Source organism: Tamandua tetradactyla, chromosome 5, assembly GCF_023851605.1.
Source record: "Tamandua tetradactyla isolate mTamTet1 chromosome 5, mTamTet1.pri, whole genome shotgun sequence".
In the NCBI taxonomy this organism is placed as follows: Eukaryota; Metazoa; Chordata; class Mammalia; order Pilosa; family Myrmecophagidae; genus Tamandua; species Tamandua tetradactyla.
Window position 1 is genome coordinate 54,583,845 of NC_135331.1, and position 144,179 is coordinate 54,728,023.

The 144,179-nt window shown below is 39.3% G+C and overlaps 3 protein-coding genes across 4 annotated transcripts; 1 reads left to right on the forward strand and 2 right to left on the reverse strand.

Annotated features, from left to right (window-relative positions):
- The first annotated feature begins 1,635 nt into the window (after window positions 1–1,635).
- GFM1 (G elongation factor mitochondrial 1) lies at window positions 1,636–62,957 on the forward strand. Of its 2 annotated transcripts, none has more exons than XM_077160886.1 (18): window positions 1,636–1,816; window positions 4,800–4,952; window positions 5,877–6,009; window positions 6,548–6,752; window positions 17,312–17,428; window positions 19,771–19,921; window positions 31,065–31,222; window positions 31,841–31,925; window positions 35,292–35,429; window positions 37,210–37,311; window positions 38,937–38,993; window positions 41,527–41,664; window positions 42,755–42,837; window positions 53,735–53,897; window positions 55,536–55,680; window positions 60,724–60,884; window positions 61,665–61,718; window positions 61,856–62,957. In XM_077160886.1, the coding sequence occupies exons 1-18, from the start codon at window positions 1,727–1,729 to the stop codon at window positions 61,985–61,987; spliced, it is 2,265 nt and encodes a 754-aa protein (XP_077017001.1). In that variant the 5' UTR covers window positions 1,636–1,726; the 3' UTR covers window positions 61,988–62,957. The 2 variants fall into 2 exon arrangements, with proteins under 2 accessions (XP_077017001.1, XP_077017002.1); XM_077160887.1 differs by lacking the exon at window positions 1,636–1,816 and adding an exon at window positions 2,268–2,355.
- LXN (latexin) lies at window positions 42,868–49,602 on the reverse strand. Its single transcript, XM_077160888.1, has 6 exons — window positions 49,308–49,602; window positions 48,086–48,148; window positions 46,812–46,989; window positions 46,378–46,514; window positions 43,413–43,475; window positions 42,868–43,154 (listed from the first exon to the last, which is right to left on the reverse strand). The coding sequence occupies exons 1-6, from the start codon at window positions 49,434–49,436 to the stop codon at window positions 43,056–43,058; spliced, it is 669 nt and encodes a 222-aa protein (XP_077017003.1). The 5' UTR covers window positions 49,437–49,602; the 3' UTR covers window positions 42,868–43,055.
- A 3,577-nt stretch (window positions 62,958–66,534) lies between the features above and the next one.
- RARRES1 (retinoic acid receptor responder 1) lies at window positions 66,535–111,623 on the reverse strand. Its single transcript, XM_077160889.1, has 6 exons — window positions 111,327–111,623; window positions 83,274–83,336; window positions 80,611–80,794; window positions 74,847–74,983; window positions 66,793–66,855; window positions 66,535–66,711 (listed from the first exon to the last, which is right to left on the reverse strand). Exons 1-6 carry the CDS (start codon window positions 111,606–111,608, stop codon window positions 66,598–66,600), a joined length of 843 nt encoding a protein of 280 aa, XP_077017004.1. The 5' UTR covers window positions 111,609–111,623; the 3' UTR covers window positions 66,535–66,597.
- Between the last annotated feature and the right edge of the window lie 32,556 nt (window positions 111,624–144,179).

A 144,179-nucleotide genomic window follows, 5' to 3' on the forward strand; every position in this document is an offset into this window, starting at 1 on the left:
ATTTTATCCATTTACATTATTATGTATTTAATTTATATTTAAAAATACATATAAAGGTATACAAAGATTAATTTTTAAATGGGAAAAGTTTTTTTACGGGTATAGTCAATGTTAATGGATTTATTTATAAAAGTGGTTTATAAATCTTTTTTTTTTTTTTTTTGGGTGCATGGTCCAGGAAATGAACCCAGATCTCCCGCATGGAAGGCAAACATTCTACTATGAACCAACCGTGCACCCTTATAAATCTTTTAGTGCAAATTATTATATGGATGAAATACAAAAAGACAAAATTAGAAATTCATCACTCAGCCTGTGATTTTTCTTTTCTTATGGGTCATAATGTATTTTCCTCTGATTTCTATTTATTTGATCTCGTTCATTCATTTAACAAATATTTATTGAGCACTTTGCAAGGGAATACAGCAAATGAACAAAATATTTCTGTCCTTATGGAATTTCAATTCTCATTGGGAGAATCAGGAAACAAATAAATACTAAAATGCCTAAATAAATCGAAGAAGTGTTATGAACGGAAATGAGGCAAGGGAAGATAGCAAGGAAGGGATTTTGCTGTTTTAAAGGGCTACTAAAGAACATCTCGCTGATAGCTACTATATGAACAGAGATAAAGTGAGGGAAAGTACCATGCAGCTTACTCGGGGAAGAACGAAGAACTTCATCATGTGAGAATCAGCAAGGAAGCCATTGGAGCTGGATGGAAATGAGGAAAGGAGAGAGAAAGTAGAAATATGTGGGGGGGCTGCTCATGCAGCACTCCTAAGCTCTTAGTCTAAGTCAGAAAGGAAGTCATTTCAGTTTTAAAAAATAATAATTTTTATGAGAAATATCTATACAAAAGTAGAATTCACTGGGCAATTTTCAGCAGAGGAAAAATAACACAGTCTGATTTAGGATTACGGTAGTTACTGGGTTGAGAATAGATTGCACAGCCCAAGGGCAGCAGCAGAGAGATCACTTAGGAGGGCAGAGCAACAATTCCACACCAGATGCAGATGGCGTTGAGTGGAGAAGGTGGGGGAAGTGGAAGGTTCTGAGTACATCTTTGAAGGTGGCGTCTATAGGATATGCTGACGAATTAGACAAGCGGTGCGAGAGAGGGGTGCCAAAGCGACTAATATTTTCGTCCTAGGCAAATGGAAGAATGGAGTTTCCACTTATAATAAAAGACATTTTGAATTACCTGATCGCTCATTTAATATTACTTGCTACTGACAATTTTTAGTATTATTTACTTTTTACTATTATCTTACCATGTTCTCTTTCATGCCATGACTTAAAGATAGTCATTTTTTTCCTATTTGTTGTTGTAACCGATGCAGCTTGGCCTTCTTTATTAGACTTACATTGCTAGATATATTTCTGCACATTTTTATACAGACAAAACAACTATGTTCAAAGGCGTTATCTTTATCTAGCTGTAATATTAAAAAAGAAGACGACCAAGGAGAAAACGTGCGCACAGCATCAATTCACAAGGACCAAACACTTGACCATTCCACCGCACAGCACCTTCACTTTCTTTTCCAAGTCCACAGAGGGCGTCGGGGGCGCGGACCCGGAAGTCCCTCCCCCTCGCCCTCTGTCTCCCCCTCCCTTCCGAACTTCGCCCCGGAAGTGCTCTTGTTGAAGCGGCTGCCGGCGTGACTTTAAGCGCTTCACGCTGTGATTCCACCGGCTGAGTAGAGCTGGCGCTGCGCTTGTCATGAGGTTGCTGAGAGCTGCTGCTGCTGTGGCCGTGGGGCGCGGGGCGCTCCCGCGGGTCCCTGCCGCCCTAGGCAGGCATGGGAAGCAGGTACCGGTACCCGGGGAGGCGGGGCGGAACCGTGGACTGCCCCCGGGACCTTGCAGTATCTACGGGGCGGCGAGGCAGTGACATCCTCTCCTTCCTTGGAACCTCCTGACTGATTTCGAATACAGGAGGTCGTGCCGCAGCCCCGAAGAGCCCCTTGGTACCTGCATGTCCACTCGCTGTTCATGAGCAGCCCTCTCAGTGCCCTGAAAGGGTGGAAGGGCCCCGGCTTTATGGTTAAGCATGATATCTTAAAGAGAAGTGACTTGAGAAATCAGACAGCTGAAAAAAAGTGGTGTGTCTGGCTCAAACCCAGAACTCCTGACTCATTTACCAGTGCTCTTTTCAGTACAGGGATTCCTTGGGCTAAGTGTCCCCTCTCTCAGCCGGTGCTGGGTTATTTGATTTTTGCATTCTAACCTTCTGGTACTTTTCTTTAGTCATGTTTCTTATCAGGTGTATAGAGAAAGTCTGGAAATAAACGCACTTTGGGGTGAGGGGCGAGGTTTCGGAAAGAGTGTCTCCGAGTGGAATGCGATTAGGTAGGAGTTGAGCCTTTCTTGTCATTCATACTTTGTTTTCTCTCTTCTTTCCCTGGAGTTGGCCAACTAAATGCTTATTATTCTGATTCCATTTGATGCTTTATCCACCTTTCTCAAACTCTCTGCCTCCCTCCTCCCAGAAGTGGCTGCAGTGCATTTTTGGATGTATAGTCCTTTGGGATAGGAGTTTATACACATTATGTCTTGATTCCATAAAATGCAGGATCCGCCCCCACTCCCCAGAGTAAAATAATAATGAAACAACTAAACCACAACAACCCCAAAAATACTTGAATTGTTTTTGTTTAGAAGGATTGAAAACCTCTTTTGGGCTGTTTAAAAGCTACCGGCCCCACTGCATAGACATATAAGTCTTTCCTCAAGTATCCTTGCTGGCTGTGAACTGTAGTAAGGGGGATGAGAAAAATCAAAATAAAATTTAAACTAAAACGTGTATTTCTTACTTAAGTAGTTGTTGGGAGCTCTTTTTGTGATATTATTGGTCCCAGCCATGTATTTTCAAACCTGTAACGTTTGGCAAAAGTATCTGTCTGCTTTTATGGCCACCACACTGTAGGGGACAGCTTTGTCAATTGGTGTTTACAAAAACTTCATTTACAGTGCAGCATGTCCTTTCTTACAGAGAATTGAGGGAAACACAAGTCAATATTTAGGAAATAAACGCAAGCATTTCATGAGAAAGAGGATTAGTCAGATGCCTCAATCCCACTTTCAAGTTTTGTTAAAGCAGTTTGCCATAGACTGCAGGTACCAGATTAGTAGGTTTTAAGCTCTTAAGCACAAAGATCGTATTTTTTTGTCTGATTCATCTTTATGCATCCATAGACTTGCAGGAGGCTTTGTACGTACTGATTTAAAAATCAGTATTCATTAAGATGAAAGTGATAAATCTTGGAGTTTGTTTACATGAAACTTAACCCCGCAAAGAATAGGCTAAGCCTACTTAAAATTAGGCCTAAAAGTCACCCCTAAAGAACCTCTTTTGTTGCTCAGATGTGGCCTCTCTCAGCCAATACGACAAGCAAACTCACTGTCTTCCCCCTCTCTACATGGTACATGACTCCCAGGGGTGTGGACCTTCCTGGCAACATGGGACAGAAATCCTAGAATGAGCTAGGACTCAGCATCAAGGGACTGAGAAAACCTTCTCGACCAAAAGGGGGAAGAGCGAAATGAGACAAAATAAAGTGTCAATGGCTGAGAGATTCCAAACAGAGTTGAGAGGTTATCCTGGAGGTTATTCTTACATGTTATATAGATACCACCTTTTTAGTTAAGGTATAATGGAGAGGCTGGAGGGAACTGTCTGAAAATGTGGAGCTGTGTTCCAGTAGCCATGTTTCTTGAAGATGATTGTATAATGATATAGCTTTCACAGTGTGACTGTGTGATTGTGAAAACCTTGTGTCTGATGCTCCTTTTATCTACCTTATGGACAGATGAGTAAAACATATGGATTAAAAATAAATAAATAATAGGGGGAACAAATATTAAAATAAATTTAGTAGATTGAAATGCTAGTGATCAATTAAAGGGAGGGGTTGGAGTATGGTATGTATGTTTTTTTTCTGTTTCCTTTTTATTTCTTTTTCTGAATTGATGCAAATCTTCTAAGAAATGATCATGATGATGAATATACAACTATGTGATGATATTGTGAGTTATTTATTATATACCAAGAATGGAATGATCTATTGGAAGAACGTACATGTTTGTATGTTATGTTTTAAAAAAATTAAGAAATTTAAAAAAAACGATGAAAGTAATGGGGCATCAGATACAAAGATTTAAAATTCAACTCTTAAGTCTTGTTTCTGGTAAATATTCAATAGGTAGTATTTTTGTAGTCTTATAAGACCCAACTCAAATTTTCTAATGTTTTAAATCTTTTGAGAGATCTAGAGATTCTCTTATGATAATTCTCCTGTAACAGTTGGTCGTTCCTTGTGGCACTTGTATTTTTCATCTATGGAATACATAAGAGTCCTAGCATTTTTATTTAAGATAAATAGCTTAAAAAGTCTGCAGTAGGAATTCACAGAGATTTTTTAATCTTTCCCTTTATATTGGGAGACACATCTTTCAGGGACAAAGAGTAGAGATCTCCCTGCAAAAGTGTAACTACTTTTAAAGAGCAGGTGTTATGTTTTGATTATCTTTTTAATTCACGGGCCCAGTAAAAAGTAGGCAGCAGGAAAACCTTGTTTGTTTTAAAAAATGTATCTTTTACTTCCTTTCTTTGTAGTCCCTACTTTGATTACAAGAATTGTAAGTCAAGACATTCCCTGCCAAAGCCTTTTGTCCTTTCAAGCAACCTTGTATAATGCTTTGTGTCCACTTAGATTCCTGGGAGAAACCCTTTCTGATTGCCCCTTGTTTACTCTTTAAAAAGTGTGTTGAGTATAGCGCTCTTTTTTTTTCAGGTTAATTGGGAAACCTGCCGATTGTGTTCATCTGGAGTAATTCCTAATGAAAAGATACGAAATATTGGAATCTCAGCTCACATTGATTCTGGGAAAACTACATTAACAGAACGAGTGCTTTACTACACTGGCAGAATTGCAAAGATGCATGAGGTATATGGTTCACGGCTTGTTCTAGGTTTTTTAGAGCTTAGTTATAATTGTTTTATATAATAAATTTCATAAAACCTAGAAGATTAAAAGAAATGGTAACATTGTATCTTTAAATAAAAAGTCACATGCACAAAGGGGATAGCACAAGTTAAGATTTGAGTGTTACTCTGATAGTCTGTCTATACATCCTGTAGCTGTCCTGAGCAGATTGTCTTTTAAAACTGTTAAGTCAATATGTTGTACCCTTAAGTAGCCATTAAAATAGTCTTTATGAAGAATGTTTAATAGAGATATGGAGCAATGTTTATAAAGCTAATTGGAAAAATGGATTTAAAATAATATGTGGGTTTGATTCCTGGACCCACTCCTGAAGATATTACCATATTGCTGAGTATTCAATTTAACTCTCCAGCTTAAAATATTTCTTCAGATAAAGGTTATCCTGTTAAATCATGTACTTTAAAAGTTGAATTCTTCTCATCTAGGTCTCAGAATCCACTTGTAAGCAGAGCTGGAAAGGATCTGTTCTCTGAATACCTAGTTATGAACTAGCATAAGAGTGGTGGGCAGGCACCGTGCACAGGGAGCAGGGATGGCTCTAAGACCGGGGTAATTCCTGTACATTAGCAATTGCTAGTGTATGTTATGTGGTTAATATAATCTGTTAACTTATTGACCTTTTTTATGAGATGATATGCTTTTTTTGGGGTGGGGGCAGGCATTAGGAATTGAACCCAGGTCTCATGTATGGCAGACAAAAATTCTGCCACTGAGATGAGATGATACGCTTTATAGTTAAGCCTACCTGCAAATTGGTTCAGTTCAATGTCTGTGTTCTAGTTCCATTTCAGTAAAGATTTCTTTCCTTTCTGGTAGATAGAAATGCAGGGACAGAGAAATCTGAATTGCCCTGCTTATGTTTAGGTGAAAGGTAAAGATGGAGTTGGTGCTGTCATGGATTCCATGGAACTAGAGAGACAAAGAGGAATCACTATTCAGTCAGCTGCCACCTATACCATGTGGAAAGATGTCAACATCAACATTATAGATACTCCTGGTGAGTTGGGTTTTTGGTCTTACTACAGCTTATTTGGCAAAAGCACGTTTAGTTCTTTCTTTTATTATGACCTAGCTCATTTTTGAGTATCAGATACTCAAAAGTGTGACTGTGAATTCCTTTTAAGGAAGACTGACTTGGCACTTTGAGCATAGCATTTTTCATATGGTTTCCTTGAAAGTAGTGCAGTAAATTGTGAGTAGGAAGGTTACTGCCTTTTTTTTCACATGGGTAGGCACCAGGAATTGAACCCAGGTTCTCTGGCATAGTAGGCAAGCATTCCTGCCTGTTGAAGCCACCGTGGCCCACTGGTTACTGCCTTTTACATATAGTTCAGTTGCTTCCACCCGTGCCCATATCTTTTTGATGTAATCTTGTTGAATTCTGATCCTTACAATGGGTGAATAGTTTTGATGGCCTAAGAATCTCCACTCTAATTTAAAAACTTTAATGACCAGAAATAAAACTTTTAATAGTGCATATATTAAAAATTCTAATTGATCTTTAAGACCCTCACACTCTTCTTTTCCTCATTTAGGGCATGTAGACTTCACGATAGAAGTTGAAAGGGCCCTAAGAGTGTTGGATGGAGCAGTCCTTGTTCTCTGTGCTGTTGGAGGTGTGCAGTGCCAGACCATGACCGTCAATCGACAGATGAAGCGCTACAACGTTCCATTTCTAACCTTTATTAACAAACTGGACCGAACAGGCTCCAATCCAACCAGGGCCCTGCAGCAAATGAGGTACTGAAACTTAGAAGGAGCAGATGGGGTGTGATGATCTGGGTAGCAGATATTATATTCAGAAGGATGATTGATTCAGAGGCATTAGACTTTGAGTTTTTTCTTATAAGAATGTAGTCATAGGAGTAATTTACCCTAGTAAATGGAACACTGAGGTTAGTAGTTCTACTGGTTTCTTGTGTGATCTCATCAATGACCTCTATAAAATAGAAAATATATCTTAAGTTCTAGGAAGGTTGAAGAAGAATTCAGAAAACAATCTGGCAATTTTTACTGTCTTGCTATAGTGGAATAATATGATTTAGAGTAGATTCTAAACATACTCTGCATTTTATTTAGACAAATGTAGAATATCATAAGAGGGTCATTCTCGGTATTAGCCTTTACTTTAGAATTTTAATTAATTATTGCCCTTAAGTAGTTTTAGGAGATGAAAGTTCCTTGTTTTCAGAATTAAGGTATTTGCTAGGGCAGTGATAACACTTACTTTCTGTAGTACCTGTGATCCAGAAGTATTTATAACATTTTCCATTTTGCACAATACCATATATTTCATCTAGTCTTTAAAAAGAATTACTCTTCACCTTTTGTAGATGTGTAAATGGAGCTAATTCCAACTCAGGAGCTAATGGATATCGACAGAATAGTTTGTGGTAGTGGATGGACTGACTAGGACTTTGTAATGAAAGATAGTATTGTTGGGGAGCTTTCAGTGACAGCATTTCTGAATGTACTGTGCTGAGGGTGATGTATTTGAGTATATTAGAGTGAAGTTTTTCTTTAATGGGTGTTTGTAATATTTTCTTGGTAAACCTGAAAGTTTTAATTTTTTCCCCTGTAATATTTTACTCTGGCTTGGCTGTAGCTTTACCTTTCCATCAAGTCTTATTCTTCATCCCAAGAAAATTCTCTGTGATCATTTAGTTGATTATTCTGGTTCATTATTCATGCCATTCCCTTTTATCTGCTTTCTGTTTTTGTAATTCCCATGAAAAGACTTTGAAACTTCTGGATCTGATCTCCATATCTTAACATTTCTGTCATACTTTTCCACAAATTCTGTCTCCTCATTTTACACTGGTTATGGGAAAATTATGAGATGGTCTTCCAGCTCTCTAATTTGATATTCATCTGCTTTGCTTCTGTTTTTTAGCTTTTTTTTCAGCAATTATGTTTGTTTGTTTTACATAGGGATTATTTTATTACCTCCATTATTTTTCTTGTTTGTGAAAAATAAGATATATACAAAAAAACCCAATAAATTTCAAAACACATCATGACAATCAGTTGTAGAACAGATGTCAGAGTTTGGTATAGGTTACAGTTCCACAGTTTTAGGTTTTTCTAGCTGATCTAAGGTACTGGAGAGTAAAAGAAATGTCAGTAAGATGATTTAGCACTCATCCTCATTTGTTAAACCCGACCTTCTCTGTATACCTCCACCATCACCTTTGATCTTTCTCCCACTCTTAAGGGTTATTTGGGCTATGCCCATTCTAATTTTTTAATGTTGGAAGGGTCTGTCGATAATATGGGGTAGGGGGATGGTACTAGTTCATGTTCTGGAGAGGTTGGCCTCTCTGCATTTCAAGACTTATCTGGTCCAGGGAAATACAGAGGTTGTAAGTTTCTGGAAAGTTACGGTAGTGCATGGAACCTTTGTAGACTCTTATATAATGCCCAAGGTGTTCTTTATGATTGCCAAGAATGGTTTTGGTTAGGGTTTGACAAGTTATGACAGGTAGCAATGTCTGACTGAAGCTTGTGTAAGAGTGACCTCCAGAGTAGCCTTTCAACTCTATTTAGAGAAAGAGATGCCACATTTGAGTAACAGAGGAGGTCCTCCAGAAGGCACTCCTAGGCATACTTATAGGTAGGCTAAGCTTTTCCGCTACATACGTAAGCTTCACAAGAGCAAGCCTCAAGATCAAGGACTTGGTCTATTGATTTGTATGTCCCTAATGTTTAACACGGTACCAGGGGTTTCCTTAGTGCTGAAGCTTAACAGTTCCATGTTTTTTTTTCTCCCATCCCTCAAGGAACTTTGAGCAATTATGTTTTTAATTTCCATAGATTAACTTTTTTTTTTTAATTAGAGAAGTTGTAGGTTCACTGTAAACACAAGCATAAAATACAGAGTTCCCAAATACCACCCTATTATTAACATGTTGCATTAATGTGATGTTTTGGTTTGTTAAAACTGCAGGAATGCAATATACCAGAAATGGAATGGCTTTTACAAAGGAAATTTATTAAGTTGCAAGTTATAGTTCTAAGGCCATAAAAATGTCCAAACTAAGGCATCCAGGGAAAGATACCTTGACTCAAGAAAAAGCAAGTTAGTCCAGAACACATCTGTCAGCCGAGAAGGCATGTGACTGGTGTCTGCTGGGGTCTTTGGCTTCTGGTTACATACAGCTTCTCTGGGGCATTTTCTTTCTGCATATCCAAATCTCTGGGTCTCCTGTTGACTCTGCTCCCTGTGTGAGCACTGCACACATCTAAACTTTCTCCAAAATATTTCCCCTTTTAAAGGACGCCAGTAAACTAATCAAGACCCACCTTAAATGGGTGGAGTCACATCTCCATCTAATCAAAAGGTTACATCCACAATGGATTGATCAGTCTCCATGGAAACAAATCAATCAAAGGTTTCTACCCTAAACAATAGGTCTGGCCCCACAAGATTGAATCAGGATTAAAAATTGGCTTTTTGGGACACACAATAGTTGCAAACAGGCATATGTGGTATACTTATATTTGATACAGTTCATGAAAGAACATTTTTCTAGTTATACTATTAACCATAGTCCATCATTTACTATAGGGTCCACTATTTTTGGTGCAGTCCTATGTTGTTGTTTTTTTTGATTTTTTATTCTAGTAACACATATACAACCTAAAATTTCCCCTTGTAACCACATTCACATATATAATTCAAGGCTGTTAATTACATCCACAATGTTTTACTACCATCCTCACCATCCATTACCAAAATGTTAATAGAAACTCTGTTCATTTTAAGCCTTAATTCCCTGATCCCTGCTTCCACCCTATCCCCTGTTAACCTATACTCCAGATTCTGACTGTGAGTTTGCTTATTCTAATTGTTTAATATCAGTGAGGTCATATAATATTTGTCCTTTATGTCTGGCTTATTTCACTTACTAGTGTCTTCAAGTTTCCTCCATGTTGGTTTTTGTATCAGAACTTCATTCTTTTTACAGCTAAATAATATTTTATTGTGTATATATACCACAATTTGCTTATTCATTAATCAGTTGATGGACACTTAAGTTGCTTTCATCTTTTGGCAATTGTAAATAATCCCATTATGAAAATCAGCGGGCAAATATCTGTTGGAGTCCCTGCGTTCAGTTTCTTTGGGTATATACCTACAAGTGGAATTGCTGAGTCATGGTATTTCTATACTTAACTTGTGAGGAAATGCCAAACTGTCTTCCACAATGCTTACAGCATTTTACATTCCCACCAACAATGAAAGTGTTCTTCTTTCTTCTGTTTCTCCCTATTCTCTCCAGCAGTTATAATTTTGCTTTTTTAATAGTAGCCATTCCAGTAGGTGTGAAATGGTATCTTGTTGTGGTTTTCATTTCTATTTCCCTAATGAGAGAGGATTTTTTCATGTGCTTTTTGGCTATTTGTATATCCTCTTTGAAGAAAGGTCTATTCAAGTCTTTTGCCCATTTTTTAATTGGGTTGTCTTTTTATTGTTGAATTGAAGGATTTCTTTATAAATACTGGATATTAAACCGTAAGTGATATGTGGTTTCTAAGTATTTTCTCCCATTGTATAGGTCATTTTATGTTCATGATGAAGTCCTTTGATGCACAAAAGTTTTTAATTTTGAGGAGGTCCCATTTATCTACCTTTGCTTTTGCTGGTGGTACTTTAAATATAAAGTCTGAGAAAACCTTGCCTAATGCAAAGTCCTAAAAATGCTTCCCTGCATGTACTTATAGGAGTTTTATAGTCCTAGTTCTTACTTAGGTCTTTTACCAATTTTTAGTTCATTTTTGTACAGGGTATAAGATAGGGATTCTCCTTCATTCTTTTACATATGGATATCTAGGTCTCCCAGCACCATTAGTTGAAGAGACCGTTCTTTCCCAATTGAGTGGACATTGCAGCCCTATCAAAAATCAATTGACCATAGGTGTGAGGGTCTATTTCTGAACTCTCTATTCAATTCCATTGATTGATATACCTGTTCTTGTGCTATTACTGTGTTATTTTGACCACGATAGCTTTGTAATAGGCTTTGAAGTCAGGAAATGTGAGTTCTATTTCGTTCTTCTTTTTCAAGATGTTTTTGGCTATTCGGGGCCCCTTACCTTTCCAAATAAGTTTGATAATTGGCTTTTCCATTTCTATAAGATAAGCTGTTGGAATTTTGATAGGGATTATATTGAATCTGTAAATCTTTTGGGTAGAATTGACATCTTACATATTTAGTCTTCCAATCCATGAATGCAAAGTGTCCTTCCATTTATTTCGGTTTTCTTTGATTTCTTTTAGCAATGTTTTGTGGTTTTCTGTATATAAGAAAGCATCCTTGGTTAAACTTATTCCTAGATATTTGATTCTTTTTGTTGCCATTGTAAATGGAATTTTTTTCTTCATTTTCTCCACAGCTTGCTCACTACTAGTGTATAGAGATACTTCTGATTTTTGAATGTTGATCTTGTACCTCACCTCTTTGCTGAATCATTTATTAGCTCTAGTGACTTTGTTGTAGTTTTTCTCAGGACTTTCTGTTTGTGGAATCGATGCCATCTGTAAATAGTGAAAGTTTTACTTCTTCCTTTCCAGTTTGGATGCCTTGTCTTTGTTTTTCTAAGAGTTCTGACTTGAACTTCCAGTACAATGTTGAATAACAGTGGTGACAGTGGGTATTCTGTTCCCAGCCTTAGAGGGAAAACTTTAGTCTTTCACCATTGAGTATGGTGCTATCTGTGGGTTTTTTCACATATGCTCTTTATCCTGTTGAGGCTGTTTCCTTCCATTCTTATTTTTCTAAGTATTGGATCAAGAAATGATGCTGGATTTTGTTAAATGCATTTTCTGCATCAATGGAGACTTTCATGTGGTTTTCCCCATCATTTTTTTTGGCCTGGGCAGGCACTGGGAATCGAACCCGGGTCTCTGGCATAGCAGGTGAGAATTCTCCCACTGAGACACTGTTTCACTGCCCTCCCCTTCATTTTTTAATACAGTATATTACATTAATTGATTTTCTTATGTTGAACCATCCTTGCATACCTGGGATAAAACTCACTTGATTGTGGTGTATAATTCTTTTAAGGTGCTCTTGGATTCAATTTGTACATATTTTGTTGAGGAGTTTTGCATCTATATTCATTAGAAAATTTGATCCTTACTTTTTCTTTTCTTGTAATTTCTTTATCTTGCTTTGGTATTGTTCCCTCCTCTTCAATAATTTGAAAGTATTTGAGCAAGAGTAATATTAATTCTTCTTGGACTGTTTGGCAGAATTCACTTGTGAAACCTTCCCATCCAGGGCTTTTTTTTGCTTGGGAGTTTTTGGTGACTGATTCAATCTCTCTACTTGTAATTGGTCTGTTGAGGTCTACTATTTCTTGAGGAGTCAGTGAAGTCTGTTTTATGTTTCTAGGAAATTCTGCATTTCATCTAGGTTGTCTAATTTGTTGGCATACAGTTGTTTATGGTATCTTATGATCTTTTTTTGTTTTTGTTGCCAGTAGTAATGTGATTTCTGATTTTTTTAAATTTGTATTCTTCTCTTTTACTGTGTCAGTCTATGTAAGAGTTCGTCACTTTTATTGATTTTCTCAAAAAACAATTTTTGGTTTTGTTGATTCTCTATTGTTTTTCTCCCCTTAATTTTATTTATTTCTGTGCTAATGTTTATTTCTTTCCTTCTGCTTACATTAGGATTAGTTTGCTGTTTGTTTTTTTCTAGTTCCTCCAGGTATGCAGTTAGATCTTTGACTTTAGTTCTTTCTTCTTTTTTTTAGTGTAGGTGTATGGACTATAAATTTCCCTCTCAGCACTTCCTGCATGCGTCCCATTAGTTTTGATACTATTGTGTTCTTGTTTTTGTTCATCTCAAGATAGTTCTCTTGCAGTTTCTTCTTTGACCCACTGATTAAGAGTATGTTGTTTAACTTCCATATACTTGTGGATTTTCCAATTTTCTGCCTTTTAATGATTCCACCCTGTATTAATTAGGTTTCTCTAGAGAAACAGAATTAACAGAGAATATTCATAAATATAAAATTTATAAAAATGTCTCATATAACTGTGAGAACTTAGAGTTAGGGCAGGCTGTAAAGCTGACAATTCCGATGGAGGGTCTGGATGAACTCCACAGGAGAGGCTCACTGACCAAAGCAGGAAAAGAACCTGTCTCTTCTGAATTCTCCTTAAAAGGTCTCCAGTGATTAGATTAAGCATCACTCATTAAAGAAGACACTCTCCTTAGCTGATTACAAATGGAATCAGCACTTGCCCAACCAGACAAACAGGTACTACCCCTGGCCTAGTTGACACATGAACCTGACCATGACATTCCCTCATTCATTTATGGTCAGAGAAGATGCTTTGTATAATTCATCTTTTAAAATTTATTGGGATTTGTTTTGTAGCCGTTATAACATGTGGTCTATCCTGGAGAATGATCCATGTGCACTTGAGAAGAATATATATGCTGTTGTTTTGAAGTGTAGTGTTCTGCATATATCTGTTACGCCTAATTCATTTATTATATTATTAGGTCTAATTCATATATCATATTATTCAAATTCACTGTTTCCTTATTGAACTTCTGTCTAGATGTTCTATTGATGAGAGGGGAGTATTAAAGTCTCCAACTATTACTCTATCTTTTCTCCCTTCAGTTTTGCCAGTGTTTGCCTCATGTATTTTGGGACACCATGGTTAGGTGCGTAAATATTTGTGGTTGTTATTTCTTCTTGGTGGATTGACCATTTTATTTATATATAATGTCCTTCTTTGTCTTTTATAACAGCTTTTGACTTAAAGTTTGTTTTGTCTGATATTAGGATAGCTGCCCCAGCTCCTTTTTGTCTACTGTTTGTATGAAGCATCTTTTTTCCAACATTTCACTTTCAATTTATTTGTGTCCTTGGGTCTAAGATGACTCTATTATAAACAATGTACAGTTGTATTTGCTTTTTTATCATTCTGCCAATGTGTGCCTTTTGATTGAGGAGTTTATTCCAGTAACATTTAGTGTTATACTGTAAAGGGAAGACTTCAACTATTTTATCCTGTGGCTTTTATATGTCTCATATCTTTTTTGTCTCTCTTTTCCTTTATTGCAGCCTCCTTTTTTGTGTATAATTGATCTTTTGTGATGTATGCCTGATCCCTTTCTCAATTCTGTTTCTATATATATTTTTAAATACTTCCTTTGTGGTTACCCTGGGTTTGTAGTATCCAGTCTACATCTGTAACCTACTCATTTGAAACTATTCCAGCTTAGCTTCAGTAGCATATGCTTTCTCTGCTCCCATATCCTTCCATTTCCCCTCTTTACGTTGTTTTTTCCCCATATTTCCTCTTTTTATTTTATGTATCCATTATCAGGAAATATGACTATTTCTTATTTAGTTATATTATATCTATCATAGATAAGAGTTATATATTGAGGGTACACTACTGTTGGGTACATTTAATTACCTTTACTGAAGATCTTTGCTTCTTCACTCTACCTCAGGCTGATCTTTCCTGTCGTCCTTTTAACCTGAAGGACTCCCTTGAGCAATTCTTATAGAGCAGCTCTTTTGGTGACATACTCTCTGTTTCTGTTTATCTGTGAATGTTTCAAACTTTCTTGTTTCTGAAGGATACTATTGCCAGATAATAAGTTTTTGTCTGGTGGTTTTTCTCTTTCAGTACCTTAAATATAACATACTACTGCCTTCTTGCCCTCATAGTTTCTGATGAGAAATAGGCACTTAATCTTATAGAGGGTTTCTTGTATGTGACAGATTGTTTTTCCCTTGCTGCTTTCAGAATTCTCTCTTTATATTTGCATTTGACATTCTGATTAGTATGTGTCTTAGAAAAGGGTTTATTTTGTTTAGAGTATTTTTTCCTTCTTGGGTATGTATATTTATGTTTTTCAGAAGAATTGGGGAATTTTTAGCCATTATTTCCTCAAATACTTTTTTTGTCCTCTTTCCCTTCTCTTTTCCTTTAGATGTGCTTCATGCTGTCACTCAAGTCCTTGAGATACTGCTCAATTTTTTCTATTTTCTCCCTCTGTTCTTCTACTATATGATTTCTATTGTCCTGCCTTCTAGTTTGCTGATTATTTCTTCTGCCTGTTTAAATCTGCTGTGGAATACCTCTAGTATATTTTTAATCTCTATTGTTGTGGCTTTCATCCCATTATTTCTGTTTATTTCCCTTTAAACTTTCTAAGTCTTCTTTTTCCTTATGCGTTATCTAGTCAGTATTTTTTAACTCTACGTCCACCATCAGTTTATATCTATCCCTATTGTCATTCATCTTCTTGAATTGACTTAGGAAGTTTGTTTGAACTTCTTTGATTAGGTGTTCCAAAGTCTGCGTCTCATCTGAAGTTTTAATTTGTTCTCTTGACTGAGCCATAGCTTCGTGTTTCTTAGTATTACTTATAATTTATTTATTTATTTATTTACAAGGGCGGACTCCAGGAAACAAACCTGGGTCTCCAGCATGGTAGGTGAGAACCTTGCCATTGAGCTACCATTGCCTGCCCTGCTTGTAATTTTTTGCTTATGTCTAGGCATCTTTTTATTTTGATTAATAATTAGCACAGCGATTTTGAATGTCAGTTTCCCCCTCTTATCTAGGGTTTTATTGTTGATTGGCTTTGTGTTAAGACTCATCTTTGATGGTTGGTCTAACTTATATCGGACCTTTAGAGTAGGCCATGTTTAACTGTTCAGATTTTCTCAGGTCTTCCGCACCTGATTGTTGCCCTGGAAAAATGATACAACATTTAAGATGGTCCTTTTATGTGTGATTGTTTCATCTCCAGGAGAACACTTCTTTTCCTCTTTTGCTTCTCCAGAATCCTGATATGTTTTCGTACAGTTTCCTCCAGCTCCTTTATTTGTTTAATGTCTCTCCCTACTCAGTGCCCTCTTTTTATTACACCTTCCAGTTCTGGGACCTGTCTTGTCTTACAGCAGTGTCCCCCTGCCCCACCCCCCGCTCCTTCTTTCTTTTTTTTCTGTGAGACTTTTATCCCCTTAGGATAGTCCATCTCAAGGAGTCAGATTGGGTCAATCCAAAAGGTCCATTTTTCTCATATAGATTCTTCAGCGATCAGAGCCTGGGCTGGATGTGTGCATCTCTTGCCAACAGTTTTTTGCTGCAGTGTCTTATTTCCTGGGGGTCTTTTTTATGTATGTGTTAGCTGCTTGTGATCTGCCCTGGGTCTCGGCCCTTGGGTCCCTGTGCTTGGATATGTACAGGGTTCTAACTCACTGCTGTTAAATGGCTCTGTGGTCTGTATCTGCAGCACGAGGGACCCAGCAGTGCTGCTTTTGTGCAACTCTTAAGCAGCAGCACTGGACTAAGGGGGAGGGATCTGGCTGCTGGGTCTGGGTCATAAATTACCTTTTTTGATGTTTTTTAAAATTTTTCTTTGATTCAGCATTTGTAGAGGCTTTGTCCAGTCTCTGTCATCCTATGGAGTTGCAATAAAGTGGGATTTGTCTTTTTATTAGTTGTTTTGAGGGAAGACTTTTCCAGGGGTTGTCACCGTATTGATGATGCTCTTCCATAAATTAACTTTTTTATTACAACATCTTTAGTGATAGAGGTGATTATCAGATCTTTACATGCTTTTTTCTTTTCTCCAGTACTATTTCCTTGGAGATTAATATTGTTTCTTAAGTTCACACTTTTCTTTCCAGCTATTGATTTCCTCAGGTAATTCTTGATTCTTAATTCTCTCTCCATATTGATAAAAGAGGGTCTAGAGTATAGACTTAACAGTGGTAGCTAGAGCATATTTCTTCTCAAGTGAGAATCCCTGTGCCGAGTGCAGTTTCAGTTTAGTGATTGTGCCTGGGTAGAAGTGTAGGCTGATAACGAGTGTGTGACTTTAGAGTCTGTTCTTAAGAGTTTTTCTATTTAAGAAAAAAATCCCTCTTCAGATAGCTGTATTCAGCTTTGCTAGAGTCAGCTGTTCTAAGAATGAGAGGTGGGCTCGTTTCTCCCACCATCCTTTAATTTTCTGGCCACCTAACCACTGCTTTGTTCTTGTTTCCCTTCTCCCTCTGATCTGGGGTAATCTGGAGATCTGATGGGAAATAACTTATTTTGGAGTTCCTTCTGTTGTCTTAAGTAGGATTGTAGCTACCTAAGCTCATTGAATTTGGTTGCCAGTCTGTTCCCAACAGCTTTATATTATACTCTGTTCTGACCTGCTGATGACCCAATTCTCTAGTATGTCCTATTGATTTATTTTTATAATTCTTTTGTCATTTCAAAGGGATTTGAAAAGCAAATTATGTGTATGTTTATTTTTTAGGTCCAAACTAAATCATAATGCAGCATTTATGCAGATTCCCATTGGTTTGGAGGGTGATTTTAAAGGTATTATAGATCTTATCGAGGAACGAGCCATCTATTTTGATGGAGACTTTGGGTAAGTCTTAAAAATATGCTAGTAAAATATATTTTTTAAAAGCAGCAGAGTGAAGGAAAAGGATGAGTTCCTTAAATATAGAGAAAACATCTTTTTGAAATGTGGCTGGAAGAATATTCTTCAAGATATATATTTTTAAATACATATTTAGTCTTAGTTACTTCTCATTTTGTTTAATATTAATTCAAAGGGAATTAATTACCCGTTTACTTTGGGTAATATGTTCATCATGTTGTGGCATGCATGGTGTGGTGGAAGAAGGCCTTAATCAAGGGTATCGTGATCAGTGAATTTAGAACTTGACCTCATCAGCCATCTTGCATGAGGGGAAAGAATGGAGGTTGTCCAATGGATGAGGTGTTTCCCTCACTTTTTGTGTTATGGTTGGGTAATGGCAACAAAATTTATCTGCCACTTCTTGAATGTAACACTGAAGAGGAAAGGAATTTTATTTTTTTGTTTTGTTTTTGTTTTATTCACTGCTATATCCCCAGTCCCTGAAAGAATGCCTTATGGAAGTAGGCACTCAAGAATTGTAAATGAATGAATAAATCCACTTCCCCAGAATTACCAAACATGTATTTCTGTCTTCTAAACTAGAGATTCTTAAACTTTGTTGTATGATTGAAACCATGAGTGAACCTTTTTAATATACATACCCCACTTTCTAACCCTATACCATGGGAAATGTCTGTTTTGAAAGGACTCCACAGATGATGCTGACACATGAAAGGCTAAGAACCAGGGAACCTGTTAGGAAGAATGAAAGATATGAAAACTGTGAATAGCATGCTTTAGGAAAATAATATTTCTTTTCTATTTGGAGTTGGCTTTCCTCTTTTTTTAAATTTCATATGGTTCAACCTACATAAAACAAATCAAAGTTAATTTATAGTTAAAGCTTCTCTCGTTCCCTGAACAAGGGCTTTACTAATCCTGTAGTTAAGAAAGGGGTATGGCTGGCTTTTTCTATATTAATTTCCTACGTGTTTCTCCTTAGATTGCCAACATAATTTCTGACTTCTCCAGGGGCAGGAGTAGGAAAGATAAAGAAACATAGGGAGATTCTTATTTGGCTGGTACTATCCTAAGACGGATACTTGATAACAAGTTAGAATTGACTTCTTTTGCCTCTTCTATTCAGGATTATGTTTATGGGAAAGCTTATTTTTTGACATAATGTAAGTTTCCATTTTTAAAGCTGTTTTTTGAAAATTTTTTTTCAGACTGATGTTTTAAAATATCAAATGTATCCATTTCTCAGTTGTATATATTTAATTTGTATGTATCTGTCAGCCCCTGCAGTAACAGAGCGCTGGGCTCAATATTTAAGTGTCTATCTTATTTAGAAACATTTTTCTTTACCAAATGGGGTATTATGTATTTGGAATTCTTCATGATTGGGTTTGCTAAAAAAGAAAGGAATAAAGTTGAGTCTCTAATCCTGCTTAGGAACTGATGTTCCTAATTGATGTTCTAATTGAGATAATGATTAATAGAATTTTTAAGTGCTCAAAAGTACTTTGGAGTCATATAGATTAGCTTTGAATCTTGGCTTTTCCATTTACTAGTCGTACAACCCTGAGCAGTTACTTTGCCTGTTTGAGTTAGTTTGCTTATCTAAAAATGCAGATAATAGAAACTGTTTCATATGGTGTGAACATTAAGTAAAATAACTTCTCAAATATACTGCACTGTAGATAGTCCGTAAATGGGTTCTCTTATTAGTTGGCATGCTTGCCAATTTTCAAATAATTAGAATACAGTAAAAATTATACTATTAACTACACTGGATAGAATTTTAATCTTTGATTTTGTTGGCACTTTGTCACATCATTGTTTTGAGTTAATAAGTATATTTCACTGTATACATTCATTTTAGATACCTAAGATGCTGATAAAACAGTATTAAATTGCAGAAGATTTTCTATTACGTCTTTTATCATTATCTTATGTAAAATTTGATGGAAAAATAGACTGTTGTCCATTGCAGAACTGGAGATATTTACTTATTTTATTATTCTAGTGGGCTTTTATAAATTTAAATTTTATTTTTTGGGTGCATGATCTGGAAATCGAGCCCCTGTCTCCCACAGGGAAGACAAGCATTCTACCACTGAACCACCTGTACACCATATAGTGGGCTTTTAAAAATTTTGCCTACTGTTGTATTTGAACTTTTAAGATACATATTAATGTTATTTGCCATTTTAATGCAAGTATATTAGAGCTCTTTCTCATTTAAAGAAAAAATATGTCCATTAGCCCATATCTCTTGGATTGATGCTTTATTTGTTTAATTGAATCTCTAAAGTATAAAGATAAGACATTTCTTTTCTTAGTCAGATTGTTCGATATGATGAGATTCCAGCTGAATTGAGGGCAGCAGCATCTGACCACCGGCAGGAGCTGATAGAATGCATTGCCAATTCAGATGAGCAACTTGGTGAGCTGTTCCTGGAAGAAAAAATCCCCTCAATTTCTGATGTAAAGGCAAGTAGTTTTAAAAGTAGCCTTATAGTAATAGGGAAATAAGTATTTTTGGTGGTGTAGTGGTCTTTTATGCCTAGAGTTTATTAATAAATCTGAGTATTTTAACACAGTTTGGTTTCCTAAAAAAACATTATTTGATGTGTAGTTTTTTTAACTTTTTAATTATATAGTATAACATATATACAATGCAAAGAAATAAAAAAGCAATAGTTTTCAAAGCATTCTTTCGGTTGCAGGACAGATCCCGGAGTTGGTCATGGGCTATGAAATGATCCTCTCATATTTTTCCTTCTAGCTGCTCCAGAATATAGGAGGCTAGAGGGCTTAAATACTTTTTTATCATCACAATCAACTTTTTTCCTTCTTTTTTGTGAACAATAGCATATATGCAGAAAAGCTATAAATTTCAGAGCACAGCACCACAATTAGTTGTAGAACATATTGCAAACTTTGACATGGGTTACGATTTCACAATTTTAGGTTTTTACTTCTAGCTGCTCTAAAATACTGAAGTCTAAAAGAGATATCAATTTAATGATTCAGCATTCATATTCATTTTTTAAGTCCTATCTTCTGTGTATAATTCCCCAATCACCTTTGATCTTTCCATACCTCTCTTTGGGGTTGTTTGGGCTATGGCAATTCTAAATTTTTGATATTGGAAGGCTCTGTCACTAATATGGGGTAGGGAGATGGAACTATCTGATTTTCTGGAGAGGCTGGGCTAGGTTTCAGACTTATCTGGACCAGGTACCCATCTGGACGTTGTAGGTTTCTGAAAAGTTAGTCTAGTGCATGGAACCCTTGTGGAATCTTATATATTGCCCTAGGTGTTCTTTAGGATTGACTGGAATGGTCCTGGTTGGGGGTTGGCAGGTTATGATAGATGGCACGGTCTACCTGAAGCTTACATAAGAGCAACCTCCAGAGTAGCCTCTTGACTTTATTTGAACTCTCTCTGCCACTGGCACTTTATTAATTACACATCTTTTCCTGCTTTTGGTCAGGATGTAAGACATACTTTTTTTTTTAAGTAATGAGGTACATATCATCTTAAAATGGGAAAGGAGTTGTAATGTGGTTCTAGGGGAAAAGAGAACTTAATAGTCAACCTCTTGCTGTATCCTTATTGCAAGGAAAGAAAGAAGGTAATTATAGGGACGTTGAGAGCTTAGGCTGCTAAAAATTTGCAGACTAAATATTGATACTACACTGTTGTAACATTTTGGAAGCTCTTTAGATTCCTTTAATTGATTCTTCAGCTCTTCAGAAAAAAAGGTCTCTGCTAAGAGTGATATTCCTGTTGCCATACCACTTCATAATATTTGGTGCACTCAGCAGAGATCAGATAGGTAACTATTGTGTGTAAGACATTACGCTCATGGCGTTTACAGTAAGTCAGATCCCCAGGGACAGGAACTTTGTGTTCTGTTAGGGTTCTCCAGAGAAGCAGAATGAAGAGTGTGATATGATGCAAATATGAGATATATTATAAGGAATTGGCTTATGCAACTCGGGGGGCTTCAGTTCCAAACTGTAGAGCAGGCCATAAGCTGGAAACTCATAAAGGTGATGTTACAGTCCTCCATCTGAATTCTCCAGGGGAAACCAGCTGTCTGGAAATTCTGACAAAAGCCAGTACAGAGGTTGAATCTGAAGTCTTCTCTGATCCTGAAATCCTTACTTCTGACTTTTAAGAATTCCACCTGATTGGATGAGGAGATCACTGCATTGTTTAGGGCAGTCTTCTTTGTCAACTGTAGATGCAGTTATATATCCAAATCCTACCTCAAAATAACTTCACATTAACAAGTAGGCCAGTGCTTGACCAAATAGGTTCTTGGGCACAAGAACCTAAGTTAACACATGAGACTAACCATCGCAGTTCATATCTTTTGACTTTTAGCACTCACAAAGGCTTTACTATCTCAGCACTCTGTTGAGTAAAGAACACCATGTCTGCCCCTAAATAAAGTCACATTGTATCTTGGGAATCACAATAGTGATTTAGGTTCTTTATCTATTAAAGGGTTTGGTAGTGTGCTAGAAGGACTCATAGGACTCAGCATATAGTCTTATTCATAGCTATCATTTATTACTGCAAAAGATGCAAAACAGAATCAGTAAGGGGAAAAAAGCATATGGGAAAGTCCGGAGGAACCAAGCTGCAGTGAAGACACGCTTATTTCTTCTAACAAGTTATGACAAATGTGAAATGTCATTAGAGATTCAGTGTCCAAGGTTTTTATTGGGGACTGGTCATGTAGACACCTTATGCATAACACATGCCAAAATTAGAGATTGCCAGGAGTAAACCAAACCAGCATCAACTACATTTTACAGTTTGGGCACAGTGAGCCTCTCTTAGACCGGTTTTGGGAATGGTGGGAACCCTTCTGAAATCAACCTTTCCATGCAACAGCCAAGCGTTAGCTTTGCAAGCAGGCTTTTCTACAGTTAACAGTTTCAAGCGTGCTATAATACTTTTCTGCCAAGGGTACAAGGTTATACTTTAGTTTCTGTATTGTGATTGGATATATTATTAGGGACAATGAAAGACAACAATTTTCAAGTATGAAAGTGGTTCTTAAGAGAAAATTTTTGAAAAATCTATCTGTTTTAAGGAATAGGTTTTATTTCTTCTATCTATCTACCACCTTTGTGTGTTCCTCTGTTTTATGGATGTGAAGTAATTATAGTAAGATTCCCCTATGTTCTTGTCTTAGTTTCCTGGCTTCCAAGACAAATAACTCACAATGGGTTAGCTTAAGCAGCCGGAACTTATTGGCTCATGGTTTTGAGGCTAGGAGGAGTCCAAAATCGAGGCATCAGCAAGGCAGTGTTTTCTCCCCAAAGACTGTGTTCTGTTGCTGGCTGCCAGCAATCTTTGGGTCTTTGGATTTTCCATCACACGGCAATGCAGGTGACAACTTCCTCTCCTTTCCCTTTTGAATTCTGTCAACTTCCATCTTCACTCCTCCATGTGGCTTTCTCTTCATAGAGCCTCTAATAGTATGATTAAGACCCACCTTAACTAAAATTAAGGACCTGTCTTCAAAAGGTCTTGTTTACAATGGGTTCATATCTGCAGTGATAGATTTAGATTAGGAACGTGGCGTGGTCATTGTAGTTGTCCTCGTAGTTGTCCCCCCCCCACCCCCCGCCCCTTGGGTATGTAATTTAACCTACCACAGTCCCTAATTGCATATTAGAGAAGAGTGGAAAGTCAAGATGTGGCCAGGTGGCCTAGAGTAGTCTAAGTGATTAGTGACTGAAACATTTCTGGTTCCTGGCAAGAGCAGCAGCAGAAGCAGATTTTTAAAATAATTTCAAATAGTAATTGCTGTCTTGTCATGCATGTTTTTCCTTTTCTAAACTCCTTTTTATCATGCTTAACTATTATCCTAATTTTCAGTATGGTAACGTTAAGAAATGGTTTTCTAAATGTTTTGCTTCAGGCTTTTAGTTTTATGTTTTTTTCACAAGGACTGAAAAGTAACTGTGTGCTGGCCCCATAATTCTGTAGTGGCAGGTTGTAGCCACAGCAGTGTTGTTTGCCTCTTCCAGCTGCTAGAGCTAAAGCTCCACAACTCCCTGTCAGAGGCCTGCTCAGCCAGCCAGGCTTCCACCAGGAAATGCAGCTGGGACACATTGGGAGTGCTTGCATTAGGGGATGAGGTATAATTATACCTAGAGCTATAATTTCATAGCTTGTTATTATCATGGCCCTTAATTTGTGAGTGATTTGTTCTACTTGGTTTCTTTTATGTTTGTTCTTTTAAAAAAGAAATTATCAGCTACTTAAATGTGTTTTAGTAAATAATACTTTCAAATTAAAAAATACTTTTAAACATTTACTAGGTATACAGAGGTACACGGTAAGAAATTTCCCACTGTGTCTTCCATCTGCTTAGTTCTCTGCCCACTCCCTCAAAAAGGTGAATAATAATTTCTTGTATATCTTGCCAGAGTTTTTTTACAATGTGTGTTTTTATATACTTAAATTATATTTATTTAAATTTTAATTTAAAATTAAAGATTATATTTATACATATATAATTAATATAATATACATGTATTTATACATATTAAATATGTATTTTATGGGTTTTTTTTTTTTTTTTTTTTTTGAGGGAGGAAGGGAAGGAAAGACAGAGAGAAGGAAGGAAGAAAGGGAAACATCTTTAAACATTTTCTTGTTTTATTGTATTTTGTTTGTTTGTTTGTTTTTTTTTACATGGGCTGGGGCCGGGAATCGAACCGAGGTCCTCCGGCATGGCAGGCAAGCACTTTGCCCGCTGAGCCACCGCGGCCCGCCCTGTATTTTATGTTTTAAAACATATGTATGTATTTTTAAAATATGTATTTCTTTGCCAAATTGAAATTAGTGACATTTCAAAAGTACTGAAAGCAAATTGTGCAGCACATAGCTTTCTAACCCTGAGAAAAAACTGTTTTATTTATTTATTTATTTTTTTTTTTATAGCTCGGATGCAGCTTCATTCAGTGTTTTAACATGATTACTTTACAATTAGGTATTATTGTGCTGTCCATTTTTGAGTTTTTGTATCTAGTCCTGTTGCACAGTCTGTATCCCATCAGCTCCAATTACCCATTATCTTACCCTATTTCTAACTCCTGCTGGACTCTGTTACCAATGACATATTCCAAGTTTATTCTCGAATGTCGATTCACATCATTGGGACCATACAGTATTTGTCTTTTAGTTTTTGGCTAGACTCACTCAGCATAATGTTCTCTAGGTCCATCCATGTTATTACATGCTTCATAAGTTTATCCTGTCTTAAAGCTGCATAATATTCCATCGTATGTATATACCACAGTTTGTTTAGCCACTCGTCTGTTGATGGACATTTTGGCTGTTTCCATCTCTTTGCAATTGTAAATAACGCTGCTATAAACATTGGTGTGCAAATGTCCGTTTGAGTTTTTGCCCTTAATTCCTTTGAGTAGATTTCCAGCAATGGTATTGCTGGGTCGTATGGCAAATCTATATTCAGTTCCTCAAAAATGAGGAACCGCCAAACTGCCTTCCACAGTGGTTGCACCATTTGACACTCCCACCAACAGTGGATAAGTGTGCCTCTTTCTCCGCATCCTCTCTAGCACTTGTCATTTTCTGTTTTGTTGATAATGGCCATTCTGGTGGGTGTGAGATGATATCTCATTGTGGTTTTGATTTGCATTTCTCTAATGGCCAGGACATTGAGTATCTCTTCATGTGCCTCTTGGTCATCCGTATTTCCTCTTCTGGTATGTGTCTGTTCAAGTCTTTTTCCCATTTGGTAATTGGGTTGGCTGTCTTTTTGTTGTTGAGTTGAACAATCTCTTTATAAATTCTGGATACTAGACCATTATCTGATATGTCATTTCCAAATATTATCTCCCATTGTGTAGGCTGTCTTTCTACTTTCTTGATGAAGTTCTTTGATGCACAAAAGTGTTTAATTCTGAGGAGCTCCCATTTATTTATTTCTTTCTTCAGTGCTCTTGCTTTAGGTTTAAGGTCCATAAAACTGCCTCCAGTTGTAAGATTCATAAGATATCTCCCTACATTTTCCTCTAACTGTTTTATGGTCTTAGACCTAATGTTTAGATCTTTGATCCATTTTGAGTTAACTTTTGTATAAGGTGTGAGATACGGGTCTTCTTTCATTCTTTTACATATGGATATCCAGTTCTCTAGGCACCATTTATTGAAGAGACTGTTCTGTCCCAGGTGAGTTGGCTTGACTGCCTTATCAAAGATCAAATGTCCATAGATGAGAGGGTCTATATCTGAGCACTCTATTCAATTCCATTGGTCGATATATCTATCTTTATGCCAATACCATGCTGTTTTGACCACTGTGGCTTCATAATATGCCTTAAAGTCAGGCAGCACAAGACCTTCAGCTTCGTTTTTTTTCCTCAAGATGTTTTTAGCAATTCGGGGCACCCTGCCCTTCCAGATAAATTTGCTTATTGGTTTTTCTATTTCTGAAAAATAAGTTGTTGGGATTTTGATTGGTATTGCATTGAATCTGTAAAACAATTTAGGTAGGATTGACATCTTAACTATATTTAGTCTTCCAATCCATGAACATGGTATGCCCTTCCATCTATTTAGGTCTTCTGTGATTTCTTTTAGCAGTTTTTTGTAGTTTTCTTTATATAGGGTTTTTGTCTCTTTAGTTAAATTTATTCCTAGGTATTTTATTCTTTTAGTTGCAATTGTAAATGGGATTCGTTTCCTGATTTCCCCCTCAGCTTGTTCATTGCTAGTGTATAGAAATGCTACAGATTTTTGAATGTTGATCTTGTAACCTGCTACTTTGCTGTACTCATTTATTAGCTCTAGTAGTTTTGTTGTGGATTTTTCCGGGTTTTCAACGTATAGTATCATATCGTCTGCAAACAGTGATAGTTTTACTTCTTCCTTTCCAATTTTGATGCCTTGTATTTCTTTTTCTTGTCTAATTGCTCTGGCTAGAACCTCCAACATAATGTTGAATAATAGTGGTGATAGTGGACATCCTTGTCTTGTTCCTGATCTTGGGGGGAAAGTTTTCAATTTTTCCCCATTGAGGATGATATTAGCTGTGGGGTTTTCATATATTCCCTGTATCATTTTAAGGAAGTTCCCTTGTATTCCTATCTTTTGAAGTGTTTTCAACAGGAAAGGATGTTGAATCTTGTCAAATGCCTTCTCTGCATCAATTGAGATGATCATGTGATTTTTCTGCTTTGATTTGTTGATATGGTGTATTACATTAATTGATTTTCTTATGTTGAACCATCCTTGAATACCTGGGATGAATCCTACTTGGTCATGATGTATAATTCTTTTAATGTGTTGTTGGATACGATTTGCTAGAATTTTATTGAGGATTTTTGCATCTATATTCATTAGAGAGATTGGCCTGTAGTTTTCTTTTTTTGTAATATCTTTGCCTGGTTTTGGTATGAGGGTGATGTTGGCTTCATAGAATGAATTAGGTAGTTTTCCCTCTGCTTCGATTTTTTTGAAGAGTTTGAGGAGAGTTGGTACTAATTCTTTCTGGAATGTTTGATAGAATTCAGATGTGAAGCCGTCTGGTCCTGGACTTCTCTTTTTAGGAAGCTTTTGAATGACTAATTCAATTTCTTTACTTGTGATTGGTTTCTTGAGGTCATCTATGTCTACTTGAGTCAAAGTTGGTTGTTCATGACTTTCCAGGAACTCGTCCATTTCCTCTAAATTGTTGTATTTATTAGCGTAAAGTTGTTCATAGTATCCTGTTATTACCTCCTTTATTTCTGTGAGGTCAGTAGTTATGTCTCCTCTTCCATTTCTGATCTTATTTATTTGCATCCTCTCTCTTCTTCTTTTTGTCAATCTTGCTAAGGGCCCATCAATCTTATTGATTTTCTCATAGAACCAACTTCTGGTCTTATTGATTTTCTCTACTGTTTTCATGTTTTCAATTTCATTTATTTCTGCTCTAATCTTTGTTATTTCTTTCCTTTTGCTTGCTTTGGGATTAGTTTGCTGTTCTTTCTCCAGTTCTTCCAAGTGGACAGTTAATTCCTGCATTTTTGCCTTTTCTTCTTTTCTGATATAGGCATTTAGGGCAATAAATTTCCCTCTTAGCACTGCCTTTGCTGCGTCCCATAAGTTTTGAAATGTTGTGTTTTCATTTTCATTCGCCTTGAGGTATTTGCTAATTTCTCTAGCAATTTCTTCTTTGACCCAGTCGTTGTTTAAGAGTGTGTTGTTGAGCCTCCACGTATTTGTGAATTTTCTGGCACTCGGCCTATTATTGATTTCCAACTTCATTCCTTTATGATCCGAGAAAGTGTTGTATATGATTTCAATCTTTTTAAATTTGTTAAGACTTGCTTTGTGACCCAGCATGTGGTCTATCTTTGAGAATGATCCATGAGCACTTGAGAAAAAGGTGTATCCTGCTGATGTGGGATGTAATGTCCTATAAATGTCTGTTAAGTCTAGCTCATTTATAGTAATATTCAGATTCTCTATTTCTTTATTGATCCTCTGTCTAGATGTTCTGTCCATTGATGAGAGTGGTGAATTGAAGTCTCCAACTATTATGGTATATGAGTCTATTTCCCTTTTCAGTGTTTGCAGTGTGTTCCTCACGTATTTTGGGGCATTCTGGTTCAGTGCGTAAATATTTATGATTGTTATGTCTTGTTTAATTGTTCCTTTTATTAGTATATAGTGTCCTTCTTTGTCTCTTTTAACTGTTTTACATTTGAAGTCTAATTTGTTGGATATTAGTATAGCCACTCCTGCTCTTTTCTGGTTGTTATTTGCATGAAATATCTTTTCCCAACCTTTCACTTTCAACCTATGTTTATCTTTGGGTCTAAGATGTGTTTCCTGTAGACAGCATATAGAAGGATCCTGTTTTTTAATCCATTCTGCCAATCTATGTCTTTTGATTGGGGAATTCAGTCCATTAACATTTAGTGTTATTACTGTTTGGATAATATTTTCCTCCACCATTTTACCTTTTGTATTATATATATCATATCTGACTTTCCTTCTTTCTACACTCTTCTCCATACCTCTCTCTTCTGTCTTTTTGTATCTGACTCTAGTGCTCCCTTTAGTATTTCTTGCAGAGCTGGTCTCTTGGTCACAAATTCTCTCAGTGAGTTTTTGTCTGAGAATGTTTTAATTTCTCCCTCATTGTTGAAGGATAATTATGCTGGATATAGGAGTCTTGGTTGGCAATTTTTCTCTTTTAGTAATTTAAATATATCATCCCACTATCTTCTTGCCTCCATGGTTTCTGCTGAGAAATCTACACATAGTCTTATTGGGTTTCCCTTGTATGTGATGGATTGTTTTTCTCTTGCTGCTTTCAAGATCCTCTCTTTCTCTTTGACCTCTGACATTCTAACTAGTAAGTGTCTTGGAGAACGCCTATTTGGGTCTATTCTCTTTGGGGTGCGCTGCACTTCTTGGATCTGCAAATTTAGGTCTTTCATAAGAGTTGGGAAATTTTCAGTGATAATTTCTTCCATTAGTTTTTCTCCTCCTTTTCCCTTCTCTTCTCCTTCTGGGACACCCACAACACATATATTTGTGCGCTTCATATTGTCCTTGAGTTCCCTGATACCCTGTTCAAATTTTTCCATTCTTTTCCCGATAGTTTCTGTTTCTTTTTGGAATTCAGATGTTCCATCCTCCAAATCACTAATTCTATCTTCTGTCTCTTTAAATCTATCATTGTAAGTATCCATTGTTTTTTCCATCTTTTCTACTTTATCCTTCACTTCCATAAGTTCTGTGATTTGTTTTTTCAGTTTTTCTATTTCTTCTTTTTGTTCAGCCCATGTCTTCTTCATGTCCTCCCTCAATTTATTGATTTCATTTTTGAAGAGGTTTTCCATTTCTGTTCGTATATTCAGCATTAGTTGTCTCAGCTCTTGTATCTCATTTGAACTATTGGTTTGTTCCTTTGACTGGGCCATATTCTCAATCTTCTGAGCGTGGACCGTTATCTTCTGCTGCTGGCGTCTGGGCATTTAGTCAGATTTCCCTGGGTGTCGTACCCAACAAGGTTGTAAGATTTTTCTGTTAAATCTCTGGGTTCTGTTTTTCTTATCCTGCCCAGTAGGTGGCGCTCGTGGCACACGTTTGTCTCACGTGTTTGGAAGGGATCCCCCCGGTCACCGTTCTCCGCGGACTGGGGATTTCCGATCCAATTCTCTCAGTTGGTTCGGGGGGCCGCGCGTGGTGGGGGCGTCAGCCGCCGCGGCTTGAGGGGACCCTTTGGTTCCTTTATTAATTTCCCTATTGGTGTTTGGTTGGACCCAGTCCCTGCCACTGTTGAAAATTCCCTCCTCTCCCTGGAGGGGTGTCAGTCGCCGGCCACAGCGGGCCCGGGGAATTCGCCACCGGACCAGGAAGCCGCCCGCGGGGGAGGGGCGTCGGTCTCAGGCCACCACGGCCTGGGGAATTCGCCACCGGACCATGAAGCCGCCCGCGGGGGAGGGGCATCGGTCGCAGGCCACCGCGGCCTGGGGAATTCGCCACCGGACCAGGAAGCCGCCCGCGGGGGTGGGCCACCGCGGCTTGGGTAGCCCTCTGATCCGAGACTCATAGCCGGTCCAGGAAGCCGCCCGCAAAAGAGGGGCGCCGGCCGCTGCTGCTTGGGAAACTTGCCTCTCCGAGACTCTCAACTGGCCTGGGAAGGAGGGAGGGAGGAGCTCCGGCCGCCACAGCTGCCGCTGCTCGGGGAGTCTCGCGCCGCTCGGGGAGCTCACCGCAGCCGAGTCTCGCAGTCAGACTAGCCAGTCCAGACTGGGGTACGCTGTGTGTCCATTCCCTGCCGTGGCCCCGGGAGCTGTTCTGCACTGTTTCTGTTCACCTAGTAGTTGCTCTGGAGGAGGAACTAAGACGCACGTACCTTACTAAGCCGCCATCTTGGCTCCGCCCTCTGTTTTATTTTTTTATCTTAAGTTATATGCACCTGTTTTAGTTTCGTAAGCTGCTGGAATGCAGTATACCAGAAATGGAACAGCTTTTAAAAAGGGAATTTATTAAGTTGCAAGGTTATAATTGGACTATAAAAATGTCCAATCTAAGGCATCTAGGGAAATATACCTTGGCTCAAGAAGGCCAGTGATTTCAGGGTTTCTCTCTCAGCTGGGAAGGCACTGGATGATGTCTGCTGACTTTCTCTCCAGACTTCTTCAATGGCTTGCCTGGGGACGTTTTCCTTCTGCATCTCCACAGTGCTCTGCGATCACTGAAGCTTTTTCCAAAATGGTTCCCTTTTAAAGGCTCTAGTGAAGCAACCCCACCTTGAATGGGTGGAGACATATCTCCCTGAAAACTATCTAATCAAAAGTTACCACCCAGAATTGGGTGGGTCACATCTCCATGGGAACAGTAAAAAAGCTCCTACCCAGCAACGTAGAATGAGGGTTAAAGAACATGCCTTTTTTGGGGGTACGTGACCATTTCAAACTGGCACAGCACCTGATTCTAGTCTCTCTTTCCCTAGAGCCAGCACTCAAATGAGTATCAGTTCATTTTATTCGTGTGTGTTAGTTCGTAATTCATTTGAAGCACAACATCTAAATTTAAAGATAAATATTTATGTATTTGTTTTTTCTTTTGTAGCTTGCAATCCGAAGAGCTACTCTAAGTAGATCATTTACTCCTGTTTTTTTGGGAAGTGCCTTGAAGAACAAAGGAGTGCAGCCTCTTTTAGATGCTATTTTAGAATACCTCCCAAATCCATCTGAAGTCCAGAATTATGCTATTCTCAATCAGGAGGGGTAAGTCCTGGAATTGAGTTGGAGTTTATGGCAAAAACACTTATACATTTTGAGGGAACTTAAGAATGATTTTACTACTTACATGTTGTACGTGTGGTTTCTGTTTATCCTTGATCTACAAAAACAAATCATTGGTTTTAGGTAATAATTTTGGCATATAGAAAAATATTTACTGTAGCATTCTCATATCATATACTGTTTGTGAGGTAGAAGTATGGTTTGTTTCATTACCTATTTAAGATTTTAGCATTAGACAATTTTCTCATGGAGCCAGCAATTTTCAGTACTGTTTAAGAAACAAAAAGCTTTAAGAAACAAGACTTTTATTTATTATTATTATTTTTTAAGACTTTTATTTTGTAAGCTGTCACTGATTATTTTTCTTTCTTTTCTTTCCCTACCAGACCATTTCTGTTTTTTAGTCTACTCTGGTTCTCATTATAAGTAGCAAAGCCCTGAGACCTTATTCTTATCGCTCTCTTTCAGTGAAATTTCACTTATATGTGAGGCCAGAAATATTTAGCATACGTTTTTTCTCATACTCTTTGATGAAATAAATTGATATAAAAGAAATATGAAATTTTGCATCCCATAAATTTATATTTCTTTTATTTTAAGTGACTCAAAAGAGAAAACCAAAATCTTAATGAACTCCAAAAGAGACAACTCTCACTCGTTTGTAGGCCTGGCTTTTAAACTGGAGGTACGTTACTTTCTAATGTATTTAACTGCTATAATAGAAGTTTCTTTTTCTTTTAAGATTTTTTCCTATTATAAATCCATGCCCCTTATGAAAATTTGGAAAATAGGAAAAGTGGAAAGAACAGATAAAGAATTTGCAAAGCCCTAGTACGCACATGTCATTTCATGGTTATTAGTTACATTTCCTTCCTGTTTCTCTCTTTGCAGTTTTAAGGTATAAATTTTTACTTAGACCATACTACCTATAATTTTGTTTTGCTCTTTTTATTTAACATCACAGTAGATATGTTCCATGTTTCTATAGATAGCCTGAACATTTTAAATGGCAACATAAAATTCCATCACGTAGATATATCATATTTACCTAAAATTTCCTAATTGTTAGACATTTAAATTGTAGGTTTTTGCTGTTATAAATAACATTTGATACACTTCTAGAAATTTGTTCTAGGAACTAATGAAAGGTAGTGTATTAAAGTTAGCTTCAGTTTGCTTGTTCCATCTTTGCTTATAAGTGAAATCTTACAGACATTTGAAAATGAACATGAATTGTAGTTTGATTAAATAAGTTGAAATACATCTGCACAATGGATTCTGATTCAGACTCTTTAAATTATGTTGTGGTGACTATTTTTTGACATAGAAAGATGTTTCTGATTTTTAAAAATAAACTTTAAATTTTAGAATAATTTTAACTTTACACAAAAAAGTTGTGAAGATGGTCCGGGGTTCCTTGATGCCCCCACATCCAGTTTCCTCTACTGTGAACGTGCATTACTAGGATACATTTATCACAAGTAACCAAATATCGATACAGTATTTTTAACTAAACTCTTTACTTTAAATTTCCTGTTTTTATGTGTGTTCTTCTGTGTTATGAGCCAGTCCAGGATACCATGCTTAGTTGTCATGTCTCTCTGTAAGCTCCTCCAGCCTCTGACGGTGTCTCAGAATTTCCTTGTTTTTGATGACCTTAACAGTTTTGAGGGGTTCTGGTTAGGTATTTTGTAGAGTGTGCCTCACTTGGGGGGTATCTGATGTTTTTGTCATGTGTAGATTGGGGTTATGGATTTGGGAGGAAAAGTACAGTTCTTATCATGTCATATCAAGGTTATAGATTATTAACATGATTTATCACTGTTGACGTTGACCTTGATCACCTGGCTGAGGTCCTGTTTGTCAGGTTTCTTCATTGTAAACACTTTTTCCACCCCCTTTCCAATCTGTACTTCTGGAAGGAAGTCATTATGTGCAGCCTGCATTTAAGGGGTGTAGCAGCTATGCTCCATTTTCTTGAGTGAGCAGTGTCTGTACAAATTATCTTGAATTCTTCAGTATGAAGAATTTTTTCCCTCCTTCATTTATTATTCAGTCATTTATGTAGGTACTGACTCATGGATGTTTATTTTCTGCTTTGGGTTATAATCCATATTAATATTATTTATTTTGTTGCTTACATTTCCCAGGTATGGCCATTGGGAGCTCTTCATTTGGCTTTTGTGTCCTCCTGACATACCTCATTGTTTTGCTTTTTTGAGCACTTCCTTACTTTCTGGCACTACAAGATGCTCCTGCTCCTTCTTTTTGCCCCTCTTACCCCTCTCCAGTCCTAGAATCAGCCATTTCTCCAAGGAGCCCTAACTCCTTTCAGTAGAGAAGGTGTTAGAAGCCAAGGTTTGCACAGTAGGTGTACTTAATGCCACTGGAGTGTTGCATCTGTGCTTGTTATTTTAGGTAGGGAGAAGGTAGAAAGGCTGGAGGTGTAAAGAGTGGTTATTTCTGGGGTGGGATTGTACCTTGTGGCCTTTTCTTGTTTTTTAAATACTTGCTATTATTTCTATAATGAGAAAAAAAATTATAAATTAAAGAGTAGAAATATCACTATGGTAAAATTTTTAGCATAAAGTTTTAAAACAATATATATTTAGTTTTTCTCAGGAACAATTTCCAGTTAGTGATTGTTAAAGGTATGAAATGTTTTGATGTTTGGTGGTTTGTATTTCAAGATTGTTTTCATACTCTCAGAATTCGTGTATTAGATTATTTCAGTGAATTTTTATCAGCATTGGGTATTACTTAAAAATCATTACTAATTTTATAACTTAAAAATAGTATTGTAGTGTTTCATCTCGCCATTCATCCTAATAACAGAGAACATTTTTCCATATATTTGTTATGTAATATTTCCTCTCGTAATTGTATATTTATTTTGCCTTTTATTTATTACGGTCACGGTGTTTTAATACTTATTTTTTTGTACCATCTTCCTCTAATAAAGTTGTTTTTTCCCTAACAATCAACAGTTTTGATTGTTTGAAAAATTTTGAAAATTTATATAAAATTTATACTTAATTTACTAAATCAGTCTTTTTTAAAAGTAGTTGTTTCATTTTTTAAATGAATCCTCTTTCTATACATTAAACAAATACTTTTGTTTCTTTTCCTTTTTGTATATGTGTGTGTGTGTTTTATCATTAATGAAACTGCAGTTTATTTGGTATGGATCTAAATTTATCTCTTTTGCCTCCAAATATAAAACCAAATGTCCAGTTACCAATTTTTGCACAATCCTATACTTTTCCACTGATTTGCAGTGCCTCCTTCAGCATTTATTGACAAACATTTTTTAGATATTTATACTATATTCTGTGGGCTGTTCAGTTTTATATTTGAAGCATTTAATGTGTTTTTATATCAGCTAGAGTTCTCATTACTATAGTTTTTTCAGTAATTTCCATATTTACCTATTTTTATAAATGAATTTTAGAGTCACTAATCAAGTATTAAAATCTTATTGCTGTTATAATAAACCTGTAAATTAATATGAAAAGTTTGGCATCTTCAGAATACATATCTAATTGGTTAATGTTAGTATTTAGAAGTCTTGGTCCTTGATTGTTCATTTTACGTTCTGTCATTTTATATAACTAATTTGAATAGATTTCCAAGTGATTATCAAAGCTTTGTTTTAGATATATGGTATAGTCTTTCAATATTTCAACTGATATTTTTGTTGTCCTTTTAATAATTATACCTCATTTTTGTTTCATTTCTTATTGCATTATACTGAACTTATAAATAATAATAGAAGACTATGGTGTAAAGCCTTATTATATACATAATTTAAAAAATTCTGATGACTTTTATATCAGAGGAAGCAGAGTATCTTGGATTGTGATACCAGAGAAAGAGAGCCACAGTAACCGTTTAATTTATCTTATCTATATTCTAAGCTAGTATTGAAGTATTAAGGTGGACTACTAAAACTGGGGGAGATATTCAGAGATAGTTGTGACGTTTTCCTCATAATTTTGATTCTTGTGTTTCTATTTTATTCTTCCTGCACTTATTCAATCTTGATTTCTAGGCAGGTCGATTTGGACAGTTAACTTATGTCCGCATTTATCAGGGAGAGTTGAAAAAGGGTGATACCATATATAACACAAGGACAGGAAAGAAAGTGCGGATACAACGGCTGGTTCGCATGCATGCTGACATGATGGAGGCAAGTACAAAGTTGTTGTAAGGTCAGAAATTTCTCTAATGTGGATGAAATAGCTCTACCTTCTTGCTGTTCTGAGTCCTACTAGAAAATCACTTCGAGTTAAAGATTTTCTTAACTATTTTCTTCTTTCCTAGAAGAAGCTCTGATCTAATACTCTAGGCTAAATTAGCAGATGTTAAGAATACTTTTTATACAACTGGTTGTGAGGTAGCTTTATTTCCTCAGGGTCCAAGGTTAGGGAGATGGGATAATTCCCAGAGACTGAGAACACCAGATGCCTCACTTTCTTCCAGAGCTGTCTTCACAAGGGGTATAGTGTGTACTTAAGACATGTAACTGTGGTATTCAAAGATAAATGAGAAGAAATAAACAAATAATAGGGGAAACAAAAGTTAAAATAAATTGAGTAGATTTAAATACTAGTGGTCAGTGAGAGGGAGGGCTAAGGGGTATGGCATGTATGAATTTTTCCTTTTTTATTTCTTTTGCTGGAGAGATGCAAGTGTTAAAAAAAATGATCGTGGTGATGAATACACAACTATGTGATGATATTTGAGCCATTGATTGTAATCATGTCAAGAATGTTTGTATGTTTGTTGTTTACAATAAAAATATTTTTAATAAAAGGTAAGTGAGAGTAATAAATTCACACATAATTTCCCACATTTTCAATGAATTTATTTTCCAAAGAATGTGAAATATTGCAGGCCTGAAAGCCCTGCTTAACCCTAGAGCCTTTATTCCTATTGTACAAAACCCTGGAGGACCATGTTCATACCAGAATCCATCCAGAGATATAAATCCCCTCAAGATCTGGCCTCAGAGATAATCTTTGGATTATGACCTTAATTGGCCTTGAAGCTGCCTAACCTTTGTTGGTCCTTAGGGTTAGACCTTGTTAGTAATACTAAGTGCATGCCATTGTTCTCACTCCCCTCCTTTCCCAGTTGGGGTCTAAATTTCTGGAGATTTTGTCATAAGCAAAATCTTATGACATTCAGAAGTTCTGGGTGGCTATAACCCTTGTCTGTTCTGCAAGATATATAGGCATTCTTTCAAAATTGTATAGCATTGTCATTTTGGAAACTAGGCAGCAGGGGGCAGGGTAGAGGGATTGTGATAGTCACAGCTGTTTCATGGCCCAGAAGCTAGGAGATTATATACAGCTATGTAACAGTAAAGTGACACACACAGTTACTTATTCATGCTCACTGACACTCACAGCCACAGCTGTTGTGAATGAACTGCCAGTATAGAGGAACAAAAATTGGGAAGCTTGCAGGCACCAATGCTTTGTTCTTGCATTTCCTGTGTTTTCTTAACTGCTTGCATCTGTGGAAAACTAAAACTATTTTAAGTACAATAGATTGTTATGCCTGTGTTTTCAAAACTCCCTGTGCAGTTTTTCCTTTTATGTAGAAGAACATATAATACATGCTTTTTAATTCCATGTACATAACTTGAGAATTATGCGTTTTGTTTGGTTTTTTTTGCTAGATATTCCATCTAACGCCATAGCTCTGAGTTTTCCTCCCATTTAAAGTAAAATCTTGTCTGTTGTGATGTGGTTTAAATAAAGGTCCTATTCAAAATACATATTGCCATGACTGAATATTGGAATTGCCTTGGTTCTAGCTAATTCATTCTTTGTAGAATTCATGGTGAGAAATCCTGCCGTGTTTATGTATGTATAATGTATATATTGTACAATTACTTTTTGGTGACCATGTCTTGATTTATGTCACCTGTAAGTATCATTTTGCCTTATTTCTTTGTTTAGGATGTTGAGGAAGTATATGCTGGAGACATCTGTGCATTGTTTGGCATTGATTGTGCTAGTGGGGACACATTCACAAACAGAGATAATAGTGGCCTTTCTATGGTAAGTCATTTAATTTCCAGATTCTTTACTTGAATTTCAAAAGTCTCTATTTTTGTGTAGTACATTTAGTATTTCAGAAAAATTACCAAAGAAGTTTGCATTGAGTGCCACAGACATCGAGTAAAGATCAGTTGTGGCACTTTGAATGTCAAGCCAAGCCCTCTGTGTAAGCTTATTTACCTCATTCTTCTTAGTAAAGTCATTACACAATCCTCCAAGGTTTAGCATGGAAGGAAAATCTGACTGAATACACTTAGATCATGTAGCTCTGACACCTTCACTCTGAGATCTGCCTCCCCACCATGCCTCTCTAATTGCTGCCACCACCATCAAGCTTCTTCTCAAAGAAGTGCAGCTTCCTTATTAAGTCAGTAGCCAGAGACTGGGGTCCTTTTCTCTATCCCCTGGAGAACAACTATAACATTTAGACTGACTTGGGAATAGCAATGTAATCATGCTCAGAAGGCAAGATGCCACTAGACAGTCCGACTTATTCTACATGGCCTACCCTCTGGAACTCAGAAGAGGCTCCTTTTCATCACTGAGCGATCCTGCGGGAGTAACGAACTCAGGAAGTTCCTGCCTTTGAATCCCCTTCTTCCGCTGTAGAAGGGCAAGCTCTCCTGCATTACGATCAGTGATTCATGAGGGTGGTCTTTGTCCTCCATTCAGTAAAGAAAGGATATAAGTAAGGTACATAGGGGAAGAGGTAACTTGCAGCGGTGGAATTTGCAATGGGGCTTTTATATAAGAGCTGGTCCAATCCTAATAGATGAGTACTCTAATAGTTTCGTATCATATGTTGAATTTATAATTATATAGTCAAGTTTTTTATATAAAATATTCTCTAATAACTATGATTTTACATGTTGATTTAAGATATTCTGAAAAGCCCATAAAGAAATCTATGTAATTTTTGTTTGAGTTCTATATAAGGGGAATGTTTTTTAAGTATTGTTGATAAGTTCTTCTCTAAATATTGATCATTGGTGTTATGAAGGGTCTGGATGGAGGTTCTGGAAAGTGCTCAGGCTTTGAAGTAAATAGAACTGGGTTAGTGTCTCACCTCTGCCCCATGCTAGCTACTGGTTCTTGGCCAAGTAATTTTATCTTCCTTCTAAGCCTTTAGTGACTTTATTTGGTAAAATGGGAGCAATTAATATCTCAGAGTTGTGATGGTTAAATGAGGTAACACATGTATATAAATAATCTAGTGCCCTTTCATTTCCTTTATCAGTCATCATAGTATATTTTTATTAAGTAAAGTAACTTGCCCAAATTGCAACAGCAAATGTAGCTTTAGCCAATAAAAATTCCATGTCTCGACATTTGGCTTCGTTATAGTAGTTATGTTAACCTGACAGTATCATTAAATTTAAAGGCCTTAAATGGTGTTAAGTAAATTATTGGGTAAAATAATTTTTGTTATATTTTAGGAGGAGGGAGATCATGTAAGTGGATACCTGTGTGTTTAATGTAAAACAGTTTAAGATATATATTGACCAGTCTAAAGATGTTGGTTTCTGTTTGTCTTTTATTCTGATGAAAGCTAGTATACAAAAATTAATCCATCCTTGATTCATACAGTACTCAAATTCTCTTCTGTTCTTTAAAAAATACTTTAGGAGTCAATTCATGTTCCTGATCCTGTCATTTCAGTAGCAATGAAGCCTTCCAATAAGGTAGGAGTTTGACTTAAAGCTCACAATAAAAACTTAAACTCCTTTTCATCTGTCTTCACAATGCACATTGTACCTGATAACCAGTATTAATAAGGTCTTTATTTCCTCTTTTGATATTGAGATTACCTTTTTAATTTACCAGTCTGTTCCTAGTCGTAACTTCTGAGTATTTTTGAAGAAATTGATGGTGGTAAATATACCTCTTTATTACATCATTGGCTCCAGGGTGGCTCCTGGATTTAGGTAGTAAAGAGAAAACAGAGGCATTTGCTCTTATTTAATAAAGCCCTGCTTTAAAGTATATTAGAATATTGCATTGATTAATTGCATTGTGAGTTATACCTTCAGATTTTATAATAGTTAGGAAGTAATTGTTTGATTATAACATGAAAAGCCTATTAGGAAAACTGATTAGCAAGGCTATTTTTCTCACTTTAAAATATAACTATTTTATAATTGGGTCTTAATGTCATTTAACTATTTACAGAGCCAAAATTGTCTTGAATAGTTTCTGTGTTCATAGTGCTTGCCATTGGAATTAGTCCTGATCTTGAACCTAATTGTTTACTTTCTAAGTTGCCTTGCATTTCAAAACGACCATGCTAATATATAGTATGTTGAAATTCATTCATTTGCGGATTAGTGATTTTATGACCTCTTGTCATCTGGGAACTATCATTTATAAAACCTAGTCTAATTTATTGTCATCTAGGATATATTAATGGCTACTCCTTAATCCATTTTGAGGAACCTCAAGATTTTCAAGAATCTTTTCACTGTAGAGGAGAGAATATTTAGGGGACAGAAATTTGAGTAAAGGTGAACCTTACAACTTACCTCAGTAAGATGCCATAGTTTGTTTGTTCCAAGTGCTTTGCTAAGTGTTTGCTTTTCTCTCTGAGAAATGTGTAGGGTTAGAAGTTAAAAGTATTGTGCATCTTCATTTCTAAATCCAGAGTTTGTGTAATACATTTAACTGTTTACAGTTCACAATAATGGAGGGGAATCAAATGCATTAATATCCCAAACGTTTCTAGGTGTCTTGGCGTTATTTATATAATAAAAAAGTTTAAATGTGTCTACTTACTAGAGTAAATTAATTTAAATTCACTGTATAAAGCCATGAGCTTCAGTAGTGGAGGCAGGGCTGCTTCTAGTAAGTAGAGGGAACCTGACTAATGCATGGAAAAGGCAGAAGACTTTAGAGATCAGCTGACCTAGGAGTTGGTCCCAACCTTGAGTGCAGTAGCTGTGTGGCTCTGAACAAACTTGTTAGTTTCCCTGTACCTGGTTTCCTTACCTGTAAAACACATAACACAGCTCCAGGTACATGGTAAATGATACCTGTTAATACTGTTGATATATGGTGTATTGGTTTTCTGTCAACAACAAATTACCACAAACTTAACAACATAAAACAACACAGATTTATTTCACACTTCTGTAGGTCTGAAGTCCGATATGGTTCTCATTGGGCTAAAATGAAGGTATTATTAGGGCAGTATACTTTTCTGGAGGCTCTAAGGGAGAATTCATTTCTTTGCTCATTCGGGTTGTTTGAAGAATTCAGTTCCTTGTGGTTGTAGGACTGGGATTGTAGGGCTGTTTCTTTGCTGACTGTCAGTTGAAGGCTGTTCTCAGCTTATAGAAGCTGCCCACCTAGCCCCTTTCCTCCACCTTCAAAGCCAGTAACAGTAAGTTGAGTCCCTCTCACATTTCGTATCTTTCCTGTCTCTTCTCCAGTCATTGCATTCCTCTGACCTACCCTTCTGCCTTCTTTCACTTTTAAGAGCCCATGTCCTTACTTTGGACACACTCAGAAAATTCAGGATAATCTCCCCACCTCAAGGTCTATATAACCTTAATTATATCTTCGAAGTCCTCTTTGCCAGCTAATGTAACCTATTCACAGGTTTTAGGGGATTAAAACATCTTTGGAGGGTCATTATTATGGGGAATCACATCTAAGTGAAATAATGATGCATCATACTCCATCTGGGCAGATTGTTTTTTTTTTTTACATGGGCAGGCACCAGGAATTGAACCCGGGTCCTCGGGCATGGCAGGCAAGCATTCTTACCTGCTGAGCCACCGTGGCCCGCCCCAGGCAGATTGTTTTGAAAGGGAGAAGTCTCAGTGTGGCATTTGGTTTACTGTTGGCCTTATATATCCTGATTAAATCTACAATAGAATCTTGGTAAATATGCTGATTCCTTTGATTATGCTTATGCATAGGATTTCTAAAAAGTACCAAAATCCAACTTTCTCCTTAATATTCAACTACAAATGGGCACTTTTTGTCAGTGTAATAAGAAAGAGATAGAGTTAAATCTTATACTCTTGTTTTCTCTCTTGGCATGGAAAGAAACTTTGATCAGCTAGTTATTCCCTCCTCTCTTGGCTATGTGGTATCTAAGCTCATGAACTAAGAACGAGATGTTGATCATTTTTTTCACTTAGCTGTTGGTGTAAAGTTCTTTTAAAAATCTAATTGCATATCATGCTTAGTAAAATGTATGACTTTTTTTTAAAGAATGATCTAGAAAAATTTTCAAAAGGTATCAGCAGATTTACCCGAGAAGATCCCACGTTTAGAGTCTACTTTGACACTGAAAACAAAGAGACAATTGTATCTGGAATGGGGGAATTACACCTGGAAATCTATGCTCAGGTAATGAATAATAAGGAAGCTAAGCTGAATTCAGTTTATTACTGTACTTTGTAAAGAGTAAAAGTCAGCAATTCTCAATCTAATGATCATAAACTAACGGTGGTTCTTATGCCTCACTCTGTTTGTATCCAGCTGTGATAGACTGACTTCTCCACTATATTTTACAAATTAATTGTCTTTGATCTCTGAATCTTTTTATTTGTAAAGTATTGGGAACTTCTGGAATCTAGACTCAGGGGATTTGCAACCGCACCATCCATCCTTTCCCAGGTCCTGTAAATTGGGTCAAATAAATTCTGGGCCCAGCCGGAGGGTGACAACATGTAAGGAGACAGCTACTGAGAAAGTCTACCCATCAGTACTCACTCTTCAGGCCATTTCTTGCCTGTTTTCCTCCCAAGTCAATACTTGAAAATCATAATTATAAGAGAAGATGGGTGGAGCCTGTTTTTCCCTAGGAAAGTTCTTGCATATACATGGATAAAAACGAATGATATATGATTTACAATTTAAAAATATTGGTGTGATCATATCTTTTAACTTGAGATAGTGAAAAAGCTATGATTTATAAACTGTTCCAATAATACTATAATAATATAGGCGATGGTAAAGTTTTAGTGGGTAGATTAATTTAGAGGTAAGTATAAATTGGTTTAAAGTAGAATTCATTTATATAAAATCTATAAATGCCATTGCATTATCATGCATTTAATCCATTGCATTATCATGCATTTAATCCATTGCATTATCATGCATTTAATCCATATAAGAATTTAAGATTTATAATTTGCCTATCTATTATGTTTGAATGAATGTTTCTGAGGTATTTAAGATGCTTAGGGGTTTTTTTTTCAGTTTACTTTTTAAATTTAAATATAACAATTATTTTTAGCATTAATTTTTACTGCTTGTGAAGAAAGTCTGGTTAAGTCCTGGTAAATGTCAGTTTAGCACATGTAAGAATGGCATGTGTAAGGGAATAAAATTTAATATTTTACTATATATTTTTATGGGAAAAATTGGCTTATCTTCTTCTATTCTAAACCTACCCCTCTCAACCCTTCTTCCCCACCCATCCCCTTTTTTTTAGAGGATGGAAAGAGAATATGGCTGTCCTTGCATCACAGGAAAGCCAAAAGTTGCCTTTAGAGAGACCATTACTGCCCCTGTCCCGTAAGTATGCAGTATAATTAAACATAAGACTGAACTTGAAACTTTTTTATTATGGAATATACATAGCACTATACATTTTAACAGGTGATACTTTTTATTATGGAATCTATATAGTTCTTTTTTACAATGTGAAACTTAAGCTAGATACCAGTGAAAACTGGCATACACTCATTAATAAGTATGTTACTCTTCATTCCAGTAGTCTTGGTTTATTCAGTTTATTCCATGAGTGCTTCCTTTGGCAGACGGCTATTATGTTTTACTTTAGTACCATATTGCGGATGCCAGAGAACTTGCATTTGCCAAGGAATAATCTCCTGCAAGTAAAGAAAATGAATGTCATGATAAGATTTGGATAACACTCATGGTTTTATATTTTGTTAGAGATCAGCAGTCCTTATAGAGAGTAGTACAAAACCAGGTAAATTGCCACAAAGTATAATATCTTTCAGTTTGGTGTTATCCAAATTTACATGAATTCTGATTGAAAAGTCCAAATAAATGGAGCACACTGTGCCTATAAAACTTGTCTAAGTTTTCAAAGTGGCATCAAATAAAGGTAAGTGATACTTTACCTGAGATGCAATATCATGAAGTAGAATGATGTAGTCTAATTCAATAAAGTCATCATTTCTTTGCTATGACAAGAAATAAAAATTTGGTGTTTAAAACTTTATTAATCATTGGCAAAAATTACACTTAATTTTGAAAATCAGTTATTATATTATAATACTTCCATTTAGCTAAAACTGAAAATTATGTTATAATCTATTTCTATTTAGCCTAACTGTTCTCTTGCTAAATGCATATTCTTTCAACTACATTTGTTTTGTATGCTGTATGGTGGGGGTCACATTTCATTCTTTTTCCATGTGACTATCCCATTATTACAGCACCATTTGTTGAATTTTTGGCAGGGGCGGGGGTGAAGGTGAGTGGGGAGTGCATGGGCTGGGAATCAAACCCAGGTCTCCTGCATGGCAGGCGAGAATCCTAAACTGAACCATCCTTGCACCCCTCAACTACATTTTAAATTCATGATTTTTCATTTGTTATATTAAAGATTGTTTACCCTTTTTGTTTTTAGTTTTGAAGTTACTGTGTAGCTACTTAGGAGCATTACAATGAGTTTATTTCAGAAACTTTAACATTTCCATTATTTATAAAAGTATCATTTAAGGGCTAAATTGTCAAATGAGGGTCCGCACTGAAGCAAACAAATTTCACAACAGAAATTCTCTTTTAGAAATCTTAAAATAGTAAAATGTGATGAATGTAGTTATTTGATTTTTTAATTAAAATAAAGCTTTGATCTGTACCGTTTATTGCTTTGAAAATGAAAAGTATACCATCAGCTACATAAAAATACTGCATCTTCATAGTTTAAATCATGTTTGCTCTGCTTACACAAAGCTATTTAATGCTTTGTAATTGAGATATTGCTGGATTCCAAGTGGTAACACAAACTCTTGAAATTTATATTTCAGTAGAGGGAAAATTTATTTATATTTATATATAAAATAAATGACTATAAATGTCATCCCAGAGTCAGATAAAAGTATATTGTTTTAAAGTGTACTTTTCTCTCTGTATAGTATTCAAAGTAATCTCTTCTTTGAATATATCAACAAAAATGTCCTTTAAAAATAATGTAAAATTTGTTAGATTTCTCTCTCTCTCTCTTTTTTTTTTCGCATGGGCAGGCACCAGGAATCGAACTGGGGTCTCTGGCATGGCAGGCAAGAATTCTGCCATTGAGCCACCGTCATACCACCACCCTCAGATTTCTTACAAGCTGAGTCTATAATTGGTTAAGTTATACATTATATATAGCCGAAGCAGTGATTTTCTTCACATTGGCAGAGGCTGGTGGGGGCCAGTTATTCTTCTTTTGAGATTTTCACTTACACCTTAAAACTACAATTTGGTGAAGTGTTACAGGAATTTTCTTCCATAAAATTGCTAGCATTGTCTTGTGCATTTTTTGCGAAAAACATGTTTTGAAAATCATAATTATGATTTTGTGGTATCTGTAACCTGCAACAGTTCCGCAGTTATTTGAGGCCTTGGTACTCCTATAGGAATGTTGTAGCCAAGGTCAGTGTCTTGAAAATGCATTAGGAAAAATGGCTCTGGCTATTTCTCAAAATGTCTTCATATTTGTTAGGTATTTCGCATCACTCTGAGTCTTGTAAGTGGTTGTCTTGCCCTCCTGCGTTTGTATCTATCTAATGGTGTTGCAAAAGCCTCTGGAGAAAAGGTGTTCCAGCTGCCTTGCAGTTAGTTGCCAACAAGCTGAAACAAGTCAGTTGAAGTCTTTTTCTCTTACAGAACTGACAAAAAAGTTTGTTGTGATTTCTTTGCACTCAATTTTTTTAGATACTAGTTGGAATGTTTTTTCTTTTTATCCTTTTAACAAAACTAAAATCAAAGTATTCTTACCTCCTTAAGGTATAGAATGAAGCAGTTCTAAATAGTTATCAGATCAGATTTAAGAAAGCATAAAGCTAGGAATAAGAAAGATATAAGGTTGTAAATTATGACTAAATGAGTTATCAAAGAAAATTATATAAAGCAAGCTAAAGATAAGTAGTGAAACTATTTTAAAGACATTATAACAAGCATCACTAAGACCGAGAAGCTCTTATTTTTTGTTCAGGCTGATTGCTGGGGTAAAAATACCAGTCATGTCTCTAGATAGCTATGGATCACATTTCAGTGGAGAGAAGAAGAAAGAGATGATTTCAGCATTGCATGACTCCAGCAATTTTAACACAAAATTTAGGTTGCTAAAGGAAATAATGTTAATCTTGTTAAGCTAAGCATAAAAACTGAATGCCAAATTATAATTCAAGATTTCACTCTGATGAAACTGTAAGAAGTGAGCAAAAGGAACAGGAACCCAGGCCAAGAAAAAATAGAATCTAATTATCTAATAACCAGCTTTGTGTGTTACTACCATAAAAACTGGTCCTGAGGACCTTTGTATAGCAGATCAAAGATGGGGAAATTCATTAGAAGTATATAGTGTAACTAGGGTTCTTCTCTGTCTCACTTCTAATGAACTCTTTTTCATCTAGAAGAGTTTGAATGAAGCACCGTAGTTAGATTGGACTTGTCTAACACAAAAGGTTATGAACTAGTGTTACTCTGGTGCCATCTGAAAGTATAGTCTAGATACTATTCATCAGTAGAAGGTGTTTCATCTAAGTCCTTGACTTTGCCTTGCTGTGTTATACTGCCAAGTCATCATCAGGGAATGCAAACTAACTCAGTCAAGCTGTTAGGAAGGTAAGTTTAGGACAAAGCAGGCCTGTAGTTTGTATCCCTCAGCCAAACCAAGTGCTTCTATGGACCAGCTGCTGTTGCTTTGAACTTTCTACAACTGCTCACCTTCTCTAGCTTGATTATAAATAACCTCTCCTTCAGAGTACTGGGTTCACTATTTTAAATACAAAATGACTTAAGGGTCCAATCATGAATAATAACATTTTCATAATTACTAACCCTGTTAGAAGTATATTTATAGAAATTACTTACCACTTGCTTGACAGTTTGAATTTTCACCATTTTATACCATGTATTTTCAGTAGAATTCTGCCATACTATATAACCACAGGCAACCCAGGCTAAATGTCGAACTGGCTTCATTTCTGGTGATACGTTTCCAAAACTGTCTAGTAAGGGAAATATTTAAATGATAGTTATATTATATATACAATATTAACCTTTAAAAAAAAAGTTTAAATTTCTAAGACATGTCTTAGTTTCTTTCAAATATGTACAGAAAATAATTTAATTAAGCCATGGATCTATAAAGTTCCAAGGCCCCTTTTTTGTTGAATTAGACTGCTAGTGAATATTTCTGCAAAAGCCAGTGTATTTCCGACATGATGTTAACATTTAACAATCTTGAAGATAAAAATTGAGATTGAACTCAACATTGAAAAAACATTTTTGCCAAAATTATATACCTGGAATATTTTGTGCTTCTAGTGGTTTCTTCATGGACTTTAGTCTTTGATAAAATGTAGTATCTTCTTCATCTGGGTTCTTTCCAATTTCTCCTTCAAATGTGAAATTCACTTCTGGTGCAGTATCTTGTCCCACTGGAGGGTAAAGTACGTCAGCTGTGCAGTTCACTGTTACTTGCTGTTTGAAACATTTTTGGGAAAATATAGATGGCCATCCATTACAAATTATTGTTCTTTGAGATATAAAATTTCAACCATTGGCCCCTAATTGTATTGCATCACACTCACTTTAGAGTTCCTGTTTCCATAGGTATCTTATTGGGCTCGACCTAGGAGTACCTTTCCAGAACTATCACTATTTTAAATGTCCTATAAAAGAAAACTTATATCTTATAAGCACTCAGAATCTTGTAAGACTATTTCATAATTTTGAATCCTATTTTAGTATTAGTGGAACATCCATTTGCAAAGGCCAGATTTTAATCTGATCATGTATACGGACCCCAGATACTGGTTACTTCTTAAGTCTTTCCATTACTCTTGCTCTGCTCCTGAAACTACAGAAATTTTCTCTAGTTTAGATACAGCAATCTGTATCTTGATATAAAATTGGAAGATTGTAGTGAGGGGTTATGCTTTGTCAAGATGGCTGTTTTAGCAGCTCAAATGTTTCTTAATGAATCTCCTTATGTTAGATTCTTCTCTTCTGAATTATGCTCACCAGAAAGGCAAGTTTTATTTTTTTTTAATTTCAAGATGGTTATGATGAAAATTGCAGTTCCTTCCTTTTAAGTTTGTCTCTTTAATAATTTGACAGGTGCATAATTTTAAAAAATGTTCCCTGCCCTATTAATAGAAAGATCTTTATCTGAACAGTGGTGTTGGCCATTGTCTTGCCCATAAATACCTGAAAGCACATGCTTTCTTTAAGTACTCAATCAAAAACAGAATGAAAAAGACAGATATAGGGAATTAATCGTGATTGGAGAATAAATTATTTTACTTTCAACACCACCCTTTGAGTATGTAACATTTTTAAGGACATTGAATTGAAGTATATAGAATCTGTTTCCTAAGTAGCTCAATATAAGTACTTTGTAGATCTTGAAAATACACAAAGATAGTAAAAGATGACCCTTGTAAGTTTTGCCCATATTTTTTAGAGCAGGGATTTCACATCAACTTAAAAAAAGAAAAGGCAAAAGAAATCTGATGATTTGATCAGCAAAGATGATCTGGAATATTTAGAATCAGATTTTATTTAATACACTTACTTTGTGGATAATTTCTTCCACAGAAAATTTAAGGCGGTATTTATGTCCTCTTCCTGGAATATCCTAAAATTAAGAAAATGTAACAGCTCAATATTTTGCATTGTTAGGGAGAATCCATTCTCATTTGGTTGGGGGGTTGGTTGGGGGAGGTATAATTACAGCATTAGACTTGAAAAAGGTTATGTCACCATGAATGTAACATCGAATTCAGAAAGTCCTACAGCATGTTTATTTTGGATGAGAATAAAAGGGTGGGATAAAGGCATATAAACAAAGTGGGAATAACTAACCTTCAATTATCAGACGACTTTAATATCTAGAGCTGTGATCCTAAATTCTCTATATAACATATTCTGAGGCAACTTCTAATTCTAAAGACCTTTCAAGAGATTTTGTCTATAAAGGCCCATTTACCCTCCAAATAGGGTTCAATGAAGGTGATTCTCCTGAGGCAGATTAGCTGCAAAGTGGGTGGGTACTTAATAGTGCATCCTGTTTTTGTGTATTAGTGGCTTGCAAAATGATACTTTAACAAGTTTTATAACAGACAAATGTTTAAGTATTTCACTTTTAAATCAAGGTACAGATTGAAGGTTTATACCTATGTAGTGTTATCTAGTGCCATTTCAAAATATTCATTTTCCATTAGCTCTTAAAGACTGTTCACGGTTGAAATTATGTCAGATAAATAAGGGATAATATTATATCCATTCAATTTTAATGAAATAGAAACAAACCTAGATAGTGATTGCTACTTAATTTAACCCTTTAGCCAGAGGGAGTACATCATTTAAGGCCATCAGTAGTATCGTTTGGGTAGGTAAAGCAAAGCTTTCAGGCTCAATGCTTTTATTCTCTGACTGTGGTTGTCAGTTTTTTCTTGCGTGTTTCCCCCTTCGATGGATCAAAGTCTTAAAATGTAGACACTGGTGACTCATCTGGAAGACAGGAGCTTTAAGTGGTCCATACTAGAGTAGTAGCTGTTCTAAGATTCTTTTAATGGTTTCTACAGGTTTCACTGGACGTGTCCATAAAAATTGTCGATATCTGCCTTGCCTTGAAAACAACCACCTCGGGCTGTCCCCTTAGATTCGAGTGTAGGCTATCCCCACGGACTGCGAGTCTTAAAACAGTGGGGGGAGGCTGAGACTCTCAGCCTATGGAGGGAAGGAGAGCCCGCCCAGAACCCGCACCTGCCCGCCACCCCGTCTGAAGGACTCACCTCCATGCTGGCTTGTTTGACCGTCTGCACCAGAAACACCTTGTGTGGGGTCCCCTGCTGGTAGTTTATGCAGTTCTCCGCCACTGAGGCCGCCCTGGAGGCTGGGAAGTGGGTTGGGGGGATTTCCATTCTTAGTGAGCGACGTTGGGGCAGCTCCGGTTTAACAGGACTGTTTGCCGCGTGTGCAGCCAGCTGCCTGGTGGCTGAGGCGGATAAGCCTCGCTGGGGCTGGCCGTGGGCGGGGTCCTGAGCTCGAGCTCCCCCTCCTCCGGCTCCTTCTGAATCAGGAAGCTGCTACTCGGGAGGGCGCAGGCTCCCTCCCTACAGCGCGCAGGGCGGGCTCTGCAATGGCCCACCCTTCACCACGTGCTTTTTGACCGGTCTGTTTTACAGGAGGAACCCGGCTTCTATAACAGGCCGGAGGAAGTTGTTGGGCTAGACCAGCAGGGAACTCTTGCTTTTATCAACTTTTACAGCTGTGCAAGGAAGGGCACTTGGGCTTTTGATGTCATGGGGCGTCCCCTCTAGAGCCTCCAGTTTCCTCCCCACGGGAGGGAAGGAGAATACGTGGTTTGCTTCTGTGGCAGACCGGAGGGAGCACAACTTCCTTATACATCGCCCACAGTGTCAAGCGCGGGTTAAGGTGCAAAGGTGCCCCAGTTAGCGATTAGATTCCTTCTTTCCCCTTTCCCTTGTGGGAATCCAGGGAACTGATTCGCTCATCCCTAGCATTCTGTGGGGCTGCACAAGTTCTGCCCAAATCAGCTTATGAGAGACTGCAAACTATAGAATTAATTTGGGAGATTATAGACTTTGCTTCCTGAGAAATGGAAAATGCATCTGCAGTTCCCTCTTTTTACTGATCTTAGAAAGATGAGCCCCCTGCCCCACAAAAACAATTAAAAAAAAATTTTATTGTGCAAACCTATATTCAACCTAAAATTTCCCATTTAAACCATTTTTAAGTGTACCGTTTGTTGATATTAATTATACTCTTCACAGTGCTGTAGTACCATTAACCACCATCCATTACCAAAACTTTTTCATCATCTCAAATAGGAAATGTACATATTAAACAATAACTCCCCACTTCCTTCTACCTCCAACCCTGGTAACCTCTAATCTGCTTTCTGTCTCTCTGGATTTGCTTATTCTAGATATTTCATATAAATGGAATCATACAATACTTGTCCTTTTTTATTTAGCTTATTTCACTCAGAATAATGATTTCAAAGTTCATCCATTTTGTAGCTTGTATCAGAACTTTATATCTGAATGATATTCCAAAGTATATATATCCCTCTATTTTGTTTATCATTGATCTGTTGATGGACTTGTGATTTGTTTACACCTCTTGACTACTGTAAATAATACTGCTATGGATGTTGGTGTACAAGTATCTGTTTGAGTCCCTGTTTTCAGTTCTTTTGGGTTTCTAACTAAAAATGGAATTGCTGGGTCATGGTAATTTCATTAATTTTTTTGAAGATGCTCCAAACTGTTCTCCACAGTGGCTGCACCATTTTACATTCGCACCAACAGTGCACAAGGGTTACTATTTCTCCACATCCTTATCAACACTGGTTATTTTCTATATTTGTTTGTTTCTGGTTAAAATAAAAGCCATCCTAAGTACATGAGAAGTGATATCTTATTATGGTTTTGATTTCCATTTCCCAACTTATTACATGCTGTATTAGCTAGGATTCTCTAGAGAAACAGAATCAGCAGAAAATATCCTTAGATATAAAATTTATAAAAATATCTCAATGTAACGTGGGAACGTAGAGTCCAAAATCGGTAGGGCAGGCTGTGAAGCGGACTCCGATGAAGGGTCTGGACAAACTCCACAGGAGAGGCTTGACGGCCAAAGCAGGAAGAGAGACTGCCCCTTCTGAAAAATCCTTAAAAGCCTTCCAGTGATTAGATTAAGCATCACTCATTGCAGGAGGCACTCACTTTTGCTGATTACAAATGCAATCAGCTAACAAAAAATTAAATAAATAACAATATAACAAATGCAATGAACTGTGGATGCAGCCAATATGATCATGATTTAATTCTATGAAATGTCCTCATAGCAACAGATAGGCCAGCACTTGCCCAACCAGACAAATGGGTACCACCACCTAGCCAAGTTGACACATGAACCTGACCCATGACACATGGTATTTAAAAAAATTAACTTCCTATTTAAACGTCAAACAAATAAACTATATTAAGAGAATCTCATTTCTTATTCCTACATTTTGGTCCTTGAAATCTTAGTTATTTTAGGTTCATGAACGTTTAGTCATCAGTCTAGTATATTCAAAGTTGAGTAAAATATGGGTGGCCTTTATGGTAACAAAATTATTATGGATTTTATTAATGAAGTTAGTTATTTTATGTAACTATATGAACATAAAACACATAAAAACACTTTTGACTTATCATTTTGGTACAACTATAGTCAGTACAAATCTACAAAGAAGAGGTTAAAAACAAAGCTAACACAATTCTGATGAACATAAATTTTAACGTGAGATGTTTTGCCAACACTCAATTGCCTCTTACAACATGCCAGTGGTCTGACAATAGAGATAGGGGATCCTTTATCTTCCACATGCCTGTATAGCTGCCTGCCAAGTGATGTCTTAGTTCTTCTACCTCTTCTCTATTTAAACTAATGCAAAATCAGTCTTTGAGCAGTGCCCTGTGTTGGCTTTTGGAGTGAAAATCATTTATGGATTAAATCAGTTTGTGATCTTTTCTTTTTAGCTTTCTAGAAAAATACTTGGTTAAAGGCATTGGTTTTGGTACAGAACCTGGCCCTGCCCCTGATAGCTGCGTCGTGTTGGACAAGTTATTTAGCTTCTCTGACACTCAGGTTTCTTATCTATAAAATGGAGATTAAAAATAGTACCTGTTTCATAGGTCTGTGGTGAAGAATAAGACAGTCCATAAAAAGTGCTTAGCATGTGCATGGCATTTTGCATTGTTTGGCACCCATTGATTATAATCCAGATATGGTCCCTGAAACTGCATGGAATTACTTGTTGGTGAGTTGGTCTTCCAGACCAGAGCTATCCAATAGAATCTTGTGCCATGATGGAAATTTTCTGTTTCTGTGCAGCCCAGTATAGTAGATACTCCACGTGCATCTGTTGAGAACTTGAAGTGTGACTAGAATGACTGAGAAACGGAAATTTTTATTTTCTTTAGATCTAGAGTATTTTTTGTGTAGAGATTGTATTATTATTGTCAAATTGGAAACAAAATTATTAAAAATTTACAGAGAACTTGTGTTTCCCTAAGAATATGTTAGCAGACCACAGTTTAGGAATCCCTTTGGTAATTCTCTGGTGACTTGGTACTTATTTCCCTTCTGCTTTCCTGTTCTCAGTTCTGATAGCTTTTACTCCTCCCTGGACAATTAGAGTTTCTGCATTTTGTGTTTACTGGCCTATCCTGATGCTCTTGACCATTAGGACATTATTTGAAGACATATTTAATAAGGCATGTTCAAACTTCATCTCTCTATGAAATCTGTCCATTATAAGATGGCACTTCCTATCAATATTTACTTTTTCCAAACTACTCACTGAGCTCACACAAGAAGTTACACTCATTAATGTCTGTTTATCTGCAGTTTTCTGCACATAATTCCAAAAACAGCTGACCTCTTCCATCTAACAATGTTGAAGTTTTCAATTTAAAGGAAGAAATGCCTTGCATAAAGTAGGTACTCGTGACATATTTTTTCAGCGGAATAGCCTGTGTTTATATATATATATATATGAAATGTTTCTAGTCTACCTTGTCATTAGTGATTTGAAGTAAATACTGACCTGTGTCCATATATGTCTATATGAATGGCTTATGTTTGTCTCTGTCATCTTGTCATTAATCATTTTTAGGTGTTTAATTATTCCACCCTTTTCTTGTATTGAGTCAATTTTTAACCTCCGAGTAGTAAAATCAGATAGGAGCTATCTGAATTAACTGTGGCCATCAGAGCGCCTATTCTCCAGTAGCTCCTCCTGGTTATGGAGTTTAAGGACAACACTGTGTTCCAGGGCAGGGACATATTCCGAAAGAAGTGGGTTTGCTCTTTGGGATGTGGGTCACTAGAGCAAAAGCCTTCGACTGACCTTTCTATTTTAATGACTTGACTTTTACTCTATTTGAAATTCAGAATTGACAAAATTGGGGAAAACTGTTTATCTTTTTGATGATGTTCCCCACTAATACCCTAAGTAAGAAGAGAAAAGAGAGTGTTGTTTTTTAAATACATTCTACAATGAAATTTTATAATACGGCCATCATGTATTCAAAAGGAAAATTATTATTTGTTGCTTTTCGTTTAAATTAATAGGCGTTACTTACTTTCGGTAATAAGATAATGCTGTGTTGATTTTGTTTTTCCTCTCCTAAATCACTTTCAGGTTTGAGTTTACACATAAAAAACAGTCCGGTGGTGCAGGCCAGTTTGGGAAAGTGATAGGTGTACTGGAGCCTCTGGACCCAGAGAACTACACTAAGTTGGAGTTTTTGGATGAAACATTTGGGGCCAATGTTCCAAAGCAGTTTGTGCCTGCTGTAGAAAAGGTAAAACAAAACAAAGACTTTCTTGCATTTTTTAAAATCGTTTATTAGGCATCAAAGCATACTTTATCTATCACATTGTCTTTCACTGTTTGTTTCAATTATAATCCTGCTTCTTTATCTGATAAGCTTTCCATTTGATTCAGAATCTTCAACTCTTTAAATTCAAGAGTTTTAACTATTTGCTATGATAATAATGGGAAGGCATCCTGTTTCTCTATCATAGTGAGTTACCACATTTCACTTGATAATTGAGGCTTCTTCATTGATTGTAATCAGCAGTTAAATTTGGAGTAGTCATTATGGATTTATAAAAGTTCTATGTGTACTATTAGTAGCATGCTCATTCTATAGAATTCCCAACACATGGGTTCTGCTATAATCTCTGCCGCTAATTTGTTTGGTCTTTGTAAATTTATAATTCACAGTGTTCTGAACCATTTCTTCGTTTGTAAACTGCGAATAAAATACTTAAACTGGTACCTTTTTCAAAACTGAGGATCAGTTAAGATTATGTGATAATGCTTTAGGAGTTGTGAAGTGCTTTGAACGTCTAAGAGTTGAGTGGTTTGTTTGCTTTCTAGGTCACTTGCTTTAGGCTGTTGTAAACCTTTAGCAACTGTTTATTCTTCTAGGTTGAGGGTTGGGTCCTTTTTTTTTTACTTTTTAACGTAAATCTTGTGTAGTAACAGGTTTTAATTTTGGTTTCAATAGCAGCAAACGTTTTGTGATTAATAAATTTCACTATACTTTGTTTCAAGGCAATATTTTGTCATACACACACTTTTCAATATCTTCTATTCTCCAAAATTAATGTAGGTGCAGTGGAGCTTAGATTATTTCAGCATGCATAGTTTACTGTTTTAAAATGTCAAAAACATACTTACCTATATGTGCCAAGTTATCGTCTTGTAAGAAAAAACTAACTTGAATATAGGTGCTCTATAAATATTTGTTAAGTGACCATGTGGAAAGAAATGGCAAGTTTATCAGATTATACTCTTTAGTGTGTGGTGTGTACTTTATATTAATTATACCTCAATGAAACTTTTTTTTTTTTTGGCATGGGCAGGCTCTGGGAATCAAACCCGGGTCTCCCACATGGCAGGTGAGAATTCTACTGTGGAGCTATCCTTGCACCGTCCACCTCAGTGAAGCTTTTTCAAAACAAAAGAATTGTATTTGGAAAATTGAGATTACCTTTTAGTTATTATTTTTACTGACATCATGTAACTACTGGTCTGGAAATGAGGCAGAGAACAGATAGATAGAAGGGACTTGACATATCTGTTGAATAAATGACAGTATAGATGAAGTTATTTTGTAGGGAGTTCCTTACTTTTACCCTTCCTGTGTTTCCTCATTGTAAAGTTAATATCATGCTATCTCTATAGTGGGTTATGAAAGTTAAGTAATTCCTGAAGATGAGGGTATGAGAAAGTGATTATTACCACTCTCACTTTCAAAACAACTTACACCTTTTAAGTATTATCCTTTTCCAAGGGCATTACTTATCTTGGATGCCACAATAATAAAACTGAATAAAACATTCATAAAAACATTAAACTTCTGAACACTAAGAAGTTTGGAAGTTCTTGGTAAAGTATCTGTAAGTGAAATCCCTTTTGTATTCATTAACAGGGGTTTTTGGAAGCCTGTGAAAAGGGTCCTCTTGGTGGACACAAGCTCTCTGGTCTCCGGTTTGTCTTGCAAGATGGTGCGCACCACATGGTTGATTCCAATGAAATCTCTTTCATCCGAGCAGGAGAAGGTGCTCTGAAACAAGGTATGTTGGTGTCCCAGAACTTACTGCCTTAGAATGTCTGTTCTACTTGAGAGACCATCAGAGCCTTAGGAGACAGCACTGTGTTTTTGGTTCTCTGCCCTGAACACTAGGAACTACACCAGGGAACATGGTTGGACTGGGACTTGCAAAATTTAAAACATACCCTATTCTTATAAATTATCTGGTATTTTTTTTCATATGTTTAATAGGTAATCTGTAAGCTCTGAGAAGACAGAAATACTTAAAAGAAATATTTTAAAGGAAGATTAACTGCAGTCATGCTAATTTTAGTGACTTATTCAAATGTCAGAAAGCCCATGTTTGTAAGTCATTTTATTGTGTATGGCATTATAAGTTTTAGGCATTTTGAGGATGGCAGAGTATTTTGAAAGAATTCAGTGAACATTATTCATAGTGAAGATGTCTTGCTGAATTACTGAAACTGTCTACATTTTCCACACAAAATATGTGTACTAAAACCATGATGAACCACAACCTTAAGCTATTGGAAATTATCTGATTCTTTGCTTTTAAGAGAGAAAAGGAAATGACAGCACAGCAGTTTTGACATCAGGGTTGTTAAACAAAGGATCTTCAATTTGAAGCCACAAAATTCATTCTTTCTCACTCTACCATATCCATTACATGGTAATTCATTAGTGATGTCCATAAGTATCTTTATTTATCACAGGAGAATTATATTATGATTCACAAAAAATTTCAGAAAAATTTGTATGAAACAAATTTAAAATAGAAAGTGGAAAATTAAATTAACTTCATTTCCTAAGCATTCTGTAAATCAGGATTTTATTGATTCTGCATGAAATTTAGACTTTTGTTGTTTCTAGTCTTATTTCACATTTGTGATTGGGTGTCGGGCAATGCTTGGAGAAGGAGAGCAAAATTCCTTTCCTTGATCAAGTTACTATTTCCTTATTTTATTATTTTTCATAAACTAATTGGAGCTAAATAATTTGTTTTAATTTCTCAGTTGGGAAAGCAAGATAGAATTTTCCTTTTTTAATATTAAAAATGCTGTCAAAATCTGTGTTCTAGAAATCCTGTCATAATCTGAAGATTGTGTTAATAGTTAACTGGGAAATGAAATCACAAAGAAAACAGTCGTTATTAGGCATGGCTCAGAAAAACACTTAATGTTTTTCCTCCAAGTGCTTATAAAACTTAAACTGACAAATTAGTTGTAATCACGTTATACCTTTTTAAAAGTACTGTTAAAGCAAACTAGAACTCACTAGTTGTTCTATGCTGCTGCTTTTCTTGACTGGAAGTTGGTAGCTTCTTAGAGAAAGAGATTACATAAAGCCACATAATTAATAGGGTTATCAATTGACAAAGAACCTCATCCTTTTTAAGTGTTTCTATCTTTAAACATAGATATAAACAAATATAGATGTATATTTCTATAAAAATATGCATTTATCTATAAAACATGTATAATATATCAATGAATATCAACTAAACAGTTGAATATGTACCATTTAGTTTTTAAATTCTTTATGTATATAAATATTATTAATATGATTAATTGCCTAGTAGGTATGCAAAGGAAAAGCACTAAATTAAAATTGAGTGGAGAAGTATTGCTTTTTGCCAGATGTGAATGTTCAGAGAGCCAGGCTGCTAGCAAGAAAAATGAATTACTTTGCTGTTTCTTCATCTGATTTTTATTTCTCCATCTTTGAAAGTCAAAAGTATAGAACAGTAAAAGGAAGTTCTTGCCAAGCTTAGTAAGAAAATCAGCTTTTCCTTACATATGAGAATGTCAGGGTGAAAATGGTGGTAAATGAGCTTTGTTTAAGAGGAGCTTAACACATTGACACTATTGTGCTTTATCAAAATTGGAAGAAAATATTTCAGATTCTCATGTATTCTTCATTAAAAAATGAAAACTGGGACTAAGCTGAGTCACATTTAAAATTAATCAGTGGGGTAACCTAAAACTAAAATGTGAAATTGAATGTTCCGAGTAGGCATGTTTCAACCTATGAATGTGACCATTGCCAGTATTTTCTGTGCCCATTTTTTCAAAAAGAACATCATGTTTGGTTTTCCCAGAAATGCTAAACTTGTAGCCAACACACAAGAGAAGCAACGGCCTTGCCAGAGTCATCTTGTTATCTCATTTAACTTGACAAGGGGCCACATCCCCTCCCTACACTTTTTTTTAAATCTCCTCCCCTGTTACCTGTTGGGCTTTGAGTTTGAATCTTTCATACTTAACTGTGTATAAATGGGCAATTCATTTGAACTTCCTCAGGCTGCTTGTAGTTGCTAATTCCACAAATATTAAATGAGAATGTACTTGAAAACACTTGCACATAAATACTTGGACATAGTGATGCTGGTCCCTTTTCCCTTCGCTTTACCTGTGACCTGGCACCATATCATGGCATCCATACCCAGCTAGTTTGTCTCAGAGTATTCCTAATAGTACATCTATTGATCACTTATGTGCCATATATTGCACTGCGCATTCTACATGTATTAGCTTATCTGATCCTCACTGGAACCTTACGGTTAAGAAAATTGAGGCTCAGAGTAGTTCATTGAATTGCCCAAGGTTATAGGCTAGTTAGAGGTGAGGCTGAGAGTTAAACTCAAACCAAAGTCTAGCCCTTGACCTCTTTCTCACATACCCTCTTCAGCACCTGGCCTGGTGAATTCAGTGTTACTCTTAAGGGTTTGAAATAGAAACATTACCATCTTCTACCACCACTTTTGATTTATAAGGTCCTATGATAGTATTGGGATTTTCACTTCTTCTCTTTAGAAGCTATGGACCACATGAATCTCCTTTAGGAAAAGTTGCTTTTATTACTTGGTTGCCATGTAGGTATTAAAAAATGGCTGAGTGAGTTAGCTCTGGAATTTTGTCACCCAGGAAAGGGTTGGGTGAAGATATGTACAGGGCAAAGTTCTTTTGGAAGTGTGTCAGAAGGTGGATTTTGGAAAGAAAAGGTGTTCAAAAGGGGGGATCAGGGTACGGAGATAATGTAACTGAGAACTTGACAGCCCATCCCTAAAAATTAAGTCATGGGCACTAGTGTTGTGTCCCCTTCCTTCCCTTTAAAATCTTAACCTTAAAACCCTTACACAATCTAATCTTTTTTCATGACTGTCTTAGTTTCCTAGGCTGCCATAACAAATTGCCACAAAGTTGATGGCTTAAAACAACAGAAATGTGTTGTCTCACAGTTCTGGAGGCAAGAAGTCTGAAATCAAGATTTCAGTGGGACAGTGCTCCCCCTGAAACCTGCAGGAAAAAATCCTTCCTTGCCTCTTCTACCTTCTAGTGTTTGCCAGCAATCCCTTGCATTCCTTGGCTTGTAGATCATGGGCTGCGCTGTGTTCATGTGGCTGCCTTCTTGTGTCTCTCCTCCTCTTCTTATAAGGTCATCAGTCCTATTGGATAAGGGTAACCCCCAGTCCAGTTTGGCCTCTTCTTAACTAATTACTTCTCCAAGTAAGGTCACATTCACATGACCAGGGTTAGGATTTCAACATATCTTTTTAGGAGACACAACTTAATCATAGCACTAAATTATGGAAAGCATTAATAATATGTTATTAAGCCTTGGTATGTCTGTTCACATCTCTTTCTGGAGGGGGTACCTTCTTCCATATTCACTCCATGTCTTTAGAGCCAAGGAAGCTCTGCTGTAGTGCTAACCCATGCAGTAACAAGAAATAGAGCTAGCTTAACAGTCTAGAATGTTGATCTCCTGCTTTAAATGTCTATGTAAAGTTCTATAGGCCTTAACTAATGAAGCTTACAAGCCTGGGATATTTCCATAAGTTGACTTATTCTTTTTTTTGGAATAAAATTCATTAATTAGGACTAATTACTCAAAGGTAGGTCTGAGCTAAGAAATTATTTGAATTAGAAAATATTTTGAAGAAATGCAAGTATATTACATGGCTTTTTGTATAATTATTAGACTGTCAGCTAATAGTGTCTTTAAAAGAAGTATTTTAATGAATATATTAAGAATGATACTCCTTAGTTTGTCACAAATGGATATTCTGAAAAACTGTGATTATGTAAAGACAAAATACTTTATCTGTCTTCTCTGTGTTTTGCTTAGAGCCTTTGTTTGGAAATAATTTAGCTAGCCTGAGGCTGACATAGTATTCTGCAATATCACAGTCTAAATTAAGTATGAGTATCTGAAAAGTTGTATTCTGTTGTCTCCACATTGTCTACATTTAAACATCAGTCAGCATTTATTACAGCAAGGAAAGTTTTCTGGTTATGTGGGATGAAAAATAGGCCTAGACATACTCACTGAGTTTCAGCGCTTAAATAGCACTTAACATCTAGTCCAGTGTCTGTATTTTGAAGATGAAGAAGCTTGAGACCTGAATAGATTGTTTTTCCAAAAGGAATATAACTTGTTAGAGGCAGAACAGAATCTAGAAACTTGATCTTCTAATTATCAATCAAGTGTTGAATTGTTCAGCCTAGAAGAGGAGAAGACAGATCTCAGGCATGACTTGATTATTATCTCCCAACTATATGAACGGTGCCCTCATCCCCCTCTCGCCCCATTATAAAAGTTGTATTCTTATAGTAAAGAATAACTGTCTGCCTAGGACCAACAAGAAGGAAGGGATTTATATTCATCAAAGATTAAGCATCCTTATCCCTGAAGATTTTTGGAAAGAGAATACAAAACCCTCAACTGGGTAATTTAGATGATAAAGGTCTTAATCAAATGTTATTTTAAGATCCCTTTTTTTCTGTGCATACTTTAAACAGTTTTAAGGATAAAAATATGGTAATGGAAATACTAATGCTAATACTGTGTATTGTCTTATTGGCATTTTCATTTAGAACAGTAATTATTAATTTTACTATAAAATTTAGTCCTGATCAAATATTTTAACATTTGTGTGCACACCTTTGGGAGAGCACCATTCATCTCTCCCTTTCATATGTCTGGATAGAAAAGAGTTCCAGTTTGCTTAATGGAAATTAATAAGCTAATTTATTTGTTGTTGTTATTGTTCTTTTTAACCCAGCCTTGGCAAATACAACATTATGTATTATCGAACCTATTATGTCTGTGGAGGTGACAGCCCCGAATGAATTTCAGGGAGCAGTGGTTGCAACTATTAGCCGGCGCCATGGGGTTATCACAGGGCAGGATGGAGTTGAGGACTACTTTACCCTGTTTGCAGATGTAAGTGCTGTTGGTCACTGCTAACCTTGCTTTTATTAACTTCAGAAGGAAATCAGAGTTAGCTTTGTTTATGGAGATTGAAGAGCAAATTGCCGTATTTCCCTGGCTGAGTGTTGAATTTGTGTTTATATGTGGGGTAATTTCTGTAATTTGCTATTAGAGCAGCTCTTAAGGTCACAAGCTAAAAATAAGATTCAATTCCTTTTGTGAATTTGTCATTTTTTTCAGATGTGTGGTTATTGTTCCTTCTCATAGCCTTAATTGCATAGCTGCTTTATTATAAATATGTTATTTCTATAATTTATTGGGAAAGTACTTAATTCTCTTGTCTATATATTGCTAGGTCTAAACGTTGTGGGAGAAAATATTTATCATATTTTCTCTATCAACAACTGCTATCAGCATATCAATGAGGTGTTCAAGGGGAAAGTTATATTAACATTTTCACAGAAGAAATAATTTCTGAATATCTGAACTAAGGCCAGATAGCAGGCTGTGCATGAGGAGGAAAATCTGTCGTGTTAGTTGTACTAAGAGACTGTGAAACTGAAAGATTTGGTTTGTAGTTGTGACTGTCAAATGAAGTTATTTTCAAATGAGCATTTCCACTGGGATCAAGAAAACAGACATGTTTCTTTTTTACTTTCAATTATTTTAAAACAATAGTTATTAGTTGACACCCAAATCTAAAGAAAGTAAATGGTTAAGGCTTCTCTCTGTATCTTTCTCAAATATTTTTTAATAAGCAAGGCTAAAATATCTACTGTGTTTGCTTTTTAGGTCCCTCTAAATGATATGTTTGGCTATTCCACTGAACTTAGGTCATGCACAGAGGTAAGGAAGTGTTGGAACTTTACTACAGTGTCCCTCCAAAGAGTACCCTTAAAAAAATGATCAAATTTGTGAAATCCTGTCTTTGCATGACTTTGATAGTTGTAAAAAAGTTTTCAGTTTTTTTTTTCAACTCCTAGGGAAAGGGAGAATATACAATGGAGTACTGCAGGTATCAGCCGTGTTCACCAACCATGCAAGAAGATCTAATTAATAAATATTTGGAAGCTACAGGTCAAGTTCCTGTAAAAAAAGGAAAAGCCAAGAACTAACTTTACTTACTTTGAGTTGACTATCAAAGTGAAGCCACAAGGTTTCTATACTTTAATAAATTCCGGTGGAATGGATTCTGCTGCTGAATCAGGAGTTTTAGAAGTCCTTCCTGTTATTTTCAAGAACCTCTATTGAGAAAGAATTCATATCTCAACTCTACTGATTGGTTTTATAGTTTATAGAAAAATATCAAATAAAATATCATTTCTGAAATATATTTAATATCTATTTAAGAGATGAAGAGACTAATTTGGGTTATACTTCTAAGTTTAGAATGTGTTTAAGTTTCTTTTCCAGATTTTTCATCATAAGAGTTCTCAACATATAGAAAAAGTTGAAAAACAGCACAAGGAGCACCCATATAATTTTGCTATACATTTAACAAGTAACAATTTAACAATTTGTTCATCATATCATAATTTGATTTGCCATACTTGCTTTATCTGTATCTATAGTCCATCTGTCTATGTCTTATACCTCTGTTTTAATTTTTTTTTAATTATTTTGATGAAACTTGAAAGTGAATTGCATGTGTCATGACACTTCTCAGAGTGTCACCTTTTAACAGGCAAGCTGTTTTGTTTGAGTACATTCCATATGATCTTAATAGAGGATGTTTTTCAGATTCTTCATCAGGATATTAAAGTACTGTCTATAGTTTTAGCTTTTTAATATAGAGGTGATTGCTTAAATTTGTGGCTTCTATAATTCACTTGTAATTGCCCCTGCCTTTAAGAGTTTATTTTCTTGCAGCCTGTCTGAAGTGAGAAACAGACCCTTGCATGTGATATTCTTAACTGTGTTCATTTTAATGTTTCCACAGTCCTGAAGACTAAAATGTAATTTATAGAGTTGCTGTCCAGTTTCATTTACCTGGTAATTATTAGTTGAATTTGAAATCTGTTGAGAGTAATCATAGTTGTTCATTTTAATGTTTCCACAGTCCTAAAGAATAAAATGTAATTTATAGAGTTGCTGTCCAGTTTCATTTACCTGGTAATTATTAGTTGAATTTGTAATCTGTTGAGAGTAATCATAGTTGTGTATTCACTGAGATTGTGAAAGAACAAATGTTAGGCTTTTATTTCCAGAAATAAGTTGGGCTTTCCCAGACAATCCTACTATATTGTTTGGAATTGCTGCATCCAAAAATCATCAGATGTCATAGCTATATCCTAATCCTTAGCTTTACTGGATGATAGAAATAAAATAACTGACTTTAAATTCCTTTCGTTTTCCCAATTTATAAATTTGGCTTTGTATTTTAGGTACTAGAAAAAAGTATTTTGAAAAAATATTGAGCACTTGTTTTTAAAGCATTGTGCAAAATGCTTTAAATGCATTATCTAATTTGCCTATGAAAGTAGTTACTATTATGTACATTTTGCAATAGAGGAAACAAAGGCACAGAGTGGGTAAATAACTTGTACGCTTTCAAATTGATAATATAGTTATGAATATTCATCAAACCAAGTGCATTTCTCCTTGAATATATGTTGATGTAACATCATCAGTCCTGAAAAATGGCCATTTCATCAGCATCCTGTACTATTCACAGTACCTTTGAATGAGGAAATATTTTTATAGAATTTAGCACAGTTCCTCTGGCTGTTTTCCACAATCAGAAATATTAGAACTGAGATGAATAAATTTGGGCATGTTTTTGATTTGTTAAACATTCTTATTATAAACTTATAGTGTCAGAAGAGATCCTAGATATTTAAATCCAGAGTTTTGTGGGCACCCTGCTGGTGGAAGTAACTAGGATAGCGTCATGAAGGGGCAGATCTAGGAACAACACCCACACGCGTGCTAAGGCAGTAGTCCAGATGTATTGGTAAGACCACATCCCTGCCAATGTCTGTAGCAAGGAAAGATAAATAAAGATTTATTCATAAATGATACTTATACTGCTATAATAGTAACATAATTATTGTCTAATTTAAAAGAAAGACTTTATCCCTTGGGTTGGATAGTGGTAGCAGCTTTAGGTAGTGCTGTGCTGATTCCAGACTCTTGCTGTGCTTTAAAAATCACCTGGGGTGGGGTGGGGGCTGGGGGCGGGTAAGGGTGTTAAAAATAAATACCCAGGTTCAATCCCAGATATTCTGATTCTCTTACTCAAAAGAGGGGGCCCAGCATTTAAAGTTTTTTAGGTCATTCTAATATACAGTCAAGATTAAATATCACTGCAGTATTGCCTGAACTTAGACCCAGTACAAAATGGAAGATCTGTGAAATCTACTTGTCATATAATTAATATTCTTCTGTGTGATGTTAGTGCTTGGGCTACTGGTTCTTAGTTTGATACTGTTACAATCAACTTTTTAAAAGTAACTGTTATTCCTTTTCTTGGATTGTAGAGTTGTAAAATCACTAAAATTTAATCAATTCTGAAGTTTAAGATTTTTCATATTTTAATGTTTTTGAAATCTGGGTGAGTCTTAAAATTGATGCCAAAAGAAACCTGCCAGCCATCAAATAGGAATAAATTGTGACATACGAGAATGTATCCCTTTGTGGAAGATACCTATTTGCATTACTGAAACTATAAATGGTTGAACTGGAGCTTTAATGGTTACTTAAACTACCTTCAAATGTATAAAACTGGAATGCATCATTGAAATAGTTTATCGTGTTCAAAGATTTTGTGTGTGTGTGTGTGGGGGGGGGCATTCATTTGTCCATTCACATAAGTGCCAGTCAGCATTCTAGGTTAATGTAGCACTTTGAAAACTAGTAAAGGTCACAGAATAGGCTGTGGAATTTTCTGAGCTGAGACAACTGGTATAATAAATTCATGTGACATGAGGACTATCATTCAAGTGCCAAATAAATAAAAGCTTCCAAATGACTTTAAAAATAACTGGTTTAACGTCTAAACAATTCATAATTCAGGGGAGGAAAAATGAAACTGAGTAGAATTAAATGGAATGCAGATAAAGTGTGGTATTATTCCCTATGTTTTAAAATTCTGAAAGTTCTAAAGAGTTCAGAAAAGTGAATGTGATGTTGTGTATAGCTGTGAGTGGTTCAGAGTGATTGAGAAAAATTTTAGACTCAATGGAGAAAGGATTTAAGACGTTTAGTTTTTTTATTTCATGGCAAGGCCTCTGAAGTAATTTTCCTCTGTTGTTAGTAGTGAAATATGCTAGTGAAATCAAGAAAGTAATTGTAGAGTTTGTTCTAGAAAAGATATCCTAATAGTGATATTTTTGAGAAATTTGTAGTTGGTTTAACTTTTGTGGGGTTACTAGAAAATGGTGTTTATATGATGTCTGTATATATAGAATACCCCTTCATAATCTATAATACAGGAATAAATATGTTAAAGGGTTGCTGTAGAGTCATTTGCTGGTTTCATGCCTCTAGTCTCACTCCTTAAAAATATGTTGATGAAGATGAGAACTTTGAGAAAGCTGAGACTGGAAAACAAATGGCAGGTAGAGCCCCCTTTAAAAGACTGAGTAACAACCACAGGACATTGACTATACTATCATAATGCTCTTGGCATCTTCTCTCAAGATCATTTAGAGGACTTCAGTTGGCGGAGTTTATCACTTGATTTTGGCATGATTTAATCTTTGTGGGCTTTTTTTTTAATATTTTAGAAAAAAGGTAATTTCTCTGCATTAAACACATACTTGAGGGATCTGATGTTTTCTTTATTTCCAATCAAGTGGATGCTTGGAAGATAAATGCAAAAGGTTGGGATTTTAAATACAGAAATACATAAACTAGATCTGCAAAAAAAGTAACAATATCCATCTTATTTTGTTGGAGTCATCCAGGTCTTCAAAACTTTTCTTTTTAATATAAATGTCTCAATTTGATTATGGTACATCCTGTGTCTGCTTTGATAAATTAGTTGGGCCAAAACTGGGTTCAATATTGTCTTTATAAATGAAAATTGTCAATATATGATATACTTTCAGTTATATTAGCATTCCATTTAATACATGTTCACAAACGCTCAACTTTATCTGGTAAGACATTCTGTGTATTTTTTATTCGTTAAATTTAAACCATCTTCAGATTTCACTTAATTCCAATTTAGCATAGATTGTGCCATGCATTCAAATTTCTGCAGACACATTTTATTTAAAAATGGAAACATTTAAAAGTAGATATCTAGTTAAAAAGGAATACTTGAAATTTTAAAAAATAGTAAAATTCCTTGTATACAGTTAATATTTTTCCCTATAATTTGCTCTCATTGAAAATATATTATCTATTTACATGCTGGATAGAAGTAATTGAGTAATATAAAATTGGTTATAATGTGTTCAGAATAATGAGAAATGCAGATTTAGAGATGAAATCATTGATTAAAAAAACAAAACTTCTTACTGCTCCAGTTGCAGCATTTACTAATCTGACTGGGTTTTAAATTTAGGGCTGTGACCCTGAGGAACTTGCTGTGTGACCCAAGTGAAAATCCAGAATACCAAGATCTTTTAATTTTTGAGAACTTACCATCACAGGCCTTCCCAAATTACTAGAATACCTTACACCTTAGCTGCTTACTAGAATAATGAGTTAGCCATTTAGTATGAGCAGATCTTTTTTATTTTCAGAAATTACTAGGCTTTGTTGGTGCCACCGCCGATCATTCTTCAGTTCCAGAGGCTTCTTCTAGTGTCTGTAGCTCTTGACAGTGGTACTTCACTTTCAGTGGTTTGCCAGGGTACCAGACCAAGTGGATACGACAGGGAATGATTTCCTAGGAAATAATAGCTATAAAATATTATAATCTGCAGAAACTTCTGGTAAAGACGACTCTGTATATAATTTTGAATTTTACCTGTGTAGAAAATTCATGAAGTAGAACAGTATAATCAAAATCAATTGAATCATCATTCGTGTTCTAGAGGAAAGGGGAAAAAAGTGAATGTAAGATAGGTTTATATTAGTTTAGAATTCTTGTTTTTGATGGGTGCCTTGAATCCCTTCCTGTTTTGTAGATTCTGGCCTCATTTCCTTTGGTAGCATCCTCCATCAAAGTATGGAAGTCATGGGATTTCTTATTTTTGTCACTGAGTTAATTAAAAGTCTAGTTGGTTGTCTTTGTATCACTTTGTCTCTTTATCTATTTATCTATCTATCTCACTATCTATCTATCTATCTCACTATCTATCTATCTATTATGTAGTCTGAGATCTGTGGGGACAGGAAGAATTCTTTAACAACCCTAGCAATCTAGATAACTGTATGCACCTCAAGCCAATCTATTAAGTCCTGATATACCAGGCAATAAAACATGGAGAAGGGCAACCAGTGTTTCTAGAATACCTACTGTATTTGCTAGGGTTCTCTAGAGAAACAATCATCAGGAAATATCTGTAGATATAAAATTTATAAAAGTCTCTCATGTAACCATGGAAACACAGAGTCCAGAATACGTAGGGCAGGCTGTGAAGCTGTCGACTCCGATGAATGGACGATCTCCACAGGAGGAGGCTCGCTGGCCGAAGCAGGAAGAGCCTCTCTCTTCTGAATCCTCCTTAAAAGGGTTCCAGTGATTAGGTTAAACACTCATTGCAGAAGACACTCCCCTTGGCTGATTACAAATGCATCAGCTGTGGATGCAGCCGATGTGATCATGACTTAATTCCGTGAAATGTCCTCATAGCAACAAACAGGCCAGCGCTTGCCCAACCAAGCAGGCCAAGCTGACGCATGAACCTGATCATGACACCTACTACGGCCCAGGTTCTGTGTTTGGCACTTTATGCATGTTCTCCAACTATCTTACAATAGTGGTTGCTGCGTGAGCCTGGTTTTACAGGGGAGGCAACTTGAGTAATAGCTAATAAGTGACAAATGGGAATTCAAGACCATATCTACCTATTCCAAAGCCCACACTCCTCCTGCTACCTGCTATACCATCCTGCTTCTAAAACCAGCGTACTGGATATTTACAGATTGGAAGGCAATCTAGCTTACCTCTTTTGTTCACTTGATTGCTATAAATGTTTCTAGTGACTGAACCAACCATATCTTTTGCTATTTTTTCAAAACATTTTTTTGGCAATGATGCTTACCCCTTTACCAGTAAAAATGGAAAAGAGGAAATAAAAAAAAAATACCCAATTTGGATTATAATTAGTCTTCTATCAGGTTTTTATCAGTACTACTAAAGAGTATGAAAAAAAAACTTGATACTAAGTTTTGTCTTCTGTTTGCCTACATTGATAGGAATTTTTACAAGCCATGATATCTTCAGCAGATGGGGAAATTGTTGGAGGGAGAAGAGGCAAGACAGGACCTGAAGTACTTAAATGAGCTGTGTTTCCATGGCGACATTTTTGCATTCATGGGTAGGTTTCTCTCCTGCCTGGCAGTGTACCCACAAATGTTCAAAGCAAACATCCTGAGGCACAAGCTGCAAAGTCAGATAAATTTATGAGAAAAAAATTCAGTGTCTATTTCATAGGGGAACAGTTTCTGGAGGTTTCGGTTATCTGCCTACATGTTGGCATGTATTTAGCTTTGTTTGACCCTCACTTGGTAACTATCTTGACCTTGGAAGAAAATGGTTATCCTGAGATGTTCCATGCCGGATGGCTGCTATGTTCTGTGATTTTGTCTCAGACTCTTTTACCCTCTGCACTTTCTCAAGGCCTGAAGGTTTTATGCCATGTATTTTTATAATTTAAAAATTGGTTTTACTACTAAAACAGTGTATTCTTCAGGGCAATGCCTTCTTCTACGTTTGAACACTGTATTTCTAAAGAAAACAATGACAGAATACAGGTTTTAGGCAAAAAAAAAGAGGCAGGACTTGAAACAAATGATGAGACTCCAAAAGGTTGACAAACCTGCTAAAAGCACTATTAAAAAAAAAAACTACCCGTTTTTTAATAAAATAAATTTGGATTGTTATAGTGCTTGAGAACCCTGTACCATTTAACTAAAATCTTCCTCAAAGTTATTGTAACACTCCCTTACATTTTTGTCTCATTATTCTTCCACTGCCAAGAGTATGCACATTAAAATCAAACCAAAATGCACAACTTCTTTATTAAAGAATCGCAGAATTACACATCCAGCTTTGCAAGCCCTCCGCTACTGGCTGCCTTCACCAGGTAAGGCTCTGCCAAGAAGTCTACTAACAGTTATTTCTAATATTGTTTGGAAATAATCTCTTTGGCTTCTATCCAAATCATCACAAATGCCAAATCCTTACAGTCCAAATTTATGATGATTTACTGTTATATTTTCTGGTAACTCAGCACTTTAATCTTCCTGGAGACAGTCTAGAAATTTTTTGTTCTCTTTGACTCATGACCAAAAGAAGGAAGGAAGGGAGGAGAGAGGGGAGGATCCCAAGCAGAACTAAGTTTTAGAGAATAAGATTTAGTAGAGTTTTAGTAGAGAGTAAGTATGCTTATATTATTAATATAAGCTATAAAAAGTAGATTTCTTCGCAGAAAGGTTAAGGCCGATAAGATGGTTTCTGTATGTACCTTTGACCAATGGGGACTTCCACTTAAGGTAAGGATGGCTGCAGGTTAGATCATTGGGGTGCTGATGAAATCTGGTATTGATTGGTAAGAATGAAGAATGCATTATTCTGTTGGAATAATACTTAATTTTACTTTTCTCAATCCATATTAAAAACTAAGGTTGCAGGCAAAGGAATGTTATTCAGCCATAAAAAGGAATGAAGTCCTGACACGTGCCACTATGTGGATGAACCTTGAAGACATGATGTTGAATGAAATAAGCCAGACACAGAGGGACAAATACTGTATAATGTGTTCTGAAACCATGAGAATAAGCAAATTCATAGAGTCAGAATCTAGAATGTAGGTTACCAGGGACAGGGTGAAGATAGAGAATGGGAAATTAAGGCTTAAAATGTACAGTTCCTATTTGGAATGATGGAAGTGTTTTGTGATGGATGGTGCTGATGCTAGCACAAGGTGGTGTGGCCGTTAACAGCACTGAGAGATATATTTGAATGTGAGCAAAAGGGGTAAAGTTAGATTGTACATATGGTAACAGAAAAAAACTTTAAAAATCCATGGAACTATATTACACAACACAGTGAACCCTAAGTTAAGCCATTAAGTTTATTTAATAGTGCAATTATAAAAATGTGCTATCATAAATTGTAACAGATGCTTTACATCAATGCAAGATATTGTTGGTCGGGGGGTCTATGGAATCCTATATTTTATGCATGACTGTTCTGTAAACCTGCAACTTCTCTAATAAAAAATTTAAAACAAATAAAAAAAAAAACTAAGGATATAAACAAAGTCTTTATCCATTTATTTTCTAGCTAGCCAACATCTTCCCTGCGGTACAGCCTTCATGGCACGATCTTCAGTCCAAGGAAATAATTGTGCCAGTTAGATGGGTCTTATTTTCTATTTAAATTCTTCCTTTCTTAGCTTGTGCTTCTCTCAGGCCTTGTTTGTTTGGGGTTGGCATTTTACAAGCCTGCACTTCCTTACAAAATTGCATAAAAAGATGAGTTTAACCCTGAGTTAGTAAGTGTAGTTATTCCCACCCAGGAAGTTTTTGGAAAAATTGTAATGCCCATTTCTTTAACATCTCGGGCCGCAGAGAACCTCTATCACTTTCTGGATTTGTGCTGCCTTGGGTCCATAAGCCCCATCACCCTGCTTCTGACCTCTCAGAACACTACCTAAACCTTTTGCTCTTTGGTGATATTTTACAAATTGTTGCTTGTTGCTTGTGTGGCCCCTTTGCTGAAAGATTGTGGGACTCCTCAGTGGTACTGAATAGTAGAGTCTAATAGGAAAGTCTACGTGTGTAAGTGCAGGCCTTCTTTATTTTTTTCTTTGAGACCTCGCAGCAGAAATACATGTCAACTTTGATATCAAAGTTCCCAATTGCTCCAATGATTTAGATTTATGTTCATTTCAGGGACTTCAATAAGTTTGCTCTTAATTAATAGACCCTACAACATTAAGTGACTTGCTTTGTGTGACCCAACAACTCAACAGCAGATTCAATTATTATTTATTTTAAACCTAAATCCCACAGGACATAAATATATATATATATATATATATATATAACAAACTCAGTGACCATTCTTCTCTACATTTCCAATTTTTTAAAAATTCTACACTTAAAAGTATGCCCTCTCTTTCCCTCTTGCAGGGATATGGAACTATTGGTTAAGGGATATTAATGAACAGGTGATGGACTTATCAAAAATTGGCTAGACAACTCAGCATGTGAACTCACTGCCCTCCCTCCTATGTGGGACATGACTCCTAGGGGTATAAATCTCCCTGGCAATGTGGGACAGAAATCCTGGGATAAGCCAGGACCCAGCATCAAGAGATTGAGAAAGCCTACTTGACCAAAAGGGGGAAGAGAGAAATGAGACAAAATAAAGTTTCAGTGGCTGAGAGATTTCAAACAGTTGAGAGGTTATCCTGGAGTTGATTCTTACACATCAGGAGTGGCTGGCAGGAAATACCTGAAATTGTTGAGAGTGTTCCAGTAGCCTAGAATCTTGAAGACAATATAACATTAGCAATGTGACTGTGTGATTGTGAGAACCTTGTGTCTGATGCTCCTTGTATCCAGGATATGGACAGATGAATAAAAAATATGGATAAAAATAAATAAATAATGGGGGGACAAAGGGTAAAATAAATTGGGTAGGTGGAAATACTAGTGGTCAATGAGAGGGAGGGGTAAGGGGTATGGTATATATGAGTTTTTTTCTTTTTTTTAATTTATTTTTCTGAAGTGATGCAAATGTTCTAAAACATGATCATGGGGCTGAATATACAGTTATGTGATGATATTGTGAGCCACTGATTGTTGCACTCTGTATAGAAAGTATGTGTGTAAAGATTTCTCAATTTAAAAATTTTTAAAAAATGGCTAGAAGGAGAGAGAAATGGGGCTACTGGTTTTGAACCCTAGTATGCTCTGGTAGGAAGTATGATAATATCATATATAACTGCAAAAAGAAGGGAAACACTGACATTAAAACAATACTAATTTTTTCTCTTTCATCTCAGTGAGTTCTTTTCCAAATGAGTTGTGCTCTCACATTTATTACAATCAGTTCTAAATTATCCTGGTGCCATTTTCTGCCCTGAAAACACATATTTTTCCTACCTATAATTTTGAACTCAGTTGAGATAAAAGCCTTTTATTGAGAATATGATCATCTTGGTAGATAAGGTGGAGCGAAGATGGGGCGGGGGGTGGGATTTTATCCAGCAAAAGAATTAGTGCTGTATCCTAATTTGTTATAGAGTAGCAATCATTTAAATGGCAATTGCTATTTAAAAGCTCCTCTATAAGAGAAAAGGCATACATTCATTTTGACAGGTAAGGGAAAAACCTAGACTTCTACTTGCTGTCTGTTTTATAAGTGTCCTGTGGAAGGCATGCCAAACTATTATTGGTATTAATAATGCTGACTTAATGTTGGCAAATCCTTGGACTCAGAAGAACTGATGATCAGTCACCCATCCATGAAAAACTTGGATGATTTCTAAAATTGTGTGACTACATTTGATTCAAGCTTGCCTTTCCCAGCAAACTTGATTCTGTTCATTCTGAAAATGCCCCCACTCCCCCTACATCACACTTACCTATAAAAACCTCCAGCCTTGGCTAAATCCAGCCTTTCACCTCCTCAGTGCCCACATCCTCCTGGCTGAGAATGGCTGGTCCTGCTCTGATCGTGGGATGGGAAGGGACCTGCAGGCTGCCCGCACCCAAGGCCACACATGCCCCTCCCCCAACACCTCCTCTTCCAACCTCACTGTCAGCTGGCTGCTTCGCCTCTTTCATTGGAAGAGACAGAAGTATAGAAATTCCATAAGCTTCCGCCATGGTTACTCTCCTGCCAGCCTCTAGGCCACTCTTCTCTGCTTTCCCTCCAGGGGAACTCTCCATGCTCCTGAAATTAATTCCTGGATTAATCTCATCATCTTTTGCCTACTCAAAGCTATGAAACTCCCACAATTCTTCTTTCTCTTTCCTGCAATTCCTTCTTCTCCCCTCTACTGAATTCATCTCCTCAATACATAAATGTGCTGTTAAATCTCCCAATTTAAAAATACAATGAAAGAGCATCCTTTCAAGCCCATACCCTCTACCCTCTAGCTACAATCCCCTCCTTTTATTTTATTTTATTTTTTCCCTCCCCTTTATAGTTAAATCCCCTGAAAGAAATGGATTACTCCACTTCCTCTCCTCCCATGCCCTTGGGAGCCAATTCCAGGCAGGCTTTTGCCTCCCCAGTGATACAGCTCTAGATAAGGTCTTCTGTGACTTTCAACTGCCAAATCAAATGGCCAATTCTTAGCCCTCATCTTACTTGAATTTCCAGCAGCCTTTAATATAGTCAGTCAGTCTTCATCTTTGAAACTCTTTTCTCATCTCTTCAATCTCTAAAATTAGAAGTGTCCTAGGACTCAATCCTTACATAACTCCTGTTCTCTACACTCTGCCTGTGACCTTATCTAGTCTCAAGGCTCTAAATACCATCTGTGCCGTGACAACTCCAGCCCAGCCCTCTCCCCTAAACTTCAAACTCATGTCTAGATGGCTATGAAAAGTCTCTACTTGGTTATAATTTAACATGCCCCAAATCAAGCTGATTTCCCCTTACACCTGCTCTTCCTGCAGCAGTCAGAAAATGTAAGTGCCATCATTCCTGTTTCTCAGGCCAAAATCCTAAGAATCATTCCTAACCTATCTCATTCTCTAATATCCAGATCCAACCCATTAGTAAATACCTTCAAAACACATCTAAAATACCTTCTCACCACCTCCGCTGCTTCCAGGCTGGTCCAGGCCACCGTCACACCTCACCCAGATTTTCCCTGCTTCCACCCTGGCCTCCTGTTCTCAACACAGCAGCCAGAACCGTCCTACTGTAAATCAGACCATGCCGCGCCTCAGCTCAACACCCTCCAGTGGCCCCATCTCCACGTCAAAGACCTGAGCCTTATACAGAGACAAAGCAGATGTGACCAGGGGCTGGGGTGTGCAAGGAGAAGGGGGGGTTATTGGCTCATGGATTGAGATTCTGTTTGGAGTGATGAAAAATGTCAGAAATAAATTGTGGTGGTGGTTGTACAATAGTAACTACAATTAATGCCACTGGATTGTATGCTTGAAAATGGCAAATTATATATATATATATATATATATATATATATATACCACAAAAAAAAAATGGCTAAAAAAAAAAAGATAAGGTCTTTATAAAGACCTACAAGGCCTTACAGGAGTTAATCCCCTCCATCTGCCACCTATTTGATCTCATCTTCCAATATGCTCCCCTTGTTCACTCTTTTCCAGCCACACAACCTCGTTGCCCTTTCTCATCTCAATCGGCACATCCCTGACTCAGGGACTGGGTACTTGCAGTTCCCTCTGCCTTAAATCCTCTTCCCTTGCAGAAACATAGCTCACTCCCTCACGTCGTTGGGACTCTGCTCCAGTGTCACCTCTGTTCCAATAAGAAGGGCCGTACATGATAACTATATAAACAAACAGTAGTTCTGTCTATACCCTGCATTCTGTTTTCCCTACCTTGTTCTCCATAGCACTCAGCACCACTTGATACATATTTACTTATTTATTAGTTCACTGTCTTATCTTCCCTCGCTAGAATTGCTCTCAATGAGAGCAGAACATTGTGTTTTTAGTTCACTTCTATGGCCTCAGGCCCTAAAACAATACATGGGACCACAACAGGCATGCCAAATATCCATCGAATGAATGAAATGCAATTAAAATTCTTGCTATGAAATTTAAAATCCATGTTAATTCAGTATGAGAACAATGCATAGGTCATATATCTCGCAGAACAAGTTAATTTTCCATTTTTCTTACCCATTGCTTCACGCTACTGAGTTGTATCATATAGTAGTATAAAAACTGGGTTGTCTTCTCCCACATCACGTAAGAGCTGCCAAGAAAAGCCAAATCCCACATGGGTCTCAGAGAGGGATCGATATATCCATAACTATCTGAAAGGGAGAGGAAAAAAGGTATATTTGTTAAGGCATATTTGAGACAAAATTTCCAAAGTTTCAGTAAAGATAAGGGCTTACACTTAGCCATCTCTGTCATTGTTTCTTACAGCAAAATCTTGAGCTAAACATGTGATCCTCTATTATCCATTTCTACCTTGTGTGGCCCCTTTGTGAAGAGATTTACATGCTTTAATCTGCCATGCTGAGTAAATCTACATAAAAGCTATAATGATTCTAAAAATTTGTCTTCCAAAGGCTTATTGTTTGAGAAGGATTTTTAATTAAATTGGAAAGTCCATCAGTTCTCTCCACATTGCCTTCTGGTTTGAGACTACAATCACTGAGATAGTCTTTACTTCCCAACTTGCCAAATGTCTTTGTCCCTCTCTGAACATTGGTTTTAAAGCTAATCAATGTGTTGGCAGCATCTCTGTCCCTTTTTTTGGAAGAAATGAAGGCATCAGATGGGTTTTTCCTGTGGCATTTAATTCAGCAGATATTTATGAAAAATCTTCTCGACATCAGACACTGCTAGGAGGCAGGGATACAATGATCAATGACCTTTTGTGACCTTCAAGAACTCAGATTTTAGTGAGTAATTAATTTATCAAAAAACTGTCCATGGAAGATCGTTTTATGCAATTTGGTATAAGACATCCTTCAGTCTTTATTAAGTCCCAATAACAGAACAGTGAGTGAGGAATACTTATTAAAAAACTAATCCTACTTGGTAAAATAATCCTTACCCTAAATTCTGTTCTATATTGGTAGAATGTGCCTTGGCCAGTCAATTCACCGAGCATTTGTTGATTGCTTGGGTGCTGTGAGGGATACAGAGATGGGTCCCTACCCTCCTTCCATATTTGATAGTGTAGTAATAGGGCTGATGCATCCCTTAAAAGAGAGAGAAGCAAAGAGCTGAGGAAGCAGAGAGAAGGAAGAGGTTGCTTTGGGCTAGGGAAGTTTGGACAATGCTTCACAGAGGTGAGATCTGCGCTTGTATGTGGGGCTGAGAGTGGGGGGCCATGAGTGGGAGAGAAAGAGCGAGCCCACTCTGGGGTAGGAGGGCAGCAGGAAGATTCAGGCTCAGTGCTGGTCCTGATGGAGTGTAAAATACATTGGCACCAGATTCTGAATGACTTGTGTACAGTGCCAGGGTGGGTACGGACTTCAATCGGGAATGTGGAATCACTGGCCTTTGGGAAGATGACTCCAGCAACTGAGTGCGGTACAGATGGAAGGAAGAGACGGAGCTCTGCATGACTAGATAGTAAGCTACAGCAATAGTCAGAAGGATGGCAGGCATGAAGGATGGTGGCGGGATGAATCCAAGATCACTGTGGAGATAGGATTGATGGGGAATTATTAAATGTTAGGAGATGAGGAATCAATAATGACCAAAGTTTCTAGCCAGACTCTAGGTGAACAGTAAAACTATTAAGGGAATCAGGCCAGGATGTGGAAGCATTTTGGGTGAAAATGAGTTGAGTGTTTGGTTTTGGGCGTATGAAATAAAACGTCAAGGAAGCCACGGGAGCAGATAATGTCAACTGATTCTGACAAATAAAAGAAGGATACAGGGGCAAGAAGGACCATTTGATTTCATGATCGGAGTGTTAAAGAGGCAGCAGCTTCAGTTATGTACAAAAAGGTAGAAGCCAATAGCCAGAGGCTGAGGTTGGGGCAGTGTGTACAGAATCTTTTTTTTTTTTTTTTAACTTTTTTTATTGTATAACATATGTACAACACAAAGAAAGAAAGAAAAAGGCAGTAGTTTTCAAAGCACTCTTCAACAAGTAGTTACAGGACAGATCCCAGAGACTGTCAAGGGCAACCATTCCATCATCTCAGATTAGAATCTATTTTTGAAAGGAGAATGAAAGAGGAAGAAGATATGGTGGGGGCCCTATGAATAAGCTGTTCAACCAAGCTCTAATCTTGACTTTCTTTGTAGGGCAAGAAAAGGAACTGGTTGACAGAAGATTTCAGAGATGGGAAGGATACCAGTGAGGCAAAAATCATGGAAGAAGTCAGAGAAACTAGAATCAAGGGTATAAGTAGAGAGAGCCTTAAAATTAAGGGGAGGGTTGCAGCAGATTAAAGACTTTTTTACTGTGGAAAGAAGTTGAGGAAGTAAATCTCAATAATGAAGGCAAGACTGTCTCCTGAGAGTACATGAGGCCAGGGTGTGCTCTGAGCCCTATAAAAATGGGAAAATTTCAACAGAGCCATTAAGTAGAATATAATAAAAAATTAGAAATGAATAACGAGCAGCACTGAAGGCCTAACACTTTATAAATTTTTTAGAAGAAAAAACCCTATAAGAATAAAGCAAGAAAGAACTTACTTTGCCTGCATTGTCATCATTCATTGTTCCATGGTTCATCCGGGGTTTTTGGTTTTCTATTGCTTTCCCATTAACTAACATCCAAGTGCCTTCAGACTAAGAATTGAACTTTTGTATTACTCATTATCTTCATTATGCAATTTAAAAAAAAGTGATAAAATCATTTGCCCACCAACATATGTTAAATAATAAACAGGGAGCTGTTTCTGCTTTTATAGATGAAAGTTTGTTACAGATTTCTACTTTGTGACAAGGATATCAGTATTTTAGAAATGAATTTGACATTTCTCACTGGCATGAACAAGTGAACTATAAAGATTTCAGGACATTACATAATGCAGGACTATGAACTCAATATTTGATCTGAACATTTTTTACCGGATTTACTTTTAAGAGGTTTCCCATCATCCCTGTCTTAATTCATTAAAAAGCTACCTCATCCAACAAAATTTCATGTATTTCATTTTATAGAGCCCACTAGGAGCTAAGATTTGTGAGATCAAAACCCATTACCACAGAAGACAAATTTATTATACTAAATATTGTGAACAGTGATGATACTTCAAAGGATAAGGGCAGCCACCTGCTATAGAGTCACTATGGCAGACAGGACTTGAACTGATAATTGAGAGGTCCTCAATCATTTCCTTCTTATGTAGTATATTGGGTTCATCAATAGGAAGTTCATGAATTCATTCAAAAAAGTGAAATTTCTACTCACAACAAAAGCCACATTGTTCTACTTTTTAAGGGGTGTACTGGCTTTGAAAGGATGTATGGACCCCAGAAAAGCCATGTTTTAATCAAAATCCCATTTCATAAAGGCAGAATAATCCCTACTCAATACTGTGTGTTTGACACTGTAATCAGATCATCTCCCTGGAGATGTGATTTAATCATGAGTGGTTGTTAAGCTGGATCAGGTGACAACATGTCTCCACCCATTTGGGTGGGTCTTGTTAAGTTTCTGAAGTCCTATAAAAGAGGAGACATTTTGGAGAATGAAGGAGATTCAGAGAGAGCAGAGAATGCTGCAGCACCATGAAGCAGAGAATCTACGAGTCAGCGATCTTTGGAGATGAAGAAGGAAAATGCCTTCCGGGGAGCTTCGTGAAACAGGAAGCCAGGAGAAGAAGCTAGCAGATGAGGCTGTGTTCACCATGTGCCCTCCCAGATGAGAGAAGAACCCTGACCGTGTTCACCATGCGCCCTTCCAGCTGAGAGAGAAACCGTGATTGTGTTCACCATGTGCCTTCTCACTTGAGAGAGAAACCCTGAACTACATCAGCCTTCTTGAACCAAGGTATCTTTCACTGGAAGCCTTAGATTGGACATTTCTATAGACTTGTTTTAATTGGGACATTTTCTTGGTCTTAGAACTGTAAACCAGCAACTTATTAAATTCCCCTTTTTAAAAACCATTCTGCTTCTGGTATATTGCATTCTGGCAGCTAGCAAACTAGAACAAGGGGGAAAACAGCATGGAACAAGGATATTCTGAAATTTATTAGATCTTCTCACCAATTGTGGAGAAGACTGTATCACCATAATCCAATATCTTGTATTTATCAAATATTAAATAGAATCTCCTAAGAACTGAACTGGCTAAGCCAGGGATAGCTCCATAATTTTGATTCACTCCATCTAGAACCAAACCTTTGTTTTTGTATGCTGTATGGTGGGGTCACATTTCATTCTTTTTCCATGTGAGTATCCCATTATTGCAGCACCATTTGTTGAATTTTTTGTTTGGTTTGTTTTCTTGTGTTTTTTGCTTGTTTGTTTGTTTTTTGGGGGAAGTGCATGGACCAGTAATCGAACGCAGGTCTCCTGCATGGCAGGTGAGAATTCTATCACAGAGCTTATCCCTGCACCCCCACCTTTTTGATTTTAAGTATATAATTTCATATGTGCAGACAAGTTGTAAATAGCACATTAAGTATCTTTGCTGAAATTAAAGTGATGGTAGAACTTGCCATTTTTGTTGAGGAAAAGATGCCCTCTATTTAAAAGATAATTTCTGAACTTCATAGCAGTCACACTAAATCTAGTTGTTTTAGAATGAGCCTTGAGGGCAAACAGGACTTTTCTACCAAACATGACCCAGTTAACCTGTCCTATTAAAAAGTACCCAAGATCTAATGACCCTGTGGCTAATATTCACATAAAGTTCCTATACAATTTCTAAAATTTGTACTTCAAGGAGACTAGATCAACCTTATTTCCCTGACTAATGCTAAAGAAAAAAAAATCCTAAAATAACTGTAGATTTTTAAAGTATTAGCCAATAGCCCATTTATTTCAAGCAGTATTAAATATAAACAAATTCTACCACATTATTAGAATTTGAATTCATCCTTATAATTCTTTGGAAGAGGATTTGATCTGAATTGTCAGAAAACTTTTACAAGAATCATTGCAGGTTCTGAATTTCGGAAATGCAAGGAGCAGTATTCCATTTCTAGGTTTGTAAGAACACTGAGTCATAGTCCCAATTAATAAATGGGGGGCGGATAAACTCAGGAGTGGAAATTATAAGCCCCTCAGTGTGGACATGGGTTTGTCACAGTGTCAGGGCAAATGGGTGAGCTGAGGGAGCACGGGTGGTGAGTGCTGGAGAGGGCAGATGTCTAGCTCAATGACCAGAATGATTTTTGTGGTTTTGGAAATTGAATTTGCCAGTAAGTGCTGTATCTTAACTGCTGCCCGCACACTCTGTTGAGTGCCCAAACAAATGAGCTCTGCTTCATTTCAGCTGGGTCACTTCAGAGGGCAGGGCCCACTGCTTATTAGAGATGGCACCACTGCCCATTAGCTACTGACCTAAGGTGAGATAAACAAGACTCCACTGCAGAAAGGGCTGGAGACAGCTGGCTCACCTAGCCTTGGGGTGTAAGGCTGTGGGCAAAGTGGAGAGCATCTGGTCAACCAAAGCCTCCAAAGCTGCCCCCTGAAAGCTCCAACAATGTCACTTGCATATCCTGCTGCAAAGACCTCTACCTCTTTACTTCGGGGTTCAGCTCCTGCTGTGCCCCTTGTTCTGGGACAGGAAGTGAAGAGATTGAAGAGGCACAGATAGGTTTTGGGAGAGTTACTATATGGCACTGGAGGTGAAGAGCAGGAAAATGATACTTCTAAGTCTTGTTCAAATAACCTTCTACCACATTCTATCACTGAATTAAGGTGCCATTTTGGGAATAAAAATCTAGATGATCATTCTTTGTAAGATTTAATAATTACAAAAATTCCTGGATATAGAAATACTGATTCATACCAGGTAGGTTGACTACATCCAAGGGATTTTTAAGTTGTTTCATTTGCTTGTAAAGTAGATAGTCCTCTTGTTGTCTTTTCTTCTTCTCAATGAGCCGTGTACAAGTTACATTTACGGCTGGTCTGGGTTTCTGATTCTTGAAGAACACTCGAGCTGAACATTTCCCCAAATGCCCTTCATCTTCCTGAAAAAACAGATTTTTGGGTTAAACAAGGATGCTTCCCTACAACCCCCACCCATGCCCAACATGAACCAAGATTGGGAAGAGGTCATTGTACCTGGCAGGTGAGCTGTGGCATCAATAGATGTAGTGGCTTTTGTTTGTAGAAAGAGTAATTTTTGTGCTCAGAGCCAAATATAAGAGCCCATTCATTCTTTGCTATCTCATTTAAACTCCTACCTGAGATGCCTTTAAAAATAAGACCAGGCCTACTCCAAGGAAATTTCCTTGATGTCTTTTGGCTCACACCTCTAGGCCAACAGACACTTCACTCTGTCACTGTGGACTAACATAATCCTTAATTGGGATTACTTGAACCGTCACTGTGGACTAACATAATCCTTAATTGGGATTACTTGAACCAAAAGACGTTGGCTCCCATGAACAAAACTAACAACAGCATCTCCATGCTCCCATATGAGTTAAGCCTGCTCCTTTCAATTTTACAGATTAAGATACTGAAGTTTATCGAACAACCTACTTCACATCTCACTGCTTAGCAGCAAGCCAGGACTTGAACCCAACCCTGTATGCCAAGGCTCAGGCTCTGACTAATTCCACCTCCCTACACCAAGATCTAATCCAAGGCAAGTGGAGGCACAGGTCATTCAAATCAGGTTAATTCAACTAGCCACCCTCAATGACTGAGGGAGGTTTGTTTGCATTCACATTGAAATAGTAGATAGGGCTGGTATTCTGGGATCACCCTCCCTTAATTTCCAATCCAAAAACATCTGGGTGCTTCAACCTCATGTCATCTCTGCAATACTGTTTTTTCACCCTTTTAGGTCACAAATTTCTTTAATCTTATAAAAAAAGACACAGATTCCTCTTCCCAGAAAAAAATGTACTTATGCCCATACCATCGACAGTGGGCCTAGAATTTGAGGAAGTTCCTAGAACATCCATTCCCAGCTCCACCCCAAGTCCATCCTGGGACCCTGTCAGGACCTTCTTTTCTACAATGCTGCTGGGTAAACGCTGGGGCAAAAAGTTTCTTTTAGCTTTTGTAGTTCTTAAACTGGGTTGAGTCCCAGTTAAAACAATTCCCAAAAATAAATTTAAACAGGAAAAGCCCTCAAGGAAACAAATTTTAATCAAAATCAGATCTGCTTAATAAGCCTTTTTCTAGAACTAACTCAAAAAACTGAAATAGGTTTTCCAATGTGTGACTTCAGTGGGTGCTACTTAATGAGGGGGAATTAAGAGCTTAAATACCAGTGACCCACAGATAAAAGAGAGCATTCACAAAGCAATACCAAAAGGCAGAAGACAGGGCTGGGACATGGTCTCCTCTGATGTCGAAGCCATTTCCAGAGCAGAGAAGAGGAAGCAGGTATTGTCCTTTTTGTTTCCCTCCCACCAACCCGACACCACCCCCCCCCCACCAAAATAAAAAGTTCAACACAATCAAAGCAGTTGCCTGAAAATAAAAGAACTCTCCATCACCCCCTGAAATGAAAAGCCCCAGTAAACTAGCTGTGCGCTTCATATGTCCACATGTTCAACTCCGGAGAAACATATTGTTGTTCAATATAATCTAGTAACTGTTTTCTCTTTAGTTTTAATCATACACTTTCAGTTTTCAACATTCATTGCCCATAAGCATTTCCCTTATGCTTCAGGAAAGTTTTTAGTTCTTAGGTAAATAAGCAAAGTCAGAGTATACTATTGCTACTTTCTGGATGCTGGTAAACAGCATTGCCTTGGGGGAGTTACTTGCTCCCCTCTGAAGCTCTGCGGCCCTGATGCCCTCTAATGTCAGGACACGGCCAGCTCATGCCAGGAGTGACTCAGCATGACACAAAGAGAATGTATTGGCCTGGTCTCCTCTCCACCCAAGCTCCTGGCTGTGGCCTCCCATGTGGCCCAGCATATGGAAATTCATCTGACTCTGATTTCTACAGAAGTTTCCAGTTTGCTCTCTTCTTGACCATGGTGAAGAGGCAACTTGGCCAGACATGGCCTGTTTGGTCAGAACTGTAGCAGGGCCCATGATGGCGGAGCGTGCCCGGGTGCTGCCTGTTTTACTGGGTACCTTCACACACAGAAGTTCAGGGATTCGGCCTCATGCCATTGACCTTTGCTAACCAGAAACATCCCCAGCTGACGGGAAGATGAAGTTTGACACTTGAGAGTAAGTCACTCTAAGGACTCTGAGGTTCTCGGGAGGGACCGCAAAAGGAGCTGGGAAATTCCCTCCAGGGGGGCCTAAGGAAAGGAGAGGTGATGGATATGAGGACCGTTTTACATGCACCCCTGTTGAAGACCATGAAGGGGATGGGGTTAAATCCTGGGTTCCTGACTAGGTCTAGTCTTCAATTCTTGAAAACGAAGCAGAAACAAAAAACGTCACTATGTATTAAGATTTTCACTTTTTTTTTAAGCACCACATATTCAAAAGAGTTACCAATAAGATATCTGACTAATTATGGAGGCATACCTCTGGGTTATAGCGCTCCGTGGTAAACACCAGGTCAACTCTGCATCCTTCGTTTGGATAAATCTGAAATATAAAACAGAGTGGAAGCTCTGTTAATGTCTTTATATCAAAGGATCGTACTCTTGGGATAAGAGGATATGCAACTGAGCAACTGTTATACTTAGACCTGAATAAAGTGAGTAATGTTTAGAAGGAGGAAATATCTCAGATGTTGGTCTAATCCTGCTATCTTGCTTGCTAGCTAAATACACAGATGTATTTTGAGGGCCATAAATAATTTATTGCAAACTCTCTAATGTCATACACTAGTGTGCCTGACAATTCACAATGGAGTTTTCTGGGATGGGGAAGCCAGGAGGTTAAGTGGGGAGAAGAAAGTATAATATGTGAAGATGGGTCACAAGGGACCAGACTTCATGGCACAGCCTGCTGGGGACCAGTTCTTCACCAGCTCAGCCACCTCGGGCAGGAAGGAGCTGGACCGGGCTAAGAACCAGCAGCGCTCCTTTGGCCTGCCCTCCCCACCCCACCGTCCTCCACGTTTCCAGCCCTTCCTCCTGCTTCCTCCTTTGTGGTACTGTGGAGTGAGGGAGGTGTGGGGAGGTAAGGCGCTCTCTAGCTGCCAGGCTTGTGTCCCCTCCAAGCTGAGCGTGGGGTCCCCAATCTGGCCCCCGATTGGGGGCTGACTCTGTGGGAGCAGCTAAGTGAGAGATAGACATGTATAGGCTGGGGCTTGTGGATGGAGAATGTATTCATTCTCCAACTAGTCAGAGCCTCATGCCCGGTTCCGGGTGTTACAGCCCTTGGTTCACAATAGCCCAACAGTGGACATGCACAACAAGGATGAAACAAAGTAAGAAATTGAGATTCCAGATGGTGATATGTGAAGAAAGTAAGTGGGCAGAAGCTGCTGCCCTTTCTAAGGTGGTCGAGGAGGAGTTTCCAAGGTGAGATCTAAAGGGCAGCAAGGAAGCAGCCATCCACTGATGTGGGGAGCATTCGCGCGGGGAAAAGGGGGATTTTTTTGTGTGTGCAAGTATGCGGCTTGCTTCCGAGACAGTATGAATTACTGAGGTGGAGAAGTCTGCAGAGGTTATGGTTTTTCCTTCCTTTGCAGTTTTCATAAACAGGCATATTTTTAAACTTTTGAGAAGCCTGTTTCACCCTTTGAAATTCATGAACTGATTCCAGTGCATATTTTTAGAATATACAAACCCACATTAACAAAGCAATGCAAATTTTTGCAAGAAACTTTTATTACTTGCCATCATTACTGAAAAAGAGAAAGAGAGCAGCTGATCTTTCAGTGAAAGGAGTATTTTGTAATGAAGAAAAGGAGTTTTCTGCTGCACAAAACTCATTTCCTATAGTCTTGATTAAGTTGAACTGACATCAATTCCCTTTGACTTTTAGCCCAGGAACACAGTAGCCAAATAGGGTTATCTTATTTTAAATAGACCAGATATCATCCATCTCCATTACAGAGTCTTCAAAAATGCTGGGAAACTGGAGAATGGGGGTTAGGATTCTTTAGCAATGTTTATGTAAAGGATATTTAAACATGACAATGTTTAGATGCTGCTGGGAGGCTACTCACGAGACACTGAACTCACAGCAGTTTGCTTGTGGCTCACTTCTCATCTTGAAACCAGTCGTGGTCTAAGATCACTGATTTCAGTTTACAAACCGCATACCCCTAAGTATGTCCATTTCCTCATCCACCATTCACCACCAGCTAGGCACAGGGGAGATACGAGAAATATAACGCCTGGTCCCGCCCTACCTGAAACCTGCTTCTAACGTGGAAACAGACGTACGCAGATACCGGGCAGGGCTGATGACTGTGGGAGAAAGCAGTCACCAAGGGTGCCAGGCACAGCCAGCAGACTTCGTAGAGGGGTGAGACCTCAGCTGAGCCTGTGTTAGCCAGGCAGAGGTGTGGGGCTGGAGAGCAGCGGAGGCAGAAAAAGGCTGTTTGGGGAGCCTGGTGCAAGGTCACGGATAGCCTTTTTTTCTGTGTGCTGGCAATATTTTATTTCTTGACTCAGATGGTGATTATGTGGATATTCATTGTGTGATCATTCATTGGTCTTTACACGAACAACTCACGTTTTGTTGTGTGGTTAGAAACACAATACAAAGTCACTGCTGGCTATCCATCCCCAGAGATTTATGAAAAGCCTCATTTTTTTACAAAGAGGCCTTGGCACCTGGTCTGGACGCCTATAAAGCAGGCAAAACCCCAGCACTTTGGGTGCTGAGATGATGTCATAAGATAAAAGCACAAAAAAGGGCTTAGGACAGTGCCTGGGTCAGGGTAAATGTTCAATGCCTGTTCGTTCTTTTTGTCACTATAAAAATCGATAGACAGGAAGGGCAGCGATGAGGGAGAGAAGGAACAGTGCCCCCAGATCAGCCTGCTCCGAGTGGATGGAAGGGAAACAAGCATTCACACAGACTCTGGTCAAGCTGCTCTTACTGTGGTTTACTCCTGAGCCCCCCCCCCCCCCCCGCCCCGTCACCCCTTAGAGGATAGGCATGAGGCAGGCATGACAGTGAGGGGACCAGGCGTCCCCTGCCCCGCTCTCACAGACCCGACAAGCCTGGAGTCTTCACAACCAGCCCTAGGGCGGGGGACACAGGAACCCTTGCTGCCTGTGACACCCCAGCCACCCCAGGCCCCCACAAACAGCTCTTACAGCAGCTGCAAGGCCTGGAAGTGCCCACCGTGCCACCCCACCCCCCAGCCCCCTCCACCTGCTCCTGCACCCAAGAGCTGGGGGTCTGCTGCACGCGGGGCTTCTTGGGTGCAGCCCCCTGCGGAGGGAGTAGGCAGCCCCAGGGCTTCCGCTCCGGAGCTGGGGGGCGGTGGGACTGATCAGGGGAAGAGAGGAAGGAAGCAGATTTGGACGCACTCAGTCCAAGGTGCCCCCGGGATGCCCAAGACGCGGCGTGTGCCAGGCGGGCGGGGTCAGCAAAGGGGCGATGCAATCACGCAGACTGAGCAGAATCCCGGGGAGCCCCGACCTCCCGTCCATCATAAACGGGGGCAGCTGAATCTGCCATACAAAAGGATTCACAGGAGCCTTCCTTACATTTCAGATAGTTTTCATATTTTAAATGGAATACTTAGGATACTATTGGACTCAATCGGGTTTCTGGAAATACAGGGAATCAAAGGGAGGTGCCTCTGTGGGATCAACAATTCCATCCTGACCTAAAGGGGGAAAAGAAGTGTAACTAATAAAGTATCAGTGGCAGAGAGAGTTCACATAGAGTGGAGAGGCTACTCTGGAGTTCACTCTTATGCAAGCTTCAGGTAGACCTTACTACCTATCATAACCTGCCAACCCCCAACCAGGACCATTCCAGCCAATCCTAAAGAACACCTAGAGCAATATATAAGATTCCACAAGGGATCCTTGCACTAGAGTAACTTTTCAGAAACCTACAACTTCCAGATGGGTCCCTGGACCAGATAAGTCCTGAAACCTAGAGGGCCCAGCCTCTCCAGAACATCAGATAGTTCCATCTCCTATCCCATATCAGTGACAGACCCTTCCAACATGAAATATTTAGAATGGCCATAGCCCAAGCATCCCTAAAGAGAGGGATGGAAAGATCAAAGGTAATGGTGGAGTTATACAGAGAAGACAGAATTTAACAAATGAATATGAATGTTGAATCATTAAATTGATATCTCTTTTAGTCTCCAGTATCTTAGAGCTGCTAGAAGTAAAAAGCTAAAACTGTGGAATTGTAACCCACGTCAAACTCTGAAATATGTTCAACAACAATTGTTGGTGCTGTGCTTTGAAATTTATAGCATTTTTTTTGTATATATGTTAGTTTTCACAAAAAAGGAAGGAAAAAATGTTGATTGTGATGATAAAAAAGTATTTAAGCCCTCTATCCTCCTACATTCTGAGCAGCTAGAAGGAAAATTATGAGAGGATCGTACGGTAGCTCATGACAAACTCTGGGATCTGCCCGCTTTGAAAACTATTGTTTTTTTATCTCTTTGCTTTGTATACATGTTACACTATACAATAAAATAAAGTAAAAAAAAAAAGTGAGGTGTCATCCATATGCTTTGTAGAGAAAGAGAACTTGATTCACAGAGCCTCTGAGCCAAGTCGAGTGGGAGTGTGTCCTTTGAAGAGTTCTTTTCTTTGCTGATTTGATTTGCTGGTTTTGTTTTAATTATGTACTCTTTAAAGCATCTCTGTTTCATCCAAAATAAGATTTTTCTGGTTTGGGTCGTACTTTATCATTTATCAAGATTGCAGCCCTTTTATCTCCCACAGGGGCCTCTCCCTGTCCCTTCCTATGAGTCACAAGTTCCTCAGAGGCCACCCTGCCGCCTTCTCCTGAGATAAACAGCCACAGCAGGGGGGCCGGCGGGTGGGGTCAGCAGCAGCCAGTGCCTTCTTAATCTGTGTCTCATGCTCACGCGGTTTTAGGATTGGGTTTAATTGGGCTAATCTGTGATAGTGAGTGCTGGGGAAGTGACCGCCACACGCTAAGGGGCCATCTCCCAGCCCTTGCCTACCCCCTCTTTCGACTCCCCCCCTCCTCTTCTATCGTGCTGTTTCCATTCCACAACCTTAGAGAGGTAGGTCTGGTGCAAAGGCCCAACCCGACCTGAAACTCGGAAACCAAGAACAGGCAGCCCCAGGGGCTTATCAGGGCAGGGATTCCAAGGGGCGGGGTCCCCTCCTCCCCGAGGTGGATAAACACCCCACTCAAACCGTAGAGGTGTGCCTCTCTCCTCTGATGCCATGTGGGGCAGGCATGCAGAGCTGCCATCTGCCAATCCTGCCCTGAGCAGTTCTGGTCGCCCGGGGGGCCAGCAACGATGGGGTCCCATCCCCTACCCTTTCGGACCCTTCGTGCTGGGTAAGTGATAAAGCGCTCATCTGCTACAAGTTTCCACGATGCACCCGGGAGCAACTCACTCCACAGGGAGCTCTGTGCTGCCCAGCCACAGTGCACTGGTATTTATGGTGTGACCACCACGTTCCAAGCACTGTGCTGGGAGATGCAGTGAGCAAAACCATCGTAGCACCTGCCCTCAGGATGGACTAGTGTGTGCGCATGTGTGTGGGGAGTTGTGCATTCAATAGATCACTGAGGAATTATGTGATCACAGTTGGCTTAATAGCTATGAAAGTATAACTACGCATTGATCTACTCTGGGGAACAGAGGAGTGACATGGGGGCTGAACTCTGAACAGTAAGAAGGAATTGGCCTTTGGGGGTGGGGGGGAGTTGTCAAATCACTCCATCATTCCATGCAGAAGGAGCGGCGGGGCTGAAGGCCTTGAGGTGCACACGATGAGTCCAGGGGGTAGAAAGATGGGCCGGGATGCAGGGAGAGGGGCCATGAGAAGGACTTTATCCTAAAAGAAATGGGAAGCCATGGACAAGAGGGAGGCATTTTGAAAATATCCCTCTGGCTAGACTGTGGAGAACTGAAGCTGGAGCGAAGAGAGTCCCGAGTGAATGTAGACACTGAGAAGGAGGCTGGTTTAAGCGGCAGATGAGGGGCACTGGGCCTAGAAGCCAGGGGGGCAGTGGAAATGGAGAGAAGCATATGGTGGACAGATACAGGTCCTTTCAGGAGGTAAAAAAAAAAAAAATTAGCAGCTATATAACTCAAGACCAGGAATAATCACTGCAATACAGTTTTATGTTAAGATAGCATTATTAATATCAATCATTATTTAAAAGATGCTTATGTTCCATGCACTAGAGTAACTTTCCAGAAATCTACAACCTCTGGATGGGTCCCTGGACCAGATAAGTCCTGAAACCTAGAGGGCCCAGCCTCTCCAGAACATCAGATAGTTCCATCTCCCTACCCCATATCAGTGACAGCTCCTTCCAACATGAAAAAGTCAGAATGGCCACAGCCCAAATACTCCTAAAGAGAGGGATGGAAAGATCAAAGGTGATGGTGGAATTACACAGAGAAGATAGGATTTGACAAATGAATATGATTGCTGAATGATTATATTGCTATTTCCTTTTGTCTCCAGCGTCTTGGAGCAACTAGAAATAAAAATCTAAATTGTGGAATTGTAACCCATACCAAACTCTGAAATCTGTCCTACAACTAATTGTGGTGCTGTGCTTTGAAATTTATTGCTTTTTTGTATATTCTGGAGCAGCTAGAAGGAAAAATCTGAGAGGATGGTGTGGTAGCCCAGGACACACTGGTATCTGTCCTGTAACTATTTGTTGAAGAGTGCTTTGAAAACTATTGCCTTTTTCTTTCTTTGCTTTGTATATATGTTATATTGTACAACAAAAAGTTAAAAAAAAGATGCTTATGCTCCCAGAATAACCCCCCATCACAACTCACAATCTATTAGACAAGTGCCAGGCACTCTCTAAGCCCTTTACAATGTATCACTATGTTAACAAGGCTCTGAAACCCTGCTCTAATTTATTAGCAATCAGAGAAATGCAAATCAAAGAAGCAATGAGGTTTCACTTTACAACTATCAGACTGGCAATAAATTAGAAAGTTGGGAGGGCCCAGAGTTGGCTGGGCTTGGGAATTTAAGACTGCACTTGCATAAAGGTGGAAGCAACCCAAGTGTCCATTGACAAAGTAATGGATACACATGTGGTATATACAGGCAATGGAATACCACTCAGTCATAAAAAGGAATGAAGTTCTAATACATGCAACAACATGGATGAACCCTGAAGACCTCATGTTGAGTGAAACAAGCCAGACAGAAAAGGACAACTATCCTATGATTCCAATTAAATGAAATACTTAGAATGAGCAAATTCACAGAGGCAGAAAGGAGAGTACAGGTTAATGGGTACAGAGTCTCTGTCTGGGGTGTTGGAAATTTTTGGTAACAGATGGTGGGGTAATGGTAACATGACATTGTGAATATAATTCCACCACTGGATTATATATTTGAAAGTGGTTAAAATGGGAAATTTAAGGTTCTATATATGTTACCACAATAAATTTCTTTAATGGCTTGTTCTTGCATGTCTGGGGGGCGTTAGCCTGGAGTGGCCTTCCTGGGGGGCAACCCGGTGAATACGGTCAATTCAAGCTTACACTGTGCCCTGTGATCCAGAATTCCCACTTCTGCATAAAAATCCCAGAGAAATTCTGATGCAGGTCCATAAGGGGACTGGTGTGAGGACAAGGTATTTGTGGACTGGAGACAATCTGGTGACCATCCCTGGGTGGGGGAGGGGGGCAGACAGATAAATGGGGGTGCACACCATGGAATACTCCCCAGCAGTTAGAAGTGACTGACTAGCCATAAATGCAGCAGCACGGATGGATCCTCAAAAATGATTGAAAAAAAAGAAGGAACAAAATGTATGGAACAATACTATTTACAAAAACTAAAAAAAATTAAAATCTGCACCCAAAACAACAATATATCTTTTACAAGAGCTTACAAACGCACTTACAAACAGAAGGAAACTCATCAAACGTTTTAGACAAGTTGCCCGTGGAGGTCAGGGTGGAATGGAAATGGGCATAAAAGGGAATAAACTAATACACAAACCCGAGGGGAGCCTTGCAGAGACCACGGATGGTGAGGATTCCAGAGCTGGGAAGTGGGACATCCTCCCTCAGCCTTGGCCCTGGAAGTGCACAAACAAACTTTTAAAAGGACATACAGTCATTTATCAAATGTTAACCCAGCCTGTTTTAGTTTGCTAATGCTTCCAGAATGCAATATACAAAAAAATGGGGTGGTTTTTATAAAGGGGGTTTATTAAGTTGCAAGTTTACAGTTCTAAGGTTTTAAAGATATCCAAACTAAGGCTTCCAGAAAAAGATACTGTGGTAGTTAGATTCAGTTGTCAACTTGGCCAGGTGAAGGTGCCTAGTTCTATTGCTGTGGACATGAGCCCATGGCATGTGAACCTCATCTGTGGCTGATTACATCTGCAGTCGGCTAGGAGGCATGCCTGCTGCAATGAATGATGTTTGACTTAATTGGCTGGTGTTTAAATGAGAGAACGCAACGTAGCACAGCCCAAGCAGCTCAGAATACCTCATCTCAACACTTGCAGCTCAGCCCAGGCCTTTGGAGATGCAGAAAGAAGTCACCCTGGGGAAAGTTGTTGGAACCCAGAGGCCTGGAGAGACCAGCAGAGATTACCCTGTGCCTTTCCATGTAAGAAAGAATCTCAGTTGAAAGTTAGCTGCCTTTCCTCTGAAGAACTAATGAAATAAACCCCTTTTATTAAAAGCCAATCCATCTCTGGTGTGTTGCATTCTGGCAGCTAGCAAACTAGAACAGAAACCTTGACTCAGAAAAGGCCGATGGCATCTGGGACACCTCTGTCAGCTGGGAAGCCATGTGGCTGACATCTGTTGGTCCCTTGTCTGCTGGTTTCAAACAGCTTCCTGGATGGTACTTTTTTCTGCAGCTCCAAACATCTCTGTTTGCGTCAGCTCTCTCCACATTCAGTTAGCACCTCATGGGAAGGCACATGGCGGTGTCTGCTGGGCTCTGGTTCCTGTCCAGTTTGTTAGCTCTCTCAGCTCCTGCCATCTCCTGGGCCTTCAGTATTTCCAAACATCTGTGTCTGAGTTTCCTTTGTCTGGAACTCCAAGCATCTCCAAATGTCTGCATCTGTGTCAGCTCTGAAGCAACTCCAAAATGTTTTCCTCTTTTAAAGGACTCCAGTCAACTAATTAAGACCCAACTCCACAGGGCGGAGTCGCATCTCTATCTAATCAAAATGTCACAGGGGGTGCGAGGGAGACCCACATTCGATTCCCGGCCCATAAACTTCCCAAACAAACAAAGAAAGAAACCAACAAGAACAATCAAACAAAAAATTCTACAAATGGTGCTGCAGTAACAGGATATTCACATGGAAAAAGAATGAAACGTGACCCCGCCATACAGCATTAAAAAAAAAAAAAAAAGGTTTCCCCTTTGAGCTCAGTCCTTCCCTGGGCACCACAGTGTCAAAAAAAAAAAAGGTCACACCCACAATCGAGTGAGTCAATCTCCCTGGAAACACTCTAATCAAGGCTTTCCAACCTAAAACAATGGGTCTGCCCACACAAGATTGGATTAAGAAAAGAAGAGGGCTTTTCTAGGGTACCTAACAGTTTTAAACTAGCACACAGCCCCAAGTGCCTTGGTGTGAATGCCCCTCACCTTATATTTTAAATTTGTTGTCCACATTGTTAGTGGGACCAGATTTGAGGAGTGTGGTAAATTGCTCAGTATATGTGGTTTCTAAAACTAGAAGCTCAGCTTCTAGAACCCGGGGCCGGTCTCCCAAGGTCAGCTGGATGCCCCTTCTGAGGAGTGGCCCTCCCTCCGTGGCTGCACAATGGGTTACAACAGCCACTTGGTGCAAAAGCTAATCCATTAAACTCAAAGCCCGTTAAAAACCAAAACGCTCAGCAGACATTTCTTGAAGAGTCAAATCAGACGCTGGGAAAAAGTGACATACAGTTCCAGCTTTCCTGAGAGAAAGACTGTTCCCTGTACTCGCAGACCACAATGTTTTTGTTTCTTTCCTCCCCATGTTGCCAAAATTGTCCATCTGCAGAACAGATTTAGGACACTGGACATCCCTTTCTTAATGCACAGCCGGAGGCAGAGAATATTGTTTTAATCATTCCAGAAAAAGGGTCTTTAGAAAAGCAAAAGTCAGAAAACAAAATAACCATGTGACCACATAACCCCAAAGAAGGAAGTTGGTGTTTATATGCATGTGCTTTGCCACTGCCGACCACTGATGACACGGCTTATATCCTAATCTGTTTTTTTTGCGTTCGTTTTGTTTATTTCATGTTTTTTAAAAATTTTTGCCTCCCACTGGCCGATGAGGAAAGGTATTCCCCCACCCCACCCCCACCCGGCATTTACCTTTCTTATTTGCACATCCCCTACCTCATAGGCTTTTTAGGGGACTGAAAAGCACTTCAGTGTTTTGCTTCACTTGCACTCAGCTGGAAGGGAAATGGGCCACATTCAAAGTCCTGTTTGAGAAAGCGTACAAGGGACTGCCTTCAAAGCAGTGAACTCATCACCCTGGATTTTATTATTATTATTATGTGGTAAGAGGAATGCCCCTCAAATTCTTATCCATATTGAGCATTTATCCAGGGCTTGCTGTGTATAAAACCTCATGCTACCCAGGAGGGACTAATCATAAAAGCCACAATAACCTGAGCTCTCGCCATCTGCCTTGTATGGTTCTAATAAGTACCCACATATCGACTCATTAGATCACAGAAGCCCTTGAAGTGGGTACTGTTGTTATCCCCATTTTAGGGATGAAGAAACTGAGGCATGTGCCCAAAGTTAAGGAGTCTGCCTAAAGGCCCAGAGATGGCAAGTAGTAAAATCAGGTGGCCTGGCTCCGTGAAGTAAGTAGTGACGTCCGTGGCCTCTGCTCTTATCCTATACTCCACAGAGCAAAATTAGAGTCCAACAACCTTTTCCTGGGAGAAGCTGAAGAAAGCTGGCTGCTGGTGTGTGAGGGGAGGAGGGAGGGGAGAATGGAAGGGAGAGAATTGTTAGCCTGGATGGATCTTGGGCTGTGTTGATAATCATGGTTCCTGTGGAAAAGAACCATCTCCATCCTTTTCCTGAAAGGGAAGGGTCCAGGCAGGGCATGGGTGTGAAGACAATCTGAGACTTTAGAAGAAGCCCCTGGGTGCAGCTCCTTTCAGACAAGGCATAAACAAGAGCATGATCCAGTGCATGTAAGGAAAGCTCCAGAAAGAACTCGGGTTGAGCCAAGCAGAGAGGAGAGGGCACTAGCACAGGGGAGACACGTGAGTTGGGCCTGGAGGTGAGCAGCCAATTAAAGTAGGGGTGTAATTGGTTCTGAGATGATGACGGCATCGGCGGCCAGATTAGAGAAGAGAAGCTCTCTAACAGGAACCTCATTCAAGAGCGGTGGTTCTCAAATGTGAAGGCGCATCGGAACCCCAGGAGGCTGGCAACGTGGCTGGCCCCGTCCCCCGGGGGTTCTGATTCCGTAAGTCTGGAGTGGAGCCTGAGAATTTACATGTTAACAAGGTCCAGGACGTGCTGCTGCTCCAGGGACCACACTCTGAGAACTTCTGCTCTAGATGCTGAGGGGTGGGGGGGAACCACTGCGGTTCAGAGGGAGGGAGAGGATGTGACAAGTCCCAGATGACAGTCAGGAGAACACAGCTCAGCCACTAAAGAGGAGGTGGGTGACCTGACAATACTTTCCCAGGACCAAGGGCGCCATGTGCACTAACTGATAGGGAGCAGAATTATCTCAAAGTTTGGTTTACTCTGGCACATCAGGTTACAATATTTTAGAAGGTTAAGGTGGCAGCTCTACCTTCTTCCTTGAAGAATGCAACTGAGGAACGCGTGGAGACCTAGGATGTGCTGCATCTGGAGGGACATTTGGAGAAGGCAGTCTGGACTAAAATAAATTTTTAGGAAGATTTCACACCTTGCTTCCTGTTACATGGCTACTTTGTTGTATAGTAAAATCTATATAACCATAAAGAAGTTAAAGCTGCACACGCTAACAGCAACTTTCTAAAGTCACGTCTTATTTGCACCATAGAATACCAAGCTTTGTTTTCCTGTCAGTGGATCAGCACTTGTTTTTAGACACTATACAATGTTTTGAAAAGTAAAGGTGGGTGCAAGAAAGAAACCTGGAAATAAACCTGAGGGACTGGATGAAGGACGGAGAGTATCTATTTATTCCAAAAGCACATTTTAAAGACTCAACACCCCTGCATAAATGCATGCAAAAGCACAACAAAAACTTGGAGGAAAAACAAGAGCAGAAATGCAATACCACGGATGGTGTCCCAGGGCAATGGCAGGGAGGCGATGAAAACACCGTGACCCTGGGTGAATCAGAAGGCACGGTTCTGCCAAAGCTAATCTATACAAAGGAAACCCTATGCTTTGGAAAACCACTGTCCGTTGTTTTCTTTCCTCTGCTTTAGTTGCTAAGCACCAGTCCCTTCATGTTGCTTTGGACCCGGATGTGGCAACTTTAAAACTTCAAGTTTCAAAGTTAGGGAGGTGGGTGGGCAAAGCTCACAGGCGATTCTAATCTCCCATCCTGCACACAGTAGAGGCCTTTGGTTGCACAGACTCAGCTTCTAAATGTCCCCTCCAGCCTTCAGATGTGGTAAGAAAACATAAATGCCATGCTATTCCAGTAAAAGCAAACTTCTTCATTTCATAAGGTTAGTTTTATGAGTCATGCTTAGTTGAAGACAAGTAAACAAGTCATTTGTGGATAGACTGCTGTGCTGTTCTCATGGACAGAAAGAGCATCAGTGTATTACAGTAAACCGTGGAATCATCTTATTTCATTTTCCTTCTCTCTGGCAACACTAGATAAAGTCAACACAGTTCATGGACCCCAAATCAGTCATCTTCTGATCAGGAGCCCCCCAATGGAGTCCAAGGAAACCTTTGCTGTGGACACTCTGCTTTATCAGATTAAGTAGTAGAAGAAATAAAGAGACAGAATACTGGGTGTCAGTTTCTGTTTATCCAATGCTGGGTACGAGCTCTTGACCTTGGAAAAGGAAGCTGGGTGGAAATCGCCACAGGCGGTTTTGTTCTTAATTCACATCTGTGCCAAGATAAAGCCATGATGTACCCCAGAAAAGCATGTGTTAATACTGACCCAATTTTGTGGGAGTAGCTGTTTCTTTTCATCCTGATTCAATACTGCAGATTGGAAACTTTCAATTAGATTATCTCCATGGAGATGTGACACACCCAACTGTGGGAGTGATCTTTAGATTAGATGGAGATATGACTCCACTTGTTCCAGGTGGGTTTTGATTAGTTTACTGGAGTCCTTTAAAAGGAAATATTTTGGACAGAGTCAGAAATGACCAAAGCCTCAGAGCTGACAGAACGCAGAGCTGACACAGATGCTGATACTTGGAGAACAGAGACACAGATGTCTGTAGATGCTTGGAGCCCAGCAGATGCCACCATGAGATGTTAAGCAAGCCAGAACCTGGAGAGAGCCAAGGGAATGAAAGCCAGCCCCAGAGAAGCAAAGTGAGGAACCCCCATAGGAACAGAGGCTGAAAGGAATGGAGTCCTGGACGCAAGAGACAAGCAGATGCCAGCCATGTGACCTCCCAGCTGACAGAGGTGTTCCAGATGCACTGGCCTTCCTTGACAGTTAGCTGCCTTTCCTCTGAAGAACTATACGTCAACTAAATAAATCCCCTTTTATTGAAAGCCAATCTGTCTCTGGTGTGTTGCATTCCAGCAGTCAGCAAACTAGAACAGATTTGGTACCACAGAGTGGGGTGCTGCTGCTGTCTGCAAATGTTGGAATGGCTTTTTAAATGGATAAGGGGAAGATTTTGGAGGGACTGTGAAGAGAATGATGGAGAAGTCCTGGAGTGCTTGAAGAGACTGTTGGTGTAAATGAACCACTGCCAATCTGGACAATGGGGGACACAAAAGGGACAAATTGGAGTTTGCAGAGTAAGAACCATGGAAGCTCAGGTCTGATGCCAAGAAACCTCGGCCATAAGAATGGAACCACCTATACACATGGAGAGCATGAGTCTCCCATCTCATTGCAGTGGAAGAGTCGTGCAGCCTCAGGCCTTGGAGAAGGTGCAGCACGCTTCTTGGGGGACTGAGGAGAGCCTGGCTGCCACCGCATGGAGGGGTTGGGTGTGTGCCCCAGAAATGGCAGAGAGCCCAGGTGTGGCCCCATGCTTGGAGAGGATGGAGCCGAGAAAAAGGTGGTCTCCTCGATGTTTCCCGAGGTTGATTTGGAAAGAGGCGGGCCACTGCATAGGCCCTTGGAAAGGGGCGGGACTGCCACTTTCTACAGCTGAAGGATAAATGACTTTCAGACTTTGAAATCCCATGGCACTTGCCGTTCAGGTTTTCAGAACTGTTTGGGTTTTGTGACTCTTGTGTTCTTTCCAATTTCTGGAAATGAAAAGCTGTATTCTATGACTGTCCTTCTTTGGATACTGGCACCAGATAACTTGTTTTGATATTCATAGGTCCACAACTAGAAGAGAATTTTTTGAACCTTAATATTGTCAGACACAAATACAAACTGGAAATAAAGTTGGCTGTTCAAGAGCCAGCACAAAGCCGTCAAGTATGAAGAAGAGGTGCAGAGACCAGGCATTCAATCAAGAGGAGATTCCCAAAGATGCCGCATCAGCCAGGCAAGAAGTGGTAGCATAAGCTGGGGTAAGTACTCGTGTGAGTGCACAACCGCCCTGGAAACTGGATATGCTAGGCTGAATAATGCGCCTTCCCCCACAAAGACACCCTAATTCCCCCAAACCGCTGACTATGTTGCCTTACATGGTATGCTGGTTTGAATCTGTTGTGTACCCCAGAAAAGCCTATGTTCTTTAATCCAGTCATGTGGGGCAGACCTACTGTAGGGTGGAATCTTTTGATTAGATTGTTTTCATGGAGTTGTGACCTCATCCATTCAAAGTGGGTTTTAATCTGCTTACGGGAGTCTCTTAAAGAGAGCTCACAGACAGACAGACAGACAGAGTTGAGATAGAAATGCCCTGGGGAGATGGTAAGCAAAAACCCATAGAAACTGAAAGAGCCAGAACCTGGAGAGAGCCAAGGGCAAGTAAGAGCTGAAATCCAGAGTTTGTCCAGGAGAAACTAAGAGAAACACGTAGAGAGAGAGAGAAATGTCCCAGAGATATTAAGAGAAGATCCACAGGACACAGAGAGAAAGTGTTTTAATTGTTTAATGCTGCCAGAATGCAATGTACTAGAAACGGAACAGCTTTTATAAAGGGAATTTATTACATTACACGTTTACAGTTCTAAGGCCATAAAAATGTCCAACCAAAGGCATCCAGAGACAGACACCTTGAATTAAGAAAGGCTGATGTTTGCCGCATGGGAAGGCATGTGGCTGGCATCTGCTGGTCCTTGTTCCCAGTTCCGTTGCTTCCAGCTTCTGATGTCAGTGGTTTCTTCTCTAAGTATCTGTGGGCCTTCACTTAGTTCCTTCATGACACAACTCTGGGTTCTGGCTTGACACCTCATGGGAAGGCACATGGGAATGTATGCTGGGTTCTGCAACTCCAAATATCTGTGTCTAGGTACCTGCTCTCTCTGTTGGCACTCCGAGCATCTCCAAGTGTCTGTATCTCTGTTGGCTCTCAAGCAACAGTGTTTTCTTCAAAATGTCTCCCCTTTTAAAGAACTCTATTAAACTAATCAACACCCACCTTGAATAGGAGAAGTCATATCTCCATCTTATCAAAAGGTCACACCCACAATTGAGTGAATTACATCTCCACGGAAATAATCTAATCAACGGGTCCCATCCTAAAATATTGAAATCAGGCTAGAAGAACAAGGCTTTTCTGGATACATAACAACTTCAATTCGGCACAGATTAGCCAATAGAATCAGAAGTGGAAAGCAACTGAACCAGGAGTAGGACCAGCAGATCCAGGCTGACCGAAGTGTCCCAGATGCTGGTGGCCTGCTGAAACAGCTTCTTACATGGATAAGGGGAAGATTCTGGAAGAGTTATGAAGAGCTTGATAGTGAAGGCCTGAATTGCTTTGAACAGACTATTGGTAAAATGTGGACTCTAAAGATACTATGAGGCTTTAGATAGAAATGATGAATGTGTCACTGCCAACTGAAAGAAACGTGATCCTTGTTTTAAGGTGGAAGATAATTTGGCGAAATTGAGTACCAGTGTTGCATAGAAGGTAGAGTTTGAAAGCAAGAAACTTGGATATCTAGCTGAGGATATTTCCAAAGTAAATGTGGAAAATGCAGCCTGATTTCTCCTTGCAGCCTTTAGTAAAATGAAGGAGAAAAGCCCTAAGCTGAGAACTGAATTCTTAGGTACATAGAAACCAGAAACTGATAGTTTGGAAAATTCAGAGCTTTTGGAAAATGAGACTCTAGAGAATAGTGCCCCACATGAGGGTTTAGCCAAATATGGAATCAGTCAGCCATTTCCGCACAAACCAGGATTACAGGAAGAGTTATCCATGAAAGATTTGTGGAAAGTCCTATTATCTGACAGTTCTGACCCTGTATGCTCCATACTAAGCTAATAAAATTTTGGTGAGATCAGTATAAACAGAACCACTGCCAGTCTGGACTGAAAGGGACAGAAAAGGGGCAGACTGAAGGGATAATTACTTCAAAGGCAGGATCATGGAAGCCAAGATTTGCAACTAAGACACCTTGGGCCAGGAGAGTCGACCCACCCTTGCATGTGGAAAGGGTGAGTTTGTCCTAGAGTTAAGTTCCATTATTTAGGAAGAGTTCTGGTGCCCCAGGTCTCAGAGAGGGTGGAGCACATTCTCTGGGGATTGGGGAGAGCCTGGCTACCACCACACTGTTCTGAAGGGGTTGAGCCTATGCCCCAGATATGGCAGAGTCTGGGTGACACCCAGATGCTTGAGGGGGGTAAAGTCAAGAACAAGGTGGTCTCTCCAATACTCCCCAATGTTGTAACCCGCACCACAGGTTTTGAAGAGAGCAGGGCTACTGCATAAGCTTTTGGAGAGGGTTGGATTGCCATTCTCTCAAGCCCTGAGGATAAGACATCATTCTATAAATGACTTCCAGACTTTGAAGTCAAATGGAGCTTGCCTGGCATGTTTTTGGAACTGTTTTGGGGACTTTTGGCCACTATTTTCCTTCCAATTCATCCCTATGGAAATGGGAGTATTTATCCTATGACTGTCCCTCTTTTGTATACTGGAAGCAGGTAACTTGTTCCAAGTTTCACAGGTCCACAGCCAGAAGAGAATTTCACTTTAGGACAAACCATGCCTGTAGCTGATTTTGATGAGACTTTGTACAGTTTATGACTTTGCATTGTATCTGTATCACTCCTGAAATGGTTTAAGGTTTTTGTGATATAGTCATGGAATGAATATATTTTGTATATGGAAAAAAATATGTCTTTTGGGGATCCAGAGGGTGGAGTGTGCTGGTTAAAATCTGTTATGTACCCCAGAAAAGCCTATATTATTTTAATCCAATTATGTGGGGGCAGACCCATTGTGGGGTGGAAACTTTTATTAGGTTATGTCCATGGAGATGTGACCCTATCCATTCAAGGTGGGTCCCAATCCACTTACTTGAGTCCTTTAAGAGTGCTCACATAGATGCTTAGACAGAAATACCCTAGGAGATTGTAAGCAAGGACCCCCAGAAACTGAAAGAGCTAGAACTTGGAGAGAGCCAAGGGAAACTAAGAGATGAAATTCAGAGTTTGCCCCCGATAAACTAAGAGATGACCCACAGATATTTAGAGAGAGAAAAAAAAGAAATACCCAGAGGTGCTAAGAAAAGACCCTCAGGACACAGAGAAAAAGCCACTGGAATCAGAAGACAGTAGACATTGGCCATGTGCCTTCCCAGCTGATAAAAGTGTTCTAGTTGATGGCTGCCTTTCTTCAGAGTCCAGGTATCATCCTGTTGTTGCCTTCATTGGGGCATTTTCATGGCCTTAGAATTGTAAATTTGTAACTTAGTAAATCCCCTTTTCTGGTATATTGCACTCCAGCAGTTGTAGCAAACTGAAAACACATGGCAAAAGGGACTTTGCTGATGTGGTTACATTAAGGATCTGAAAATGGGGAGATTGTCCTGAATTAGGCAAGTGAGCCCAGTGTAGTCACGAGGGTTCTTATAAGAAGGGGATAGAAATGCCAGAGACAGAAGATGGCCATGAAGATGGAGGGTGGGGCCACAAGCCAAGGAGTGCAGACAGCTGGGAAATGCAAGGAAACGCTAGACACACCAGGAAGAGCACAGCCTTTCCAAAGCCTGGATTTTAGGACTTCTGACCTCTAGAACTGTAAGAGAGTAAATCTGTACTGCTTAATCTACTACGTTTGTGGTAATTTGCTACAGTAACAGTAGGAAACAAATACACTGGGTAAATACTCAATTTGCAGATGAGAAAACTGAAGCTCACTAGGATTAAGTTACCCAAGATGGGGCAGCTAGTGATTTTAATCAAGCCATATTCAAACCCAAACCTGTGGAAGTTTATGCCTTTTCTACAGCCAAATCCTCCCATAAAGGGACCCAGAGGTGAAGGGTAAGAGTTCACTAGTCATGGAAGGGAGGAGGGAGGCACACAAAGGCCTTGGGAAATAGTGGATGGCTGGGATTGTGTGGTCCAGGGTCCTGCCGGGGAGGGAGAGGTGGTGCTTCCACTGAGGCTATCCAGGTGGCTGGTGGGCAGTGGTCCTGGGCTCTTCATCTAGCACCAGCCATGGCCTGGACCAGTATGCACTCTGAGTGGCTGGGGCACTGCTTCTCATTAGAAATTTCTAGGGAGCTGTTTTGGTTTGCTCAAGCTGATGAAATGCAATATACCAGAAATGGGTTGGTTTTTACAATGGGGATTTATTAACTTACAAGTTTATGGGCTGAGGCTGAGAAAATATCCAAGTCAAGGCATCAACAGGATGATACCTTTTCCTGGGAAGACTGGCTACTGGCAATCCTCAGCTCCTCTGACACATGGTGTCTTCTGATCCTTCTCTCCTGGGTTTCGTTGCCTTCAACTTCTAGCTTTTCTCTCTCAGTTTCTCTGGGGCCTCTTTATGGGTGTTCTTTCTGTCTGTTATCCTTTTACAAAGCACCCCAGTAAGAGAATTGAGACCCACCCTGAATGAGGTGAGCCCCAGCTCTACTTAGATACTACTCACCAGGTTCACATCCAGGTGCCCCTCCAAAAAGATCCTACTTACAACGGGTCCACAGCCATGGGAATAGATTAGCTTTAACAACACGCTCTCCTGGGGTATACACAGCTTGAAAGCATCCCAGGAGCTGCAGGAATGCTGCAGCTTCTGATTCAGTAGGTCTAGACCGGCCCAAGCTGTCAGCATTAAGAACTGGTCTAGAAGGGATAAGGCCTAGCACGCTGTACAGCCCTCCAGACCCTATCCTCAGGTTTGCACACTCCAGGTTCCAGCCCAGTGCTTCTTCCCCTTCAGTGGTGCCTGAACCACACAGAACTTGATGAAATGTGGTTCTGATTCAGAAGATCTGGGATGAGGCCTGCTCCAGTTTGTTAGCTGCTGGAATGCCAGAAATGGCCTTTAAAAGGGGATTTTATTCAGTTGCAAGTTTACAGTTCTAAGTCCATGAAAATGGCCAATTAAGGCAAGTCTATAAAAATATCCAAATTAAGGTACCAACAAGAGGTTACCTTCATTCAAGAAAGGCCAATGAAGTTCAGAGTTTCTCTCTCAACTAGAAAGGCATTGGAGAACATGGCGACATCTGCTAGCTTTCTCTCCAGGCTTCTCATTTCATGAAGCTCCCAGGGGGGCTAATCCTTCTTCATCTCCAAAGGTCTCTGCTGCCTGGGCTCTCCTGGTTCTTATGGTTCTCTCACTCTCGTCATTCTCGGGCTCTTTCCAAAATGCTTCCTCTTTTAAAGGATTCCAGTAAAGTAATCCAGACCCACCTGGAATGGGTGGAGTCACATCTCCCTCTAATCCAAGGTTAATGCCCACAATTGGGTGAGTCACATTTCTGTGGAGATAATCTAATCAAGTTTCCAACCTATGGCCCTGAATAGGGATTAAAAAAAAGGGCTGCTCCCACAAGATTCGATCAGGATTAAAGCATCACTTTTGAAATGGTGTATAATCCTTTCAAACCAGCATAAGGCCCAAGATTAAGCAGGTCCCAAGAAATATCAATGCTCCAGGTCCACAGACCGCACTTGGAGGAGCAAGGGGCTAAGACATTCTTGACCACTGCTATCATTAAAACAGAACCACCCTGTCCTGTCCAGTAACTTAATGGCTTTGGCCTTAATCTCATAGATTTGTTTGCAAACACTCCTTCTGAGTCCAGGCTTGAATCTTTCTTTTGGATTTCTGTTTTAGACCTCTTGGGGAGCAAGAGGTGCATATTATTAATGGAGTCTCTGTTGCCCTAAGTAATTAATATGGGGGTTACAGAAACTGGGGAGATACAGTTGGGTTAAGGAAAAGTTGTTAAAATCTGAAGTCAGGAACATATTCCAAAAGAGAGTACTATTGTATTCCCAGGGTATGGAACTTCTAACAATACCTAACATTTATTGAACTCATATTATAGTTCAGGCAATGAAGTCATCACATGACAAGCATTATCTCATTCAAAATCCTCATAACAAGTCCATCGGTCAGGAGGGAACTATTATCATTCTAATTTATAGAAAAGCCAGTGAAGGAGATGGGTTCCGATCCAGACCGTCTGGCCGCAGAGCCCAGGCTTCTGACCACTGTGCAGAGCTGCCCTGCCGCCTTCCCCAGCCTCTCATTTCTCATCTGCCAATAGGGATTTTATCAGCTTACTTTACAGCACAATGTGAAGATGAAATGAGAACTGTGCATAACGTGTCTGGACACCATAAGCATTCAATAGAGGTTAGTTGTACCACTTAACCACTTCCTTGCCAAATTTCTCAGAACACTTAGGAATTTTACATTTACATGTAAATGTTGGGATGCAAGTCAATGGGAAGTATTTGGGCAGGAGCTAGGCTTCTGCCTGGGATATTGTCATAAAGCATTGTATTGGCTGGAGGCCTCTAGAGCTCCTCTTCCGCGTCTGACTCAATGGTGCCATTTCAAAAGTCAGCATAATTTGGTCGTTTTTTTATTTTAGAATCTGGAGCTCTTGTATCATGCGTCTACTCCTCCCCATTGGCAGGGGTGAGTGGTATCTTCTTTAATTTTAATCATCAATGAGTAAATGGCTTGGGCTTATTTAGTCAACCAGTAAGGGTTCTGAGCCCCACAAAATGCTTGGCAATGTAGGGGAGAAACAGGAAGTATAGGCTGTGGTTCCTGACCTTCAGGAGATGACAGTCTAGTCACAAAGGCACAAAACACTACCTGGGAAGTCACTTTACAGTTCCATGCAGGGACTCGTCAGAAGCTTAATGTGTGGTCCAGCCTCTGGGTGCTACAGGGAGTTCAGGGATGGGGAGTGTGCAGGTTTGACTCTTTTGTGTACCTCAGAAAAGCCAAGTTCTTTAATCCTCATTCAATATTGCTGGGTGGGAGCTTTTTTTATTGTTTTCATGTAGATGTGACCCACCCAATTGTGGGCGGTAACTTTTGATTAGATGTTTCTATGGAGATGTGTCTCCAATGGAATGACTTTTAAAAAAGGGAACGCGGGCGGGCCGCGGTGGCTCAGCGGGCAAAGTGCTTGCCTGCTATGCCGGAGGACCTCGGTTCGATTCCCGGCCCCAGCCCATGTAACAAAAAACGGAGAAACAGAATACAAGAAAATGTTTAAAAATGTTTCCCTTTCTTCCTTCCTTCCTTCTATCCTTCCTTCCTTCTCTCTGTCTTTCCTTTAAAAAAAAAAAAAAAAAAAAAAAAAAGGGAACGTATTAAGTTGCAAGTTTACAGTTCTAAGGCTGTGAAAATCTACAAATTAAAGCAAGGCTATAGAAATGTCCAATCTAAGGCATTCAGGGAAAGACATCTTGGTTCAAGAAGGCCGATGATGTTCAGGGTTTCTCTCTCAGCTGGAAAATCACATGGCGACATATGGTTGCTTTCTCTTCAACAGCTTCCCAGGGAGTCCGTCCATTCTGTTGGCTCTGTCAGTTCTGGTAGCTCTCGTGGCTCTAAAGCTTTTTCCAAAATGGTTCCTTCTTGAAGTGCTCCAGTAAGTGGGGGAGACACATCTCCATGGAAACAACCTAACCAAAAGCCCCACCCACAATTGGAAACAATTTAATAAAAAAATTCCACCCAGCAATATCAAACAAGGATCAAAGAACATGGCTTCTCTGGGGTACATGACAGTTTCAAACCAGCATACAGAGAGATAGTAGCATGGGAAAAACTCCACCCCACATTGCCTACTCTGGAGATGGAGGAAGGAGCCAAGAGTGAAGGAATACAGAAGTTGGAAAAGGTAAGAAAAACAGATTCTCTCCCAGAGTCTCCAGAAAGGTATGCAGTCCTGGGGAACCTTGACTTTAGCCCATTAGGACACATTTTGGACTTTCAACCTCCAGAAATGTAAGATAATGAATCTGTGTTGTTTTAAGTGACTACATTTGTGGTCATTTGTTATAGCAATAATGCAAATATGATACAGATATGAAATGACTTGTGATCGTTAATGTTCATTTTCCGTGTGAGCTTATGCCCTTGGGATCCATGGATACTCCATGGAGTCATGTATAGCTTGTATACAGCTTGGAGAGAGGACCCCCTCACTGCCATTTGTAACAGGACTTACTAGCTAAAGAAATCCTCAATCACCATAAGAAGTAACCCAGGGCCAGGACTTGTTATAGCTACTGTCATAGTTAGGGACAGGTGTCAACTTGGCCAAGTTGTGGTACCTGTTCATCTGATTGGGCAAGCGCTGGCCTGTCTGTTGCAATGAGGACATTTCATAGGATTAGGTCATGATCACGTCAGCTACATCCACAGCTGATTCCATTTGTAATCAGCCAAAGGGGAGTGTCTTCTGCAATTAGTGATGCTAAATCCAATCATGGGAAGCCTTTTAAGGAGGACTCAGAGGAGACAGGTTGCATTCCTGCTTTGGCTGGTGAGCCTCTCCTGTGGAGTTCATCCAGGCCATCCATTGGAGTCATCGGCTTCGCAGCCTGCCCTGTGGATTTTGGACTCTGCATTCCTACGGTCACGTGAGACACTTTCATAAATTTTATATTTGCAAGTGTTCCCTGTTGATTCTGTTTCTCTAGAGAACCCTAACTAATACAGCTACTATCCCCAACTACTGTGGAATTTGCCCTGTAGAATGTTCTTCAAATGAGACACCATCGCAAGGGCAAATGCCAAGGCTACATACATGTGAATATATCTCTAGGGTGATCCATTGCTGTTTCACTGAGATCAAGGTTTGGTTGGATTTGGGAGATTGTAGGTGTCCTTAACATTTCCATCATTAATATCAAACATGTTAGGGCTGGGTGTTTACATTCAAATTCCAGCACAATCTAAGTCTTCAAAGGAATCACCCACAGCCAAGTCAGACTCCTGATGGTTAAAATCATGACCCACTCTCAGTGGTCCTCATCTGGGTCCACTGCCAATGCTCTGTTATTGCCTCCATCATAGGCTATGACGCCACCTATGGAAAGACAACTGGAAAATGTTGTGGGCTAGTAAAAAATATGCATGTGTGGTTAGAAAGCCATTTATTATAAGATGGTTAAAAGCATTCCTCCTTGCTAGCTCATCTGGGTGCAATTAACTTGTGATCTGAGCAAAGTTCCAAGGAGGCCAAAGCCAGAGTTGTAGCCCCAGGGCCAGGTGGCCCCTTCCCATTCCATCAAGACCAGGCTCCGCAATCACAGCCTGCAGGTCAGGTGGGTGTGGTGGTAGAGGGCGGAGCACCCTTGGGTGCTTCTGTGCCATTTCAGGACCACAATGCATGAGAAGGATGTTGTTTCCCTCTCTTTCCTATGCTTTTAGGGATTGTTGTTTCATCTTCAGGGCAGGTGGGAGGGCTGTGAAGAGTGCTGCATTCATTCTCCCACCAGGCTGTAAAAGCACTTCGAAACTTTCCATACATGCAAATAAAGAGTACTGCACTTTAGTATCTTATTATTTATCTTTCTCCCTCCCAAGTCACTGCAGCCTTTTCAATGTTCCTGTTTTTGTTTCTGTGGCTTAATGTAATGTTTTCTTATTCTTCTGAATGATCATTTCTTACTCATCGACATTAGTGGAAGGAAGAAGTCCTCCAGAGGGGCAGTAATTAGATGAGCTAATTTGTATTAAAGTGCTTTACAGAATGAAAAGTGATGAAGAAATGAAGTTTGTCTTAGAGTAGATGCTCTCCTGACTTGTGGATCAACTGACACTCTCCATTCCTTCTGTCAGGCACACTGATGGGTGGCCGGGTACCTGGGTGCTGGGAAGCCATTGGCTCCTGTTTGGATTACCTCCACTAGGGGTACCGGGTATTTACCTAAAGTCAGTTGCTTTTGCTGTTTATGCTGGTTGTACTTAGTATCTAAATTATATACTTAAATATTATGTAATCTGGTAAAGAGTGAGTGCAAAAACAAATAGCCATTTCCACAAAAATCAAGGTATAAGTTTTAGAAAGAATTCGTAAAATCAAGCCTCAAATTTTGCTGTTGAATTGGGGGTGGACAAAGTTGGGCAAAGAAAAAGAGTAAAAGTACGGCATTACAAACTGTATTCTTCGCAAGTATGCATTCCATTGTAAGAAAATCAAAATGGAAATCACAGCCTATCACTAAGGGTGTGGGTTTTGCTAGAAAGACAGCAAGGAGTGCCAACAAATGGCTTGGGCCTAGGTAATAAATTTACATATGTGGGTTTCAATTTAATCAAAGCAATTAAGGTATGGGCATGATACAGTCCCCCCAGGCTTTGGTCAGTTATTTCAATCACATTTCTAACAGCCAGTCCTGCTGGGGTCAGAGGGCTTCCACCATAAGTGACCAATTCCCAAGACCAAATGGGTTGACGTTTTCAGGAGCAGATGTGCACAGGAAGATCTCGGCGACTCTCTCTAAATGTCACTGGGGCTGGGCTCTCACAGAGGGCTTCTGTATGGACTCGGTGGTTCTGAAACTTGCTGGGTGGCAGGAGGAGACTGGCTTCAGAGTAAGGGCCCGTCTCAAGTAATTGGATTTGAGAAAAACCTTGTGGGGCTGGTCCAGGATGCCCCTGGTAGTAGAAGAATTCTCAACGCCATCCAAAATCTACCCCCATTCCCCACAGACTGTATGTCCCAGCAGTATCTGAAAAGAAGTCTTATTGGTCACGGAAAGTTAGTATAAGGCCAGGAAGCAGATGACATTGGCAGCTGTGGCCTGTGATCTCTCCCTAAAAATAACAAACATAACAAAACACAACGCTCACACCACTCCTTTGCTAACTAGCCACCTTCTTGTCCACACTGCCGAAACCATTACTGCATTTCACCACTAGAGGGCAATATTGTTTCTAAAACCACAGGCTCTTGCTGAACTAAGAAATAATTAGAATTAAGGACTTGTGGAGCTGAAAGAGGTCTTAATAATCATTTGGTCCACTAGTTTTCAAACGTTTTTAGCTGCAACCCACACAAGAAATGCCTTCCTCATCATGACTCAGTTCATACATACATGTTTGAAACAGGTAATGAGACACTGCTCACCCTTACTTCTGCAATGCACTCTGATAGTCTGTATTCCAAAACGTTTCATTAAAACAAACACAAAAAGATACTGTGCCCTGCTAAATGGGGTGCATGGCCCAGAGTGGGTCCTAAGTTTGAAAAGCCCTGACTTAGCCCCACCCTCTCACTTCACAGAGGAGCACACTGACCCCAGAATGGGGAGGGGATCCCCCAAACCACAGGCCTCCTCTCACTCAGCAGCTCCCTGCCCTCCTGGGGACCAGAACGGGAGGAATGACAGACACTGCCTAGCAACTGAGCGCTCATGCTAACAATCCACTGATTGGACAAAGAGCGCAAACCTGAGGTTTGGGGATCTACCCGATGGGAGATCCGTTTACTTCTTGCCGATGCTACGGCTGATCTTGTAGCTGAAGTAGACATTTCTTAAATCACTACATTCAAAGCTGCGTACAAGCAGCATCTGTGTCCTCAGGAGCTGAGCAAATGCCTCAAAACTGAGTGGATCTCAAAGAGGCTCTCCCTGGTGACCCCTGATCACCCCAAAATGAAATGAAGGCCACAATATCTAGCCCAGTTCCTGGTACCATAGTAAGTGCTCAAGAAATACCTGAGGAATGAATGGATGGCCTCTCAGATGATATGAGGGTAGCTCACATGTTTATGCTTTACAATGGACACCTGCATCATCTTAACACGATTCTTAAAATGACCTGGCATGGTTGGCAGAATATAAAGTATTCCTATTTCAAAGAGGAGACAGTCAGAGAAAGTTGATGTGACTTTCTCTAGGTCATGACTGAGCTGGAGACAAGCAGGGGGCTGAGAGCACGGCTCCCTAACATCCCCCCCGTGTGGTCTCCCACATTCAGGAAAGGCAGTACCCGGTAGGTCCCCAGCAGGAATCAGCGCTCGCTCCCAGCCCCCCCTTCTCCCAGGCCCCTTCCCACTGCCTCCCCCACCCCCAAAGACTCCAGCCTGTTTAAGCACACCGTGAAGCTGGCTGCCTTCATCAGCCTTCCAGGTGGGCCTTTCTCCAATGGCGATGTTTGGAGGAGGCACAGGAAGGGAAGAAATCTCATTTACTGAATTCCTGGGAGAAACTGAGACCACTTCCGTCTCGGGAGATTCCTCCTGGCCCTGAGAAAGTCACTGACCTCCCTTCCTTGGCTCCTGCTTTTAAAACATTTATCACCATCTTTGGAGGAAGAGAAAAGGTAAACCACATGACAACTGGAGGTTGGCATTTCTCAGGTCCAATACCCTGGATTCTTTTACTTTTGCACTCTGCCTCCCCTTTCGACTTTCCTGACTCTAATGTACGTGTTTATTATACATGTATTTATTTATTTCCTTTATTTGTTTTTGCCAAAGGAGTAAGAGCCCTTTAAAATTCAGGGCTTTTACATTTCAGATGGGAAAAAAGTAACTGAGCTTTTTGTACAAGAAAGAAGAATTTTTACTTAACTCAGAGTTTGAGAGCTAGTCTGATAATTTTGTGAAAGATGCCAAGGATTGAATTTCTTTTTCAAGAGGGTGACTGAACACATGGAAATACAAAGTATTCATTATTATTTTTTACTTTCGGAAGGAAGAGGGGGATATGTGATACTTAAAAACTGACATACTTAGAAATCTGAGCTTGCTTTTCTACAGGAAATATTTTCTACTGATAACCAGTGGGTAAAACTTCAGAGAACTGCTCTTTGGAGCTCTGGGAAATGGCTACTGTCCTATCTTGATAGAAATTTCTCAAACTCTGTTTTCTGACTTCTCTGATGGGCTAGCAAAACAAAATTTTGTTTTTCTCCCAGAGATAGCACAATTATTAAAACAGATAACAAGGACAGGTTGTCTTTGCCAGGAACAGTTATCATCATTCGATAGATTTAGCCATTTAGTTGGAAGACTAAAAGTCTTCGAAAATCCAGTGTGAGCTTCCAGGATTTCCCTGTGTCTGACAGCAGGCCTAGGACAATCTGAAACAAAAATCCAACCACCAAGCTCTAAGCCTCTACCTATTTACATTCTATACAGCATTCCAGATTCTCTAAGGCTATGAATCTGCAGCTTTATGGACTATTTGGAGATTAATGGAAGGCTCAGCAATTGTTTTGGGGTCAAATTTAGTGTTCTGTAACTTTTGGAATCCTGTATTTGATAAAGAAAATAACATAGAGCCACAGAAACAAACATACCTACAGCTAGTTCCTGGAAATCAGCAACCAAACAACGACCTGCAAATTTCCCAGTTTACTTAGAGAAAACTGAGCCCATTCACTCACTTCCAGTATAATAAAGCAGACGCCAGCATTATGAAAGTTCCTGTCCAGGCCTGAGCTTAATACCCACTTTATCCTAAAACCCGTCCTTGCCTGGTGGCGTACAATTAACAAAGCACAGTCTCTCCGAGCTCCTACGTGGACACTGGCTTAGATCTTGGAAATCCCGCCCAAGATTTCTGCTGGAGCCGCTGGTGGGTCGCGCTCTCAGTGACCACCTCCCAAGGCAAAGGCAACTCTAGGTCGCCCCCAGGCGTGATCAAGTCTGGCCCTTTGTGCCTGTTTCCACTTTCCCCAGGCATCTCTCTCTGCCACGTACGGAAGCTGTCAAGAGCGATACCCCAGTGAAACATCTGCAACCTCTTAAACGCCGGAAGGAACCGCCAGGTTTCTGTGGACCTCGAGCACCTGTGGATCTCTTTCATGCACTGGACACTTAGTGGGGTAGAGGTGGCCGAGGCGCTACCCCCGAGCCTCTAATGCATCGCGGACATTCCCTCCGGGGATCTGCCGCTGGGGTGGACAGGCACGCCTAGGTGTCACCGCCTGGCAGGGTGCGCGGCCGGCCACCCCCCCGCGCGCCCCCGCCGCGGCCCTCCCGCACTCACCGCCGCGCGGCCCTCCTGCACCGCAGCCAGCACTCGCAAGGCGCTGGGCGAGCCCGCGCGGAAGTTGACGAAGTGCAGGGCAGCGCGCGCCGCTTGCTGCAGGAGCCCGCGAGGGGCCCCTGTGTCCTGGCGCCTCCCGGGGTCCTCGGGTACCCCCGACCCCGCGGGGGCCGCCGTCGCCGCCTGCGGGAAGGCGAGCAACAGCCACAGCGCGAGCAGCGGGGCGGCGGGGCGCGGGCTCCGGCCCCGGGGCGCGGGCGACGGTTGCGGGCGAGGCGGCATGGATGCGGGCGGGCGGGCGCTGCTCACGGACCCGGGCTCCGAGCTGGCGGCGCCGACGCTCGCGGAAATAAGGCCGCGACGGGCCCCTCCCCTTCGCCCCCGGGGCGGCGGGCTGGAGGAAGCCGGGGTCCCGGCCCCACCGCGCTCCCTCGGCGGGGGCCAGCAGCTCTCGGCCCCCGCTCCGCCCCTCCCCGCCCCCTCCCCACTCTGCCTGGGCCCCCGCTGCCCCGGCTCGGTGCCCGGTCCTGGCGGCGCCTTCGCGGCGCGGTGCGGGGGTATTTGGCCCTGGCCGCGTGGGGACAGGGCGGGGGTGGGGGGCAGTTGGGGTGTCTCACCCCTCCCGAGAGAGCGCGGCCCGCCCGGCGCCACTCCGCGCCGCGCCCCCGGGTCAGGCTCCGGGGCTGGGAATTCCTTCCCCGGTGGTTGCTGCGATTTCGCAACGCTTCGGGTTTCAGAGTGAGCTTCAGTTCTCCAGGGCTTGGAGCTGTGACTTTGGGGAGAATGGAGGGGACGGGTGGATGCGGGGGTCACAGTGGTGGAGTGACGGTAGAAGCGGGAGTGGTCGCGGGAGAGCTGGGGTTAAACTGGAGGCTGAAGGGGGACACAAGGAGGGAGCCCGGGACACTGAAGGGTGGCAGCTGAGGCGGGTGTAAGCACCTGCTAGGCCAGAAGGCGTCAAGGAAGGAGAGTGGCCAGCAGGGCAGAGTAGGATGGGGACAAGTAGGCCATTAATAACCTTGGTGCGAGAGTAGATTGAAAGGCCGGAGGTTGAAGCCAAATTCTGGACGGGTGGGGCCTGAATGGAGCTTGAGGGAAGTGGAGGCAGAGAGTTTAGACAACTCTTTTCCAGACACGTGGCGAAGAACGGGTAAGGGGGCATTGTTTTTAAGCCATAGACAAGAGTGGAAGTTCAGGAGAACCAGGAATCCCAGCATCCATTCCTCCATCCTTCTACATTTTGTTCATGAATCCTCCCTTCTCCAGCACCTGCTGACCCCAGCCCCACTGATGGGGCTCGGAGAAGACCCTTCTGCCAATGGCTGGGTCAGGCCCACCATGCACCTATTGTGGCTAATGAGCTGCTGGAGGAAGCCTGCATGGGGTTGGATGGGGCTATTATGTCTGAAGAAACATCCTCCCTCTCCCTCCTTCCTCTGGATGTTGCCAACTCTTCTGTCCTTCCTTCTGCGGATATTTGTGGAACACCTATTCTGCTAGGCCCTGGGGACGTGATGGTGAACAATCAGATCAGCACCTCTACCCTCCTGGAGCACGTCTCCTAGAGGTGGCAGGGACAGACAAGGAGGCAAGGGAAATGTGCTCCACGACTGATGAGGCTAAGTGCTATGGAGGGGAAAAAAGCAAGAAAGGGGAGTTGGGGACTGGCTATAATTGTAAATAGTGTGTGGTCAGGACGGGTCTCACGGAGAAGTGACATTTGTGTAAGGAACTGAAGAAGATGAGGGAGCAAGCCCTGTGGATGCAGAAGGGGACGCTATGGTAGGAGAGAGAACAGCAATGCAGGGGCCCCGGAGTAAGAGTCTGCATAGTGGTTTCTGGAAAACCAGGAAAGTGCTGCTGGAGAGAGAAGACAAGGGGGGCACTCTCAGGAGGGGAAGTGAGAGGGTCAGTGAGGTGGTGGTCAGATCATGCAGGCCCTTTTTGTGTCTGGATGTACCCCCTGGAAGTTTACCCCTCTTTTTTTGCCAGCAACCTGAGAAGTAAGCCCATTCCAAGAATGGCAGAGCAGAGAGAGAGGAGAGGACCTTGGGTTCTTGATGGCATTGTTGAGTTCCCGAATCAACTGACCCTGAAACTCATTTCTTATTGTTTAAATCCGTTTAAGTTGAGGTGTCTGTTTTTCCCCCTCAGAGGAAGCCTAATAGCAATAATACCTCCCCAAAATCCAGTCTTCCCTTCCTCCAAGCCTCATAGTAGGCTTCCTGAGAAATAATTACCTTCAGCTTTCATAAATATATTTTAATTTTACTTCAGTGTTTTGTCCCAAGTACATGTGTTAGGTTCCCTTCATCTGCAATTAACAGGAAACTTGATTAACATCATGGACTATTTGGTGAGACTCTGTAATTTTCTGAAGGGTATAGACTTGCTTCATCCTTCTGCACAGTGTCCTAGGATGGTTGGCTTTTTGTCCATGGACTTCTGGCACCCTGATTATTGAATGGCTGACACAGCTCCAGACAACATATCTTCACATACTGCAGCCAAAGAAAAGCAGCAGAATTAATTACCAGGGTGGCAAAGAGAGCTGTACACCATGTATTTGTTTTTCATCAGGGAAAAAAATCTCTCCTGGAACCTCTTCACCATGGCCCCTTCCCCAGTACACCTTCCTTGTATTTCATTGGCCAGACTTTGGTCACACTGGTAAATCTAGCTGCAAGGGAAACTGGAAAAGCAAGTTTTTGCCCCTTTTTAGTCTCTATTAGGGGGCATCTATCTATAAGTTAGCATTAAATTTGGCTGTACAGAACAAAAAAAAAATGACTGACTTAAACAGAAATTTATTTCTCACATAAAATAAGTTGGGGATAGAGGGCAAGGTAGGCAATCCATGGGTGTATTGGCAGGTACATGAAATGGTTAGAGGCCCAGGGATTTTCCAGATCTCTACTCCCACAACCTAAAAGTGTGCCCAGTGTCCTCAAGGTCAAGATGAGCTCTAGCCATCAGCCAGAGTGAGCAAGGGAGAATAACACACCCATCACCTTTATGGACATTGTAGCAACTCCATGGGGAACAGCTGCTTATATCTCATTGTCAAAAACTTAGTCATACTCTTAGCTGCAAAAGAGGTTGGAAAATATAGTCTTTATTGAGTGTGTCCATATGCCAGAATAAAAATCAGGATTCTGTTTCTGAGGGAGGAGGAGTTGTATTTTGGGTTGGGTATCCTAGAAGCAGAGATGAATATTGTGTGGGAGTGATTTATGAAGGAAGTGCTCCCAGAAGAACCTAGTAAGGGCCCAGAAGGGGATTACCAAGCAAGGATCTCAGACACAGTTACGCAGAAAGTGGCTTCAGTATGATCTCATTGAGGAGCTCTGGAGTGTAAATTATGCTTCAGAGTTGCCCCTATCTGAAGTAAGAGACTTGGCTTCCATACATCTATACCTCTCAGTTAGTGACTAAGGACTCTCCTAGGGGGACATGACACAGGCACTTAAGACTCTCTCTGTATGGGTCCAAAGGGGCTCCAGTGGCACAAGGACAGCCCTCCTAAGAAGAGTCACGGATACATTAGGTTGGAAGCAAAAGCATGCCAAGTGGTAGAAGCAGAATCCAGGAAAGGGATCCCAGGTATCTGGGCAGAGCATCAAGGGGGTCCCTATAGAGAGAATGGATAATGGGAAGCAAATAGCAATCTCATCACGGAGGCAAGGGTGGACAAGGCGGGAAGTTGATGGCAGCCAACAAGTAGTGTCTATGCAGTGAGTATTCATCTGGTGTGTAGGAGATGATGAGAAGCTTGGAAAGTCATGAAGAAGGGGGAAGGTAGACGCATAGAAAAGAACAAGGAAAAATGCAGTTATGTAAACTCAGGGAACTATTCCAAGTTTAGTTTTTCTTTTTTAAATATAGAATTTATTGTAAATGCAGAAAATAGCAGAGAGTTCCCTTTACCCCACCCAGTTTCCCCTATTATTAACATCTTTTGTTAGTGTGGTACATATGTTGCATTTGATGAACCAACATTGATACATTATTATTAGCTAAAGTCATTGTTTATATTAGGATTCACTCTTTTTGTTGTACAGTTCTGGGTGTTTTGACAAATGCATAGTGTCATGTATCTACTGTTATAGTAGCATACAGGATAATTTCACTGCCCTAAAAATCCCCTCTGCACCATCAATTCATCCCTCCTGTCTTCCCCCATTGCCTGAACCCCTATAGAGCACCAATTTTTTTAGTGTCATAGTTTTATCTTTCCCAGAATGCCATATAGCTAGAATCATACAGAATGTAGCCTTTTCAGACCGGCTTCTTTTCACTTGTAAAATGCAATTAAGATTGCTCTATATCTTTTCATGGTTTGATAGCTAATTTCATGTTATTGCTGAATACTAGTCCATAGTATGAATGTACCACAGTTTATTTATCCAGTCACCTATTGAAGGAGATCTTGGTTGCTTCCAATTTTTGTCAAAAATTGAATAAAGTGGGTATTGATATTCTTGTGCAAGTTTTTGTATGGATATCAGTTTTTAGCCCATTTGGGTAAGCACCTAGGTACATGACTGCATGATCGTATGGTAAGATTATGCTTAGCCAAAGTGGCAGGGTACAAAATCTACACTCAAAAATCTGTAGTGTTTCTATACACTAGTAAGGAGCAATCTGAGGAAGAAATCAAGAAAAAAACTCCATTTACAATTGCAATCAAAAGAATAAAATATTTAGTAATACATTTAATGAAGGACCCAAAAGATCTATGCAAAGAAAATAATAAGAAATTGCTAAAGGAAATCAAAGAAGACCTAACTAAATGGAAAGGCATACCATGTTCATGGATTGCAAGACTGACTATAGTTAAGATGTCAATTTTACCTAAATTGATTTATAGATTCAGTGCATTACCAATTAAAATCCCCAAAATTTACTTTGCAGAAATAGAAAAACCAATAATCAAATTTATTTGGAAGGGCAGGGTGACTGAATAGCTAAAAATACCTTGAGAAAGAAATAATGAAGTCAAAGGTACTTGACTTTAAGACATATTATGAAGTTACAGTGGTCAAAACAGCAGGGTATGTGTTCTAGTTTGCTAGCTGCCAGAATGCAACATACCAGAGATGGATTGGCTTTTAATAAAGGGGGATTTATTTAGTTGAAAAATGTATAGTTCTTCAGAGGAAAGGCAGCTAACTTTCAATTGAGGTTCTTTCTTACCCAGAAAGGCACAGGGCAATCTCTGCTGGCCTTCTCTCCAGGCCTCCGGGTTCCAACAGCTTTCCTCAGGGTGATTCCTTTCTGCATCTGCAAAGGGCTGAGCTGCGAGTGCTGAGATGAGGTATGCTGAGCTGCTTGGGCTGTGCTACATTAGCTCATTTAAGCTTCCAGCCAATTAAATCAAACATCATTCATTGAGCAGGCATGCCTCCTAGCTGACTGCAGATGTAATCAGCAACAGATGAGGTTCACATGCCATTGGATCATGTCCACAGCAATAGAACGAGGCATCTTCACCTGGCCAAGTTAACACCTGAACCTAACTACCATAGTATGGTATAAAGATAGATATGCTGACCAATGGATTCAAATAGAGTGTCAGATATAGTCCCTCTCATCTATGGACAATTGATCTTTGATAAGGCAGTCAAGCCAACTCACCTGGGACAGAGCAGTCTCTTCAATAAATGGTGCTTGGAGAACTGGATATCCATAAGCAAAAGAATGGAAGAGGATCCGTATCTCACACTTTATATAAGAATTAACTCAAAATGGATCAAAGACCTAAACATTAGAACTAAGACCATAACATTTTTAGAAGAAAATGTAGGGAAATATAAAACCTGTAATAGGAGGCAGTTTTCTAGATCTTACATCCAAAGCACAAGCATTGAAGAAATAAATAGATAAATGGGAACTCCTCAAAATTAAATACTTTTGTGCATCAAGGACCTTTGTCAAGAAAGTAAAAAGGCAGCCTACGTAAAGGAAACAATATCTGGAAATGACATACCAGATAAGTGTCAAGTATCCATAATATATAAAGGGATTGTTCAACTCAACATCAAAAAGACAAACGACTCAATTAAAAAATGGGCAAAAGACATGAACAGTCACTTCTCAGAAGAGAAAATACAAATAGCTAAAAGGCACATGAAAAGATGCTCAACTTCACTGGCTATTAGGGAAATGCAAATCAAAACCACAATGAAATATCGTCTGACACCCATTAGAATGGCCATTATCAAAAAAACAGAAAATGATAAGTGCTGGAGAGGATGTGGAGAAAGAGGCACACTTATCCACTGTTGGTGGGAATGTAAAATGGTACAACTGCTGTGGAAGGCAGTTTGACGGTTACTTAGGAAGCTAAGTATAGAATTGCCGTATGATCCAGCAATACCATTGCTAGGTACCTATTCAGAGGACATGAGGGCAAGGACACAAATGGACATTTGCATCCCAATGTTTATTGAAGCATTATTTAGCATTACGAAGAGATGGAAACAGCTCAAATGTCCATCAACAGATGAGTGGCTAAATAAGCTGTGGTATATACATACAATGGAATGTTTTGCAGCTGTGAGACAGAATAAAGTCATGAAGCATGCAACAATGTGGATGGACCTTGAGGCATTGTGCTGAGCGAAATTAGCCAGAAACAAAAGGACAAATACTGTATGGTCTCACTGATATGAGCTAACATTAATCAGGGAGCTTGGAGAATTTCAGTTAAGAACACAGGCTATTAGGAGATAGAAATAGGGTAGAGATTGGGTAATTGGTGCTGAAGGGATACAGATTGTGCAACAGGACTGATTGTAAAATTCCGAAATGGATAACACAATACTACCTGATTATAGCACAATAATGTAAGTACACGGAATGAAGCTGAATGTGAAGATGATAGAGGGAGAAGGGCTAGGGGCACAAATGAAACCAGAAGGAAAGATAGAGAATAAAGACTGAGGTGCTATAATCTAGGAATGCCTAGAATGTCAATGATAGTAAATAAATGTACAAATTAAAAAACGTTTTTGCATGAGAAAAAAAAAGATTATGCTTAGTTTTGTAAGAAACTACCAGTCTTCCAAATTGGCTGTACCATTCTGCATTCCTGCCAGCAATGAATGAGAGTTCCTATTGCTCCATGTCCTTGCCAGTGTTTGATGTTGTCATTGTTTTGGATTCTAGCTATCCTAATAAGTGTGTAGCAGTATCTTGTTTTAATTTGCAATTCCCTGATGACATATGATGTTGCACATCTTTTTATATGCTTATTTGCCAGCTCTCTATCTTCTTTGATGAGGTGTCTGCTCAGATCTTTTGCCCGCTTTTGAATTGAGCTGTTTATTTTCTTATTGTTGAGTTTTAAGGGTTCTTTGTATATTTTGGATATGTCTTTTGTCAGATATGTGTTTTGCACACATTTTCTCCCAGTCTGTGGCTTACCTTCTCATCCTTTTTTACTACATCTTTCATAGAGCACAAGTTTTAAATTTGAGTGAAGTCCAACTTATTAATTTTTTCCTTAATGGATTAAGCTTTTGGTGTTATATCTAAAAATCATTGCTAAACCCAAGGTCACCTAGATTTTCTCCTAGGCTATTTTCTAGAAGTTTCATTTCATAGTTTTGCATTTCACATTTAGGTCTATGACCCATTTAGAGTTAACTTTTGTGAAAAGCACAAATTCAGTATCTGCATTCTTTTTTGTTTGTTTGTTTTTTGCATATGAATGTCCAGTTGTTGTAGCCATTTTTTTTTTTGAAAGAAGTATCTTTTCTCCTTTGTTTTTGTCAAAAATCTGTTGACTATATTTTTGCAGGTATATTTCTGGAATCTCTGTTCTGTTCCATTGATTGTCTATTATTTCACCCATAACACATGGGTGATTTCTGTGGCTTTAGGGTAAAGTTTGAAGTCAGGTGGTGTTATTTCACTGGCTTTGGTTTTCTACTTCAATATCGTGTTCACTCTTACAGAGTTTTTGCCTTTCCATGTAAACTTTTTAAGATATATATATATATATTTTGAATGTTGTGGGTTTATAGAACAATCATGCATAAAGTACAAGATTCCCATATATCACCCTTTTATATAGTTAACACCTTGCATTAGTGTGGTACATTTGTTTTGATTGAGCAAAGAACTTTTTTTTTATTATACATTAACTATAGGCCATGTGGTGCATGCATGCCTGTCAGTGCCAGGGTATCCACTGGAAGTCAGAGGAACCGAGCAGAGCACCGTCTCTCAGGCCCTCCTGCCCAGAGTTAATCCTGAGGGCAGAGAAGCTGATTGCCGTTAACTGAGACAGTGTGAGAAATGATGAAAAGACCTGGAGCAAAGGACTATCTGCATTAAGCCACTCAAGAGAGCACCCAGAGAGAGGTAAAATTCTATTTCAGAGGAAGCTGGGGGGGCCTTCATTTGAGCTCCTTTGAACTGTAAATGGAGAACTCCTAAGGAATCTAGTGAGCCTAAGCCCAGGAAAAGAAACTAGCTTCCTAGCTCTAAGGAACTCAAGACAGAGAGGACACTGCACTCACATTTGCCTCAGGTTTATCTTGATGGGAGGCCTAAGCTTTGAAAGTGACCATCAGCCAAAGTAGAGCCTATTTAGAAAGACAATGAAAGGTGCTCTTTGCTTTGGTTTGTTCGTTTTGATTAGCTCTGGTATTTTAGGAAATATTTGTCATATAACTAGCTGGATGTAAACTTAAGGAACATGCAGCTCAGGGACTAAGTCCCAGAGCTAATACTTTAACATTTTAACATGTACATTGTGCAAAAGAAGATTACAAGACAATCCAAGAAGAAGGAAATGATGGCCCTTCCAAAGAAGAGAGATAAAAATCCAGAAACCATCAACTAAGAGGATCAGACTTTGGACTTATGGAAGAGACTTAAAAAAAAATAACCCTCAAAATGCTGAAGGAGATAAAGGAAAATACAGAGTAGCAATTAAAGGTTATGATGTTAAGCAGAACGCCTTCCCTTATGATGTGACCAACACCTAGCAAATTTTCCAAGAAGCTTTCCCCATCCATAATTTCCAGGAAACCTATGGGCCCACCCCAGCCCACACCCTGTTGCCCTCTGGCAGTGGTAACCTTGCCATAAGCTCCCCTTACCCAACATCTGCCCTCCAGCCGTTGTAACCCTGCATGACTAGAGTGGTATTTGCATTTTAAACCTCCTTAATGAAAAGCTACCAACTCTCAATTTATCCCCCTGCTTCCAAAGCCAACCAATGCTATTTTACACAAATAGCATGTTATAATTTGCGTAAAAATAAACAAATAGCATGCACATATGCATCCATAAACGTATGAATATGCAAAGATGGGCTCTGAAAAGATCCATAAGAAATTGACAACTACAGGATACAGGACAGGGATGGGAAAGAAACTTTTCACCATATACCTATACCTTTTTGTATTTTCTTTTTTCAGTGGGGAGGGCCAGCTGATTAGCAAATTACCAAATAAACAAAATGCTGTTTACAAATTCTGTCCATTTCTTCTGTGGTAGGAAAGCTCACCTTTCTACAGGAGCTTTACAATTCTATCATCCACTGTAGCCAGAGCAAGCTTCCCTTGGTATTCTAGTTTGCTAGCTGCTGAAATGTGATAAACCGGAAACAGACCAACTTTTAAAAGGGGGAATTTATTAACTTGCAAGTTTACAGTTCTGAGGCCATTAAAATGTCCCAATTAAAGCAAGTCTATAAAAATGTCAAAATTAAGGCACCAACAAGAAGTTACGTTCACTCAAGAAAGGCCGATGAAGTTCAGAGTTTCTCTCTCGAGTGGAAAGGCACTTGGCGAACATGGCATCATCTGCTAGCTTACTCTCCAGGCTTCTTGTTTCATGAAGCCTCCTGCAGGGCATTTTCCTTCTTCATCTCCAAAGGTCTCTGGCTGCGTGGGTTCTCCTCATGGCTCTCATCACTCTGTCATCATTCTCTGTTCTCTCAGAACCTCCAGAATTTTCCCAATGTTTCCTCTTTTATAGGATTCCAGTAAACTAATCATGACCCACCTGGAATGGGTGGCACATCTCCTGCTAATAAAAGGTTAATACTGACAACTGGATGTGTCACATTTCTGTGGAGATAATCTAATCAAGTTTCCAACCTACAGTGCTGAGTAGGAAGTAAAATACAGCTGCCTCCACAAGATGGATCAGGATTAAAACATGGTTTTTCAATGTTTTTGCGTGAGCAAGAACAAAGGAATGTCATTACTGCAAGGTGTTGAAAATAGATGGTAATTCATGTTTTAAAACTTTAGCTTATGTATAAGGCTAAAGTAAAAAAATGTTTATTGGGCACAAAAAAAACATGGTTTTTCTAAGGCACACAATCCTTTCAAATTGGCACACGTGACTTAATTACCATATAATTTAGGCGTGTCTCCACCGCTTATTAGCCTTGCCTTTCCACACCCTTCTTTGGCCCCTGTCACGTTTCCCACATTAAAACTTCCAGGGAAGGAGATGCTGCAGTAAGCCACACTGCAATGTAAATGCCTGCCTTGTTCACCACATTGCTCCTTCCAGAGGTATTATTATTACTGTTTTTATTTATTTTTGCATGGGCAGGCACCGGAAATTTAACCCAGGTCTCTGGCATAGCAGGTGAGAACTTGGCCGGCCCCATATTATTCTTTTAATAGAGGCAACGTCTTGATCTAAGAGGCTTGAGCTCTGATTGAATGGACTACAGGCTTCAGCAGCTGTGGAGTGCATGAAATGGGGATGTCTAGCAACCCTGATCTCCGCACCTGCCCTTTCCTACTCCCTTGAGTGCATAAAGACAGCGAGCAGAAGAGCAAGGACTTTGTGAGGTAGTAACTGTTCATTTCCCTCCCGAGAGGGAGTTGAGATGTGTCTTTCTTGAAACTTGGAGGTATTCTTTAAAATTAGGGACGGGCTCTTCCTTTTCAAGAAGGTATGTCTAAGCACCAGAGTCCTGCTGAAAGATCTCACATGCGGACTTGAAGGTCTGGGTGTGAGGGGATGGGGCTGTGATGTGGACAAGAAAAAGAGCTTGGTGACACTGTGGTCCCAGCTACCCTGACTCATGCAGGACACGGAAGGGGACCCAGGAGCCAGTTCTCATAAGCCTCAGGCCCCTGGACCCTTTTGTCAAGCTTTGGGATTGCATCAAGGCCAGGAGGGGGGGAATGGACACCAGTGCTTGGGGCCTTCCAGCAGACACCTCCTCTTCCTCCTGATGTTGCTGCTCTGATTTTCACCATGACCCACACCTCTCCCTGCAGTTGACCACTCTACTCCAGGGGGTCCTGCCTGGGCACTCACTCCATCCCCCCAGTCGCTGAGGTAGTTTCAGGAAGCTCAGGATTGCATTTGGCCAAGTGAGTCACAAGGAGTTGTGGGGTCTCGAGGAGAAGCTGCTTTGCTCTTCCGAGTGAGCATGTTCTGCCACTTTCCTTGCTGCATCTGTGGCCCCAGAAGCTGCCAGTCCCATCTTAATACCATCAAGAGAGCAGACCTCAGGATGAAAAAGGCTGGGGAAGGAAGAGACGAGGGAGAGAAAGAAACCAGTCTTGGTGGTATTAGTGACTGCGGAGTCCAGACCCACCTGAAGCTTGCCCTATCACTAGAGTTGTTTTTATTTTCTCCAAATTCCGTAACTTTACTTTATTCTAAACCTAGATAAAATTAATACTCAATATTGCTATAAATACACAAAATAAAAATTCTGTATGCAGCTCATGGCCTTTGTTACAGAACTTGGTCTTCTTAAAAGGAAACTAATAAACATTAAAATTACTTTTTGTTTTTCTGTCCTAACCAAGAGCTGCAACTAACAAATCACTCCCATAAACTATTTACTAAGTACTTAAATGAACTTTAGTGATGATCCTTCCCTTAGCCATAGATTAAGAAAAAAGTACTTCCATTTCTGTCCTAAAAAAATTGGTTAACACTGAACTATCAAATTCTTATCATATTTCAGCAGATGGAACACTAGAAAGAGATTATGGGCAACTCTAAGCCTTTTGCCTTAGCCATTCAGAATTGACCTTTCAAAAGAAGATAGAGTTTTCTCATTAAACTTTGTTTAGTGGGTTTGAAAATGCAGTGACAAATTGGTCTCATTTCCATTTCAAAAGTACCAATTTAGAAACTAACATAAAACTGTCACACTAAAGAAACAAATGGTCCACAAGACATTTCTTCCCTTCTGAAGGTTTTATGATGCACTATCATTAACCAGTCTTTTACTATTAAACTTCAATGGCCAGTTGAGGCAATTCTGAGGCTCTCTTCCACCTTTGATTAAGACTGAGTGTCAGATGTTATGGGTAATATTCATTTAGTTTTCTGAGCTTTCTGGGCAGACTTGGTGACCTTGCCAGCTCCAGCAGCCTTCTTGTCCATTGTTTTGATGTCACCCACAGAAACTGTCTCATATCACAAACATCAGAATGACCCAGAGCAGGACAGACCGAGAAGCTCCAACACACATGTGCTTGCCGGGAATCACATGAACTGTGGTAGCATCACTGATTTCAAGAATTTGGGGCCATCTTCCAGCTTCTTACAAGAATGGTGATGGATCTTGTTCTTCAGCTTGGCAAATCTGCAAGCAAGGTGGGCTGGGTGATGACCCAGCACAGGTGGACATTCAACACTGATTTCATCTGGAAGGTTCAGTACAATCACCTGAGCAGGGAGGCCAGCTGCTTCCATTGATGGTGCATTTTTCCTGTCACCAGCCATGCTATGGAGATGAACACCTTTTATAGACACACTCTTGACATTGAAGCCCACATTGTCCCCAGGAAGAGCGTTACTCAAAGTTTCATTTCAACAGACTTAGTCCGGTTGTAACATTGACTGGAGCAAAGGTGACCACCATGCCCGGCTTGAGAACACCACTCTCCACTTGGACCCCAGAGACAGTACCAATACCACTAATTTTGGAGACATCCTGGAGGAGCAGACACAAGGGCTAATCAGTTGGATGAGTAGGTGGCAGGATGCAACCCAGAGCTTCAAACAGCATGGTTCCACTGGCACTGCCATCCTCACAGGTGACTTCCCATCCCTTCAATTAAGGCATGTTAGCACTTGGCTCCAGCATGTTGTCACCATTCCAATAAAAAATTGGCACAGATTCTATTGTGTTGGAGTTGTAGCCAATTTTCCTACTGTGGGTGCTGACTTCCTTAACAATTTCCTCATATCTCTTCTGGCTCTAGGTGACTCAGTGAAATCCATTTTGTTAACACCAACAACCAGTTGTATCATACTCAGTGTGCAAGCCAGAGGGCATGCTCACAGGGCTGCCCATTCTTGGGGAACCAGCTTTAAATTCACCAACACCAGCAGCAACTATCAGGACAGCACGGCCAGTCTGAGACATGCCTGTAATCATGTCTTTTTGATAAAGTCTCTGTGTGTCCTGGGTCATCAATTGTGGTCACATAATACTTCCTGGTCTCAAATTCCACAGGGAGATGTCATTGGTGATATGATATCACACTCAGTTCAGCTTTCAGTTCATCCAAGTCCCAGGAATACTTAAAGGAGCCTTTTCCCATCTCAGCAGCTCTCTTTCAATTTTTCTTCAGTGGTTCATTTGTTAATTCTATCACATTTGTAGATCAGATGGCCAGGAATGGTAGACTTGCCCAAATCTATGTGCACAATGGTGACAATGCTACTATGAGTCTTTTCTTATCCCATTTTGATCTAAGATTTAGCAATGGTTTGCATGACACCTGTGTTCTTGGCAGCAAATGCATTGTGAAAAAGGGTCTCTGACTTTTTAGTTATAAGAACTAAATCATAAAGTCAAAATGAATAAATAAATAAGTTATAATAAAGCCAACTGTTGTTTAAGCTAATTTAAGTCGGATTTTATTATGCCATTTGAGAAATTCCTAGTGGATTGCTGAGACAAATACTATTGGCAGGAACCAAAGAAATATTAGACTGCCCTGTGTGTGTGTGTATGGGGGGCGGGGTCTGATTATGCCAGGGCTGGGAGAAGCAAATGCAGACTGGGAATATCGTATCTACTTCCTTGCTCCAAACAAGTATATCAGTAGATTCCATCACTTTGGGCTGAAATAGCTGGAGAAGGGACACTTTCCTTCCTAACAACTCCCAGCATGGCTGCAGCAGCCTCACAGCCTCACAGCTATGGAAAAGTGACCACCCACAGTCTGGACAACTTTCCACACTTATGCACCATCCCTCAGCTACACAGACTCCTCTGCTTCTCTCTAAGTCTATGGAGAAGAGCAGAGACAGAGGAGATAGAGGGCAAAGAAGACCCTGAAAAGGAGAAGGAATCCCTTAGATAGAGACTTTAACCTGGGCCATGGCTGAAAGTCATGGATGAATTTTTCGCAAAGTCCTGAGAGACTGTTTAATGACAACTTTAAGTTTGCTCCCCTCCTGTTTTGGTTTGCTAAGCTGCCAGAATGCAATATTCCAGAAATGGGTTGGCTTTTTCAATGAGGATTTATTAAGTTACAAATTTACAGTTCTAAGGCCATGAAAAATGTCCAAATTAAGGCATCAAAGCAAGATACCGTCTCTGAGGAAGGCTTCTGGCATCCAGTTTTCCTCTGCCACATGGGAAGGCGCATGATGATATTTGCTCGTCCTTCTCTCCTGGTTCTGGTTTCAAAATGGCTCTCTCAGCTCCTGAGGTCCCTCTGGCTTCTCCTGGGGTATTTTCTGTCTTAGCTTCTCTGGGCCTTAATTGTCTTTTATCCTCTAACAAATGACTCCAGTAAAGGATTAAGAGTCACCTTGATTTGGTTTGGTCACATCTCCATGGAAACAACCTAAGCAAATGGTCCCACCCGCAATAGGCCTGCACCCACAGGGATGGATTTAAAAAACATAAGCTTTTCTGGGGCACATAACAGATTTAAACCAATACATCTACCATTGTCCCTGACCTCACCCAAGTACACATGAGTGCTTTTGCAAAGTTGGTATCAATTATTAGAAAAGATAAAAAACGTTCCATAATTATACGTTAATGAGATTGCCCAGTATTATGCCAAATATTTCTTTTTCAGACTATTTTCTAGAGACTGATTTCTAGATACTTTCTAGATACTGAACCTCACAGAGTTGTTGGTGAGGTTCAAGTAAGCTAAATATATATGGAAAACACAAAGAACAGTGCCTGGCCCAAAGTAGTGGCTGCATATATGATTGCTATTATAATTATTGTTACTAACTTAAAAAAATAACTATAGTCTTGTAAAGAATGCAGTCAACTGTAGCATACCTTTCAGAAATGATAAGGGATGACAAGAACTAAAAACTGCTGGACCATAAAAAAATCTCAGTTATTACTTTTAGCCTCTTTAACTTACGTTGTTATTAGTGCTATTAGCAGATAAGAAAATATGAATCTATGTCTCTGTGCTGGTTTGAAAGAATGGATGTCCCCTAGAAAAGCCATGTTTTAAACCTAATTCCATTTTGTAAAGGCAGCCGTTTCTTCTAATTCCTATTCAGTACTGTATGTTTGAAACTTTAATCAGATCATCTCCCTGGAGATGTGATTCAATCAAGAGGAGTTGTCAAGCTGGATTAAGTAGAGATGTGTCTTCTCCCATTCTAGATGGGTCTTGATTACTTTACTGGAATCCTATAAAAGGAGATTCAGAGAGAGCAGAGAATGCTGCAGCACCACAAAGCAGAGGGTCCACCAGTTAGCGACTTTTGGAGATGAAGAAGGAAAATGCCTCCCAGTGAGCTGGAGAGGAAACTGGCAGATGACGCTGTGTTTGCCACGTGCCCTTCCAGCTGAGAGAGATCCCTGACTGTGTTCGCCCTGTGCCTTTTCACTTGAGAGAGAAATCCTGAACTTCATCGGCCTTGTTGAACCAAGGTATCTTTTCCTGGATGCCTTAGATTGGACATTTCTATAGACCTGCTTTAATTGGGACATTTCAACAGCCTAAAAACTGTTAACTTGCACCTTATTAAATTCCCCTTCTTAAAAGTCTTCCATTTCTAGTATATTGCATTCTGGCAGCTAGCAAACTGGAACAATCTATTTCTTTTCTTCTCTTTGGTGGACGTGAAGGTTGCTGGGGTTGGGGAGAAGATTGTAGATAGTCCAGCCTTGACTGGCATGGCAGGTAAGAACTCTCCCTGCTGAGCCCCTGTGGCCCACCCTCCAGCCTTGATTTATGAGAGTTGATTGTTCCCAGCATGGGTGTGATTGAAACCAACCTTATCTCCATATCTTGGAACCAGGAACCCTAGTGGAGCAAATGCCGGTTCCTTGTCTCTGCATCTTGCATGCATGAAGGTGAACTCAGCTTCTGTTTAGGTTAAGCCCTGTGTGCCCCAGGGTATGTAACGCCAGTTCCCAAATCCCTATAGGAAAGCACTCTGCTGGTCATGGAAAGAACAGAGTCTTATATGGATGGAGCTTTTGGCTTCCTGGCCTCTCCCTTGGCAGTGCTGGGGCTTATGGGAGAGTTCATGGGGCTCTAAACACCATGCCTATAAACTTTCTGAGGCTTTCAGGGCTGCAGTGTGTCCCCAGAGAAGGTAGTTTACTTTGGGAACAAGACCCAAGTCTTGGAGTTTTCAGCATCATGCTTATGCCCTATCAGACACAAAGTGGAAAGACTAAAGATTGCAGTGCAGCTCTTTGTCCGCCGGCCCGGCGCGCGGCGCCCATGCCCCGTCAGCCAGCCCGCCCGCCCTCCTCTCCCCTCTTCCCCCTCCTGCTCCGGCGACTCTCCAACCACCACCGTGCCTTCTTCCGTCTTCACTGGCTCCTCCGCCACCAGCCTCGACAGCCTTGCCACCCTCACCTTTCCTCCTCCAGAACAGCTACTGGGGGAGTGGAGACAATACAGAGCAGCTCCTGGAGCCACGACGGAGATCAAAGGGACGGCATACCCCATCCTGGAATGAACGGTGACCGGGGGGTCCCTTCCAAACACGTGACTCCCCGGTCTGGCTGGGAACAGTGCACTCTCCCGGGCTGCGACAGCTGGCGCCCTCCCGCCACGCTTGGTGCCCCGGGCCGACTAGGAAATTCGGACGGGCGCTCTCCCGGGCTGTGGCGGCCGGCGACCTTCCCCCCCGGGCCGACTGGCACTCTTCCAAGACGCTTCGGCTGCCAAACCTCCCCTACGGCGAGAGTTTTTCAAAGTTAAAGGACCCACACCAACTTTCACTGGTGGAACCCGTAGACAAACGTGTGCCACAAGCGCCACCTACTGGGCAGGATAAGAAAAACAGAACACAGAGATTTCACAGAAAAATCTTTCAACCTGTGGGGTCCAACACCCAGGGAAATCTGACTAAATGCCCAGACGCCAGCAAAAGATAACAGATCACACTCAGAAAATTGAAAATATGGCCCAGTCAAAGGAACAAACCAATAGTTCAAATGAGATACAGGAGCTGAAACAACTAATGCTGAATATACGAACAGAAATGGAAAACCTCTTCAAAAACGAAATCGATAAATTGAGGGAGGACATGAAGAAGACATCGGCTCGTTTTGTTCTGGTAAACATGGTAGTTTGTTCATCTGCATTTTACTGTTCTTGCTTCTGACCTTCCATTAAATTGACAAAAGGACATTAAAATACAGAGGAAGATATTTAACCCAGGCTAAGAAACCAGAATGGATGACTATGAAAGTCAGAACTTTCATGAAATGTATCATAAAATAAAGTGGTTTTGAGAAAGGGAAAAAAAATATGCAGAGATACCATAATCTCTTCTCTTAATTTCCCAGCTCCTCATAAACCTTGTCAGCACCTTCCCTGCCTATCTATTTAAAATCCTAATTATTTCACTTTTTGCTCACTCCTACTTTTCTCATTCTGGATGCACCCAGAGAACATGATACCGATATGGTAGCAATTTGTACATATAAGGTCTATTTTCTTTCCCTCAGCCTTTTTATTTCTCCATTTTTTCTAGAAGTTCACTATTCTAACTTTCAATGGCTTTTATTGCTTTTCCCTGGACTCTCTCCAACTTTTTTATCTCTCCCCTGAATTAAAACTTCCCAATTTGAACATAATGCTTCATGGAGATATAACTAATACTTAAAGTATTGGCTCTGAAATCTGGATGAACCTCAGAATCGTATTTTTTAAACTATAGATTACCGGGTGGCAAGCTCTACCCAGGCATGTATGGGGACCATTAATTTAAATTATCTTGGATTCCCAATATTTCTTAAGTAAAAGGACCAACTGGACTAAGAAATAGCTTCAACTTATTTTCCACTAGTTGTGTGGCCATGAAAAAAATCAGCCACTGTAACCAAGAAATTAGGACTTAAGGGATGATTATGTTGCTGAATCATTATATAGATATTCCTTTTTGCTTTCTCTTATATTGGAGTAGACAGAGGGATATACCTGAGATCTTTGAATTGTAATCCAACTGCCTTGATCTCTGATAATGACTGTATAGCCTTCATCTTGTGCCCTTGTGATTGTAAAACCTTGTGACTGACCCTCACTTGTACCTATTTTATCCAGTTTTTTTTACTATGAATTCTTCTGATCACTAAAGACAGCCTCTAATGTTTATTAATGAAGGGTCAAGGGTCAGGCCAAAACTAACCCACCCCAAGTCCAAAGTTATCTTGATAACCAAGACTGAATCTAACCAAAATGGACCTACCTGACATACACAATAACTTAGACTTTAACCTATAAGTCATCTATACCTCATTATAATACTAAAAATCACGCCCATCACATATTAAGGCCACCATTTTCTTACATATGTCCTATGACTAAGCATTTAATCAATCTGCATATGCTTAATAACTAGATTACTTCTAATTATATCATCTGGAGCCATTGCGTTCATTATCCTAAAAGCGCCCCATCTTTGATACTATAAAACCATCATAATTACTATGGCTTGGGGAGACAGATTTTGGGGCCAAGAGACCATCTGATCTTCTGCTTCGTGCCTAGCAATGAACTTTTTCTCTGTTTGAAACCACAGAGTCTCACGAATTGTTCATGGGAGTTGTATCAGGCAGAAGATCTGCCACCTTTGCCCAGTAACACCACAGCAGGTCTCCAGTTTACAACTTTCCTTGGTTGGAAAAGCTAGCAGGAAAGAGAGTCATCATATCACACTCATGGGAACTATATTGATTTTCATTCAAATGGCTTCCTTACAAAACTCCAGGCCCATCTCAATTTGACTTCTGTGGAAAGCCTTCTCTGATCTATGCAACTCAACTAGAACCAACAGCCCTCACAGTTATAAGTCCCCTTAGGGATTAGCCCATATTGCATTGCATTGCATTGCTTTGCATTGTAAGCTTGGAGAGTGTAAGACTCCTTACTTTTGTGTTTATCTTCCGACACCAGGACTGAGGATGAATCAATTCCAGTTAGAATCAACATTTGGGACAAGTCCTCAGCAATTTCCTCTGCACTCATTTCCCACTGAACAACAGCCAAAACAGAGGCCCCCTCAAGTTTAAGGAAGGAACACTTCTAATTTGGCAATCATTACCACATAATGTGAAAGATAAATTTTTTCTTCCAATGAGATTTTTGAGCATCCTGAAAGCAGGCGTTATGTCTTACCAATGTATGGATCTTCTATTGGGGGCTTTAACCAGTAAAAAAGAACTCAACAAATACACTATACAAATGGAAAACTCAAAGTAGCTTAGACATTAAGGATTCTAACCTTTCATTTTACAGATGAGGAAACTGAGGCTCAGAGAATTGAAGGAATTTACCATGAAAAAAATAGGCAGTCAAAAGTAGACTTCAAAAAAAAAAAAAAGTACACCTCAGGGTACCCTACTTACTCTATGTATTCTCTGTCAACTGGTTGGCTGATTGGGTTCCTATCTCTGCCTATAGGAACTCTAAGTAAAATATCACTGAACTTGTGAAAGCCATGCCTTTTGGAGAGTAGAACTTCCCATCAAGGAAACAGAGGAAAATGCCATTGGCAATAAGTTAAACGCTGACTGATTTCCAGTACTAGACATGATTTTAATGACTAACCACTGTACAAACATGTAGGCCACATGAACATATGGTCGATTCATAGTAGAAAAATAAATTGGGTAGTCGGTCATGAAAATATAAGGACACGCTAGACCAGGTCCAAACACCAGGATTCATATCAGTCAAAAAAATCATCACATCAAGAATGCACAGTACTGTGTTTGAAATGTACTGCTTTTTTGTATATATGCTATTGTCCACAAGAAAAGAAGGAAAAAAGAGTCAATTGTGATGTTAAAAAAGTATTTAAGCCTCCTATATTCTGGAGCAGCTAGAAGGAAAAATATGAGAGGATCATATGGTAGCCCATGACAAACTCTGGGACCTGTCCTGTAACCACTTGTTGAAGAGTGCTTTGAAAACTATTGCTCTTTTTATTTCTTTGCTTTGTATATATGTTACACTATACAATAAAAAAAGTTTAAAAAAAAAAAGAAGACATGGGCTGATCAAAAAGAAGAAATAGAAAAACTGAAAAAACAAATCACAGAGCTTATGGAAGTGAAGGATAAAGTAGAAAAGATTGAAAAAACAATGGATACCTACAATGATAGATTTAAAGAGACAGAAGATAGAATTAGTGATTTGGAGGATGGAACATCTGAATTCCAAAAAGAAACAGAAACTATCCGGAAAAGAATGGAAAAATTTGAACAGGGTATCAGGGAACTCAAGGACAATGTGAACCGCACAAATATATGTGTTGTGGGTGTCCCAGAAGGAGAAGAGAAGGGAAAAGGAGGAGAAAAACTAATGGAAGAAATTATCACTGAAAATTTCCCAACTCTTATGAAAGACCTAAAATTACAGATCCAAGAAGTGCAGCACACCCCAAAGAGATTAGACCCAAATAGGCATTCTCCAAGACACTTACTAGTTAGAATGTCAGAGATCAAAGAGAAAAAGAGGATCTTGAAAGCAGCGAGAGAGAAGCAATCCATCACATACAAGGGAAACCCAATAAGACTATATGTAGATTTCTCAGCAGAAACCATGGAAGCTAGAAGACAGTGGGATGATATATTTAAGTTACTAAAAGAGAAAAACTGCCAACCAAGACTCCTATATCCAGCAAAATTGTCCTTCAAAAATGAGGGAGAAATTAAAACATTTTCAGACAAAAAGTCACTGAGAGAATTTGTGACCAAGAGACCAGTTCTGCAACAAATACTAAAGGGAGCACTAGAGTCAGATACAAAAAGACAGAAGAGAGAGGCATGGAGAAGAGTGTAGAAAGAAGGAAAGTCAGATATGATATATATAATACAAAAGGCAAAATGGTAGAGGAAAATATTATCCAAACAGTAATAACACTAAATGTTAATGGATTGAATTCCCCAATCAAAAGACATAGACTGGCAGAATGGATTAAAAAACAGGATCCTTCTATATGCTGTCTACAGGAAACACATCTTAGACCCAAAGATAAATATAGGTTGAAAGTGAAAGGTTGGGAAAAGATATTTCATGCAAATAACAACCAGAAAAGAGCAGGAGTGGCTAAACTAATATCCAACAAATTAGACTTCAAATGTAAAACAGTTAAAAGAGACAAAGAAGGACACTATATACTAATAAAAGGAACAATTAAACAAGAAGACATAACAATCATAAATATTTATGCACCGAACCAGAATGCCCCAAAATACGTGAGGAATACACTGCAAACACTGAAAAGGGAAATAGACACATATACCATAATAGTTGGAGACTTCAATTCACCACTCTCATCAGTGGACAGAACATATAGACAGAGGATCAATAAAGAAATAGAGAATCTGAATATTACTATAAATGAGCTAGACTTAACAAACATTTATAGGACATTACATCCCACAACAGCAGGATACACCTTTTTCTCAAGTGCTCATGGATCATTCTCAAAGATAGACCATATGCTGGGTCACAAAGCAAGTCTTAACAAATTTAAAAAGATTAAAATCATACACAACACTTTCTCGGCTCATAAAGGAATGAAGTTGGAAATCAATAATAGGCGGAGTGCCAGAAAATTCACAAATACGTGGAGGCTCAACAACACACTCTTAAACAACAAGTGGGTCAAAGAAGAAATTGCAAGAGAAATTAGTAAATACCTAGAGGCGAATGAAAATGAAAACACAACATATCAAAACTTATGGGACGCAGCAAAGGCAGTGCTAAGAGGGAAATTTATTGCCCTAAATGCCTTTATCAGAAAAGAAGAAAAGGTAAAAATTCAGGAATTAACTGTCCACTTGGAAGAACTGGAGAAAGAACAGCAAACTAATCCCAAAGCAAACAAAAGGAAAGAAATAACAATGATTAGAGCAGAAATAAATGAAATTGAAAACATGAAAACAATAGAGAAAATCAATAAGATTGATGTGCCCTTAGCAAGACTGACAAAAAGAAGAAGAGAGAGGATCCAAATAAATAAGATCAGAAATGGAAGACGAGACATAACTACTGACCTCACAGAAATAAAGGAGGTAATAACAGGATACTATGAACAACTTTACGCTAATAAATACAACAATTTAGATGAAATGGATGGGTTCCTGGAAAGACATGAACAACCAACTTTGACTCAAGAAGAAATAGATGAACTCAACAAACCAATCACAGGTAAAGAGATTGAATTAGTCATTCAAAAGCTCCCTAAAAAGAAAAGTCCAGGACCAGATGGCTTCACATGTGAATTCTATCAAACATTCCAGAAAGAATTAGTACCAACTCTTCTCAAACTCTTCAAAATAATCGAAGTGGAGGGAAAACTACCTAATTCATTCTATGAAGCCAACATCACCCTCATACCAAAACCAGGCAAAGATATTACAAAAAAAGAAAACTACAGACCAATCTCTCTAATGAATATAGATGCAAAAATCTTCAACAAAATTCTAGCAAATCGTATCCAACAACACATTAAAAGAATTATACATCATGACCAAGTAGGATTCATCCCAGGTATGCAAGGATGGTTCAACATAAGAAAATCAATTAATGTAATACACCACATCAACAAATCAAAGCAGAAAAATCACATGATCATCTCAATTGATGCAGAGAAGGCATTCGACAAGATTCAACATCCTTTCCTGTTGAAAACACTTCAAAAGATAGGAATACAAGGGAACTTCCTTAAAATGATAGAGGGAATATATGAAAAACCCACAGCTAATATCATCCTCAATGGGGAAAAATTGAAAACTTTCCCCCTAAGATCAGGAACAAGACAAGGATGTCCACTATCACCACTATTATTCAACATCGTGTTGGAAGTTCTAGCCAAAGCAATTAGACAAGAAAAAGAAATACAAGGCATCAAAATTGGAAAGGAAGAAGTAAAACTATCACTGTTTGCAGACTATATGATACTATACGTAGAAAACCCAGAAAAATCCACAACAAAATTACTAGAGCTAATAAATGAGTACAGCAAAGTAGCAGGCTACAAGATCAACATTCAAAAATCTGTAGCTTTTCTATACACTAGTAATGAACAAGCTGAGGGGGAAATCAAGAAACGAATCCCATTTACAATCGCAAGTAAAAGAATAAAATACCTACTAATAAATTTAACCAAAGAGACAAAGAATCTATATAAAGAAAACTACAAAAAACTGTTCAAAGAAATCACAGAAGACCTAAATAGATGGAAGGGCATACCGTGTTCATGGATTGGAAGACTAAATATAATTAAGATGTCAATCCTACCTAAACTCATCTACAGATTCAATGCAATACCAATCAAAATCCCAACAACTTATTTTTCAGAAATAGAAAAACCAATAAGCAAATTTATCTGGAAGGGCAGGGTGCCCCGAATTGCTAAAAACATCTTGAGGAAAAAAACGAAGCTGGAGGTCTCGCGATGCCGGACTTTAAGGCATATTATGAAGCCACAGTGGTCAAAACAGCATGGTATTGGCATAAAGATAGATATATCGATCAATGGAATCGAATAGAGTGCTCAGATATAGACCCTCTCATCTATGGACATTTGATCTTTGATAAGGCAGTCAAACCAACTCACCTGGGACAGAACAGTCTCTTCAATAAATGGTGCCTAGAGAACTGGATATCCATATGTAAAAGAATGAAAGAAGACCTGTATCTCACACCTTATACAAAAGTTAACTCAAAATGGATCAAAGATCTAAACATTAGGTCTAAGACCATAAAACAGTTAGAGGAAAATGTAGGGAGATATCTTATGAATCTTACAACTGGAGGCGGTTTTATGGACCTTAAACCTAAAGCAAGAGCACTGAAGAAAGAAAGAAAGAAATGGGAGCTCCTCAGAATTAAACACTTTTGTGCATCAAAGAACTTCATCAAGAAAGTAGAAAGACAGCCTACACAATGGGAGATAATATTTGGAAATGACATATCAGATAAAGGTCTAGTATCCAGAATTTATAAAGAGATTGTTCAACTCAACAACAAAAAGATAGCCAACCCAATTACAAAATGGGAAAAAGACTTGAACAGACACCTACCAGAAGAGGAAATACGGATGACCAAGAGGCACATGAAGAGATACTCAATGTCCCTGACCATTAGAGAAATGCAAATCAAAACCACAATGAGATATCATCTCACACCCACCAGAATGGCCATTATCAACAAAACAGAAAATGACAAGTGCTGGAGAGGATGTGGAGAAAGAGGCACACTTATCCACTGTTGGTGGGAATGTCAAATGGTGCAACCACTGTGGAAGGCAGTTTGGTGCTTCCTCATTTTCGAGGAACTGAATATAGATTTGCCATATGTGGTAGTTAGATTCAGTTGTCAACTTGGCCAGGTGAAAGCACCTAGTTCTGTTGCTGTGGACATGAGCCAATGGTAGGTGAATCTCATCTGTTGCTAATTACATCTGCAGTCGACTAGGAGGCGTGTCTGCTGCAATGAGTGACGTTTAACTTAATTGGCTTGTGCTTAAATGAGAGAACGCAATGTAGCACAGTCTAGCAGCTTGGCATTCCTCATCACAGCACTTGCAGCTCAGCCCAGGCCTTTGGAGGAGTCACCCCGGGGAAAGTCGTTGGAACCCAGGGGCCTGGAGAGAAGACCAGCAGAGACCATCCTGTGCCTTCCACGTAAGAAAAGAGCCTCAGTGGAAAGTTAGCTGCCTTTCCTCTGAAGAACCAACAAAATAAATCCCCTTTTATTAAAAGCCAATCCATCTCTGGTGTGTTGCATTCCGGCAGCTAGCAAACTAGAACACCATATGACCCAGCAATACCATTGCTAGGTATCTACTCAAAGGACTTAAGGGCAAAGACACAAACGGACATTTGCACACCAATGTTTATAGCAGCGTTATTTACAATTGCAAAGAGATGGAAACAGCCAAAATGTCCATCAACAGAAGAATGGCTAAACAAACTGTGGTATATGCATACGATGGAATATTATGCAGCTTTAAGACAAGATAAACTTATGAAGCATGTAATAACATGGATGGACCTAGAGAATATTATGCTGAGTCAGTCCAGCCAAAAACTAAAGGACAAATACTGTATGGTCCCACTGATGTGAACGGACATTCGAGAATAAACTTGAAATATGTCATTGGTAACAGAGTCCAGCAGGAGTTAGAAACAGGGTAAGATAATGGGTAATTGAAGCTGAAGGGATACAGACTGTGCAACAGGACTAGATACAAAAACTCAAAAATGGACAGCACAATAATACCTAATTGTAAAGTAATCATGTTAAAACACTGAATGAAGCTGCATCTGAGCTATAGGGTTGTTTTTTTTTTTTTACTATTATTACTACTTTTATTTCTTTTCTCTATATTAACATTCTATATCTTTTTCTGTTGTGTTGCTAGTTCCTCTAAACCGATGCAAATGTACTAAGAAACGATGATCATGCATCTATGTGATGATGTTAAGAATTACTGAGTGCATATGTAGAATGGTATGATTTCTAAATGTTGTGTTAATTTCTTTTTTTTTTTTTTCTTTTTCCGTTAATAAAAAAAAAAAGATTGCAGTGCAGAGGACGAGAATGTAGGTCGGGAGATGTGGGCTGTGGTGGAAGCTCAACATTTGCCTGTAGTCTTCTGGATTCAGGAGGTTGAGGGTGCATTCTATCCAGCTTGAGTCCAGGGAGACTGAGTTCTTTGGGGCTGCAGAACTGGAGAAGCGGCCCTTTCTAAATGGGTAGATAGGAAACAGGAATGATGGCTTTTATTCCTGTCACCAGAATATGCACGTGACATAATTTAGGTAGCAACTGACATGGCTATGTTTGAAAGTCTCAGAATCCGAGTGGATAAAGTGACTTCTGCTTTATAGACCAGCTGTGCCCAATAGAATTTCCGGATGGAAATGCTCACTCTCGGCACTGTCCAATATGATCTCCACCAGCCATATTTGGAATGTGACCAGGCAGCTGAGAACTGAATTTTTAATTTAATTAAGTTTAATAATTTAAATATAAACAGCCACTTGTGTTTGATGCTATCATAGTAGACATCACAGTTATAGACACGAGAGCTTCCACTGCAGCAATGATTTGGGGAAAGGAAAGAAAAGCAATATCTGGGGAGCTGTGTTTCAGCAGGATGCTAGATGTTTTCTCCTGCAGAATCATTTCATATACTCTGTACAATTTACAGGAGTAAACGGAGGGCCTGAGAGAGGTGAAGTGCTTTGTCCAAAGTTTTAAAGGAAAGTCCTTTGGAGTTTTAAAGGAAATTCTTTGGAGAATTAAAAATTCTCCAATATTTTGCAACTTGAGAGACTCAAGATGAATTTCAATGTTTAGATTACTGTGAGAAAATGAATGAAGGTCCAGAAAATACAACTTTGAGAGTAAGGAAGTTGGAATTATTCCAAAAGAATACTAAAGCATCCACTCAATCTTTTTTTCAATTTTTTTTTTAAAACACAAGTTTACTTTGGAATTCAAGTAAGAACTGACACTTACATTAGACAAATGTTTTATATGATAACTCAGTTGTTCCAACTGCAAGCACCACTTTTTAAGATCAATCTTAGTACTGTCCTATGCAAAATAAAAAATGCCTGGATAAAGGTAGGAGAAGCCAATTAGCCATAAAAATCAGATTAAGAGGCAGCAGACTTCTCAAGAGAAGGTCTGAAATGTGTTTATATCTCACAAAATAAGACTCTATTCTTTTCAAGCAGTCCTCTAAGCTGACTTTCATTCTGCTCTATATTTAAGTGTCTTAAATTTCACTAAAGGGGAAGAAGAAAGAATATGTGTGTGTGGGGGGGAAAGAGGCACCATACAAGCAGGGCAAGAAACAAGAAAACAAGAACTGAAAAGTTCTCCTCTGTTAAGCAAAACTTAAGCTAGAGGTCCAGATAAAGCTGAATTGAATGTCAAAGAACAGATAGACAACAAATTCATCCAGCAAGAAAACCCTAGGTAAAAGAAGTGAAAGCAATCTCCAGAATAAACTAATTAAGGTAATTAAATGCCTAGACGCCAGCAAAAATAACAAATCACAGCAGGAAAATTGAAGATATGCCCCAGTCAAAGGAACAAACCAGCAATTCAAATGAGTCACAGGAGCTGAAACAATTAATTCAGAATATACGAACAGACATGGAAAACCTCATCAAAAACCAGATCAGTGAATTGAGGGAGGATATAAAGCAGGCAAGGAATGAACAAAAAGAAGAAATTGAAAGTCTGAAAAAACAAATCACAGAACCTATGGGAATGAAAGGCATGGTAGAAGAGATGAAAAAACAATGGAAACCTACAATGGTAGATTTTGAGAGACAGAACATAGGATTTCTGAACTGGAGGATGGAACATCTAAAATCTGGCAAGAAAAATAAAATATAGGGGAAAAAGGAAAAATATGAGCAAGGACTCAGGGAACTGAAAGACAATATGAAGCACACAAATATACGTGTTGTGGGTGTCCCGGAAGGAGAAGAGAAGGGAAAAGGAGGGGAAAAACTAATGGAGGAAATTATCACTGAAAATTTCCCAACTCTTATGAAAGACTTAAAATTACAGATCCAAGAAGTACAGCGTACCCCCAAAAGAATAGATCCAAATAGAGGTACTCTAAGACATTTACTAATCAGAATGTCAGAGGTCAAAGAGAGAGAATCTTGAAAGCAGCAAGAGAAAAGCAATCAATCACGTACAAGGGAAGCCCGATAAGACTATGCATAGATCTTTCAGCAGAAACCATGGAGACGAGAAGACAGTGGGATGATATATTTAAATTATTAAAAGAGGAAAAACTGCCAACCAAGAATTCTATATCCGGCAAAATTGTCCTTCAAAAATTAGGGAGAAATTAAAACATTTTGAGACAAAAAATCACTGAGAGAATTTGTGACCAAGAGACCGGCTCTGCAAGAAATACTAAAGGGAGCACTAGAGGCAGATAGGACAAGACAGGAGAGAGAGGTGTGGAGAAGAGTGTAGAAAGGAAGACTATGAGTAAAGGTAAAAACAAGGAAAATTAGATATGACTTATAAAACCCAAAAGGCAAAATAGTAGAAGAAAGTACTACCTGTGCAGTAATAACACTAAATGTTAATGGATTAAACTCCCCAATCAAAAGACATAGTCTGGCAGAATGGATTAAAAAACAGGATCCATCTATATGCTGTCTCTACTCAAAGGACATGAGGGCAAGGACACAAATGGACATTTACACACCAATGTTTATAGCAGCATTATTTACAATTACCAAGAGATGGAAACAGCCCAATGTTCATCAGTGGATGGGTGGCTAAACAAACTGTGGCATATACATACGATGGAATATTATGCAGCTGTAAGACAGAATAAAGTTATGAAGTATGTAACAACATGGATGGACCTTAAGGACATTATGCTGAGTGTGATTAGCCAAAAACAAAAGGACAAATACTGTATGGTCTCACTGATATGAACTGTCATTAGTGAATAAACTTGAAATATTTCGTTGGTAACAGAGACCATCAGGACATAGAAATAGGGTAAGATATTGGGTAACTGGAGCTGAAGGGATACAGATTGTGCAACAGGACTGAATGTAAAAACTCAGAAATGGACAGCACAATACTACCTAACTGTAATACAATTATGTTAAAACACTGAATGAAGCTGAATGTGAGAATGATAGAGGGAGGAGGGCTGGGGCCACAAATGAAATCAGAAAGAAAGATAGACAATAAAGATTGAGATGGTATAATCTAGGAATGCCTAGAGTATATAATGATAGTGACTAAATGTACAAATTTAAAAATGTCTTTGCATGAGGAAGAACAAAGGAATGTCATTACTGCAGGGTGCTGAAAATACATGGTAATTAATATTATAAAATTTCAACTTATGTGTGAGACTAAAGCAAAAAATGTTTATTTGGTACAAAATTTATATTTTAAGTAGTGCATCTCCTAATGTAACTTATGTAGATAGTTGGTTGAACGACATAAGTACATGGAACCTCGGGTAGGACATTAGATTTTATTGGTATGTCCAGAGTGATGCCCCGATGAGTCCCAGAGTGATTTGATCAGTGAGTGGAAAAGTATTTGCAAAGTCCTCTTTGGGGAATGGTGAGAACGGGGGAAAATTCAACCTCCCCAAGTTGAATTATTGATATTCTCACAAGCAGTGTGGACAACCAAAGCTATAGGCTGAGCCCCCAATCTTGGGGGTTGTTCACATGAAATTTAACCCCACAAAGGAAAGGTCAAGCCTACTTAAAATTAGGACTAAGAGTCACCCCCAAGAGAACATCTTTTGTTGCTCAAATGTGGTCTCTCTCTCCAGCCAATACAACAAGCAAACTCACCACTCTCCCCCTATCTTCATGGGACATGACTTCCAGGGGTGTGGATATTCCTGGCAATGTGGGACAGAAATCCTAGAATGAGCTGAGACTCAGCATCAAGGGATTGAGAAAAACCATAGAATGAGCTGAGACTTAGCATCAAGGGATTGAGAAGACCTTCTCGACCAAAAGGGGGAAGTGTGAAATGAGACAAAGTGTCAATGGCTGAGAGATTCTAAATAGAGTCGAGAGGTTATCCTGGAGGTTATTCTTATGCATTAAGTAGATATATCTTGTTATTCAAGATGTAGTGGAGAGGCTGGAGGGAACTGCCTGAAAATGTACTGCTGTGTTCCAGTAGCCATGTTTCTTGATGATAATTGTATAATGATATAGCTTTCACAATGTGACTGTGTGATTGTGAAAACCTTGTGTCTGATGCTCTTTTTATCTACCTTGCCAACAGATGAGTAGAACATATGGAATAAAAATAAATAATAAGGGGAACAAATGTTAAAATAAATTTAATTTGAAATGCTAGTGATCAATGAAAGGGAGGGGTGAGGGGTATGGTATGTAAAATTTTTTTTTTCTTTTTCTGTTTTTGTTTTATTTTTCTCTTGTCTTTTTATTTCTTTTTCTGAATTGATGCAAATGTTCTAAGAAGTGATCATGATGATGAATATGCAACTATGTGATAATATTGTGAATTACTGATTATATATGTAGAACGGAATGAACATATAGTAAGGATGTTTGTATTTCTTTCCTGTAATTTTTTTAATTATTAAAAAAAGAGAACAAATAGCAAGAAAGATGGAAAAATGGAGCTGGATTTTAGGGAAATAATGACAACAAAAAGGACTCAGATATAAGAATCATTGGTATCTCTGAGGGAGAAGAGAAGAGTAAAGGGCTGGGAAGGTTAATTGAAGAAATAATCAGGGAAAACTCCCCAACCCTTATACAAGGCATAAAAATGAAAATCAAAGAGGCCCAATGAATACCAAATAGAATAAATTCAAATAGGCCTACTATAAGACACATATTAGTCGAACTGTCAAATGTTAAAGAGAAGCAAAAAGTCCTGAAAGCAGCATGAGAAAATTGATTTACTACATCAAAGGAATATATATAAGACCAAGTTTGGACACTCAGTAGGTACCATGGAAGAAAAAGGGCAGTGGTATGATATATTTAAGACCCTGAATGAAAGGCTTCCAGCCAAGAAATTTTTATCAAGCCAAGTTGTTCTTCAAAATTAAAGGAGCATTTAAAAATCTTCAAAGAAAAACATAGACTGAGAATACTAGTCAATAAGAAACCCGCCCTCCAAGAAATAGTAAAAGGAATCCTTTCAGGTCAAAAAACAAAAGAGACAGGAGAGGAACAGAATTGAAGTGTTCCAGTTAGGGTAATTTAAAGAATAAAAAGACATAGAAGGAAAATAATATACAGATTTGACAAATTAAAACTAAAGGATAAGATGGTGGATTCAAGAACTACTTTTAGTAATGAATTTGAATGTTAATAGACTAAACTCATCAATTAAAAGATACAGATTGGCAGAATGGATTTAAAAATATAATCCATCTATATACTGTTTGCAAGAGATGCGTCTTAGACCCAAGGGCACAATAGATTGAAAGTGAAAGGTTGAAAAAGATGTTCTATGCAAGCTGTAACCAAAAGAAAGCAGGAGCACCTATACTAATATCAGATAAAGTAGACTTTAAATGTAAAGTCATAAGAGACAAAGAAGGAAACAAAGTACTAGCAAATCGAATCCAATGGCACATTAAATGAATTATATATCATGACCTGAGTTTATACCAGGAATGAGTTCAACACAAGAAAATCAGTCAGTGTAATATAGCACTTTAACAAACTGAAAGGGAAAAATCACAAGATCATATAAATTGATGCTGAAAAAGCATTTGACAAAACTCAGCATCTTTTCCTGATAAAAGTAATTCAAGAGTTAGGAATTGAAGGAAAATTCCTCTGTATGATAAAGGGCATATATGAAAAACTCATAGCCAGCATCATACTTAATGGTGAGAGATTGAAAGCCTACCCCCTAAGACTGGGAACAAGACAAGGGTGTTCTCTGTCACCACTGTTATTCAACTTTGTACTAGAAGTTCTAGTTGGAGTGATTAGACAGGAGAAAGAAATAAAGGCATCCAAAAAGGAAAGGAAGAAGCAAAACTTCAATTATTTGCTGATGACATGACACTAGACTTGGAAAACCTTGAGAAATCTATGACAAAGTTACTTGAGCTAATAAATTCAGCAAGGTGGCATAACACAAGATTAATGCACAAAAATCAGTAATGTTTCTATATACATATAATGTCCTATCTGAGGAGAAAGTTAAGGAAAAAATTCCACCCAAAATAGTGACCAACAGAATCAGGTTTCTAGGAATAAGCCTAAGTAGCATGTCAAGGATTGTATGCAGAAAACTACAAAACATTACTGAAAGAAATTTTAATAACCTAAGTAAATGGAAAGACATTCCATGTTCATGGATAGAAAGGTTGAATGTCTTAAGATGTCAAATCTACCCAAATTTATATATAGCTTCAATGCAATACCAATCAAAATCCCAACAACCTACTTTGAAGACATGGAAAAGCTGGCTATCAAATTTATTTGAAGGGAAAGAGACCTTGAATACCTAAAGATATTCTAAAAAAGAAGAGCAAAATGGAAGGACTAACACTTCTTGACTTTAAAGCTTGCTGCAAAGACACAGTGGTCAAAACAGCTTGGTACTGGCACAAAGTATTGGCCAAAGAAATCAAATTGAAAGTGCAGAGATAATCCATCACATCTATGGACAATTGCTCTTTGATAAGGCCCTCAAATTCACTCAACTAGGATAGAATCATCTTTTCAATAAATGGGCATGGGATAACTGTATATCAATAGCCAAAGAATGAATGAGGATTCCTACCTTACACCCAAACAAAAATTAATTCAAAATAGATTAAAGACTTAAGTGTAAGAGCCAGTGCCCTAAAAGTTCTAGAAAAAAAATGTAGGGCAACATCTTCAAGATTTAGTAA

Coding starts and splice junctions, on each gene's coding strand:
- LXN (XM_077160888.1), bottom strand. CDS start 49,436: ATGGAAATCCCCCCAACCCACTTCCCAGCCTCCAGGGCGGCCTCAGTG. Junction 48,149..49,307: donor TCAAACAAGCCAGCATGGAG/GTGAGTCCTTCA, acceptor TCTTAATTTTAG/GATATTCCAGGAAGAGGACA. Junction 43,476..46,377: donor TTCAAACTGTCAAGCAAGTG/GTAAGTAATTTC, acceptor TTCTTGTCATAG/CAAAGAAATGATGACTTTAT.
- GFM1 (XM_077160886.1), top strand. CDS start 1,727: ATGAGGTTGCTGAGAGCTGCTGCTGCTGTGGCCGTGGGGCGCGGGGCG. Junction 31,926..35,291: donor GCCTGGCTTTTAAACTGGAG/GTACGTTACTTT, acceptor CTTGATTTCTAG/GCAGGTCGATTTGGACAGTT. Junction 61,719..61,855: donor AACTTAGGTCATGCACAGAG/GTAAGGAAGTGT, acceptor TTCAACTCCTAG/GGAAAGGGAGAATATACAAT.
- RARRES1 (XM_077160889.1), bottom strand. CDS start 111,608: ATGCCGCCTCGCCCGCAACCGTCGCCCGCGCCCCGGGGCCGGAGCCCG. Junction 80,795..83,273: donor CGGAGCGCTATAACCCAGAG/GTATGCCTCCAT, acceptor CTGTTTTTTCAG/GAAGATGAAGGGCATTTGGG. Junction 66,712..66,792: donor TTCATGAATTTTCTACACAG/GTAAAATTCAAA, acceptor ATTATTTCCTAG/GAAATCATTCCCTGTCGTAT.